General features: G+C 42.8%; 3 protein-coding genes and 1 pseudogene across 5 annotated transcripts in view; 3 read left to right on the forward strand and 1 right to left on the reverse strand.

The window, feature by feature from the left end:
- KLHL15 (kelch like family member 15) overlaps positions 1 to 13,480 on the forward strand; it is a 16,325-nt gene extending 2,845 nt beyond the window's left edge. For both annotated transcript variants that reach the window (XM_069945061.1, XM_069945062.1), the window contains exons 2-3: positions 8,310 to 9,021; positions 12,191 to 13,480. In XM_069945061.1, the coding sequence (XP_069801162.1) occupies positions 8,317 to 9,021; positions 12,191 to 13,300 (1,815 nt within the window). In that variant the 5' untranslated portion in view covers positions 8,310 to 8,316 and the 3' untranslated portion in view covers positions 13,301 to 13,480. The remainder of the gene's footprint in view (positions 1 to 8,309; positions 9,022 to 12,190) is intronic.
- Positions 13,481 to 25,219: 11,739 nt separating this feature from the next.
- On the reverse strand, positions 25,220 to 58,865 carry C11HXorf58 (chromosome 11 CXorf58 homolog). 2 transcript variants are annotated; one of them, XM_069944365.1, is made up of 9 exons: positions 58,843 to 58,865; positions 46,111 to 46,233; positions 41,757 to 41,856; positions 41,038 to 41,132; positions 38,374 to 38,485; positions 35,039 to 35,170; positions 33,456 to 33,685; positions 31,936 to 32,086; positions 25,220 to 25,443 (listed from the first exon to the last, which is right to left on the reverse strand). In XM_069944365.1, the coding sequence occupies exons 1-9, from the start codon at positions 58,848 to 58,850 to the stop codon at positions 25,273 to 25,275; spliced, it is 1,122 nt and encodes a 373-aa protein (XP_069800466.1). In that variant the 5' UTR covers positions 58,851 to 58,865; the 3' UTR covers positions 25,220 to 25,272. The 2 variants fall into 2 exon arrangements, with proteins under 2 accessions (XP_069800466.1, XP_069800467.1); XM_069944366.1 differs by lacking the exon at positions 58,843 to 58,865 and adding an exon at positions 46,309 to 46,678.
- On the forward strand, positions 46,426 to 101,163 carry APOO (apolipoprotein O). The gene is made up of 9 exons (XM_069944367.1): positions 46,426 to 46,715; positions 71,525 to 71,632; positions 74,526 to 74,645; positions 77,978 to 78,032; positions 79,689 to 79,784; positions 90,851 to 90,942; positions 96,413 to 96,517; positions 98,678 to 98,766; positions 100,969 to 101,163. The coding sequence occupies exons 1-8, from the start codon at positions 46,707 to 46,709 to the stop codon at positions 98,759 to 98,761; spliced, it is 669 nt and encodes a 222-aa protein (XP_069800468.1). The 5' UTR covers positions 46,426 to 46,706; the 3' UTR covers positions 98,762 to 98,766; positions 100,969 to 101,163.
- On the forward strand, positions 66,894 to 67,069 carry LOC138768244 (U2 spliceosomal RNA; annotated as a pseudogene).
- Positions 101,164 to 129,977: the final 28,814 nt, after the last annotated feature.

Genomic DNA, 129,977 nt, shown 5'->3' on the forward strand with positions numbered 1-129,977 from the left:
AGAGAATAATTTTTTACTTTTGGTATAGCCCCTTGTAGGGATTATTTGGCACACCACTGATATATGCAATAAACATAATTATCAGTGCGGTCCACTGATTGTGAACATGAATCGCACTGTGTACCCTTCTGAGCTTTTCCTGCATTAAAGGGGTAGTGCGGCGGTAAAGAATTATTCACAGAATAACACACATTACAAAGTTATAATACTTTGTAATGTATGTTATGTCTGTGAATGGCCCCCTTCCCAGTGTCCCACCCCCCCACCCGTGTACCCGCAAGTGTGGTGCGCTAAACATACCTGTCACGTGCCGACTAGTCTCCGATCTTCAGTCAGTGATATCATCTTCAGACGGCCGGGCCGAATCCCTCCGACCGTCCTGAGTGCTGGCCGCCCTCTGCCGCATCATCAGCTGCTTAGCCGCGATTGGCTGAGCCAAACTGTGCTCAGCCAATCGCGGCTGAGCATCTGATGATGCTGAAGAGGGCGACCAGCACTCGGGACAGTCGGAGATGTTCGGCCGGCTGCCCGAAGATGACGTCACTGACTGAAGATCGGAGACGAGTCTGCACGTGACAGGTATGTATAGCGCACCACACTTCTGGGTACACGGGTGGGGGTGGTGGACTGGGAAGGGGGCCATTCACAGACATAACATACATTACAAAGTTGTATAACTTTGTAATGTGTGTAATTCTGTGAATAATTCTTTACCGCTGCACTACCCCTTTAAAGAAATAAAAAGCTATCTTCAGCTGAGTAAGTAAGATGAGTGGCTGCAGCATCGAACATTGGTGTAAGATCCTATCGAAAACAATCTATCGTCCACGTAGGCAAAAACATGTATAGCACAAGAAAACAGTCAGTGGATTGTATTAGGAATACATAGATACTAGTGATGGGAAATCTAGTTCGTTTTGGTGATTAGTTCACTATGAACTAGTTCACTGAAAAGATTAGTTCAAAAGATGAGTTCATTTAGTTCAGTATTTCTCTGGATTCTGCTGAGAAGATATTGAACAGTTCTAGTTCATTACACAGAAGCTCTGGCTCCTAGGATGAGTTATAGTCTTGTTAAAATGATCAGATATAGTTAATACATCTGATCATTAATTAACAAACTTTTGTTAAAGGGGTACTCTGGAGAAAATAAATTCAAAAGTTATTTATTCAAGTTAGTAATTTCCTTTTTTTTTCTTTTTTAAAGAGGACCTGTCACCCCCCCGTGCCGGGGTGACAGGCTCCCGACCCCCCGTTACAGCCCCCTATACTCACCTGATCCCGCCGGGTCCCGCTTCCTGAGCCGGTTGAATCACGGAGATATCAGCGCCCGAAGCCCAGCGCGCGCGCTGACAGGAGAGTCCGATGCCCATAGAGAATGAATGGGGAGTCGGATCCTCCGTCATTCTCTATGGGCATCGAACTCTCCTGTCAGCGCGCGCTGGGCTTCGGGCGCTGATATCTCCGTGACCCGATCGGCTCAGGAAGCGGGACCCGGCGGGATCACGTGGGTATAGGGGGATCTAACAGGGGCTTCGGAGCCTGTCACCCCTGCACAGCTGCTGTATGTCCCACAGAATGTCATGTTGCAAGGAGCTCTGTGTCAGACTGGGGAGATTACATGACTTCATGTGGGGCATACAGCAACTGATAAGTACTGGAAAGCTTACTTTTTTTTTAAATGTTTAACTTTCATTATTCTCCAGTTCTCTCACTTGCCAGAACAATATCAGAAAGCTGAGCTGCGATTGGTTGCTATGGGGCAAAGAAAATCTTCCTCTAAAACAGCCTGCTGATTCTCCAGCCATATCATATGAGGAGCTGATAGAGAGAGGCATCATGTGACCTGTGAACTAAATGAACTAAATGAACTAGATGAACTGCTGAAAGAAATGGTTTGGTGTGAATCAGGAGAGTCTAGTTCAATGTGATGCATATGACTGAGCCCAGCACTGCCCCCTGTGGTAGTGTAGAGTACTGACTTATAATGAATGTGTATGAGGGAGCTGAGAAGCAGATCAGCAGCCACCATTTTAAGTACAGAACAGGAGCCAGGGGGTAAAGATTTTAGCAAGACTGATCTTCTAGGCTACAGGAGGCTGATCTAATCACAAAGACTGGTGAGGGACATGAACCACACATAGAAACTAACTCTCTCTCTCTTTCTTTCTCTCTCTCTCTCTCTCTCTCTCATACACACATATGGGCTGTGTCTGTCTACTATGCAATTTCAATGTTATTAATATTATTACTATTATATTTGTATGTCATGTGTGCGGTATAGTGTTTTACTACCTTATTTTACAGCTTCAGGAGCTATAGAGCAAGTGTGAGAGCAGGGAGCTTGTTTCCTGGAGCTGGATGAGGGATCACTGTCTCCTCTCACTTTCTGTTTAGTTTATAATGAACTAATCTCTGTCAGGATGGTGAACTAGATGAACTAGTTCACTCTGAAGATTAGTTCATTTTGAACTAATCACTCACAAACTACCCATCACTAATAGATAGTATTCTTCTACTTTGTATAGAATAAGGACATGTAAAGGTAAGTTAAAGGGGAAATTATCAGCAGGTTAGAAGTATCTAACCTGCCAATACCTCCCTATTGTGCATGGGTTGCTGAGGATAAAGGTGTGCTGATTTCATGCAATTAGGAGTTTTGTTGCACATTGGGGGGTGCTTTGGCCACCCACCCTGGCTGGTCCACCCTTTCAGATGGATATCAGCGGAGTGGGTTAGATCTGTGCACTTGGGGTAGTAGTCACACCCACCCCCAGTGTGAAAACTTACCTAATTAGCATAAAGATTAAATTCCCAATAGAACAGAAATGGCACAAAGGATGTAGCTTAAACCTTCGCTTAATCCTAAGTACCCCATGTGCAATAGTTATGTTCCTTAAAATCGCTCCATTCCATGCTTATAGCGCTTTTATCCTTTGGTCTATGGGGCTGATGTGTACTTTCTATCGGTACTTTGATTGCACATATGCGACTATTTGATGCGACCAAAAATGCACAATTTTCCACTTAGTGATTTTTTTTTGCGCTTACGCTGTTTACAGTGCCAGATCAGGAATGTGATCAATTAATAGTTCGGGAGATTACGCACGTGGCGATACCAAACATGTTTGTTTGTTTGTTTTTATTTATAACATGGGAAAAGGGGGGTGATACAAACTTTTATTAGGGGAGGGGGCTTTTTATTAATAACTCTTCATTATTTTTACACATATACTAGAAGCCTCTCTGGAGGACTTCTAGTATATGCACACTGATCTCTCATTGAGATATATGCTGTATAGTTATACGGTATAGATCAATGAGATCGGCACTGGATTGCTTTCGGCTGCTGCAGACAAAAGCAATTGAGTGCCGTGATCAGCGCCATTACGGCGCTGACCCCGGCCGGTAAAGGATTGGTGGATCGTTCCTCCGGAACAACGTGTCGGGGGGCGATCCACCCCATTAGACACCAGGGAATCGGCTGAATAAAGGATTTAGATGCAGCTGTCAACTTTGATCGGCGATCGGACCGTGCCCGCTAATTGCCGCGGTCCCAGGCTACATACAGAGCCCGGGACCGCGGCAGTTCAGAGCAGGGTCACCGCGCGGCCCCACTCTGAACTCCACAAGGCGTCCTTAGGGCGTTAATATACGCCCACGGTCAGATAGCTGCTTTTAATCCAAGATCTGTCCTGGGGCCGTTTGGCAGGTGATGCAGTTATTGTCCTAAAAAACCTTTTAAACCTGCAGCCCTGTGCCCAACACCCGGGGCTTAGAATATCTCTGCCCTAACTTTGCACCACCCCTCCGTCCCTCCTCCTCACCCTCTTCATCATTAGGAATGCCACTGGAACATTTTCTCCTGTCTGAACGTTGCACAGGTGCCTTAACGATCCAGCCCATGTTCAGTATTCACCGAGCTAATGAATAGGAGACAATCTGCCTGGGGCATTCCTAATGCTGGGGAGGGCGGGGAGGAGGGACAGAGAGGTTGTGCCAGCCTAATGCATACACAATCTAAGCCAGGGCCGTTGGACACAGGGCTGCCAGTTTAAAAGTTGTTTTTTAGGACAATAACTGCATCACCTGCCGAACGGACCCCAGGACAGATCTTGGATTAAAAGCAGCTATCTGAAGGTACAAGTGGTTTGGGGGGGGGGGGGGGGGAAGGGGTCAGATTGTGGGTACAGAGTCGCTTTATGTTTTTATTGCTAATATGTTAGTGTAAAAGAAAGTTTGATTTGTTTTTTATTTTTATTGCTACGCTTTTTCGTTGTTGCTGTTCTCCATGCGGTCATAATATTGTTATATTTTAATTGGACAACGCCACACGCATGCAGCACCAAATATGTTTATTTTTTATGTTTTTTTTTTTTTTCTTGCCAGCTGTAACTACTTAGGAGCTCCTGACCGCCCAGGCGAGTAAGTTTTAAGACTTACTTTTTAGGGACCTCTAAGTAACTCTCATAGCTTTTACTTATATTCTCGGAAACAGTGCTAGGGAACATATAGTAGGTTATTTATAGTGGTAACAGGATTTTTGCATGACTGGTTCCTTTTAAATATACAATTATTCGATTGCATTTACTGATCAATGCTATTCTATGAGAAGATCGCTGATCCGACAGGAGGTATGTAAGTATTTCTCCCCTGCCTGTCAGGGAACGTTATCAGGACCCATGTAGTCTTGCTGTGGAGCTCCCGATCAGTCAGTGACAACTATTTCTGTTGTCTGACTCCCTTAAATGTAGCAAAGACTATAGATCACTGCAGTTAAGGCGTTAGTCACTGGCAGCTGCACGATCGCGGCTGCCTGTCATTATGCTCGGTTCCAGAGACTATAAAGTGTGCCGGCTGCTCACACTGAAGCGCCCCCGCATATGTTAAAACCCCTTCACAGCAGGAAAGTTTATATACTTTGCTACTGCACAGGGCATGAGCAGTTGGAATGTATATAGATGTATTGTGGACATGAAGGGGTTAATCTCCCAGGTCCCTGAAGTCAGATTACCACAGATCATTAAAGAAGTCCGGTCAAAACTATTTTTTAATATGTTATTACTTATGGAAAGTTTAGAGAAATTTCTAATGTACATTAATTATGGGAAATTTACATATAGGGCTATTTCCCTTAATTTAGTAGATCAGGGAGACTTCAGATTTTGATTGTGTCCTTGCTCCCCAAAATTATCCATAAATGTATTTAACTAGTACATTTGGAAGGCACCGAGCAAGGAGGGAGAGAAGTGCATCTACCTCCCCCCTCCCTCCCTGCTCGGTGCTGCTGCCGCCACATATGCACAGTACTACTCCCCCATTATCTGCTCATATTATGAGCAGATAATAGAGGAGTAGTACCTGTGCTATCCCCATAATGAACGCCGCCGCCGCACATCTTCTTGTCACAAGGGCTTCAGCATGCCCCCTCCGTCGCTCCCCCTCCTCCCAGCTTACAAGTTCTAACTATTGCCGCCGCTCACTGCCTCTCTCCCCCGCCTCTCTGCTCGCACATACCGCTTCCCGGTCCGATCTGCATGCTCGCCGGAGACAGGAAGCACCCCCACCCCGCAGGGAGCATGGCGCTCCCGGAGCTTCCTGTCCCCGTCCGGCATGCAGTGCGGAGGTGGCGATAGTTAGAACTTTTTAGCTGGGAGGAGGAGGGGAGGCGGCGGAGGGGGCATGCTGAAGCCCTTGTGACAAAAAGCTGTGCGGTGGCGTTTGTTATGGGGATAGCACAGGTACTACTCCCCCGTTATCTGCTCATAATATGAGCAGATAATGGGGGAGTAGTACTGTGCATATGTGGTGGCAGCAGCACCGAGCAGGGAGGGAGGGGGTAGGTAGATACACTTCTCACCCTCCCTGCTTGGTCCCCATCCAAATATACTGGTTAAATACATTTATGGATTACTTTGGGGAGCAAGTGTCCTTGCTCCCTAAAGTATTCCATAAATGTATTCAATCAAAAACATACTGTATATTACATTCACATACACATCCATTGTAATTCCAATGGAGTTTCCAGCAAGGGCGCCCTATATATAGAAGTCAGTGGTACTCATTGACTTCTATATATAGTGCTCCCCCTGCTGGACACTCCATTGGAATTACACCCCCGGTTTGTGACGTCACAGACATCTCCCTGATCTACTAAATTAAGGGAAATAGCCCTATATGTGCACTTCCCATAATTAATGTACATTAGAAATTTGTCTTTCCATAAGTAATAACATATTAAATAGTTTTGGCCGGACTTCTCCTTTAAGTGGTGGTATGTTCAAGCAGTAAAGGGAAAGGAATACCACTTTAATGAACTAAAGATGCAGTTCTGACAGTCTGTGGCCATTCCAGCACTTGGACTTGCACCAGTTAGAAAGTAATTGAAAAGGAAAGTAGCTGTAGCGCTGCTGTGCACCAAATTGCCTCATCGGCGTATTTAATAAAATAAAGGTTTCCCGTAAACAGTGCTGTTAATAAAAAATATTAATTTATCACATTCCTGATCTCGCATGATAAATGGCGCAAGCGCAAAAAAAATCCCAAAGTGCAAAATTGTGCATTTTAGGTCTTATCAGATCCAGAAAAATTGTAATAAAAAGCAATTAAAAAGTTGCATATGCGCAATCAAGGTACCGATAGAAAGTACAGATCATGGCACAAAAAATGACACCTGACAGCCCCATAGACCAAAGGATAAAAGCGTTATAAGCCTGGTAATAGAGCGATTTTAAGGAACATATATTTGTTAACAATGGTTTGAATTTTTTAAAAGCAATCAAATAAAATAAGTTATACATGTTACATATCGTTGTAATCGTAACGACTTGAGGAACATGTATAACAAGACAATTTCACCACACATTTAATTTTTTTTCTGCTTTTGCAGTATACTTTATGCATAAATTCAGCCCGTCGTTGCAAAGTACAATACAATTAGTGGCGCAAAATATAAGGGCTCATGTGGGTTTCTAGCTGAGAAAATGCAACTGCTATGGCCTTTTAAGCACAAGAAGAAAAAAAACGAAAATGAAAAAATTTAAATTTGCCTGGTCCTCTAAGGGTTAAGATCAAAATCCGCTGTGTCATTAAAGGGTTAATAGCTCTCATTCAGCTTCCAATAAGAAGCCACATAAATCCTTGTATGGAGAGCTGAAATAAGTCCGTAGTAGAGATGAGCGAACTTACAGTAATAATGAAACGAAGCGCTTCGATATCTCTGAAATCTGCTTATTAGCTGGCTGCCATTCAACTGACCCACTCTGTGATGCTCCTCCCCGGGTGCTTCTCCCAGTTTCCCAAAACTGGATCCTGCTTTTCCCAGCACCCAGGGAGGAGCGGCACGGAGCAAGTCAGTTAAATGGCAGCCGGCTGATAAGCGGATTTCAGAGATATCGAAGCGCTTCGTTTCATTATTACAGCAAGTTTGCTGATCTCTAATCCGTGGGCACCTATGTGTTATACACTGAGATAGACAGACATCTGTTGGTGTAATAGGGCCCTAAGGCTAACATTATCTGACAGACTTTTTGTTTTTTTAGCCAAAGCCAGGAACAGACTATAAACAAAGAACAGGTCATAAAGGAAAGACTGAAATTTCTCCTCTTTTCAAATCCATTCCTGGCTTTGGCAGAAAAATCTGTCAGACATCTGTTGGTGTAATAGGGCCCTTATGTGCAATATAAATCTGTCATTGGGTTTGGCTGAGACATTTCTTAGGACCCTATTACACCAACAGATTATCTGACAGATTTTGCAAACAAAGCCAGGTATGGGCTATAAACCGAGAACAGCTGATAAGGGAAAGATTGAGATTTCTCGTAATTTCAAATCCATTGCTGGCTTTGGCTGTAAAAATCTGTCAGATAAATATCTAAGGCAGTACAACAATAGGGGATAAGGGAAGCGACTGCTGGGGCAGAGGTTTCATGCTGGCACACATTTTTCACACATTGCATGCGGCCTACTCATTGTGGCAGGGTTTACCTTAACACAATATGGATACAAGTACTTATCCAACCACAGGTCTGATGACTTGAACGGACATCGGGCTCCAGGTATGACCAGGGCTTGCAGTTATAATATAGAAGCAAATTGTGTTGTTAGTATTCTAATGTAAACCCCGCCTTACTAAAAAAAAACATGAAATGATCTAAATGTGAGCTCTCATGGCTGTATTAATTTGTATTATTTGGGTAGACTTTTTTTTTTTTTTTTTGTGTATGTTAATTTAGCTTATTTCTATAGGTCACTTCACAAAGCCTTTGCTGTCTCTCATGATGCAAATAATAATCTAATGTGTTTCTCAGGTGATTCATGGCCGGGGACGTGGAAGGGTTCTCCTCTTCAATCCATGATAGCAGTGTCACTGCAGGGTTCAGGGCACTGTATGAGGAAGGCCTGTTGGTTGATGTCACCCTTGTGATTGAAGATCACCAGTTTCAAGCACACAAAGCACTGCTGGCCACTCAGAGTGACTACTTCCGCATCATGTTTACGGCTGACATGAGAGAACGTGATCAGGACAAGATCTATCTTAAGGGATTGACGGCCACAGGCTTCAGCCACGTGCTCCAGTTTATGTACTATGGTAACATTGACCTTAGCATGGCGACTGTCCATGAAATCCTGCAAGCAGCTATGTATGTGCAGTTGACTGAAGTTGTAAAATTTTGCTGTTCTTTCCTCATGGCTAAAATTTGTCTGGACAACTGTGCAGAGATTATGAGACTCCTGGATGACTTCAGTGTTGATGTTGAAGGTGTCAGAGAGAAACTTGACACATTTCTTTTGGAAAACTTTGTTCCTCTTATGGCCAGACCTGACTTTCTCTCCTACCTTAGCTTTGAAAAGCTCAAGAGCTACCTGGACAATGACCGTCTGAGTCGGTTTCCCGAGATTGAGCTGTATGAAGCTGTTCAGGCTTGGTTGCGACATGATAGGAGACGCTGGAGACACACAGATACCATCATTCAGAACATCAGGTTTTGTTTGATGACTCCATCCCATGTCTATGAGAAGGTTAGTGAGTTTGAAAGCACTAGACAAGATTCTTCACTTAGCTAGGGCACCGTCGCATCAATAGGTAAGATATTATTAGTGTTTGGTTAAAAAAAAAATAGAGAAAATTGCAAAGGTAGTGGAGATGGGGAGGAAGAATAGTAGTTATTTGTTTCTGTATAATTTTTTTTTCCTTTATCATTTGTTACGTATTTACAGTAAATAAAAATAATGTATATGTATAGAAATTATTTTATCGTGGTCCTTCTTAAATTGGTAATCAGTAATTATTCTTTTATTTTTGTCTCTAATTTAGTAGCATTTTTTTCTTCAAATGCTAGACCTGTCTGTGACAGTAATTATCAATATTGTGTGCATGTATGATGTGTATAGACCCAAAGTCTCATAAATATAACCATGATAGTGTAGTCACAAGATGATGCTATAGAATCAAAGTACAATACATGGCCAAAAATATGTGGTGAAATAGACATCAAACTTAAGAGCTTGTTGAACATCTCATTCAAAAATCATTGTCATTGGTGTGGTTTGGTCCCTCTTGGTTGGTCTGTAGGCCCCTATAATAATCAAGCCATGTAATAAGCCCTTTAAATGAGCATCAGTCTACTTAATCAGTGCCCATAACTTCACAGATCTGCCCGTTTACTCCAAAGGTATGTTATGGGGTTCAAGTTATGACTATACATTTTAGCCAGGTTCTTCTGTGCCAAACTCTGCAAACTACTTTTCTCTGTCCCTGAAGTAGGAAAGGCTCCTCTGCAAAAAAGGGGCGAGGGGCAATAAGCTGCTGCCAGCACTTGTGGTGGCTTATCTCCGTTGACGAAATCCACCTTGCCCGATCATTCTCCCATCTCATTTCCTTTGTCAGGCAGTTGGGAAGCCAATGTACACACCAGACACCAAAATAAGCAGGTTTAGCTGGTAATCCAATGTATGTGGTCATAGTCAAAACAATGAAAACTGCCCAGTACCCTTTACACATGCTTAGTATTGCACATACAAATCTTGTTGTTTTTTTTTGTGCCCCTCAGTCATGCAACCCTAGGCTATGTTGTGGCAACGGCCATGATTAGTGCGGAACTTACGTTGTGCTGAAGGCTGAGAACACTTAGTATACACTCCGGCCGGAACTCCTAGGGGCGCAGTGAGAAACTGACATGTCAATTTTCTTTGGCCGCTATTCATTGAATAGTGGCCACAGAAAACCCTGTCGGTGCACACAATGGTTTGTGCGGCTCCGGCCGCACGCTCCATTGTGAGCAGGGGAGAATTCGGACGTGGGCGCGCACGGATGCGCCAGAATCCGAATTCATCAGCTGTAAAGATCTTCCAGGCGGGACTACAGTACTGGCCGGGATCTTTTCTGGCACCGGCTGTTCCGTGACCCGGGTCACGGAACGGCCAATGTTTTACTGCGTGTGAACATAGCCATAATCTGTTAAGCCTCTGTGAATAGTTTTTTGCTAATTTTTAAGAAGCAATTTTGAAGTGAATATGGAGTGTCGCAGTGACAGGTCCCAGTTTTTTCTCTCATTTTATTTATTTATATATTTATTGTGGTCTAAATATCTCTCTACTTCAAAATACTCACAGTTTTAGTTGTCATCTCTACCACAGACATTCTGACAGGGAAGCATTTGACTGTTTATCCTATAGGATTGCATGCTTGTACACTCTACTCCTGAATATTTTGCCAATGAATATGGAGGAGGTGTTTACATACTTTTGGCCATGTAGTGTATCTCTGTATGGGGATAACGTTTTAGAGAGACATAACAATTTATTGAATATATGACAAATTTAGAAGTGAGAACACAGTAGTTTTATTTTTTTGTTCTCGCGTCCCTGCTTTCTCTGGAGCACCATACCCAGCCTTGTCATGTTTTACTTGTTTGGCCAGATACTGCAGCAGATTGTTTCCTTATTATTATAACCAGGCTAATCATGACAATGCTGTGTTGATGGCATCCACTGGTAGATGCGAGCCAGAATCAACGCAGAGTACATTACACCAGGTAAGTTAGATTTTGGAAGTAAAAGCTCAAACAGGTCAAAGTAAGGAAACATTGACCAGATTGAGATCTTTTATGTTATCGCTGCAGAAAATGGATACACACAAGGAGTGTATTTAAAATTGTTTAAAAAGGAACCTGTCATGACTTTAAGGTTATGTTTTGTTTTTTTGAAGGGGGGGGGCTGTTTTCTGTAATTTGCCCCCCAAATTATGGTCCTGGTGACTTGTGGTTTAGTTAGTTTGAAAGTGATGATTGTTTTCCCTTTAAACCTTTTAAAGATGGTAGATGGGACTCGATAGAAATGTATGTAGGTAAACATTTTGATTTGATAAAGGTGTTAAATCTTGTCTTTTGCAATAAGCCTATCACAAATAAGGACTTATAAGCTTTAAATGGGCACTGTCAAAACTTTTTTTAATTTTTTTTTTTTTTTTTAAACTGTTGCATTTTAAATGAAAGTTCTATCCTTAGGCTCTAAAAACAGACTGCAAGTGTAAACCTGGCCTGACGGTAGATGTGTCTGCTTAGTGGACTCATAGCTCTGTCTTTGAGACACTAGAAGACAGTGTCACGTTCTAGAAAATCAACAATCAGGATGGATCTGCGTCTTTGACTGCTATTTCCTGAAACTTACCATTTTATTGTGCAGTCTTGAAAGTTATTTATGCTTAGTATATTTGTACAGTTTTAAGCATTCTTAAGGGTCCATTGACATGTACAGGCAGATTTTATTCTGTGTTCCATCATTTAGTTACATTAATATCTGCTGCACATCCTGTATGTGTGAATAGACCTAGCAGTATCTGCTTCTTATGTCACCGAGCTGTGGAAAGCACATTAATATTCCAGTGCAGGTGTTTCTGCCTTCTTTCTTGCATTTATGTATGCATCTTTGTTCCTATTTTATGTACAGTTGCATGTGTATCTTTTTATTACTTTCATGTATGTTTTTTTTTTATTTAACAAAGTGGTGTGTGTGTGTGTGTGTGTGTGTGTGTGTGTTTTTTCTGATGTTATAATAATTTTATTTACATTTTTTTTAATTGCTTGGCCAAAAATGGGAGTTCAATATTCTGCCATAAATATAATGTAGGTACTACCTTTTTTATAATGCACTTTTCTTATATTGCATGTTTGTTTGTTTTTTCTTTCAGGTAAAAACCTCTGAGTTTTACAGATATTCACGTCAGCTGAGGCATGAGGTTGAGCAGGCACTAAACTACTTTCACAACGTAAGTGAGCAACCGTTAATGGACATGAAATCCAACCACATCCGCTCGGCTAAACCACATACAGCAGTGTTCCGAGGAATGATCGGACATAGCATGGTAAATAGCAAAATCCTCCTGTTACACAAACCACGGGTCTGGTGGGAACTTGAAGGACCCCTGGTACCTCTACGGCCTGACTGCCTGGCAATCATTAACAATTTTGTCTTCTTACTTGGAGGAGAAGAACTGGGCCCAGATGGAGAATTTCATGCTTCATCAAAAGTATTCAGATACGACCCACGTCAAAACAGTTGGGTGCGAATGTCCGACATGTCTGTACCTCGGTCAGAGTTTGCAGTGGGGGTTATCGGGCGATATATTTATGCAGTGGCCGGAAGGACGAGAGATGAAACCTTTTATTCAACAGAGCGCTATGATATAATAGAAAACAAATGGGAATTTGTAGATCCATATCCAGTAAATAAGTATGGCCACGAGGGCACCGTTCTCAATAACAAGCTGTTTATCACTGGAGGAATTACATCATCTTCAACTTCCAAGCAAGTTTGTGTGTTTGACCCAAGCAAGGAAGGAACCGTAGAACAGAGAACTCGGAGAACACAAGTACACACAAACTGTTGGGAAAACAAGTGCAAAATGAACTACGCCAGATGTTTTCACAAGATGATATCTTACAATGGCAAACTTTATGTCTTCGGTGGTGTATGTGTTATTTTAAGGGCATCTTTTGAATCACAGGGCTGCCCCTCTACAGAGGTTTATGACCCCGAAGCGGATCAGTGGACTATTCTGGCATCTATGCCCATCGGCAGGAGTGGTCATGGGGTAGCTGTGCTGGATAAACAGATCATGGTGCTAGGTGGACTCTGTTATAATGGTCATTACAGTGATTCCATCCTTACTTTTGATCCAGAAGAGAACAAATGGAAAGAGGATGAATACCCCAGAATGCCTTGCAAGCTGGATGGCTTACAAGTATGCAGTCTCCATTTTCCAGAATATGTTTTAGAGCACGTAAAACGTTGCACTTAACAGTAATATAAACTTCTGTTATCACTTTTTTTTTTTTTTTAATGTCTTAAGCAACTCAGAAATTTACCATTTTTGTTCTTGTGTAAGCTCTGTTAAATGCTTTAAGTTAAACAGGGAGCAATCAGTTCTGAAAAGTCCAAAACTGCAAATTGGTCTGGCCTGGATCTTGCATAATATCAAATTGGTGTCATTAAATTTTATACCTTAGTTCTTGTTTTTTTATGACCTTACTTGAACACTTATTTGACTCTTGTTGTTTAGTATTGAATCTTGCCATATGGCATGCAAATAAGAAACATATATTCAGTGAAGGCTTCTAAATTGAACATGTGCTAAAAAATTTTCCTGCGCAAATATCAACTTTTAAATATCTGCATGACTCAGGCATTTTGCTACCTCCTATATTTTTTATAGCTGCAGCATTTGTCATAGTATTGAAATGTGCGACCACTTTATCAGGTCCATTAACTTGATCTCCCCTCCCCCCCCAAAAAAAAAAAATAAATTGGCAGCTGTTGATGAGGGTGGACAAAGCACAACTATTTTAGGTTTGCAGAACCCTCAAATAAAAGGGAAAATTTTTAGCTAATGTGTATTGCACAAATGACTGTAAATGAATGCTTTCTTATAACACCAGATTTCTCTATACAATTGGAACATGCACACCTCATGTAATATGGTTCATACCTTTTTAGTATTGAGAAAGGCTTTTTAAAGTTTTATCAGATCCACTAAATATTTATTATATACAGGTTTAAATTTATTGTGTAAGTAAAATATACACTTTATACTACTGGTTCTTACTATCATAAACACGTGTATAGATGGTAAGTACTTAGTCCGACTCTCCCTTGCATAGTTTAAAGCTTTAGTTTTTTGCCAACATTTTTAAGCTTATAAAATTGTGATTTTTTTTTTTTATTTTATTTTTTTTTTTTTATATATATGTTAAGAAAAAGGGGGTGCGGTTGTTGGCCATAATCCTTATCTTACTTTGGTTTTAACAGTTTGAATAGTTTAGATGTGATAATGTTTTAAAGAGTTGTGGTTAGGTGAAATATGTTGATTCGTTCCCTGTCCTGGAGACTAACAATTCATCCCATACATGTCATTACCTTAGCTGCCTCCTTCCCTCAGTTTTGAGCATGCTGCTTTCTGCCAAAGACATAGAATGAACAGCTCACACAGTTTTCTGTCTCACCCTTCCCTAGCTGACTGTTTCAGCACAGTTTTTTCTTTGTGAGGTCAGGAGCATTGATGGCAGTAAGGTCCCAAGTAAGAGAGATATTACACAGAGCGATAACTTGGCAAATTGAGCTGATTTGGCAGATCATTGCTCCATGTAGTAGAAACAACGTTCAGGCAATGACAACTATCATTGGTTAATCGTGTCTTTTGGTCCTGACATAAAATCATCGGCCACCAGGCGTGCATTGCTATGGCTCATGACTGTAAAAAAAAAAAAAAAAAAATTAATTTACCTTTCCACTAGCTTTGGCCCACTCCCTGCAGTGTCTGAAGTGACAGGCCGCTCAGCCAATTACTGGCCGCAGTACTGTTCCGGTGTTCGCTAGCTTACATAAAGTCACCAGGCCATTTAATGCAGCCCTTACTTGACCTCAGATTACCTTCCTGCTTCACACATTGTATAAACAGCCAGCCAGGGATGTTGTTTACATGAGCCGTCTCGGGAGGGGGAGACTCGGACAGAGAGAGAACAGCTCACAGTTTTTTGTGTCTTCAGCAAAAAGCTTCAGGCTCTGAACTGAGGGAAGGAGACAAAAAAGATATGTAATTTCAAGGAGGGGGGTAATATATTTTACCTAACTGGGTAATACTTTTAAGTATATAACCAGTAAGGTTGGCCAGTTGTTACACCAAAAATATGGATGGTTTAACATTTGTCTGAATGATTTTTGTGAAATTTAAAAACTCTCACCTAGTGACCCCAGGGCCAAATGTTCTTTATGGAGCATTTGCGTAGTTATGTAAACGTGGTGGTTTTTAGTAATGCATATATACCTCCAGTCGCAAAATACACACACTGTACTTCAGAACTACCATACACAAAATGAGGACAGATGTGGTGCTTTTTGTTCTTTTTGGAACTGCTTGGAAGATGTCGGCTCAGAAGCTTACAGCATTGTAAATTCATCTTTGTATGGGCTCTATCACATGATCAATGTCCGTTTAAAGAACCTATTAAGGCTTGACCATCATGCAGGGAATGAGATCACTAGAGCATGCAATAGATTTACAAGGATAATTTGGCTTTATGTAAATTAAAAATGGTGTTTAATGGGAGACCATAACTTTGTAGAAGAACCACAACATTGTCTGCCTCCATTACAAATTGTAAAGAGTTATTGCTGCAAAGTTTGCCGGTTGTTAAGACATGACTTGTATGTGATGACCATTTTGTCATTAGTCGTAAAGGTATGTTTACACGTTCTCGTTTTTAATTGCAATTATTGAATATAAAGCCTGGAATGGAATTAAAAAGAGGAAAGATATTGCTTTTTTTGTGTCCTCTATTTATGATCTTTTTCTGGATTTGTATCTATTAAATGCAGTTAAAAATCTAAACGTGTGAGCACAACCTAAAGGGGTTGTCCAGGTTTTCTATTCTGGATTTTTTTTAAAATACGTTCTTGAGAACAAAACATGCATCTCCATAAACTTTCAATTCAAGTGGATATTTTTTTTTTTTTTGCTTAACAAGACCCGTTAGAAGTTCACTCTGGATATTGTCACCTTCTAATGCTTTTGCATTAGTTGACGGCTACGATTTTCCTGGGGTTCAAGTGAAGGAGTCTGTATTATTTAAAGAGAGCTTATTGAATACACTACAATGGCCTCATGTTGGTAAGCAGCAGAGCAGGTTGACTTATTTTGGTGGGAAAGTATTCAGAATAATAGTCTATTTATTTAAACCTCTGCTCAACCTGTTCACCACTTTTAAACTGGATGCAGATTGGACTGCATTTCAGCATGTCCTTATCACATCTACATAAGAGTGGTCTTGCCACTCTTTGGCAGATAATTTGTCAGATAATCTTTCTGTGTAAATGGACCCTAAGAGTGGCCTTACATACCCCATTTTAAAAGGCCACTTGGTACTCACTACTCTTACTGACAGCAGCTCACTGTGTACCTCCATAGAGCTAAAATCAGACAGCCTTCCTCCAGGCTGTGCTGTCCTGCTGTGGTGAGTCTATCCATAAGATGGCCGACATGAAGGAGCATCTGACCATGTCCCATCCCTAGTGTCCTACATAGACGTATAAAGAGTCAGTGGTGGGTACTGAGGGCAGGGCATGGTTACATGGTCCTCCATATTTGCCATCTTAACAGATTCACTTTAAGACCTATAGGGTTCAATCCACAGGATAGGGGATAACAAGTTGATCAGTGGTGGTCTAACTACTACAGTCCCCAATGATCACAAGAATGGAGGTGACTGCGTGCGAATGGACAGTGCTCCATTCATTTTTATATGTTGTGATGAGTGAGGGTCCCTGCTATCAGACACCCAACGATCAACATGTTAGCCACGTTTTCTTTGAATAGAGGATAACTGCTTAAAATGCGAGTACTCCTTGAAGTATTCCTCGGATGCATAATGGTAGGTTGTTAGTTGTATTTTTTTGACACAATAAGTAAATGGCTTCTAAGGTCCATTTTGACTAAAATTATATACATATAAACAAAACTGAAGTTTTGCACAGTACAGTGTGTACGTCTTATTATTCCCTTACCAAACATTGTATTAATACATTTTTTGCAAGGGGAGAAAACTAGATGTCACAGCTAGTATTTAAAGGGAACTTGTCACCCGGGCAGCCCCCCTGAGCCCACCCCACCCCTGGACAGGGCCCTGCCCTGCATACATATTGGCTCCTGCGTGATGGTCATAGGAAATCACTGGAGCATCTGACCCATCTCAGCTCATCTGCTTATTGAGCGCGCAGATGAGCTGGCGGCCACCTCAGCAGTGGGTGTGGGACACGCAGAAGCCGATATGTATGCAGGGCCCTGTCCAGGGGTGGGGTGGGCTGCCTGGGGTGACAAATTCACTTTAAAGCCAACACTATATCACCCTCCTTATAAAGAAGACCACATATGCATGTGAATATACAAATACAATAAGACATGACCTAATCTTTTTGCTGCAAGATACATTCCCCATTTAGTAATTTGTTTTTATTTTTTATTTTATTTTTTAAAGGTTATAGTAAATCTGGTGATATATGGAACTACAACGTTGTATAAGATTAAAAGCCCTATTACACCAAAAGATGTCTGACAGATTGTCTGACACATTTTTTTTTTTTTCAGCCAAAGCCAGAAATGGATTTGAAAAGAGGAGAAATCTCAGTCTTATCTTTACGACCTGTTCTCTGTTTATAGTCCATTCCTGAGTTTGGCTGAAAAAAATCTGTCAGACATCTTTTGGTGTAATAGGGCCCTATGAATACACAAAATACTTGGTTTTCCATAGGCAGTGTCTAGTATTGCATCTTTGCTTTATTGAAGTAAAGAGACTATTTGCAATATCACATACAACCCATGAACAAGAGTAGGGCCATTTCTAGAAGAAAATGACTTTTATTTGTAGCTTGTGCTACTGCACCCAGGGTGCCTGGAAAAGCTGGATCCAGTCCTAAGAAACTTCTCTCAGAACTGGATATAGCTTTTCCAGGCACCCTGGACAGAGTGGCACAGGCTTCAAAGGCAGACGGCTGATAAGCAGATTTCTGAGCTAACGAAGCCGTTCGCTTTGTTTGTAGTGTAAATTCCCTCATCTCTGATAATGAATTTAGAATCACTCAGTTACGTGTTTGATCAGAAATATCTAGACACTTCTTAAGGGTGCCTTCACACCTACCGTATCGCAGTAGAAAATCCGCTGCAGATCCGCAGCGGATTTAACTAAATGAATGAACACAGCACTAAATCCGCACTTACAAATCTGCTGATCCGCAGTGGATTTGACAGTACGTATTTAATGCTGTGTTCATTTATTTAGTTAAATCTGCTGCGGATCCGCAGTGGATTTTCTACTGCTATACGGTAGGTGTGAAGGCACCCTAAAGTGTCACTGTCGTTATAACTTTCAAAATCTAAATCAACAGTAGATGTGCAATAAAGCAAGTTTGCAATATACATTATTTTTTTTATCATGCTGTAAAACAAAATCCAGGTCCAGTCTCCTGAAGGCAGATTTTCTGACTTGTGCTGGTTAAATAAAACAGACTAAACACAGGAATTCCAGCCAGTACAGAGAGTCATGGCTCAATATATCCATCAGTCTCGTTGTTAGCGCTCAGATGTCCTGGGAAACAAAGTACTTCCTGCTTTCTGACTGTTTTCTGAGAAAAAAAAAAAAAGAGTCCGAAAACAGGAAGTGTCGTGTTTTCCATGATGACTAAAAAAAAAAGAATGTAAATTGCAAACTTGCTTTGTATCACATCTACTTTTGTTTTAGGTTTTGAAAGTTATAACGACAGTGACACTTAAAAAGTACCAAAGTTTTTCCAGCTATATCAATTCCATCTCTAGCTCTAACAGCAGATTAATATTTTACTTTAACGTAGATAAATGTAGTCAATTTTCTGTTATTTCTAAACAACTAGAAATGTAACTAAAAGTAAACCGTAATGGAAATAAATGATGGGTGTATTAGCTGGCTAGACTGTGAATGCGCACAATACTCTGCCACCATATTTATTTACAGATACTAATGGTTTACCTGAGCTACCTAAGTCATCTCATCCTGCAAAGAGGAAAGAAAACACTTGAGCTGACTGATAATCTAAGACATATTGGAGATGAGGTAACTCTAAAAGCCCAACTCTGTTAGGCATGCAAAATAAGAAATTAGATCACTCTGCAGACCATGCTCCAGCCACTCAACAAATCTGCGTCCTCTGCCGACAAAGCAATTGTTTCTGTTCTGGTGACCATGGTGAAGATTAGAATGATGTATCCATACTTATCTTAAATAAGTCACCAAAAAAATATTGTTTTATATTATAGTCATATTTAAATTTCTGCTCTCCTACCTTTCTGTACTACTGTAGGATCCTCCACCCTGCTGCATAGTAGTATGGTATAACCCACAGATTAGTCTTTTGTAATGTAGCAATGAACTAGATGATTAAAACTAATCATGGCATCAGTCGTGTGATCTTCCTCCCCCACACACACACACACATGCATATGCATGCATCATAAGACCCCCAGCTTCTTTAGTGCCCTTCCAGTAAGCCATTGGACTTATTATACAGGAATATTTGGTCATGGTCAGAATGGTCATGTCTTGTAGGCCGATTTCTTCTATGCAAAAATAAATTGTTTAACGGTCTTGTAAGCATGTAACCTAAGTTTTTATGCAAAACCCACGTTTTTCAACCAACCTAAAATATCTAAAAACAAAAAAAAACTGCAGTAAGTTCTTTGAAATATATTGTACTGCTTATATGTGCATACAAGTTTGCAAATAATTTACTTTACTTATCTTATACTCATTTCTAAGGGTCCTATTCCACGGAACGATTATCGTTCTTAAACTCGTTCCAACGACAACTAGTTAACAATCACTTTTTTTATTTTTTATTTTAGCTACCGATAACACACGTGGGAACGATATATGTAGTGTAACGATTATTTTATGGTCCTTACATGGTTGTTTAAAACGTTTGCCGGGGTGATCATGACCATACAACACACCTACTTTTTACAAACTAATAAAAGATTTCTAATTTTACGAACCAATTAGCGAATTATCTTTCAAAGACCAACAATTTTTTTTCGACAAGCTGAAAAACAATTTTGAACGACAATATAATGATTTCCCTTTTGTCGTTCGCTTGTTTACACCAATTCCACGAAGTGATTATCGGTAACGAGCGGTCATTGGAGTGAGTTTATGAACGATAATCGTTCCGTGGAATAGGGCCTTAATTCAGAATAGCAAACCTCTAAGTCCAAAATAACCAGTGGCCCATTCTGGTTCAGAACATATTCTGCTTATTAGTATTAAAATAATTGTAGTTTGTATACACCATCGACTGATTCCAACAACAACCAGCAGATTTATTCATGCAAAAAAGATCTGTACAAGACCCTGAAAGTTGCTCCACTTTGTAAGAAGATTACATGTAGGTTACATTACCTTAAACCTGAACCTACACTTACGTTCATTGCTAGGCTTGTTTTCCTAACTTTTAGGGTATAAACCCACACACCGTATATGCAGCAGATATGCAACAAATACGCAGCAGATTTGTTGGTACAGATTTGATGCTGTGTTCAGTTATTTAGATCTAATCTGCTGCGAGTTTGCTGCGAGTTTGCTGCGTATCGCAGCAGTAAATATGCTGCATATACGGTGTGTGGGTTTATACCCTTATAGTTTACACAACCTTTTTATATTTCTTTTTATTTTTTCAGTCTTCCGTCAATAAATCTTAGCTGGTAATATACACTTGTAATACTTCACAGTAATGTCAGAATGCACAATACTTGGGTAAATTTTGGCATTCAAAGTTTAACACAGTTGTTACTGTGTTATCTCATGACTGAACAGTTTTGTTTTGGCGTGTGTTTCTATATTTTTCTGGACCTCAGGTATATTTACTTGGTGTATATCTTTTTATAATGGATGTTTTATGTGCCACAAACACTGGATAGAAATGCAATCAAAATTATTTAAACATATTTTTTTTTATTAATTATGTAAAGATTGTCTTCTTTATAGTGTATCTCTCCATCTCAATATTACACAGTACAATGCGATTTAACGCTGTTTTACATTTGCTAGATAGATTTCAATGTTTTCCCTAGTTAGTGACCAATTCCCTTCAGGGAACATTCATACATATACAGTACCTAGTGTTCTGATGCAGTGTTCAATCATACACAGTACTAAATCTACATCTACTAAATCTAAACATAGTAGGTGTAAATGTACCCTTGTGGAATTGGAATTGAACAGAACACAACTCTGTGCAGGCAGTGAGGGTGCTAAACCCCCGAAGGTCAGTACTAGAATGAACCCATTAAATTTACATTACAGGACCATAAGTAAAATTACCAAGCTAGATCAAGTTTTAATCCTCATTCACATTGCTGTAGTTGTGCTCAGTATTTTGTTGCAGAAATGAGATTGGTTTAGATGGATGATGTGTGTGGTTTTTGCTCATCTTTCATTTTATTATAGAAGGTAGAGAAATAAAAGCTGAGCTGTGATTGGTTGCTATGGGCCACTAAGTGATTGGTTTATTTGCTCCATTGTGTTGGAGAGTAAATTATTTCTTTACAAGATATGAGCTGGAATGTGCACAGACTTGCAAGTTCTTTTTTTTTTTTTTTTTTTTTTTTTTTCTTGTTGACAAAATTGATTTCTAAATCCTAGATAATCACTGATGATATTTTATGGGAATTCTTAAGTCACACATTAGAAAATAATAAATGTAAAGCGTCCCTATAAAGTACACCTTATCTTTGGTACATACCCGCACTAAACTATTATTTGTGGTGTTGGCAGTGGTAAAGCTTTAAAGGGAATCTGTCAGCTCCTGGGCCCTACCTGAGATGCTGACAGTGTGCTGTAGCTGGCAGTCCCCTAGTGAGCATGGAGACTTTTGGTAATTTTCCGTGTAGTGGATTATGCACACGTCTCCTACTATCCTCCTTCCTCCCTCCCTCCCTCTTCTTCATGAATAATCAATGCTACCCGGCCTCCTGCTTGCTCAGCTATCAGTCTTCTGTAGGCAGTTTTATGTCTAAAAGAATCACTCAGGTATAGTTGAATCTCTCAGCCCAAATGTGTTGGAGCTGTGGTTTAGGGGTAACTCGCCTATTTACAGATCTGCCAGCAGTTTGGTCTCTGGTTCAAATCCCCTGATGAAAATGAATAGAGGTCTTTTAAATTTTTCTCATTATTGTATAATTTTTAAGGCTATGTTCATACACAGTATTTTTGCTCAGTATTTTGCAACCAAATTCAGGAGTGGATTGAAAACATAGAAACACTGTTGACATTGAGTGGATAAACGCCATTTAATGGCAAATATCGGCCGTTGTTTTAAAATAACAGTAAATATTTGCCATTAAGTGACTGCCATCCATTCAATTTCAACAGTGTTTGAACTTAGCCTTTCTGTGTTTTCAATCCACTCCTGGTTTTGGTTGCTAAAAAATGACAGAAATACTGAGCATAAATAGTGTGTGAACATGGCTTTAACAATGATACAATAATGGAAAAAAACTGATCTGCAATCAGAGACACTGGCTGACAGCTGAGCGAGCAGGAGGCCGGGCAGCATTGATTATTCATGAAGAGAGAGTGGAGAGGTGTGGTAGAGTGTGGCACAAACAACTCCTCTTTGCCTCTTCAGTACAGTAGGAGACTGCAGATTGTGCATAATCCACTGCACGGGAAATCACCAGAAGTCATCATGCTCACTATGGGACTGCCAGCTACAGCACACTGTCAGCACCTTAGGTAGAGCCCGGTAGCTGACAGATTCCCTTTAAACTAGGCAGACTACTGAAGGAGACTATTTATTTCATGTAAGGTGTTTTCTCTATTATAACCTTAAATTGTAAAAAAATTGCAACATTTATGATTTGTAGTTGTTGCCCTGACCGAAAAACATCAGTTGCTCCAATGCATAAATGAATACAAACACTGCATGACAAAATATCTAAACTATATTATCTACTGTACATTTAAAACCTATTTATTCATATTCTGCAACTAACTTAACCAAATTGTGCATAATGTATAGTGCTCTCATTTCATCTGAATATAACCTATGCTTGTCTATGGCTAGAACTAATCTCAAAAATATCTCTCTGGGCATTTAAGAATTTTGAGGTTTACTATGTCCTCTGCCTTGCAAATTAATATGACATTGCCTGATTCAGTGCAGAGGCTGCTGTAATCACCGGACTTTATTATTTCATACAATATGTACAGATAGGAAGAGCTACTTTACTGGATCCTCTGTGCTACCAAGTAGAAATGCCAAGGAATAAAAAAAAAAAATGGAAAATGTATCCATTTTGTTGATCTCTTCAACCCAGGTGTTGTGTATTTACATGTACCAAGGCATAAAAGAAAATAACCAGAATTTCACATTTTAAACCGTTCAATAAGTAAGCCATGTTCTGAGATGTCTTCTGGAAATGTTCCACTGGAAATCTCTCCCCCAGGGCTAATAAGTAGAGCTTGTTATTATGACGATAATAACTTTTATAAATGTTTTACGCTTTTAAAACTTGTTTTGATGGGTGTAAAATATCTTAATATTGTTTTACTATAAACTGTACAGTTGTGTATAAAAAGATGTAAATAAAATTTTTAGTCTTCAAGCACATTGAGAGTTGTGTGCCCTTTCTTATAGATTTTTTTTGTGTATTCTATAATATATTTAGAAGCAAAAAACAGGTCTAAACCAAGGTGTGCGTGTTATACGCTGTTCTCTTTATTTACCGTACATTAGAGTAACTACAGGAAGTAAGAAGACTGTTGATAATCAGGTAAGATGAGCAAGAAGACAAGTTGAAAAAATTGACTGTCCAGTAGTCTGATAGGAAGATAACTAATGATAGATGATAACTAATGCGTTTTTGCATCAGTTGTCAGTTTTTTTTATTGAAAAAAAAAAAAAAAAAAGCATCCTAATGTAAGAGGCAGCATCAAAAGGGGTATTCAAGTCATAAGGATGCGGAAGTTTCGGCCTGCTTAAAGTAGAGTCACAAAAAGCAAGCTAAAATCCATTTCAAACATCTGAGTGGGGATAATTCTGCAAGCCCTGTTCAGATGGCAGAGAAATATCTGCCATTTAAACTTAACGTTAAAAGGTTATGGTCATATTATTTTAAGTCTTTGCCTTTTTTCTTTAAGAGTGCGTTTACACGTAATGGATCCGTAGCCTATCTCAGCACTGTACACTCTATTGGCAGTATGGGCTGTGAGCAGGGATGGTCCGAACCGAGTTCGGTTCGGGTTCGTACGAACCCGAACCCTCGGTAATTCCTGCTATCTGCCCGCTCCGTGCATTGGGAGGACCGCCTGGAAAACTGGGATATAGCCATAGGCTGTATCCCAGTTTTCCAGGTGTTCCTCCCGCTCCACGGAGCGGGCAGACAGCGGGAATCTGCTGCCGAGCGTTCGGGTTCATACAAACCCGAACCTCGGCAGGTTCGGACCATCCCTAGCTGTGAGTCTGTCCGAAGCCTGCCCCGTTAAACCTCCGCCGCCGGAGCGTATATAACAGCTTCTCCACACCCTCCGGGTTGCTTCGGGGGTTCCCGACACGTCCCGCTCGCCCAATCAGTGCCTGCCCTGCCTCATAGCTCTGATTGGCTGAGTGGGACGTGAAGACGCCGGGAGCCCCGGAGAAGGCAGCAGGTGATGTATACGCAGGCGGGGGGGTGTAACGGGGCAGGCTGCGGACATACAGCAGGATGTCCATAGAGTGTACAGGGCAGGGATCCGCAGCGGATCTAGCTGCGAATTTGCAGTGAGAAATCCACTGCGGATCCGTTACGTGTGAACACACCCTAAAACGTACTATTTCAAAACAAATTGTAAGTGTATTACAGTGTAGTCTATAGAGTTTCCAGCAGATCTGTACAACGCTTGCTTTAGAAGCAGACTGCAGAGCAGCAGGAGTTTTGATAGGTATCCAGCCATCAGTTAAAATGGTAGGTACCCTTTAACTGGGACCACCGATGTTGTGTTCCAGTTTAAAAATAACCACCTACCTATGTTGTATTATAAACCTCAAATGTAGCCACCCATTTACTATATGTATGCACAGATCATCCATATTGTAAAGAAAAAAAGACAACAGAGGATCCTGTTGCAGTATATAAGGCAATCAGCAACTATACACAGTATAATATATTTAGTGTCATCTATACACGGAAATTTCGGAAAATAAATTGAGCAATGTTTACAAATGTACAGGGGATGGCATTCCAGATTCTTCCAGAGACAGGCTCTGACTCCAGGCATAAAGTTTTTTTGCTTCTTCATCCCAGTCATCATCAGAAAACATCACCTGGTGTGATTTTTCTTGGTCTGAGATTACTTGTTGGTGGACAACCCTGGAATCATTCTGATCCTAAAAAATAAAATACAATCTATAATTAAAATTTTCTTTTCTTAATCTAGACCTTGCCACCACCACCAATTACTCTGAAATAACCTAGGTTCACTTAAGGCCATAGTCTTTAACAGCCCGATAATCACTTAGTGTGTGTGTGTGTGTGTGTGTGTGTGTGTGTATGTATGTATATATATATATATATATATATATATATATATATATATATATACTTTTACTTTTCCAAATTTTCCTTTATCATCTGTAGACATGTCACTGGAGAAGTATTTGAGGGGAGGTACATCTCACCCAGGCTAAGGCATATGGTGAGATGGTGAATCCAGGTGAGATCTGTCACTCAGCAGTGTTATGCTGCTGAGGGTTTTTTTTCCATGTTCCGGGCCTGGATTTACTGGAATGGTGGGTAGGTTGGTAGTGGGACCTGCCATTCCCCTCCCCCGGTCCAGTTCGGGTGTTGCAGGCAGGTGTGCCTTGTTAAGCCTGCGGCAGGGTAAAAGCTCCACAGAGCTAGAGGAGATTGCTCTCAGCCAGGGTGAACAGCCTGCATGCTGTGTTTCCTGGGAGCAAGGAGTTCTATCACTGCTGGGGCCTATTCACACTCCACGATACCGCCTATGGAAGTGACAGTTAGGTGACCTGTGTTAGTAAGTGCCCAGACGGGCAAGACCTTTTTGTTTTGTCTTATTATCAATGCACAGTGTTGCTGTATTTATGTTGCTGGACCGTTTATGCTACAAATAAACACCAAAGCTGTTTTTAAGTCCAAGTTTGCTGCCTGAACTGTGTCCTAACACACCATCCCCCGGGAAGATCCCTACAATTGGTGCTGCGGAGCGGGCAAAACGGTTGCTAGGGGCAACGGTGTGCATCAACTTGGCTACAGCTACTTATGTCCTGGGTGAAGGCTGCTGCTTCACTCCAAAAACAGCCAAGCAACATGGAGGAGATGATGAAGCAGTTAATGCAAGTGAGTTTGCAGCAACAACAGGCTCTGACAGACGCTAACCTGCGCCATGAACAGACAATGGCTGCACAACAGAGACTTATTGAGCACCTAATAGCAAAGCAGGAGGCGTCTGCAGGTGCTAATCCCCAGCTGGTGGCAGCAGCCGCGCCAGAGACTTTGTCTGTTAAAAGAGCCGTGCAGCGTGCGCTGCAAAAGATGACTGCGGAGGATGATATTGAGGCCTATTTAACTGTCTTTGAGCGGGTGGCTGAGAGAGAGAAGTTACCCTCCACTGAGTGGGCAGAAGTGATTGCGCCTTATTTAACAGGCGAACCTCAAAAGGCCTATTATGACCTCAGTGAGCAAGAGGTCAAAGACTATCCTCGGCTAAAAGCAGAGATACTCGCCCGACTAGGAGTTACTGCTGCTGTCCGTGCCCGAAGGGTCCGCAACTGGAGCTACAGTCTGGACAAGTCAGCGAGGTCCCAGATGTACGACCTGATCCATTTGGCAAGAAAGTGGTTGGAGCCAGACACTTCTACTCCTGCCCAGATCCTAGAGAGGGTCGTGATGGATCGCTACCTCCGTGCCCTTCCTGCTGATCTACAACGCTGGGTGGGACAAGGCGACCCTAGGAGTGCCGACGAACTCGTCAGCCTTGTGGAGAGGTTCCAGGCGACCCAGGCGACCGAGGACTACCTCCGTGATGTTCCTGCAGCACCGTCACCTCCCCGGAGTGCCAGATCTGTGCCATCATCTGGTAAGAGACTTCCATCTATTGGGGGAGTGTGGAGGGGTGCTGATAGAGGGAAAAGCGCTCAGGAGGGAACTCAGGGGCAAAAGACTGGTGATGGTCCCCGGTGGCTAAGTGGCCCTAAAAAGGACTCCCTGCCAAGGAGACCAGGCCCTATCCAGTGCTGGAGATGCCATGAGACGGGACATGTGTCTGCCCATTGCCCTCTTACCACTGAGCCCATGGAGTGTGACGCTAGCCGGCGTCAGTCGCTATTTGCGGAGCCGTCATGTGTTGCAGTTCCTGGACTAGAGACTGAACCGCAAGTCTGCCACATTACTGTCAATAACTTCCCTGTTATGGCGTTGCTGGACTCAGGAAGCCTTGTCACCTTGGTGCATGCCAGCCTGGTGACTGGGGACTTTGTGCCAAAAAGACATATGAGTGTGGTGTGCATACATGGCGATACAAAGGTTTACCCTATAGTACTGGCTAATGTCGGGACTGAACTAGGCGCTGTACAGTATGAAGTGGGTGTGGTTAAAAACCTTATGCATAATGTGATATTGGGACGTGATTTTCCATTGTTCTGGGCTCTATGGGGAAAACAACAATCCCCTGAAAGGAGTAAGGATACCCCTAAGTCTATTGCATTACCCATGGTAAAAGATAAAAATGTACAGGATGAAAATGCTTTTCCTTTGCAGGTCCTGGCTGGTGAGGAAGAGGCTCCTCCCACTGACCAGAATGTTCCAGACTTAGAGGTGTCTAGGGATAATTTTGGTACTGCACAACTACAGGACCCCACTCTCAAAAATGCGAGAGAGCAGGTCACTGTTATGAATGGGGTACCTCAGGAACCAGAAGCTGAGAAAAAGTTTCCACATTTTTCTGTGACTAATGATCTCTACTATAGAGTCACTAAGATTAATGATGAGGTTGTGGAACAGCTTCTGGTGCCTAAGTCGTACCGGCGTCAGGTACTCGACATGGCCCATAATCATGTCCTTGGGGGCCACTTGGGGACAGATAAAACGCAGGAGAGAGTCCTCCAGAGGTTTTATTGGCCTGCGATTTATGCTGACATAAAAAAATACTGTGAGTCGTGCCCCACTTGTCAGCTTAGCGCCCCAGTGTCGCATTTCCGCAGCCCGTTGGTTTCGCTCCCCATCATAGAGGTACCTTTTGACCGCATTGCAATGGACTTGGTGGGTCCCATTGTAAAGTCGGCAAGGGGACACCAGTACATTTTGGTGGTCTTAGACTACGCAACCCGCTATCCTGAGGCTGTACCCCTAAGAAACACTGCGTCTAAAACAATTGCCCGTGAGTTGTTTTATATGTTTTCCAGAGTGGGGATCCCCAAAGAAATCTTGACCGACCAAGGTACTCCGTTTATGTCAAAGGTAATGAAGGACCTGTGCAAACTGTTTAAAATCTCACACCTTCGTACCTCTGTATATCACCCACAGACGGACGGGTTAGTGGAGAGGTTTAATAAAACCCTGAAACATATGTTAAAGAAAGTAGTGGAAAAAGATGGTCGGGATTGGGATCACTTACTACCTTACCTAATGTTTGCTATTAGGGAAGTGCCCCAATCATCCACAGGGTTCTCTCCCTTCGAATTAGTCTATGGTCGTCACCCTAGGGGTTTGTTGGATATAGCGAAAGAGACATGGGAAAGTGAGTCCACCCCATACAAGAGTGTTATAGAGCATGTAGCACAAATGCAGGACCGTATAGCCACTGTAATGCCCCTAGTAAGGGAACACCTCCAGAGGGCGCAAGAGGGCCAAAGTAGAATTTACAATCGTTCTGCGAGAATCAGGACATTTAGCCCTGGTGACCGGGTACTCATACTTGTTCCCACAGTAGAAAGCAAATTCTTAGCAAAGTGGCAGGGTCCCTATGAGATTGTAGAGAAGATCAGTGAGGTCAACTACAAGATACACCAACCAGGTAGAAGGAAGCCTTTCCAAGTTTATCACATAAACTTGATCAAGCCCTGGAAAGACAGGGAATCCTTGGTGGCGACAAAGCCTGTTGGTCATCTGTCCCCACCAATCCCTCCGGTCAGGATTGGTGACACCCTGTCAGTATCCCAGAAGCAGGAAGCTAAGGAATTCCTGCAGAAAAATAAAGACAAGTTTTCTGACCTCCCAGGGCGTACGCATCTCATTAGTCATCATATTGAAACTGAGCCTAGAAGCAGAGTAAACCTTAAGCCCTATAGGATACCAGAAGCACGGAGGGAGGCGGTATCCTCTGAGGTAAAACGTATGCTTGACCTAGGAGTCATTGAGGTGTCCCAGAGCGAGTGGTCCAGCCCGATTGTGTTAATCCCAAAGCCCAATGGAACTTGGAGGTTCTGTAATGATTTTAGAAAGTTAAATGAGATCTCCAAGTTCGATGCCTACCCCATGCCCAGGGTAGATGAGTTGATCGAAAGGATGGGTAATGCTAGGTACATAACTACCCTCGATCTCACTAAGGGCTACTGGCAGATCCCCCTCACTCCTAAGGCTAGAGAGAAGACTGCATTCTCCACCCCTGATGGGCTCTTCCAATATGTAGTGATGCCATTCGGGTTACATGGAGCCCCTGCCACTTTTCAGAGGTTGATGGACTTGATCCTGCGACCACATCGGGACTACTCTGCTGCCTACCTCGATGATGTGGTCATTTTTAGCCCTGATTGGGAAAGTCACCTCTGTAAGGTCCAGGCGGTGTTAGATGCCATAAGTGATGCGGGGTTAACCATCAATGCAGAGAAGTGTGCACTAGCCTTAGAGGAGGCCAAATACCTGGGATACATTATTGGGAGGGGGTTAGTGAAACCACAACTGAATAAAATTGAGGCAATACAGAATTGGCCCAAACCCCTCACAAAGAAACAGGTCAGAGCTTTCCTGGGTATTACGGGCTATTACCGTAGGTTTGTGCCAAACTTTGCCACAGTTGCAGCCCCGCTAACTGACCTGACAAAGGGTGCGAAGTCCGCAATGGTGACATGGACTCCAGAGGCCGAGAAGGCTTTTCAAAGCCTTAAATCTGCCTTGTGTCAACAACCTGTACTAGTTACCCCTGACTTTAGGCAAGAATTTCTGGTCCAGACAGATGCCTCCAACACAGGGTTAGGTGCCGTCCTCTCACAGGTCGTGAATGGCGAGGAGCACCCAGTGATGTACTTAAGCAGGAAGCTATCCCCGGCCGATAAAAACTACGCCATTGTTGAGCGAGAGTGTCTGGCAGTGAAATGGGCCCTAGAGTCCCTGAGGTACTACCTGCTAGGCAGAAAATTTAAGCTAGTGACCGACCATGCCCCCCTAACATGGATGAAGGTTAACAAGGAGAAAAATGCGAGGGTAACTAGATGGTTTCTGTCCCTCCAAAACTTTAATTTCACGGTGGAACACAGGCCAGGAAAGTTACAGGCAAATGCTGATGCCCTATCAAGGGTACACTGTCTGTGGGGACAGAATGCTCAGCCCTCCGGTCTGAAAAAGAGGGGGGGGATATGTAGACATGTCACTGGAGAAGTATTTGAGGGGAGGTACATCTCACCCAGGCTAAGGCATATGGTGAGATGGTGAATCCAGGTGAGATCTGTCACTCAGCAGTGTTATGCTGCTGAGGGTTTTTTTCCATGTTCCGGGCCTTTTCAAAGCCTTAAATCTGCCTTGTGTCAACAACCTGTACTAGTTACCCCTGACTTTAGGCAAGAATTTCTGGTCCAGACAGATGCCTCCAACACAGGGTTAGGTGCCGTCCTCTCACAGGTCGTGAATGGCGAGGAGCACCCAGTGATGTACTTAAGCAGGAAGCTATCCCCGGCCGATAAAAACTACGCCATTGTTGAGCGAGAGTGTCTGGCAGTGAAATGGGCCCTAGAGTCCCTGAGGTACTACCTGCTAGGCAGAAAATTTAAGCTAGTGACCGACCATGCCCCCCTAACATGGATGAAGGTTAACAAGGAGAAAAATGCGAGGGTAACTAGATGGTTTCTGTCCCTCCAAAACTTTAATTTCACGGTGGAACACAGGCCAGGAAAGTTACAGGCAAATGCTGATGCCCTATCAAGGGTACACTGTCTGTGGGGACAGAATGCTCAGCCCTCCGGTCTGAAAAAGAGGGGGGGGATATGTAGACATGTCACTGGAGAAGTATTTGAGGGGAGGTACATCTCACCCAGGCTAAGGCATATGGTGAGATGGTGAATCCAGGTGAGATCTGTCACTCAGCAGTGTTATGCTGCTGAGGGTTTTTTTCCATGTTCCGGGCCTGGATTTACTGGAATGGTGGGTAGGTTGGTAGTGGGACCTGCCATTCCCCTCCCCCGGTCCAGTTCGGGTGTTGCAGGCAGGTGTGCCTTGTTAAGCCTGCGGCAGGGTAAAAGCTCCACAGAGCTAGAGGAGATTGCTCTCAGCCAGGGTGAACAGCCTGCATGCTGTGTTTCCTGGGAGCAAGGAGTTCTATCACTGCTGGGGCCTATTCACACTCCACGATACCGCCTATGGAAGTGACAGTTAGGTGACCTGTGTTAGTAAGTGCCCAGACGGGCAAGACCTTTTTGTTTTGTCTTATTATCAATGCACAGTGTTGCTGTATTTATGTTGCTGGACCGTTTATGCTACAAATAAACACCAAAGCTGTTTTTAAGTCCAAGTTTGCTGCCTGAACTGTGTCCTAACACACCATCCCCCGGGAAGATCCCTACACATCTTAATAAAAAAAAAAACCTTTTTAACATTATTATTTTTTTTCCATTAAATCACTTTGCAGGAAAATGAAGCTGTTATTATTTTACCTGTTCTTCTTTTCCCGGGCCATATAGTCTCTTCATTTTTGCTACCTTACGCCGGGCTTTATGTGATCTCCGGGATGAATTTCTTGGTGCCGCAGAACAAAGTGAAGAGACATAGGCAGAGATGACTGATGATGGTGGTGGTACAGGTGATCTGTATGAAAAAGAAAAATAGAGGTCAAGGCTACATTCACACATTCAGTATTTTTTCAGTACCATATATGATGTCTGCAATCTTGGTCCACAATTCGCAAAAAATTAATCCGTAATGCATGCATATTGCATCTGTAATCCGTAATTTTTACAGATCAGCAAAAAAGGTGAAGGTGATTGTTAAATAATCGGGAAAGGTTTAAAATTATTACTAATCTGAATTTTTTAACAGACTTGGGAACATTAGGGACGTATAATCCGTAAAAATAACAGATCAAAAAAATTACGGACAATCCTATAGACTTCTATAGGACAATCTGTGCTGCAATTATGGTTCCTCCTTACTAGAGCTAGTCAGTAATTTTTGCGAATACAGTTTTTGCAGAACGTTGATCTGCAATTATGGACAAAACTACGTGAATGTGAATGTAGCCTAAGGCTATGTTCACATGGCGTAAGACACCAGTCGTTCTGTGACCAGGGTGGGACTGCAGTACCGGCCGGATGATCTTCCCTTCTGCTGAATTTGGATGCGCCGAAGCCGTATGCTCCATTATGTGAACTGACAGGTTCTCTGCGGCCGCTATTCAATAAATAGCGGCTGCAGAAAACTGACATGTCATTTTTTTGCGTGGCCGCTAGCGATCATGGCCTGAGTGTATACTATGGGGGAGATTTATCAAAGGGTGTAAAATTTAGACTGGTGCAAACTGCCCACAACAACCAATCACAGCTCAGCTTTCCTTTCAGCACTGCCTAAAGCTGAGCTGTGATTGGTTGCTGTGGGTAGTTTGCACCAGTCTAAATTTTACACCCTTTGATAAATCTCCCCCTATGTGTATAAAATCCGGCTGGGATTCCCTCTAGCTGCAGCACAATGTAAGTGAAGTATTAATCACTGGCCGTCTTGCAAATCGGCAACAACAGTCGTGATTAATACTTTACTTATGTTGTCTGAACATGGCCTAAGGCTGCATTATCATGTCCATGATATACGGGTGATATATATTCCATAAGCTGGATGTATATCACAGACTGACTTCACCTCTTATGACTTCATTTCTCTGCATCTTAATTCATTATGATTGCTTATTTGCTCAAAAATGTGCTACTTTTCTTGTATTTTGCGCAAACTATTACAGGGTTTCGCGATAAAATTCAACTTTAAATCCTTTTTGTGTGAAAACATTGATAGACTACCCCTATGTACTAGAGGCTGGGTTTCCACATAATCACATTCTGAACAAATATATGGAGCCCTAGCCGCAGTGCTGTGAGAAACCCTGCACTCAAGCTGCCAATCAAGCCTCACCACCATGATAACCTGCGCTATCCAAATCACAGGTAATAATGTCTGCATTGACCCTTACCTGACTTGTGTGACAGCGCTAAGCTGCCGGCGCTGTACATCTTCAGTGTGAGGCATCTGAAGGAGAAGCTTCATTTCTTCTTGAAGCCTACCGGACAGTGCTCCTGACTCTGCATAGTCCACTATGTCATACATGAGTGTCATCCTTGGCATGTTTTTCAGAGACAGCCTTCTCCAGTAGTTATCTCGCCCTCCTCGACGAGCTGGCGTCTCATCAAGATGACTTACATACTGAAAAATAAAATGGTTTTCATTCATAAAGCCTGACGGGTATTTGTGTGCAGAGGATTATAATAATGGATGAGGAAAATTACGGTACTAGCAAAGCGCTTCACTAGGCTTGCGGTTGGCTTGTCTGTTTTCCAGGAGTGGATCCAGCTTTTCCAGACACGCAGCATGGAGTGGCACAAAGTTTAAAGGAAGCTGGGTGACAAGCCAACCGCAGTGATTTGCTACTACTGTAAATTTGCCCATCCCTAATTATAATGCTTCAATGAAGATAACAAAGCTTGGCCTTGTATTATAAGTATGAAAGAGCTTCCATTAGTCTAAATCATGGCTAACAATTTTATACACAGAGAAATGTTTTAGTCTTAGAGTGGTTAAGGGTAACCTGTTACTGTAAAAATGTAGTCCAATCTGCAGACAGCATGTTTTCTGGCCAGTTGTCTGACACCTTTTCTGTGGTTAGTGTATCTAAATCTGGTTTTAGGTCTTGTGCTGTCCACCTCTTTAGCATGGAGCTTCCTACCTTGGAGGGTGGCCAAGGTTGCTAAACAGTGCGGTGTAAATGTGGGTGCCGAAACTCAGTTTTCAAGCTCCAATAGCACCAACTCCCTGTGTTAGCACAGTGCCCCTCTGCCAAACATTGTCGATGTCCTCTGGATTTGCTATGCTGCCAGTGCTAAAAGTGGCTACAAGCTCTGAGAGACAGGATTCATACAGGAAGTAGATTGGAAACTAGTTGTAAAAAAAACCCTTTAAGATTTATATTCTCTTAAAAAAAAACACGTGAAAACCTGCATTATAACACTGTGTAAACAGGTTTTGTGTATGCAGGTTTTCACATGTTTTTTTTTTTAAGAGAATAAAGGGTTTTTTGTTTTTTTTTACAAATAAAGTGTATTTGGAATATATGGTTTGCAATATACTTTCTATATGAATTCTGTCTCTCAGTCTGCATCTCAGAGCTTGTAGCCACTTTTAGCACTGGCAGCATAGCAAATCCACAGGACGTTGACAATGTTTGGCAGAGGGGCACTGTGCTAACACAGGGAGCTGTACTGTAAAGAACGCGTCCAGGTATGACACTGAACCATTTGGTACTTTCACCCATACTCTGTTGCTACAGATTTGAAGCTGCAGGTTTTATGCTGTGTTCACTCAATTAGGTATATTAATTTACACAGAACCATATCTACAGCAAACAGAATAGGAGTGAATGTATGCTTATTGGTCCTGTTTCAGAGCTTGTTTTGGAGGTGAACAGTGAGGAGCTGTTCAGAGTATTTTTATGGCCCACTTATATACCCGAACAGCCTACAAAACATTCTATACACATATAAAGATATGTATGACTCTTACTTGCATGTAATCTTTAAAGGTTGCAACATCCACAACCTCTGTTATTTTGTATTTCTGATGTTCAAGTTGATCACAAATCATTTGTTCGTAGTAGGTACGGTGTCCCATCAATTTGCACGCATCGGCTGCAGCCTAATTACATGAAAATGAAAAGAAATAATTTTAAGTCACCAAAATGTTATGTCCATTTTATTTGGATATGCCATCATCCTATGGTGGGGTCTGACCTCTGGGACCCCCACTATTCCTGAGAATAAGGAAGCTGCAGCGTTTCAGTATCACTGTGTCCTCTTCTAAGTTTCCCTTGCAAAGGAGCGCTCCCTGCCACCTGGTCGCACAGGGAACTGCAGCTGGCCCTAAATACTTGAATGGAGTGGACTGTAGCTCCCAGGACAGAGGGTGGTCAGGGCACTGCTGTCCCTATAATCTCAGGATCTATGGGGGTTCTAAACACCCATTAATAATAAATCTATAGCATAGCCTAGCAATATACCATCACGTTATAAGATAGGAATAACTCTTCTTTATGCAAAAATCTTTGACTGGTAGATGCTAATAAAAGTAGATGTTAGCATTATGATAACTGTACTTTATGAACTAACAATCCCAATGATAAGAGTTTTCCACTCCATTACATTTTTCATCATAAACTACAGTGGAGAAGACTGTACACATTTACAGATAACTTTTAGGTTGGGTTCACACTACGTATATTTCAGTCAGTATTGTGGTCCTCATATTGCAACCAAAACCAGGAGTGGATTGAAAACACAGAAAGGCTCTGTTCACACAATGTTGAAATTGAGTGGATGGCTGCCATTTAATGGCAAATATTTGCTGTTATTTTAAAACAACGGCTGTTATATTGAAATAATGGCCGTTATTTACTGTTATATGGCGGCCATCCACTCAATTTCAATATTGTGTGAACAGATCCTTTCTGTGTTTTCAATCCTCTCCTGGTTTTGGTTGCAATATGAGGACCACAATACTGACTGAAATATACGTAGTGTGAACCCAGCCTTAAATTACATTCAATAGGGCAATCAGGCATACCAGGACCCCATTCTCCCAAAGAAATAAGTGTTGTCACAGAAATAGAGCTTACATCCCTCACTCTTGCAATTATGGAGGCACAGGGTGGCATTATTACTATATGGAGGCACAAGGGGCATTATTACTATATGGAGGCACAAGGGGCATTATAATATATGGGGCACAAGGTGGCATTATTATATATGGGGTACAAGGGGACATTATTACTATATGGAAGCACAAGGTGGCATTATTATATATGGGGTACAAGGGGGCATTATTACTATATGGAGGCACAAGGTGGCATTATTACTATATGGAAGCACAAGAGACATTATAATGTATGGGGTACAAGGGGGCATTATTACTATATGGAGGCGCAAGGTGCATTATTACTATATGGAAGCACAAAGTGGCATTATTATATATGGGGTACAAGGGGACATTATTACTATATGGAAGCACAAGGTGGCATTATTATATATGGGGTACAAGGGGACATTATTACTATATGGAAGCACAAGGTGGCATCATTATATAAGGGGTACAAGGGGGCATTATTATATATGGGATACAAGGGGACATTATTACTATATGGAAGCACAAGGCGGCCTTATTATATATGGGGTACAAGGGGACATTATTACTATATGGAAGCACAAGGTGGCATCATTATATATGGGGTACAAGGGGACATTATTACTATATTGAGGCACAAGGTGGCATTATTACTATATGGAAGCACAAGGTGGCATCATTATATATGGGGTACAAGGGGACATTATTACTATATGGAAGCACAAGGCGGCATTATTATATATGGGGTACAAGGGGTCATTATTACTATATAGAGGGCACAAGGGGGCATTATTACTATATGGAGACACGAGCAACATTATCATTTAATTGGAGGCACGGGGACATTATTACTATATATTCATTTACCCAGCCAAGTTTGAGGCCCCTGCTTTAAGGCTTAGCAACTGGGGGGGGGGGTTAAGTTGAACCTTTCCTGTTGCTATTGACTTTTTTGCATTGCATTGCATTTGCATGTTTCTCTTGTGTTTGTGAGGGCTTCCTCAAGGTACTCTAATTTCTTCTCACACCTAACATACTGACCTAACATACTTACTATATGGAGGCACAAGGGGCATTATTACTATATGGAGGCACAAGGGGCATTATAATATATGGGGCACAAGGTGGCATTATTATATATGGGGTACAAGGGGACATTATTACTATATGGAAGCACAAGGTGGCATTATTATATATGGGGTACAAGGGGGCATTATTACTATATGGAGGCACAAGGTGGCATTATTACTATATAGAAGCACAAGAGACATTATAATGTATGGGGTACAAGGGGGCATTATTACTATATGGAGGCACAAGGTGCATTATTACTATATGGAAGCACAAAGTGGCATTATTATATATGGGGTACAAGGGGACATTATTACTATATGGAAGCACAAGGTGGCATCATTATATATGGGGTACAAGGGGGCATTATTATATATGGGGTACAGGGGACATTATTATTATATGGAAGCACAAGGTGGCATTATTATATATGGGGTACAAGGGGACATTATTACTATATGGAAGCACAAGGTGGCATCATTATATATGGGGTACAAGGGGACATTATTACTATATGGAGGCACAAGGTGGCATTATTACTATATGGAAGCACAAGGTGGCATCATTATATATGGGGTACAAGGGGACATTATTACTATATGGAAGCACAAGGCGGCATTATTATATATGGGTTACAAGGGGTCATTATTACTATATAGAGGGCACAAGGGGGCATTATTACTATATGGAGACACGAGCAACATTATCATTTAATTGGAGGCACAGGGGACATTATTACTATATATTCATTTACCCAGCCAAGTTTGAGGCCCCTGCTTTAAGGCTTAGCAACTGGGGGGGGGGGGGGGGTTAAGTTGAACCTTTCCTGTTGCTATTGACTTTTTTGCATTGCATTGCATTTGCATGTTTCTCTTGTGTTTGTGAGGGCTTCCTCAAGGTACTCTAATTTCTTCTCACACCTAACATACTGATACGATATTTGGCTTCCTCTATAAATGGCCTCAAAGTGCATCTCAGATAAGGAAACTAGACGGTGGGCATGGCTGCCAAAAGACTGATGTGAACAGCAACAATCTCTGAACAGTACTGTAGAATATTTTGCCTCTATATAAGCAACAAAAAATAATAAATAACAATCTGGTGACAATGTCACATTTGTCAGAATTTTTCCAGATCCTTATATACTTTACCTCAGTTGAAGGTATAATTGTTCTCTTCCCTGTGATATATCGGTTTCCATGCCCCCCTGAACTGTGGAAAATCTTAAAAACAATGAATGGTGGAAACTCATAACCAGCAAATCTGCAAAAGGAGAAAAATGGTAAATGTCACTTATCCAATGGATAGGTAAAAAAAAAACCCTCTTCAGATAAAAAAAACCCATTGAAATAGGCACTGTTCTTTCTACAAACTGCAGAAATCAATAGTACAAGCGAATATAATAGTACAAGCGATTGGGGGGTGTTTCCCCCCCAAAATAGACTGTATTAATACAGTGGTACTTTGGTTCTCAAACTGCTCTGAACTTAAACCATTCGCTTCTCAAGAAATATTTTTAGGGTATATTCACACGAACGGACTCGCAGCGAGATTCGCAGCGAGTCCGGCAGGTCCTGGCAGTTCCCACACACTATATACTCGCTGCGGTCTGAAAGACCACAGCGAGTATGTAATTCTACTGCCCTTAACCCCTTCTGCTCCCGCCCGGCTCCCCCGCTGTAAGCGGCCATGATTAAGGGGTTCTAACCCTGCAACGCGTCGGCGTGTTTTTATCTTTTATTATTATTTTTTTTTGTTTTCTTTTTTGTGATGACCCAATAAAGCTACCATAATTTTATTGAAGCCGTGGATGGAATTTTTCGTTTCGTAAGCATACATTACCTCTCCTCGCTGCAAGGGTCCGGCGTCCTGCTCTTCCGTCCGGCCAATCAGTGTGTTGCCCAGCCGCAGCCACTGATTGGCCGGAAGGGAGAGCAGGACACCGGACCCGTGCTGCGAGGTCAGGTAATGTATGCTTACAGCGGGGGAGCCGGGCGGGAGCAGAAGGGGTTAAGGGCGGTAGCATTACATATTAGTCGTTCAGACCGCAGCGAGTATATAGTGTGTGGGAACTGCCAGGACCTGCCGGACGTGTGAATATACCCTTAAGGAAAGTTTGCCTCAGAACACTTGCTTGGTTCTTAAACATTTTTTCAGAACCCAGTCTTTAAGTCTTTAGTGAAACTGCTCTGCAACACACTACAGATCACACAGAAACACTGACATGTCCTGTTACAGTCAGGGGGTACAGTATACATGGTCCTGTTACAGTCAGGTGGTACAGTATACATGGTCCTGTTACACTCAGGGGGTACAGTATACACGGCCCTGTTACAGTCAGGGGGTACAGTATACATGGTCCTGTTACAGTCAGGGGGTACAGTATACATGGTCCTGTTACAGTCAGGGGGTACAGTATAAATGGTCCTGTTACACTCAGGGGGGTACAGTATACATGGTCCTGTTACAGTCAGGGGGTACAGTATACATGGTCCTGTTACAGTCAGGGGGTACAGTATACATGGTCCTGTTACAGTCAGGGGTTACAGTATACATGGTCCTGTTACACTCAGGGGGTACAGTATACATGGTCCTGTTACAGTCAGGGGGTACAGTATACATGGTCCTGTTACACTCAGGGGGTACAGTATACATGGTCCTGTTATATTTAGAAGGTACAGTATACATGGTCCTGTTATATTTAGAGGGTACAGTATACATACTGGACTCTCCCATATAGTCTGCAGTGTGGTAATACTCTGCAGAGCATGTGATGACCAAGTATCAGCCCCCACATACAGTATATCCTCCTGGCTGTCCCCGCATAGTGTACAGTCTACACTGGTGGGGGCGCCATTTGCTTTCTCTGCCTAGGGCACCAAAACTCCTTGTCCCGGCCCTGGTCTGCCCCCTGCTTCAACCTTCCTCTCCAGTCCTCCCCTCTACTTTATTGTCTGTATAGGCCGACTCCTGACACCATTCACCTGCACTATAAAGACTGAGGTGCCAGGGTCCCTGTTTTACATGTATTGTACTGTACTGTAGTGATTAAATCTCTGCACCTATTCCGTAGTGGGAACATACTCTAAAAGTGTCAAACTCCCCAGCACAGTGTCCAAAGAAACATGGGGTCCCAAAGGACATCAAATCTATTTAGTACCCCAGACAACTGTACATTTGGGAACCATGAGACTGGCTTCACACAGACTTAAAATTTCGTAAAAACACCAATACGAATGGCATGGTGTTTCTTTTGCAAAAATGCCAGCGGCCAGATGTTAGCTGGAAGTCAAGTTTCTGATCTGTCTTACACACGGTGGTTTTTGGGGGTAGCATTTTTCTCTCCTCCTTGGCGTTTTTAGAGGTTTTATGGCAATTTTGTCAAAACGCAGCATGCTGAGGGATGTGACTTTTTTTTGGGGGGGGGGGGGAGGCGGCCTTTTTTCTCCCTCAGACTCCTATGGGATTGTCTTAAAAATGCCATTGCTGTGCGTATGGCATTTTTGTAAACTTTTGTGGTCCAGCAGCTAGGTCATGTGATGGCAGAGGAAAAAAAAGTTCATCACTCAAAAACACCTAAACCACAAAAAACATCATTCACACGTTGAGTAAAAAAGATGCAAATGTATGGAAAAAAAACACCAATGCGCTGCATTGGTGTTTTTTCTGACCTGAAAAATGCCAGACAAAAAGTGTGTGTATGAGGGACCATTACTGTTTGTGATATTAACCCTTGAACAGTAGAAGAGACTACCCAGTGTCTATGATTCCAGTATTTGGCATGCTGTTAGCTAAACCATGTCATAAGGTACTACCTGAATCTTACTTTACACTGCATCCCAGGATCTTTTAGCAATTCAGCTTCCAGGGGACTGACTTTCTTGAGAATTTCATACGTTGCATAGGTTTCCTACAAAATAGTTCATGCAAAAAGCTGTGCAGATTTACTTATATCAGTGGGAGAAAACCAGCAATACAAAGGGCTCCTTATACTGCATGTTTTACATACAGCAGCTCGAGCTGCACATTTAGCTTAATACATACAGCAGCTCGGGCTGCACATTTAGCTTTATACATACAGCAGCTCGGGCTGCACATTTAGCTTAATACATACAGCAGCTCGGGCTGCACATTTAGCTTTATACATACAGCAGCTCGGGCTGCACATTTAGCTTTATACATACAGCAGCTCGGGCTGCACATTTAGCTTTATACATACAGCAGCTCGGGCTGCACATTTAGCTTTATACATACAGTAGCTCGGGCTGCACATTTAGCTTTATACATACAGCAGCTCGGGCTGCACATTTAGCTTTATACATACAGCAGCTCGGGCTGCACATTTAGCTTTATACATACAGCAGCTCGGGCTGCACATTTAGCTTTATACATACAGCAGCTCGGGCTGCACATTTAGCTTTATACATACAGCAGCTCGGGCTGCACATTTAGCTTTATACATACAGCAGCTCGGGCTGCACATTTAGCTTTATACATACAGCAGCTCGGGCTGCACATTTAGCTCTATACTTACAGCAGCTCGGGCTGCATGTTTCAGGAGTATGAAGATCTGTCTATTGCGGTGACACCTCCATGCTCTTTGAATCCTGATAGCAGCAATGCCAATATCAACCCTGAACAAAACAAATAAAGCATAATATTTATATGCTTACATAATTGGAGTGTGGTTGTATGGGCCTACAAGAAAAAATAAATTTGAGGCGCACACCCCACCTACACAGAACATGTATGTGTTCACTTCAAATTACATTCTATTTTTTGTTGGTATCATTACACAGATAGGACATATCAGCTATTAGGCCGCAAAAAAACTGCTACACCAATGTACATGATGTACTCAGACTCACGTCCGCTCAAGTCTGCCTATTTCCCAGAGCCTAAACTGGCCAAAAAATAAGAATAACACTGATGTGGCATGGACCAAGTCTAAGATCTAACATAATATTTGTAATAGAACCCATAACAAACATACATTCAGTTACATTCACTGATATGGTCCTGAACTGTTTTCGTTGGAGGCCACTGTGTGCAGCCTATACAACACTTTACAAAAGGTCCTTCTTGTCAATGACTGCATGCATTTTTTCAGCATGTCTAAGACATAAACATCTGGTCTTACTGCAGTTATATAATCCCCCAGTGCAAACGACATACTAGGGCAGGGGTGGGGAACCTTTTCCATGTCGAGGGCCGGTCGGGCATTAATAAAATCATTCGAGGGCCGCATACCGTGCGCGGCAGTTAGTAGCGGGGGTTTGCAGCACCCAGGACAAGGCATAGTATTGTTCCCCTAGTGCCCCTGCTATTGTAGTTAACCCCCAGTGATGCCCCTTGTAGTCTAGTTAACCCCCAAGTCATGTCCCTGGTAGCCTAGTTAACCCCCATCAGGCATGTCCCTGGTAGCCTAGTTATTCCCCCCCCATCAGTCATGTCTCTGGTAGCCTAGTTATTCCCCCCCCATCAGTCATGTCTCTGGTAGCATAGTTGTCCCCCCCATCAGTCATGTCCCTGGTAGCCTAGTTGTCCCCTCCCCATCAGTCATGTCCCTGGTAGCCTAGTTATTCCCCCCCCATCAGTCATGTCCCTGGTAGCCTAGTTATTCCCCCCCCCCCCATCAGTCATGTCTCTGGTAGCCTAGTTGTCCCCCCCATCAGTCATGTCCCTGGTAGCCTAGTTGTCCCCCCCATCAGTCATGTCCCTGGTGGCCTAGTTGTCCCCCCCCCCCCATCAGGCATGTCCCTGGTAGCCTAGTTATTCCCCCCCCCCCCATCAGGCATGTCCCTGGTAGCCTAGTTAACCCCCATCAGGCATGTCCCTGGTAGCCTAGTTGTCCCCCCCCCATCAGTTATGTCCCTGGTAGCCTAGTTATCCCCCCCCCCCCATCAGTCATGTCTCTGGTAGCCTAGTTGTCCCCCCCCCATCAGTCATGTCTCTGGTAGCCTAGTTATTCCCCCCCCCCCATCAGGCATGTCCCTGGTAGCCTAGTTATTCCCCCCCCCCATCAGTCATGTCTCTGGTAGTCTAGTTATTCCCCCCCCCATCAGTCATGTCCCTGGTAGCCTAGTTGTCCCCCCCATCAGTCATGTCCCTGGTAGCCTAGTTGTCCCCCCCCATCAGCCATGTCCCTGGTAGCCTAGTTGTCCCCCCCCCCATCAGTCATGTCCCTGGTAGCCTAGTTGCCCCCCCCCCATCAGTCATGTCCCTGGTAGCCTAGTTGTCCCCCCCCTCAGTCATGTCCCTGGTAGCCTAGTTGTCCCCCCCCCCCATCAGTCATGTCCCTGGTAGCCTAGTTGTCCCCCCCATCAGTCATGTCCCTGGTAGCCTAGTTGCCCCCCCCCCCATCAATCATGTCCCTGGGATCCTAGTTAACCCCCAAATAAAAAAATAAACATCCCACTCACCTTACCTCCGCTCCCACGCAGTCCAGGTCCTCTTCTCTCCCAGGTCCTCTGTGCCGGCCCGCAAGAGACTAAAGACACGCGCCGCTCTGCTGGGGAAGAAGCCGGCACAGACAGCATCCTCCGGTGTCCGCCAGCTGTCACAGACACCGGAGGATGCGGTGTATGCCGGCTTCTTCCCCAGCAGAGCGGCGAGCATCACAGGGGAGCTGCGGGCCGCGGGCCGCATCAGGAGGTCTCAGAGGCCGGATGCGGCCCGCGGGCCGGAGGTTCCCCACCCCTGTACTAGGGAATAATAGTCCTGCTAATGCTGGCGATCCCTTCACCAAAATACATACTCCTGTTGCAAGGCCTTACAACAGCCCCTGAAAAAGAAAATTCAGGACCATATTAGGGACAAATGGTGCGTTTACACAGATAGATTTATCTGACAGATTTTTGAAGCCAAAGCCAGGAACAGACTATAAACAGAGTTCAGGTCATAAAGGAAAGACTGAGATTTCTCCTATTCTCAAATCCATTCCTGGTTTTGGCTTCAAAAATCTGTCAGATAAATCTGTCTGTGTAAACGCACCATAAGATAATGTAGGTAAAATTCATACTGCCATGAATGAGGGGGACATGTCAGAAATGTACAGTATACTTACCTGTCCCACTTCCCTGCTGCTGTAGGTTTTGCTGACGTAAACTTATTAAAACCAAGGCTATGATTCATAATATTTTGATCTCTATAATGCTTTAATTTATTTATCTCATTTTGTGCTGTAATTTGTAGTTTTTAGAGTTTGGGCTACTTTTTGTTAGCATTTTATTGTATTTTATGAGATATCAAGTATTATTTTTCTTTTACGCTGAACACTGTGCAGGATCAATAACGTCATACATTAACAGTGTGGACAGTTTTGCACACAGCAATGCCTAATATACTGTATATATATATTTTTTTTTTAAATGGAAAGGGAGTGATTTGAACTTTTATTAGGGGAGGGACTTTTTCTACTATAAAATACTTTATGTATTTTTTTTTTTTTTTACAAGACAGGAAGTGGGGCTATGAAGACAAATTCCCATCAGACAGTTCCCATCAGAAGGAAAGCAAGAAAGACCACAGAACATAAGTAAAATTATTTTATTTATCAATATATGTTTATTCATTATTGGAAACCCCCTTTAAGACATTTTTGTTTATACTTACTAGGTTTTATACTAATTAGTGTATAACAGATGTTACCATGGGTGCTACTTGTGCTTATACTCCACCATGGTGTTACAGCTAGTGCAGACTAGTAAGGTTTATTTAGGGATGAAACACAAAGCTTACTGATCCATCTTCTCCTGGGCAATATACATGGGAACTCATATATGGCTTTCAAACAATTTTCGTTTTTGCGTTTTCATTTTTTCCTTCTTGTGTTTAAAAGGCCATAGCACTTGCATTTTTCCACCTAGAAACCCACATGAGCCCTTATTTTTTGCGTCACTAATTGTACTTTGCAATGACAGGCTGAATTTTTGCATAAAGTATACTGCGAAACCAGGAAAAAATTCAATGTGTGGTGAAATTAAACAAAAAAAACGCATTTCTTTTATTTGGGGGGTGTTTGTTATTACGCCATTCGCCCTGGGGTAAAACTGACTTGTTATGCATGTTCCTCAAGTCGTTACGATTAAAACGTTATATAACATGTATAACTTATATTGTATCTGATGGCCTGTAAAAAATTCAAACCATTGTTAACAAATATGTGTTCCTTAAAACCGCTCCATTCCCGGGCTTATAGTGCTTTTATCCTTTGGTCTATGGGGCTGTGTCAGGTGTCATTTTTTGCGCCATGATGTGTTCTTTCTATTGGTACCTTGATTGTGCATATACGACTTTTTGATCGCTTTTTATTACATTTTTTCTGGATTTGATGCGACCAAAAATGCGCAATTTTGCACTTTGGGATTTTTTTGCGCTTACACCGTTTACCGTGCGAAATCAGGAATGTGATTAATTTATAGTTCTGGCGATTACGCAGGCAGCGATAGCAAACATGTTTATTTATTTATTTATTTTTATTTATAACCTGGGAAAAGGGGGGTGATTCAAACTTTTATTAGGGGAGGGGGCTTTTTACTAACAACTTTTTTTTTTACACATATACTAGAAGCCCCCCTGGGGGACTTCTAGTATATATACTCTGATTAGAAGTAAATTACTAATCTCTGGCACTTTCTGGCACCAGTTGAATTGAAAGAAAGAAAATGAACCTCTTTAAGCATAAAATGACCAGACCTGTCACCTCTGTCCAGCACAATATCTCCCCCTGCAACTTATTATAGAACCATAGGTAATAACTGGAGGCCAATCATAAGCCATTGCAGTGATGTCACTTGGCTCAAGCCCAGATCCCTCATGCCATGAATGTTTGTCATAGGGACACCCCTATGCAGTTACAGTGACACTGATATTACATGAACACTTACCTATGTACTAGTGCTTGCCTCCCTTTATAAGGACTTTTCCTTGCTGGCAGAGACTCTGCAGAGGATCCGGTGGGCAGACTAATAGAGATTGATGCGCTGGACATGGCCCGGGTGTCCATGATGCTGCAAAATAAAACACTGTAAATGGTGAAAAAAGACAGACCATGATGTGCATGGTGTGATCACTACACGTCCTACCTGGGGGGGCTATCTGTAATGCTTTCCCAGACTCGTAGCGTTTACCATCACCATGACAACCCGTGGAGACAACGCGTCACTTCCCTTAGCTCAGATACTGTTCCCCACACAAAGATGGCGCACTGGGCGTCAAGCCGCAGCTTCCGCTTCCTAATTCTTTACCCGACTATATAATTCATAGCGTGTTCTACATATATGGAAGCCTGCTGTATTAAAAGTGTATGGGGAATGTGAGATGTTCGCTTCTGATGTTCTTAAAAGTAAAATATTAAATCTAGAAAATGTTTGTCCTATCCGGGGCGCCGTCACTTTGCACAGACGCGTTGCTAGGGGTCTAGCGGTTGCTAAGAGGATCGCGGCCTGGTTTCCTTCTGCAGCCTGACCTCCCCTCCGCTGTCATGTTCAAGGTGAGGACTGAATGGAATCGCATGGTGTAGCGGCAGGTCACTGACCTCTGCATGGAGAATAACGTGCGCTTAGCATGGCAGCTAGGAGCCGTGACAGGGAATAGACCGTATGTAGGGCACTGTGACCCCTCTGTGTATGTGTAACTACAAGTACCAGCATGCCCTCCCTATACCAGCTATTGAGAAGGGACATCAGGGAGGTTTTATAGCAGCATGCATGCATAGCACCTTATTGTTTTATACCTTCACCTTATGATATATAGTTCAGCACACATAAAGCTATATACACATCTCATCTTAGTCCTTGATACAAATCCCAGACTAGACCCCCGTAGTTTACAGACCTGTTTCTCTATACGAGGCTGAAGTTGGTTTCTTATTCGGCCAGTTTCTTATTCGGGGCTGAAGTTGGTTTCTTATTCGGCAGTTTCTTATTCAGAGGATTTTTCTTTTTCCTTTTTTAGCTATTATTCTTACAGAAAATGAATAATATTCATACCCTACCGTAAGTGAGGGGCCCTGAGAGGAATGGTGATAAAAATGGCAAAAAAAGACCCCACGGTTGGCATAAAAATGGGCATGAAAGTAAAACCACAAAATTATTATTTAAAAATAAAATTGACTTTGGGCCACTGATCTCACACTGATATTACACAGATAGGCATGCCCTGCATCATACCCAAGAGAGTCCAGCCTGGCCCAAAGTGGTTCTGGGTATAAAAACTGGCATCAAAGTGGGCACATAGCCATTTTTCATGATTTGAATAAGTAACAGGTATTTTCAAAGGGTTAAATGAGTTTGGGCCACTGATCTCACACTGATAATACACAGAGAGGGATGCCCCGCATCACATCCAAGAGAGTCCAGCCTGGCCCAAAGTGGTTCTGGGTATAAAAACTGGCATCAAAGTGGGCAGATTGGCATTTTTTCCTAATTTGAATAAGTAACAGCTGTTTTCAAAGGGTTAAATGAGTTTGGGCCACTGATCTCACACTGATAATACACAGAGAGGGATGCCCCGCATCATACCCAAGAGAGTCCAGCCTGGCCCAAAGTGGTTCTGGGTATAAAAACTGGCATCAAAGTGGGCACATAGCCATATTTCATGATTTGAATAAGTAACAGCTATTTTCAAAGGGTTCAGTGAGTTTGGTCCACTGATCTCACACTACGTACACACAGAGAGGGATGCCCTGCATCACATCCAAGAGAGTCCAGCCTGGCCCAAAGTGGTTCTGGGTATAAAAACTGGCATCAAAGTTGGCAGATTGGCATTTTTCCCAATTTGAATAAGTAACAGGTATTTTCAAAGGGTTAAATGAGTTTGGGCCACTGATCTCACACTGATAATACACAGAGAGGGATGCCCCGCATCACATCCAACAGAGTCCAGCCTGGCCCAAAGTGGTTCTGGGTATAAAAACTGGCATCAAAGTGGGCACATAGCCATTTTTCATGATTTGAATAAGTAACAGCTATTTTCAAAGGGTTAAATGAGTTTGGGCCACTGATCTCACACTGATAATACACAGAGAGGCATGCCCCGCATCACATCCAAGAGAGTACAGCCTGGCCCAAAGTGGTTCTGGGTATAAAAACTGGCATCAAAGTGGGCACATAGCCATTTTTCATGATTTGAATAAGTAACAGCTATTTTCAAAGGGTTAAATGAGTTTGGGCCACTGATCTCACATTGATATTACACAGAGAGGGATGCCCAGCATCACATCCAAGAGAGTCCAGCCTGGCCCAAAGTGGTTCTGGGTATAAAAACTGGCATCAAAGTGGGCAGATTGGCATTTTTTCCTAATTTGAATAAGTAACAGCTGTTTTCAAAGGGTTAAATGAGTTTGGGCCACTGATCTCACACTACATACACACAGATAGGCATGCCCCGCATCACATCCAAGAGAGTCCAGCCTGGCCCAAAGTGGTTCTGGGTGTAAAAACTGGCATCAAAGTGGGCACATAGCCATTTTTCATGATTTGAATAAGTAACAGCTATTTTCAAAGGGTTAAATGCGTTTGGGCCACTGATCTCACACTGATAATACACAGAGAGGGATGCCCTGCATCACATCCAAGAGAGTCCAGCCTGGCCCAAAGTGGTTCTGGGTATAAAAACTGGCATCAAAGTTGGCAGATTGGCATTTTTCCCAATTTGAATAAGTAACAGGTATTTTCAAAGGGTTAAATGAGTTTGGGCCACTGATCTCACACTGATAATACACAGAGAGGGATGCCCCGCATCACATCCAACAGAGTCCAGCCTGGCCCAAAGTGGTTCTGGGTATAAAAACTGGCATCAAAGTGGGCACATAGCCATTTTTCATGATTTGAATAAGTAACAGCTATTTTCAAAGGGTTAAATGAGTTTGGGCCACTGATCTCACACTGATAATACACAGAGAGGCATGCCCCGCATCACATCCAAGAGAGTACAGCCTGGCCCAAAGTGGTTCTGGGTATAAAAACTGGCATCAAAGTGGGCACATAGCCATTTTTCATGATTTGAATAAGTAACAGCTATTTTCAAAGGGTTAAATGAGTTTGGGCCACTGATCTCACATTGATATTACACAGAGAGGGATGCCCAGCATCACATCCAAGAGAGTCCAGCCTGGCCCAAAGTGGTTCTGGGTATAAAAACTGGCATCAAAGTGGGCAGATTGGCATTTTTTCCTAATTTGAATAAGTAACAGCTGTTTTCAAAGGGTTAAATGAGTTTGGGCCACTGATCTCACACTACATACACACAGATAGGCATGCCCCGCATCACATCCAAGAGAGTCCAGCCTGGCCCAAAGTGGTTCTGGGTGTAAAAACTGGCATCAAAGTGGGCACATAGCCATTTTTCATGATTTGAATAAGTAACAGCTATTTTCAAAGGGTTAAATGCGTTTGGGCCACTGATCTCACACTGATAATACACAGAGAGGGATGCCCAGCATCACATCCAAGAGAGTCCAGCCTGGCCCAAAGTGGTTCTGGGTATAAAAACTGGCATCAAAGTGGGCAGATTGGCATTTTTTCCTAATTTGAATAAGTAACAGCTGTTTTCAAAGGGTTAAATGAGTTTGGGCCACTGATCTCACACTACGTACACACAGATAGGCATGCCCCGCATCACATCCAAGAGAGTCCAGCCTGGCCCAAAGTGGTTCTGGGTATAAAAACTGGCATCAAAGTTGGCAGATTGGCATTTTTCCCAATTTGAATAAGTAACAGGTATTTTCAAAGGGTTAAATGAGTTTGGGCCACTGATCTCACACTGATAATACACAGAGAGGGATGCCCCGCATCACATCCAACAGAGTCCAGCCTGGCCCAAAGTGGTTCTGGGTATAAAAACTGGCATCAAAGTGGGCACATAGCCATTTTTCATGATTTGAATAAGTAACAGCTGTTTTCAAAGGGTTAAATGAGTTTGGGCCACTGATCTCACACTGATAATACACAGAGAGGGATGCCCCGCATCATACCCAAGAGAGTCCAGCCTGTCCCAAAGTGGTTCTGGGTATAAAAACTGGCATCAAAGTGGGCACAGAGCCATTTTTCATGATTTGAATAAGTAACAGCTATTTTCAAAGGGTTAAATGAGTTTGGGCCACTGATCTCACACTACGTACACACAGATAGGCATGCCCCGCATTACATCCAAGAGAGTCCAGCCTGGCCCAAAGTGGTTCTGGGTATAAAAACTGGCATCAAAGTGGGCACATAGCCATTTTTTATGATTTGAATAAGTAACAGCTATTTTCAAAGGGTTAAATGAGTTTGGGCCACTGATCTCACACTACGTACACACAGATAGGCATGCCCCGCATCACATCCAAGAGAGTCCAGCCTGGCCCAAAGTGGTTCTGGGTATAAAAACTGGCATCAAAGTGGGCAGATTGGCATTTTTCCTAATTTGAATAAGTAACAGCTGTTTTCAAAGGGTTAAATGAGTTTGGGCCACTGATCTCACACTGATAATACACAGAGAGGGATGCCCCGCATCACATCCAAGAGAGTCCAGCCTGGCCCAAAGTGGTTCTGGGTATAAAAACTGGCATCAAAGTGGGCACATAGGCATTTTTCATGATTTGAATAAGTAACAGCTGTTTTCAAAGGGTTAAATGAGTTTGGGCCACTGATCTCACACTACGTACACACAGATAGGCATGCCCCGCATCACATCCAAGAGAGTCAAGCCTGGCCCAAAGTGGTTCTGGGTATAAAAACTGGCATCAAAGTGGGCAGATGGGCATTTTTGTCCTATTTTGAATAAGTAACAGGTGTTTTCAAAGGGTTAAATGAGTTTGGGCCACTGATCTCACACTGATAATACACAGAGAGGGATGCCCCGCATCATATCCAAGAGAGTCCAGCCTGGCCCAAAGTGGTTCTAGGTATAAAAACTGGCATCAAAGTGGGCAGATTGGCATTTTTTCCTAATTTGAATAAATAACAGCTGTTTTCAAAGGGTTAAATGAGTTTGGGCCACTGATCTCACACTGATAATACACAGAGAGGGATCCCCCGCATCACATCCAACAGAGTGCAGCCTGGCCCAAAGTGGTTCTGGGTATAAAAACTGGCATCAAAGTGGGCACATAGCCATTTTTCATGATTTGAATAAGTAACAGCTGTTTTCAAAGGGTTAAATAAGTTTGGGCCACTGATCTCACACTACGTACACACAGATAGGCATGCCCCGCATCACATCCAAGAGAGTCCAGCCTGGCCCAAAGTGGTTCTGGGTATAAAAACTGGCATCAAAGTGGGCACATAGCCATTTTTCATGATTTGAATAAGTAACAGCTATTTTCAAAGGGTTAAATGAGTTTGGGCCACTGATCTCACATTGATATTACACAGAGAGGGATGCCCCGCATCATATCCAAGAGAGTCCAGCCTGGCCCAAAGTGGTTCTGGGTATAAAAACTGGCATCAAAGTGGGCAGATGGGCATTTTTGTCCTATTTTGAATAAGTAACAGGTGTTTTCAAAGGGTTAAATGAGTTTGGGCCACTGATCTCACACTGACAATACACAGAGAGGGATGCCCTGCATCACATCCAAGAGAGTCCAGCCTGGCCCAAAGTGGTTCTGGGTATTAAAACTGGCATCAAAGTGGGCACATAGCCATTTTTTTCCAAATTTGAATAAGTAACAGGTGTTTTCAAAGGGTTAAATGAGTTTAGGCCACTGATCTCACACTGATAATATACAGAGAGGCATCCCCCGCATCACATCCAAGAGAGTCCAGCCTGGCCCAAAGTGGTTCTGGGTATAAAAACTGGCATCAAAGTGGGCAGATGGGCATTTTTGTCCTATTTTGAATAAGTAACAGGTGTTTTCAAAGGGTTAAATGAGTTTGGGCCACTGATCTCACATTGATAATACACAGAGAGGGATGCCCCGCATCACAATCAACAGAGTCCAGCCTGGCCCAAACTGGTTCTGGGTATAAAAACTGGCATCAAAGTTGGCAGATTTGAATTTTGTCCTATTTTGAATAAGTAACAGCTATTTTCAAAGGGTTAAATGAGTTTGGGCCACTGATCTCACACTACGTACACACAGATAGGCATGCCCCGCATCACATCCAAGAGAGTCCAGCCTGGCCCAAAGTGGTTCTGGGTATAAAAACTGGCATCAAAGTGGGCAGATTGGCATTTTTTCCTAATTTGAATAAGTAACAGCTGTTTTCAAAGAGTTAAATGAGTTTGGGCCACTGATCTCACACTGATAATACACAGAGAGGGATGCCCTGTGGGTCCTTACCAGACTTTGGAGCAAATGCCAAACTTTACTGAAACGGTAATGAAGATTAAGGTAAAACACACCTTTATCCATGGTGTTTTTGGTGCAATAAGGAGCTATCAGCAGTTTAGATTAATCTAACTGGTGACAGTTCCCCTTTAATAATGGTCATTATTTGCCCTTATTTTTACTTTGTTTAAACATAGCCTAAAGGGTTATCCTGGAAAAATTGAAAAAAAAAAAAGAACGAAAATTAACCCTTAACTAAAGAACTTATATATTCCTTGTTGGCTTTACTCGGAGATTGCTGGTCCAGTCACATGATGCAACCTTTCTTACAGTGATGTCCTACTTCCTTTCATTTTCTTGGGTATGGTGACGTCAGCACTTGGGGGCAAAGCCATCTCTCGTACCCAGAATGGCCTTCCTACACGTGCGCAGTGCGATCATTAGTATTGCAGCATGCATCTGCTAATCCCACTGGGTACAGGGACATCAATGCTCCCGTAATCAGGTTCTGCTGGCTACAAGGGCGGTCTTACTGGCTACAAAGGGGTCCTATATGGCTACAAGGGGACCCTGACATTGCAGGCAACACATAGGACAAATATATTTCAATGGCCCTGTTCACACATCTGTACAAGTGTTCAGGTCCACGTCCCGCGCTACAAAAAAATAAAGGATAGATTATAGTGCGGACTTGGATTTGCGGCACGAATCATTGTCTTCTACATAGTGCTCCGTAAACTGCGTAGCACTGTTACTGCACATTCATAGTGCGGTCCACCATTACAGGTCCGTATTCACTGGCTGAACTATGGATGTGTGAATGAGGCCTAACATAGCCTAAAGCAGACCTGTCAGCAGAAAACATTGCTGCAGGTATTGTTATTATAGAAATGTATTCAGGGTTAGCCGAGAAATGTTTAATAAGACGAGATGGGACAGCTAATTCTGGGATCCTGTTATGCTGACAAATGCCTCCTGAGTACTTTAGCCCTGTTTGCTTAAAGGGGTAGTGCGGCGCTAAACATTTATTCACAAAATACCCAGAACCACTTTGAGCCAGGCTGGACTCTCTTGGATGTGATGCGGGGCATGCCTATCTGTGTGTACGTAGTGTGAGATCAGTGGCCCAAACTCATTTAACCCTTTGAAAATAGCTGTTACTTATTCAAATCATGAAAAATGGCTCTGTGCCCACTTTGATGCCAGTTTTTATACCCAGAACCACTTTGGGCCAGGCTTGACTCTCTTGGATGTGATGCGGGGCATCCCTATCTGTGTGTACGTAGTGTGAGATCAGTGGCCCAAACTCATTTAACCCTTTGAAAACAGCTGTTACTTATTCAAATTAGGAAAAAATGCCAATCTGCCCACTTTGATGCCAGTTTTTATACCCAGAACCACTTTGGGCCAGGCTGGACTCTCTTGTATGTGATGCGGGGCATCCCTCTCTGTGTATTATCAGTGTGAGATCAGTGGCCCAAACTCATTTAACCCTTTGAAAACAGCTGTTACTTATTCAAATCATGAAAAATGGCTATGTGCCCACTTTGATGCCAGTTTTTATACCCAGAACCACTTTGGGCCAGGCTGGACTCTCTTGGGTATGATGCAGGGCATGCCTATCTGTGTATTATCAGTGTGAGATCAGTGGCCCAAACTCATTTAACCCTTTGAAAACAGCTGTTACTTATTCAAATTAGGAAAAAATGCCAATCTGCCCACTTTGATGCCAGTTTTTATACCCAGAACCACTTTGGGCCAGGCTGGACTCTGTTGGATGTGATGCGGGGCATCCCTCTCTGTGTATTATCAGTGTGAGATCAGTGGCCCAAACTCATTTAACCCTTTGAAAATACCTGTTACTTATTCAAATTGGGAAAAATGCCAATCTGCCAACTTTGATGCCAGTTTTTATACCCAGAACCACTTTGGGCCAGGCTGGACTCTCTTGGATGTGATGCGGGGCATGCCTATCTGTGTGTACGTAGTGTGAGATCAGTGGCCCAAACTCATTTAACCCTTTGAAAACAGCTGTTACTTATTCAAATTAGGAAAAAATGCCAATCTGCCCACTTTGATGCCAGTTTTTATACCCAGAACCACTTTGGGCCAGGCTGGACTCTCTTGGATGTGATGCGGGCGATCTCTATCTGTGTGTGCGTAGTGTGAGATCAGTGGCCCAAACTCATTTAACCCTTTGAAAACAGCTGTTACTTATTCAAATTAGGAAAAAATGCCAATCTGCCCACTTTGATGCCAGTTTTTATACCCAGAACCACTTTGGGCCAGGCTGGACTCTCTTGGGTATGATGCAGGGCATGCCTATCTGTGTATTATCAGTGTGAGATCAGTGGCCCAAACTCATTTAACCCTTTGAAAACAGCTGTTACTTATTCAAATTAGGAAAAAATGCCAATCTGCCCACTTTGATGCCAGTTTTTATACCCAGAACCACTTTGGGCCAGGCTGGACTCTCTTGTATGTGATGCGGGGCATCCCTCTCTGTGTATTATCAGTGTGAGATCAGTGGCCCAAACTCATTTAACCCTTTGAAAACAGCTGTTACTTATTCAAATCATGAAAAATGGCTATGTGCCCACTTTGATGCCAGTTTTTATACCCAGAACCACTTTGGGCCAGGCTGGACTCTCTTGGGTATGATGCAGGGCATGCCTATCTGTGTATTATCAGTGTGAGATCAGTGGCCCAAACTCATTTAACCCTTTGAAAACAGCTGTTACTTATTCAAATTAGGAAAAAATGCCAATCTGCCCACTTTGATGCCAGTTTTTATACCCAGAACCACTTTGGGCCAGGCTGGACTCTCTTGGATGTGATGCGGGGCATCCCTCTCTGTGTATTATCAGTGTGAGATCAGTGGCCCAAACTCATTTAACCCTTTGAAAATACCTGTTACTTATTCAAATTGGGAAAAATGCCAATCTGCCAACTTTGATGCCAGTTTTTATACCCAGAACCACTTTGGGCCAGGCTGGACTCTCTTGGATGTGATGCGGGGCATGCCTATCTGTGTGTACGTAGTGTGAGATCAGTGGCCCAAACTCATTTAACCCTTTGAAAACAGCTGTTACTTATTCAAATTAGGAAAAAATGCCAATCTGCCCACTTTGATGCCAGTTTTTATACCCAGAACCACTTTGGGCCAGGCTGGACTCTCTTGGATGTGATGCGGGCGATCTCTATCTGTGTGTACGTAGTGTGAGATCAGTGGCCCAAACTCATTTAACCCTTTGAAAACAGCTGTTACTTATTCAAATTAGGAAAAAATGCCAATCTGCCCACTTTGATGCCAGTTTTTATACCCAGAACCACTTTGGGCCAGGCTGGACTCTGTTGGATGTGATGCGGGGCATCCCTCTCTGTGTATTATCAGTGTGAGATCAGTGGCCCAAACTCATTTAACCCTTTGAAAATACCTGTTACTTATTCAAATTGGGAAAAATGCCAATCTGCCAACTTTGATGCCAGTTTTTATACCCAGAACCACTTTGGGCCAGGCTGGACTCTCTTGGATGTGATGCGGGGCATGCCTATCTGTGTGTACGTAGTGTGAGATCAGTGGCCCAAACTCATTTAACCCTTTGAAAACAGCTGTTACTTATTCAAATTAGGAAAAAATGCCAATCTGCCCACTTTGATGCCAGTTTTTATACCCAGAACCACTTTGGGCCAGGCTGGACTCTCTTGGATGTGATGCGGGCGATCTCTATCTGTGTGTACGTAGTGTGAGATCAGTGGCCCAAACTCATTTAACCCTTTGAAAACAGCTGTTACTTATTCAAATTAGGAAAAAATGCCAATCTGCCCACTTTGATGCCAGTTTTTATACCCAGAACCACTTTGGGCCAGGCTGGACTCTCTTGGGTATGATGCAGGGCATGCCTATCTGTGTATTATCAGTGTGAGATCAGTGGCCCAAACTCATTTAACCCTTTGAAAACAGCTGTTACTTATTCAAATCATGAAAAATGGCTATGTGCCCACTTTGATGCCAGTTTTTATACCCAGAACCACTTTGGGCCAGGCTGGACTCTCTTGGTTGTGATGCGGGGCATGCCTATCTGTGTAATATCAGTGTGAGATCAGTGGCCCAAACTCATTTAACCCTTTGAAAACAGCTGTTACTTAATCAAATTAGGAAAAAATGCCAATCTGCCCACTTTGATGCCAGTTTTTATACCAAAAACCACTTTGGGCCAGGCTGGACTCTCTTGGATCTGATGCGGGGCATCCCTCTCTGTGCAATATCAATGTGAGATCAGTGGCCCAAACTCATTTAACCCTTTGAAAATAGCTGTTACTTATTCAAATCATGAAAAATGGCTATGTGCCCACTTTGATGCCAGTTTTTATACCCAGAACCACTTTGGGCCAGGCTGGACTCTCTTGGGTATGATGCGGGGCATCCCTCTCTGTGTATTATCAGTGTGAGATCAGTGGCCCAAACTCATTTAACCCTTTGAAAATAGCTGTTACTTATTCAAATTAGGAAAAAATGCCAATCTGCCCACTTTGATGCCAGTTTTTATACCAAAAACCACTTTGGGCCAGGCTGGACTCTCTTGGATCTGATGCGGGGCATCCCTCTCTGTGCAATATCAATGTGAGATCCGTGGCCCAAACTCATTTAACCCTTTGAAAACAGCTGTTACTTATTCAAATTAGGAAAAAATGCCAATCTGCCCACTTTGATGCCAGTTTTTATACCCAGAACCACTTTGGGCCAGGCTGGACTCTCTTGGATCTGATGCGGGGGATCCCTCTCTGTGTAATATCAGTGTGAGATCAGTGGCCCAAACTCATTTAACCCTTTGAAAATAGCTGTTACTTATTCAAATCATGAAAAATGGCTATGTGCCCACTTTGATGCCAGTTTTTATACCCAGAACCACTTTGGGCCAGCCTGGACTCTCTTGGGTATGATGTGGGGCATCCCTCTCTGTGTATTATCAGTGTGAGATCAGTGGCCCAAAGTCAATTTTATTTTTAAATAATAATTTTGTGGTTTTACTTTCATGCCCATTTTTATGCCAACCGTTGGGTCTTTTTTGCCATTTTTATCACCATTCCTCTCAGGGCCCCTCACTTACGGTAGGGTATGAATATTATTCATTTTCTGTAAGAATAATAGCTAAAACAGGAAAAAGAAAAATCCTCTGAATAAGAAACTGCCGAATAAGAAACCAACTTCAGCCCCGAATAAGAAACTGGCCGAATAAGAAACCAACTTCAGCCTCGTTTTCTCTATTTACTGATACAGACCGCATACTACCTGGTTACAGACCTCACATCATATGTTCAGCTATGTACTCACTTCTTCTGTTTGTGGGACTTTGTAAAAAAGTTGCAAATGATAAATTGGGCGCTTAGCCCGGATTATGCAAACTTTTGGGTGAATACTCAAAACAAGGAGATTAAAAAAAGTTGCCTCTAAAAAATATTCACCCATCGAATACTGGTTCATAAATAGAACTTAGACCAAAAGTGGGTGAAAAAAAACTTAAAAGAGGCGCAAAGCTCTAGATAAATCTCCCCAATAGTTCTTCCCGTGTGATTTAGTGCAAACCCAACAGACAAAAAAGCCACAATACAGTCCATTGGAGCATGGCTTCCAGGGGACGCGGCTCTGTATACTGTCATACAGGCTCAAGGTATAGGATTCTGCTGTCCTCATATACATCTGTATAATCTACTCTTATATTTATGACCTTCAAAGGGGTTTTAAAAGTTAAAGTGACTGTACCACTAGGCCCAGGCTGAAGCACTGGAGACGGGCCGACCGACCCTTAGTGGGAAGAAACTCCAGCCCCTCCATGATGTGACTCCATTAGAGTCAATGGAACTCTATCATAGAGGGGCGGGGGTTTCCTTCCACTAAGGGTGGGTCGGCCCACCTCCAGTGCTTCAGCCTGGGCCTGGTGGTACAGTCACTTTAAATTTACTGACCATCTGTGTTCTAGAGCTTCGATGCCTGCATACACAGAGAACAATACCAGAAGCAGACAGCGCCAGACATTGTGTAGTGGTCGTGCTGGATTACTGCAGCTCCCACTAAAGTGAACGAGACCTTAGCTGCAGTAAGCAGGCATGACCACTACACAGCTGACTGTGAAGATGTACACAGAAGAGCCCTATACATTGAGGCACCTCACCCATCTGATATTGGTGACCTATCCTAAAGATAGGGATTAAGTAAATTTATCCTATCTAGATACAGACAAAAAGACAAATTAGGTCATCTCTCCTACAACACCATTCACACTAGGTGCAGGTTGGTATGGCTGTACTGTACTATGGCTGTTACTGTATACGTTTGTTTTGTCAGACTTTGCAGATCTCAACATACAAGTTCATTAGGAGCTGTGCACACCCTGTTTGCAGTGACTGTGGGATATTATGTACAGCTAAGGCACCCTGCTGCTATGGTCTGGAGTCAGCTCTGACCCTGGCTGTGCGTTGGTCAATAGCAGCCTTGACATATAAGACATTAAACAAAGGAGGGGGCTCCCTATGTTACCTATTTGGCTAATCTATATTGTGATTGTGGGTTGTTATGGAAATGGTGTCTGCCCTATGTATTTGCTTTTTAGTCCCTGTCTGAAATTACGCTTCAGAAAAAGAAAAAAAAAAAAGTTACAGACTCCCAAAAGCCGTACCAAAAATATTTTGTCATGCAAAATCAAATCCTTGTATGACAGTCAATAGAGGGATAAAAAGTCTTTAGGTGCCCAAAAAGGAGTTGTCCTGAAGGAGTTAAAGTGGATCTCTGTTTAATTTTTTTCAAATAAAAAATTATGTATGTATTGACTAGAATGGTTACACTGTACCTTCATGGACATCCAGGGGGGACACCATGAAAAAGGGGCAGATTTGTCCCTTCTCTGTGGTGGATGCCAGCCGTATCCCCCACTCACCTGATTGGGGTGGGGGCAATGCAATGCCATGCCCCCTACAACACCTGATTTATCATGATTTATGCCTTCTCGCAGGCGTAAATGATAAAAATCTACACTTGCTCAGACGCAGCTGTAGATCCATTATGAAATGCCTGCGCCAGGCACAGGGCCGATCGCCTCTTAGTAAATCCAGCCTAGAAAAAGGGACAGGGCTTTATTTAAGACTGGCATACGAGCATGCTGGTCTTAATAAATGTCCCCGGTGGTGAAATGTTACTGTATACTATGTTGTAACAATGTAACTAATATATGGACTAATGCCTCTAGACGTCTGTGGGGGCTATATTGAGCCTCACTATGCTTCCAGTTTCATAGAGATGTTTTTTTCATGCCGGATCTTTTATAAGTGAAAAAAAAAATGTTGATCTTGAAAATATTTTCTACAATGCATCACAGTAATATGGAGGCATCCTATGGCAATAAGACTTCTGTTTGCGGTGCAGAAGGTCAATAGCAGTATCCCAATCAACCAAAAAATGGCCAGTGTTGAAAACATCAGTGGATTCGGGGATGCATGAACTCTTGCTTTATTGGTAAGTCACAACAAATTTCTGAGTGCCAGGGCCCCAATTCTCAATTATACCTCTCATATACTTAAGAAAGGGGCCATGCCATTCCAAAACATGTTGTTTCTTGAGACTTACCAATAAAGTAAGCTTTCATGCATCCTCAAATCGATTGATGTCTCCCACACTCTAGTGCCGGCCATGTTCCGTCTAGGTTAAAGGGGTTATCCAGCGTTACAAAACATGCCCACTTTTGCCCCACTCTTGTCTCCAGTTTGGGTGGGGTTTTGAAACTCAGTTCCATTGAAGTAAATGGAGCTTAATTGCAAACCGCACTTGAACTGGAGACAAGAGTAGGGGGGGAGTGGCCATGTTTTTGTAGCGCTGGATAACCCCTTAAATTGTTAAACCACTATTGACCCTCTGCACCCAACAGAATACTTTGCTTCCTGGTATTATGAGGCTACAGTTCCCGGCTAACAAGGGAGCTTGGCTGCTTGAGTGCCATAATATGCACATAGATATTTTGCGTTCAGCATAACATAAATAGGTGATTTTAATTTAATTTAAGCTCACCGTTTTATAACTACAGCTACGATATTACCCTGTGGTTCGCCCTATCTTTTCTTTTAGCCATTTTATTGATATGGCAATAACACTATAGAGCCAAAGGAACTTCATGTGCCTGTACACGGGAAGATTGACTCGATGGAGGCCCCAAATGTTCTGTAATAATTGTCACTAGGACAAAGCAATCTAAACGAAACAATGTGCAATGTTCTCCTTTGTGCTGGAAACCGCTGTCTTTTATGCATCTCTATTAGAGCTGTCACATAGAGATGCACAGAAGAAGCTGTCTGCCAGCCTCTGTAGATTCTGGACAGCCAGAGAAGAGATTATTTGGGCACTAGCAGTATCTGAACAGTGTTGGAGCATCGGAATAACGCTTTGATACAGGAAAGCGGTGAGTATAGAGATGAGCCTGCTGCCGGAGGTGACATTAAAAAAAAAAAAAGAGCAAGATGGAGCAATGTGTCACACAAAGAAGCATAGTAGAAGTTGAGTCCTTTTTCAGCAACAGGTTGTCTTAAAGGAGCTTAGGCAACCACGGTCACCAGATCTGATACCACCAGTCTTCTTCCTTTGGTGTATGCTCAAAAGAAAGTTATAGGAGAAAACATGCCTCAAACTGTGGAAGATTTGAAGGAAAAATCCAATGTAAAGTTGCTGTTGCTTTGGCTTAAAAAAATCTGTCAGATATCTGTGTGTGTAAAAGGACCCTAGCCTCATAAGCCTGTTTTCTTTTTCTGTCATATGCATCTATAGTCACCAGGGGGCAGTGTACTACTTTCTAAGAAATAGTTGGCTTTGTATATTCACCTGTATTTTTATTGCGTAGTATTACTTTAAGCATTTAGGTATTTTACACACAGAAGGATTTTCTTGTCCGATACTGACTGTTCTGAAAAGGTTATATTCCATCGGTTGAGGAAGATATACAGATGGTGGCCCAGTTATACTTTCACAAGCCCCTAAGTATTAACATATGAACAGCAAAATCTCACTAGAAGTAAGGAGGGTGCAAACAGGACTGGAATTGATTATCTTATTGTTAAGGCTGAGTTCACTTAAAGCAGTAGTGTGCGGCAAAACCACACAGGTTGATTTTTCTTCTTTTTTTTTTTTCCATTTTACTATCTCTGTTTAAAATAATTCTGAAATCTTGCCGTTTTTATTTTGGTCACTAGGTTTAAAACTAAGCTGAGATTTCCTGTTCTGTACAGATCGTTTCCCAGCAGTCTCCTCCTTATCAGCACAGACAGGAGAACAGTGACAGGTGACAGCAGTATATAGATACCAGAGGCACACACAATCGCTGCTGCCAACAACTCGGCATCCTTTTGACCTAACAGAACAGCACTTGCTTACAGAAAGCATTGGGCCCTGTAATAGGACCCTAAGGCTGCATTCTCGTTCAGTGATTTTCCCAGTCCGTGATTGTGGTCCGGTAGCTACCTCCGTGATCCGTGCAAAACAGTCAGTTTTTCTTCTGTTTTGCATCTGTGTCCGTTTTTTTCACAGATCGGTTTTAAAGCAGTTTAAATTACATTGATTACATCACATCCGTGTACATCTGTGAAAAACCCGGATCTCATTGATTTCTATGGGCAATCCATTCCATGCTTCCGTTCTGAGCTATGACATGTCCTATTTTTAAACGGAACAGATCACGGATCTGTGAAATCACGGAACGCCTGAATAGCCCAATAAAAAGCATTGGGCTATAAAATTGTCTGTGTGCACGGATCCGTGAGCACAGACAACTTCCCGGAACGTGTGAATGTAGCCTAAGGCCATCTTCACATGGTGTAAGAGACCAGCCGGGTCACGGAGCGGCCAGTCTCAAAAGATCATCCCGGCCAGTACTGGCAGTACCGGCCGGATGATCTTTGGCGCCGCTGAGTTCTGATACTGGCGCATCCGTGTGCGCCCGCATCAGAACTCCCCACAGCACACAATGAAGTGGGTGAACTGACAGCTTTCTGCGGCCGCTATTCACTAAATAGCGTCCACAAAAAACTGACATGTCAGTTCTTTTGAGGTGCCGCGAGAGATTCCGGCAGGAGCGTATACTATGTGTATCCCATAAAAAACTAAGCAACGTAGCTTTTCGTAAAAAGTACGGCCATTGTTGCCGATTGCAACAACAGCCTTACTTTTACGAAAAGTTACATTGTGTGAACATAGGCTAAGGCTGCGTTCACAATTCCATATATTTTGCGGACCTACGGATGGTGGATGACTGTCCTGGATTGTTGCCCCGCCCGGCATGATAAGGTATAAACATTATGCCGGCAGCGAGGAAACTGTTTGAATCTCGGCAGCACTGTAATGACAGAGCAACACGGCCGTCTCCTTACAGTGCCGCAGAGATTCAAACATCATGCCAGGTGGGGAAACAATCCAGGACAGCCATTCACCATCCCTAGATCCGCAAAATATGCAGATGTGTGAATGCAGCCTAAGGCTGGGTTCACACTATGTATATTTGAGGCTGTATTTGTGAGGCTGTATAGCAACCAAAACCAGGAGTGGATTGAAAACACAGAAAGGCTCTGTTCACATAATGTTGTAATTGAGTGGACGGCCATCATTTAATGGCAAATATTTGCTGTTATTTTAAAACAACGGCTGTGGTATTGAAATAATGGCCGTTATTTACTGTTATATGGCGGCCATCCACTCAATTTCAACATTGTGTGAACAGATCCTTTCTGTGTTTTCAATCCACTCCTGGTTTTGGTTGCTATGAGGACCTGACATGAGGACCAAATACTGCCTGAAATATACATAGTGTGAACCCAGCCTAAGACTGTCATGGCATACACTGGTCTTTGTAAGTTTCCCCTAGAATAATAAGCCTCACTAGAATATGATAAGAGTTTGTTCACATAACACTGGAAACCGCCTATATTAAAATGAGAATGAAAAGATAGTCTTATTAACATAACAATGACTTAACTATATGCTGTACTCCTATTATATGCAGTGTATTTATAGGAGGAGTCCTGCTGTGTAGTAGGACAATGCCCCTGTAAGATTTAGCTGGCATCAGTTCTTATGCATACGTTTTGTTGTTACGTAAACTGAGGCCAGCCTTTGAATTCTAACAGGATGCACATAGGAAATCCTCCTAATCTTAGGGCCGATTGGATCTCTTCCAGGAAGCTAGTAAATGAAAATAACGCTTTATGAGAATTTCCTGTTTGGTGATGGTTCTGTAGTAAACTGAAGCAAGTGAATAGCGTTTGTGTTTTTATGTGAGCTGCCTGTCTCCATGTAAACATTAACTAGTGAGGCAACATGGCCAGGGATGGATGGTTATTTATAGAGGAGCAAGGTATTCAGCAGAACTGCACTCAAGATATGTTTACTGCCATAGCTTCTTCCTTATTCCCAGCGTGGCTCATTATCTGACATTTCTATATAGAATACCTTTGTGGATGGTAGAAATAAAGCAAAACACTTGGAGGAGATATAAGTGTAGGTCCTTGTGTGGCCCCTTAGGGTCCTATTAAACGGCCCGATCATAAACTGTAAACCAGCTTACTCGGCAACTACATGGGCCAACCATCGGACAGCAAGGGCTACACAGTAAGTGATGTCCGTGCAGCTCTTGCCTTTAGTGGAAAATAATTAAAGTATTACCTTACCACATTCCCTGGTGTCCTCTGAGGCCGGTCCACACTAACAGGCCGCCGGCTGTTCAGCCAATCTTTGGTCACAGCCTGTCTCGACCAGTGATTGGCTAAGCAGCTGCGGCCTGTCAGTGCAGACACCGGAACAGAAGGGAGCAAAAGGCAGAGCTGCAAAGACAAGGGAAGGCCTCCAGGGAAACCAGGGAACGTGGTATGGTAAGTTAATAGTTTATTATTTTATACTACAATCATTAGCTGTCGGGCATGCATCGCTATTACACATAGCGATGTGCACATGTGATTTTAGATCTGGACCTAAAGAAATTATCAGCCAATGATTGTTTTATCGGCTGATCGTTCTCGATATCGCTCTAATAGGGCCCTTACCCCAAGGTCTTTCAAAACCATACATTCTATAGGCCATAGGCTGTATCCATGTTTTCCAGGACTCCCTAGGGCTCTATCCAACCTCTTTAGCTTCCTGTAATCAAATGCAGACAGTTCAAGGGGTATTCCAAGATAAAACTAACTTCTCCACTATTCATAGGATAAGGGACAAGTAAGAGATTGTTGGGGGATCTGACCTCTGTACACCCCCAACCACCCACCCGGCCTTCTCCATATTGGCTGGCGGCTCCTTTGTTATGAATGCATCTGTGGGTACGGCACATGAACCATGGATTTATTCATTCTCTTTGGAGCAGCCGGAAAGAGCCAAGTGCTGTACTCGACTCTTTCCGGCGGCTCCATAGGAATAGAGATGCATGTCACGTGCCGTACCTGCAACTCTATTCAAAACAAAGGAGCCACAGGCTCATTTTATTTCCCATTTACTGTTACTATCTAGAGCTGCATATTGCATGAGATGGGGGTTGACAAAAGTTGGCTTATATACATTAGATTAATGCAGCTGAAATTGCTGATTTCAAAGGAACTGGCCTGCCATGGTATGTTTATGGGTGCCTACTAACTCAACCCCACCGCAGTTGGGTTTCAACATGACTTATCCTTGGCGGGAATTTATTATTTATTACGCCAGTTTTCTGATGTGTGGAAGTTGCACATATTTCGCTCATTTGCGTAAAAAAGGCCTTCACCTCTTACCCGATGAAGCTTCTCAATGGGTGTCCAGTTTTACCTGCCGCTGGAAGATCTGGTAACCATGCATACACCCATGTTCGGTGAGTTACGTATTCCAATTCAATAGAGCTTGTGCACAAAACTCACCTGTTATGGACGTATCCATGGTTACCTGGTCCTCTGGCAGCAGGAGAGACTGCATGTCGATCATGAAACGTTTCTTTTACTTTAATAAAATTGGTGCATCTTGCTCCAGAGTGCTGTCTATTACATTAGCCCCCCCCGTTGTCCTAGTGAGCATTTGGCTGACAGCTGTCTAATGTTTAAGGTCAGCCTAACCCATAACAAAGGCTGCTTAACCTAGTTAGATAGCTGATACTTTCTCTGACAGCAGTGTCACATTTATGCAACTACCCCATTCATCAGAATATGTCTTTCAGAAATTCATGTGCTTGGCACAGAAACAACCCCATTCACTTTTTAGTTGCAGCTCATTTGTCACGTTGGTAAAATTTCTCCTCAGCCAATCTAAATGAGATGTCCCACCATTAGCAGTTATCCTCTTTCCACAGTGAAATTTGTAGAAAGGAAACTGTGGCACTCACCATGCACTTAAAGAAATTTTCTATATTCCAGTGCAATGGTCGTGATGTGGATGAATATAGGCTACAACCGCTTCACACGTACACTCCCGTGCTTCGTCTGGCGACATACACTCAACAACACAGGGCTTAAGGCACTGTGAAACGGCCGTAGCCTATATTCCTTCACATCACCACCATTGCACTGGAATAAAGAAAAGTTTTTTAAGTGCATGGTGAGTGCCACAGTTTCTTTCATGTGGATGCACTGTTGGACATGTTAAGCACCACCTAAAGCTTTGTTGTAAGGCTGGAGTACATACACAGAGGACACTCTCAGCTATTCCTTGTCCTGCTCAAGATAGTGCTAAGAGAACACCTCTCACTACGGTGTTGCCTCTTTCCACAGTAGAGGTGGGCTGTCTCGTCAGCCAATCTAAATGAGATGTCCCACCATTAGAAGTTATTCTCTATGCAAAGTAGAGGTGGGCTGTCTCATCAGCCAATCTAAATGAGCTATCTCTGGCAGCTTCATAGAGGATAAATGGATAACTGTGACACACATGCAGGAGGCTCAGGTCCCCATTCTCAATTTTACTATAGTAGTTGATCGTGGGCAGTGACATTTATAATTAAACCATTCATTTCTTTTTATTTAGTATATTCTACCAGATATTTTTCTTGAATCAGGTTACAAAAGCAGGTTCCAATCAAGTTTGTCGCACTATTCAGGTTCCACTAGCACTGGCATCACAGCTCTTCTGACCCCGTTGATTATACCGTGTTCTTGAAGACCGGAAACCTGGATCTTCGATGGATCTCTATGAAAGCACTCTCATAGAGATGCCTAAAAAAAAACTCTGACTTCCAGACTCTAACTTCTTGGGACAGCAAGAGAAGTGGTCACATGGGCGCCAGCGGGATTTGAATGGTAGCATACATACAGCTGGGGGGGGGGGTGCTTCTTTAACTGAGACAAGAAGAGTGGTTTTTACTGTATAGGAAAGGGCATCAGACTACTTTTCCTTACAGGGGACAACATATAAATGTAAACAGAACCTAAAAAGATGAACTGATCATTTGTCAACCTTCTGGCTAAGGTCAAGTGTAGTATCTTTTCTTATCAGTTAATTATCTGATACGTCCCTTATCTTCATATACAACCATATATTAAATGGATATTTAGAACAGGGAGATGGAAGAAGAGCTTCCTTTGTCATCTCCAGGCATTCTAGGTTCGGTGCAAAAAAAAAAAAAAGGATAAACTAGGGCATCTGAATGTAAATAAGAAAGGCCTGTCTATGACATGTCCCAGCCCTGTAGTTGGATGCAGAGTCGTGCTGGAAATAAGAACCCTGTGTGTTGGGCAGTTGCCATCATTTCTGTTATGCCACAAACCATGCATAAAGAAAATCTTGTTTCATTCACTTCTGTCCTTTACGTGGTTGCCAAGAACTCCCACACACTGGGCCGAGCCCGTAGACATACTCTGTGAATTTATTCCAGTTGCAGCCAAGTCCCTGAATACTTTTATTTGATGTAGCATAATGGCTGAAAGATGACCCTTCGCATCATTGTACAGGATGGAAACAGATGTGGCCCTTTGCTGAAAAAAGTGCAAATAAAAACATTGTATCAATGAAAAGCCGGACACAATGCAGAAACAATTGTAGCAAGTAACAGTGCTATATTCATACAGCAAGATGGAGGCTGCTGTTATGCTAGAATTTTTACTGGAATAAAATGTCCTGATCCTAGCAATACTAGGAAAACCAATTCCACTGGGCACAAAGCATTCATCAAGTATTAAAGTGAATGTATTCCTAGATAATAAGCCATTGCAAAACATCTTGTGTAATGATATTTTATTTCCTCAGTAAGGTAGTCATAGGCAAATGTGCATGTATGGTTTGATGTTTACATATGTGTCCTTTAGGGCCCTATTACACGGAGCGATAATCTGCCGAATGAGTTAGTAATTCAAGTTAGGGCTCGCTTACATCCACCCATTGGGCTATGTAATACGGCCCTAACTTGTATCACTAACTACTGAGTTACTGTGATACATAGTCTACACTTAGTTATCACTGTACTCTACCACTGAAACATCCCTGGTCCAAAACATCACCAACAGATAAAAACAACCAATGAATGAAGGTTATTAGGTAGTAATAAAAATGCAAGTGAATCACATTCTAATTCAGTATAATATCAAGAGCCATCACTATCGAACAGCCAACCCCCAATAGGTTCCCAGATTAAACAAAGCATTAAAAGGTAAGGGGTCTCAATGCAAGATGAAGGGTCTATTAGGAGAAATAAATAATTAAATGGTGGGGTTATTTATATCATACGCTTCAATAATAACATCCTAAAGAGTAGATATGCAATATAATAATGTTAGATAGATTTTTGAAGCACCATCCTGACAAATTGTATAGAACCTCTTGAGGCTGGGTTCACACTATGTATATTTGAGGCTGTATTTGTGAGGCTGTATAGCAACCAAAACCAGGAGTGGATTGAAAACACAGAAAGGCTCTGTTCACATAATGTTGTAATTGAGTGGATGGCCGCCATTTAATGGCAAATATTTGCTGTTATTTTAAAACAACGGCTGTGGTATTGAAATAATGGCCGTTATTTACTGTTATATGGCGGCCATCCACTCAATTTCAACATTGTGTGAACAGATCCTTTCTGTGTTTTCAATCCACTCCTGGTTTTGGTTGCTATGAGGACCTGACATGAGGACCAAATACAGCCTCAAATATACATAGTGTGAACCCAGCTTAAATGAAGAAAAGTTAAGGAAGGCACATCTGTATGTGTGTATACATATACAGTGGTGCCTTGGATTACGAGCATAATTCGTTCCGGGGCCATGCTTGTAATCCAAATCCACTCTTAAACCAAAGCACATTTTCCCATAAGAAATCATAGAAATGCAGACAATTCCACACCTCAAAAATAATGATTTATTATTCTGAATAACATGTAATACACATGAAACAAATATTCAGAAACAGCAGAATATGTGATATTATAAGTTACTGTACAGCAATGGAGAGGGTGGGAAACACAAGGGCGGACAGAGACTGCAGGGAGCAGGAAGGAATCATCAGGGCAGATGTGGGCACATACATGCAGCTCTCACTGTCCAGGAAGAGAGGGGTTACAGCTATAAAGAGATTACCTCCACAGTCCTGTCCCTTGATGTAAGCCCCAGCCTGAAGTGGATGTGCTATAAATTGGCAGGTGACGGAGACTTCTTGGGTCAGAGTACAGTGCTGTAGACCCCGCTATGCAAACCATGCCCCTCCTCCACTCCCCCTCCCACCCAGTACAGGGAGCTCTTAAACCAAGTCACAATTTGGAAAAACTGTGAGCTCTTAAACCAAAACGCTCTTAAACCAAGGTACCACTGTATAGAGTGGCCCAAAATCTGAATTACGGCAGCAATATGTCATATATAGAAATGAGCGAGTACTAAAATGCTTCAATGCTCGTTACTCAAGTCAAGTATTTTCCAATGCTCAAGTCCTCGATTGGAGTAACAAATCCCATTAAAGTCAATGGGAGACTCCTATTCAGCAGAGGGGTGGAGAGCAGGGGAGCATGCAATAGATGCATTAAATATTCTTCTCAGTTATTTCTGAATTATGAAAAATATATAGTCTTTCGAAGTGGTCCTTGAAATTGAATAAGCACAGAGCTGAACCACCAAGTTGAGAATGTGGCCTGGGCATGGCACATGTGGGAGGTCGAGGAGGGGTTGGAGGACTCTTTTAATGTTTAAATTTAAAAAACAAAATGAAAAGAAATCTGTCACCCTGACCAGACCTGAGGAGCTGACAGTATGCCGTAGGTGATATTACATCAGTTAGCAGGTTACTTGGGGGTATTCTATCGGTGGAGGCGGTGCTGTACAATATAAATTTTCTAACTGTAATCAGCGTTGCATGTGCAGACCAGAAAGATGGTGCGATCATGCTTGTGGCTGGGCAGTTCAGAATATTCATAAAGAAGGAGGAGGAGAAAGAAGGAGTCAGGTGTGCCAGCAGGAGCGCCTCGCCACAACTCTTCTTTGACTCTTGATTACAGTACCCCCTCCACCGACAGAATAGCCACAGAAAACCTGGTAACAGATGTAATACCACCTAGAGTGTACTGTCAGCACCTCAGGTCAGGTCCAGGTGCTGACAGATTCCTTTTAAATTTTAAATTGAATTTGAAATTCAAAATTACAAAACCACCCATTAGAGTCTTTCAGAGAGGCCCTAAAATTTAAATGTGCACACAGCTGAACCATCAAGTTGAGAACATGGCCCAGGCATGGTACGTGTGGGATGTGTAGGAGGGGTTGGTGTTTGAGACTCTTTTAAATAAAAATATATATAGCCAGTCCTCCCCATAGTCTCTTATATAGTAGCCAGTCCTCCTCTGTAGTCTCATATAGTAGCCAGTCCTCCCCAATACAGTACGTGTGTGATGACGTCACTGCGCTGCCGGCGTCAGGACACCACTCACATACTCCTAGGCCACAGGCTAAAAACTGCCTGCAGTCTACAAGATTATAATATGGGTGGTCAGAGCGGCTGTCCGGACCCACCAAATTATAATCTAATGCGATGGCGGGCCAGATGTTATTCAAACTCTAAATTGCCTAGCAGGCCAAAAATAATGGCACCGCGGGCCAGATTTGGGCATGACTGATATACAAAGAATTTAAAAAAAAACTGCCCCTGGATAGGGGGCACAACAGTTTTGCAACTGTGGTTATAACTCAGTGTTCCCCAACCTGTGGCTTTTCAGCTGTTCCGTAGCACTTATAATTCCTGTTGTGTATCTGGGGATGATGGGAGTTGATGGTTTGCAACAGCTAGAAAGCTACAGGTTGGGAATCACTGGTGTAGGTAGTAGATTTCATATGGCATTTACCTTGTTACTTTATTCTGTTGCAGCTAGGATCCTTCTTCTCATGTGTGTATTTGGTTGGCATAAAAATAGGCACAGTATCTGTCTGTTTTATAATTTAGTTCCTGTTTAGTCTGGGAATGCCATGTTAAAAATTTCTTGGTACTTCATCATTTCCTGTGTTCATTTTCTTTGGCATTTCTTCTGAAGACAAAACTAGAGGTACAAGTGTCAGTATATGTTCTTGTTTCTGGAAGTATTTGGTTCCTAAAAGAAGCCTGGCTGTATACTGTTGTGAAAAAGTATAAACCTTCTTTGCATCTTAATTTTCACCAATATTTGATCATTTGGATGACATATTAGAAGACCCTTGATATAATACACATTGTTACAGTCTGAGCCATTTCTGAGGAAGGAGGCAGTTTATAGGGGTTGTTAAAGGGGATACCCTTCACCCCTCAGACCAGCTGTTCAGCACCCACACTGTATGGTTTGCCTGGAAAACCCCTTTAATCCCTGAACAGGAAGTTTTAGTGGGACAAAAAGAAATACCCCAAAAAGTTTCCTTTTTTTTCTACATACAGTATTTGTTTCTTGGAATATCTTAAATGATGGCCTACATAGATAGAAATATTATTAGCAGGATTTTCGTACTAACCTACCAGCTCTTTACATTGTGTGATGCTTTGTATTTACTATACCGAGGGCGACCTCCTCCTGATTTTCATACTACTGCCATGTTGACATCTGTGAAGCCTAATTGTACTGATCAAGCTCTTTATTCACTAGGCAATAAAATATCTGGCTGTTCCTGCTAACCTGGGTTTTGCCACTATTCATGTGCATGCAGACAGCGAAACAAAGACTTCTCCAAAGACTCTGATAAAAGTGGAAGAGGTAAGTGATATCTGCTGGGACACTATAATATTGCAGACGGGGACAAGCTTTTTTTTTTTTTTTTTAACACTGGAGAAAACTAGTTTTATTGTCTGCAAAACTGGAAATACTGGTTCACAGGATGTAAATTTTAATGGGAATAAAAGCCTCCCAAACCTTAGTTTCATGCCCCCCTTCTGAAAGAAAGTTAGTGCCCAGTTGGCTATTGGGAAAATATGCAGCCAAACAATAAAATCCCTATGTCTCAGGAATTGGAGGATGGGGCGTATAGAAATACAAATACAGTGGTGCCTTGGATTATGAGCATAATGCGTTCTGGGACCGCGCTTGTAATCCAAATCCACTCTTAAACCAAAGCAAATTTTCTCATAAGAAATCATAGAAATGCAGACAATTGGTTCAATACCTCAAAATTAATGATTTATTATTCTGAATAACATGTAAAACAAATGAAACAAACATTTAGAAACAGCAGAATCTTTGATATTATAAGTTACTGTCCAGTAATGGAGAGGATGGGAAACACAAGGGCGGACAGAGACTGCAGGGAGCATGAAGGAATGAGCAGGGCAGATGTGAGCACATACATGCAGCGCTCTCTGTCCGGAGAGAGAGGGGTTACAGCTATGGAGAGATTACCTCCACAGTCCTGTCCCCTGATGTAAGCCCCAGCCTGAAGTGGATCTGCTATGATTTGGAAGGTGAGGGAGACTTCCTGGGTCAGAGTACAGTGCTGTAGACCCCGCTATGCAGACCATGCCCCTCCCCCACTCACCATCCCACCCAGTACAGGGAGCTCTTAAACCAAAGCGATGCTCTTAAACCAAGTCACATTTTTTAAAAACTGTGAGCTCTTAAACCAAAACGCTTTTAATCCAAGTTACTCCTAAACCAAGGTACCATTGTACTGTATATACAACAAATACTGTAATCTGGCCCCATACGCTACAAACTGATAGAAATACCTACATTTATTACAGACTATCCTCAGGACTAGCTGATATACAGGCCAAGAGTTACAGACACCTTGCCACTGATTGCCAGGGGCCTACTATTACAGTATATACAGTACAGTATACAGTGGAACATTAGTAACATATTAAAATATTTGTTTAAATATAATTTGTTACTTACATTTGCTGAATTTATAATAAGGATATTAGTTTAAGGTTTGGGGTACAGTACTTTTCTGTTGACATATACAGCCTAATACAGCTTGGGGTCTCAGAACTAAATTTATTGCTGTTTATCATGTTGTTAAACAACAATTTTAATAGGAGTTTGTGCAACATTTTGTAGCACAGATTAGCACAGTTTTGCCCCTCTGTGCCTGTGCTAGGCCTCTCTTAAAGGGTTTATCCAGCGCTACAAAAGCATGGCCACTTTTCCCCCTCTCTTGTCTCCAGTTCAGGTGTGGTTTACAATAAAGCTCTATTTACTTCAATGGAACTGAGTTTTAAATCCCACCCAATCTGGAGACAAGAGAGGGGGAAAGTGGCCATGTTTTTGTAGCACTGAATAACCCATTTAATCCCAATCTAATATACACTCACCGTCCACTTTATTAGGTACACCATGCTAGTAACTGGTTGGACCCCCTTTTGCCTTCAGAACTGCCTCAATTCTTCGTGGCATAGATACAACAAGGTGCTGGAAGCATTCCTCAGAGATTTTGGTCCATATTGACATGATGGCATCACACAGTTGCCGCAGATTTGTCGGCTGCACATCCATGATGCGAATCTCCCGTTCCACCACATCCCAAAGATGCTCTATTGGATTGAGATCTGGTGACTGTGGAGGCCATTTGAGTACAGTGAACTCATTGTCATGTTCAAGAAACCAGTCTGAGATGATTCTAGCTTTATGACATGGCACATTATCCTGCTGAAAGTAGCCATCAGATGTTGGGTACATTGTGGTCATAAAGGGATGGACATGGTCAGCAACAATACTCAGGTAGGCTGTGGCGTTGCAACGATGCTCAATTGGTACCAAGGGGCCCAAAGAGTGCCAAGACAATATTCCCCACACCATGACACCACCACCACCAGCCTGAACCATTGATACAAGGCAAGATGGATCCATGCTTTCATGTTGTTGACGTCAAATTCCGACCCTACCATCCGAATGTCGCAGCAGAAATCGAGACTCATCAGACCAGGCAACGTTTTTCCAATCTTCTACTGTCCAATTTCGAATGAGCTTGTGCAAATTGTAGCCTCAGCTTCCTGTTCTTAGCTGAAAGGAGTGGCACCCAGTGTGGTCTTCTGCTGCTGTAGCCCATCTGCCTCAAAGTTCAACGTACTGTGCGTTCAGAGATGCTCTTCTGCCTACCTTGGTTGTAACGGTTGGCTATTTGAGTCACTGTTGCCTTTCTATCAGCTCCAACCAGTCTGCCCATTCTCCTCTGACCTCTGGCATCAACAAGGCATTTCCGCCCACAGAACTGCCGCTCACTGGATGTTTTTCCTTTTTCGGACCATTCTCTGTAAACCCTAGAGATGGTTGTGCGTGAAAATCCCAGTAGATCAGCAGTTTCTGAAATACTCAGACCAGCCCTTCTGGCACCAACAACCGTGCCACGTTCAAAGGCACTCAAATCACCTTTCTTCCCCATACTGATGCTCGGTTTGAACTGCAGGAGATTGTCTTGACCATGTCTACATGCCTAAATGCACTGAGTTGCCGCCATGTAATTGGTTGATTAGAAATTAAGTGGTAACGTGCAGTTGGACAGGTGTACCTAATAAAGTGGCCGGTGAGTGTAGTCCAGAACTAAAGAAGTTCAGTGAACCTTTAAGCCTTTCAGGGTCCTTGGCTTACATATGTTTCTTTAAAAATCTAAATTCTGATACATAAAATAATCGAATTTACTCTTGAATATTTGCAGCTTTCTCTGTATTCTAGTCCAGTCCAAGAAACCCGATATGTGGAAGATAAGAAAACAGAGTTAGAGGAGGGCATTTCATGGCTGAGAACATCCACTGCCCCATATACCAACTGGTGTCAGGTATGATCCCACATGCTATGGTGGCTGACATGTCATGCATTTTATCTGCATATGGGTGGGTTTTTGTGTGTACATTATATACACTTAAACAGGAGAAAACATATATGATGCTGTATATTATACTGCAGACTGTTTTCCATTGGTTTACTTTTTTTTTTTTTAAAGGGAGGCAACATATACTTTTTTACCATGAACAATAGTGTAGTTGCTAAATTTTTGTGTACAGACAGATTAAACGTACTGTAAAGTAAACAGTGGGTCTGTCAATGCTTCTATGCTGTAAAAAAGACAGAAAGGGGGAGATTTATTAAACTTTGTGCAGAGGAACAGTATTTTTGAAGTATGGAAGAAAATCAATGCAAAAATACATAACGTACAAATTCTATGCAGATATAACCCTGGTTGGATTAGGATCCTCAAGGCAAATGTGCTAACCACAAAGCCACTATAATACCCCTTATAATATGTATACACATGTATGTGTGCAGTAAATACCGTGCAAGGAAAACAATTCAAGGTATTGCTTCGTACATCTTTAAAAATCAGTTCATGGTCCGGCTCGTTCCCATCTCAGAATTTTCGGGAAAAAGATTATTTGTTTTTTTGTTATATTAAAGCCAATAAAGCTGTAAATGGCCTGGTAGGGTACAGCATGTTATGATGCAGCACTGCTTGGCTTTTTGTAATTTATAAAGGCTTAATTCCTGCAGACAGTAAGCTTCTTGTGCTATGGTTACAAAGCCTTCACACTCCTTTCAGATGACTTCTCTCAGGCTTTCCATTTGCCTAAACTAATATTTGCACTGCGGCCTTCTCTGAATATTTCACCGGTTTAATGAACAACTTGCTCAGAACAAGAACATTTGTGTTTTTAAAGGGATTTAAAGACACAGCAATAATATAAACACAACAACTTCGGGAAGAATTTAGGTCTCTCACATCATATTACAGTGTAAGCAAAATTATGTACAATAATGAGCAACTTAACAAGCTCCTGTAATCCAGCACCAGTTAAAAGGGGCCAGAATATTAATATTTTTTTCTTTTATTGTATGTTTTACAGAAAGAGGTTTAGTAAGTTCATTGATAGAACTTCCTAGAGAGAGGCCCGTTACTGGTGCCTCTCCCTGTCACTCATCCTTTACACTGTGCTCTAGGGAACCAAATCAGCCCAATTGGGCTGATAGGTTATCTTTCAAAGGGTTGCGGTAGAAGCTGTCCAGTCCCGGGGGGCGGGGGGTGGTGGAAGCTGTCCGGTCCGGGGAGCGAGGGGTGGTGGAAGCTGTCCGGTGCGGGGGGTGGGGGGGGGGTAAAGCTGTCCGGTCGGGGGGGGGGGGGGGGGGGGCGGGCAACGTGGTGGAAGCTGTGCTGATGTGAGGTGCCAGCGTTTGGGTGGGCCGGCGGGCTCTCACTTATCCGGAATCATCCGGAATTATCTGGCACTTTCCTGATGTGCTCCCTATGGGGGCGTCCGGGCCGCAATTCTGGATAAAAATAGGACATGTCCTATTTTTTCCGGAACGGACACCCTTCCGGAAAAAAAACGGAAGGGTGTCCGTGACTAATGAAAGTTTATGGGTCCGGAAATCGATAGGATGGTTTTTCCGGACGTGTGAAGGGGGCCTTAGAGTGCATTTATGTTCATACTGAAATGACACCCGCAAGCTAAATATCCCTAATGTTTTGTGAGTAATGTAATATACCTTTGGGTACACATTAAGGAGGTATTCTCTGTTCCAGAAAAAAAAATCACCAACACTATGTTGTTACAGTGATTTATCCCATTACAGTTTTTTTCACTGCATCCTTATTCCAGGGTTACCTATACTTATTATAGAGACAATAAAGTCTCCAAAGGCTGTGTTCCCATTCATGTCATGGTTCCCATAACAAGCAGGGCCCAAAGGACCTTAGTGACTTTTAATAGGATCCATGATGTGTATTAATAGAAAAAAAGATTTGTGCTGCATATGTGAGAATGCCAATCACTATTTTTCTCTAAACCTATACCAATTTCTATTGTTTTGTCACACTAAAATAGTGTAGTTTATAAAAGAGGGGTAGAAGAATATATGATATATACAAAAAAACATATGTTGAGTAGGTTAGAGAGTTATTAAAGGACAACTCCCGCGGGACCCAAAAAAAAAAAAAAACACAGACACACACAGACACCATACTCACCATCTCTCCGGTGACGATCGCCACTCGATTCGCCCGCCGTCCGCCTCTCCGTCGCCGCCTTCCGCCATCCAGCGATGTCTCCAACTTCCGGGTCCAGGGGATGGAAAAGGCTGCCAGTGCGCTTGCGCACCGGCAGCCTTTTCATTGGCTGGAGCGCATCACATGGCTTCCAGCAAGCTCAGCCAATCAGGGCTGAGCAAGCTGGAAGCCATGTGATGCGCTCCAGCCAATGAAAAGGCTGCTGGTGCGCATGTGCACCAGCAGCCTTTTCATCCCCATTCACTTTGCATGAAGACGCCGAGGAGGAAGAAGACCCGGACCGCCCCTCGGCTCTGACGTCGTCGTCACCAGATGCCGCCCCGGAGAAGAGGACCGTGACGATCGTAATAGGTAATGTATACATTCCTTAACTTCCGGGGTGGGGGGTCGGGGGTCCGAAAGTGGGGGAAGGGGGCCAGGCCGGGTATTTAACCACATTACAAAGTTATATAACTTTGTAATGTGTGTTAAATGAGCAAAAAAAAATTTTTGTGGGAGTTGTCCTTTAAAAGCATGTCCTCTAATGTCAGGTATAGAAAGGAATCATGCTGGTTGAAGCTACCACTACGGCTCAGTTCACACGGAGTAAAACCGTCAGAATTCTGTGTCGGAGAATCCTGCCAGCCTCGGTGTCATATTGGGAGTCTATGGGAGGCTTGCGTGCCTCCTCTCTCCGCGCTGAAGAATGGACATGTCAGTTCTTAAGCGCGGAGAGAGGAGGCGCGCAAGCCTCCCATAGACTCCCAGTATGACATTGAGGCTGTCAGGATTCCGCGGCAGAGAATCCCGACAGTTTTACTCCATGTGATTGGAGTCTAAGTGTTGAATATAGTCAGAATATTAGCAATCTGGGGCAGATTACATTGAAGCGATGAAGAAAAATGATGATCGCTTTAGACACCGCTTAGCACAAATAGGAGTATGTGGATTTGCATATTGACATTGGCGTTGCAGTGGCTGTAAATATGTAACCTAAGCTAATCCTGACTGATAGAAATTGCTGATCTTTTCTGCACATTCCTTTTCTCACCTCATATTTCCAAAGATTTGGCATCAAGTGGTTTTTATTCACATATTTTAATGATAGCTGTCTTCCTTATTTTGTACAGGATGTGTATTCAAAGGCCAAGCCTAAGGTGGAGACCGCTGTAGAGCACTCAAAAGGTACAAAGAGTACAAGCAGAGAAAATCTAGAGAGCAGTAATGGTTTCTACTCATATTACACTATGTAGATTTGTCTTTCTCATGTCATCTTCTAGCTTATGTGTACAACTTCTAATATGATGTGCCAAGAAATAGAGCATGTCTGATAAATTGTATCTATGTCATATCTTCATGGCCCTGTCCCTTTGGTCTAGACCAGGGGGTCAAACTTGTGACCTTCCAGCTGTTGTAAAACTATAATTCCCATCATGCCTGAACAGCTAAAGCTTGTTTTTCAAGGCATGATGGGAATTGTAGTTTTGCAACTTCTGAGGGGCCAAGAGTTTGACACACCTGGTCTAGACATTGTTAAAAACTGTCAGTGTAGATGTAAAGTGTATAAAACACATCTTGTTTTATGCTGTCTCACCTGGGTTCACTGACACTTTCCAAACCTACTGCACTTGAGCAGTTAGCTAGTCCACGAAAGGACTAATCTCAGATATCTATCGAATTCTTAATTCCCCTCCTGAGGGAACCCAGGTCAGACACGCATATTTTGTTGCTATCATGCTGTAAAATAAAGCTGAACTTGCCAGAAATCCAGGTCCAGTCTCCTGAAGGCAGATTTTCTGACTTTTGCTGGTCGTAAAAAACACACTAAACACAGGAATTACGACCAGTACAGAGAGTGACAGCTCAATATGTCCATCAATCTCATGACTGCCTTCTCTCTGTGAGCGCTCAGATGGCCTGAGAAACAGAAGACTTCCTGTTTTCTGACTCTTTTTTTTTTCTCAAAGAGTCAAAAAACAGGAAGTGCCGTGTTCTCAATGACAACTAAAAAATAATGAATGTAAATTGCAAACTTGTTTTATATCACATCTGCTGTTGTTTTAGATTTTTAAAAGTTAAAACGACAGGTACACTTTAAGGCAGTTGATGTTAGATGGTCCACCCCAAGCGTGCTTATAGTGCCTATTATCTGGCTTGATGACTGTGCAGCCACAGGGAAATGTGCGCTTGATGGCAGAATATTTTATGAAAGGTTTAAAGTGAGCGATCAGCCAATTAGTGAGCACTTGCTCACTCGTTGGCTGATCGCTGGCACTGTTACATGAGATGATATCTGACTTGGCAGATAATTGCTCTCTGTAATATGGCCTTTACAGGGGTTGTGCCTTTTTATATACTTTCTTAGGGAGTTAAGAGTGGACTGCTCATTTATGGCCACTTTGGAGAGTTGGTACAAAGAGCATCTGTTGCTCATGAGGACTTATCCTGTCCTGTCCTGCATCACACAGACAACCTATTTGTTTGAATTTAACCTGTCATGGCCTTGCAGGAAATTGAACACTTGCGGCAAGGTTTCTCCCAGCTGATTACAGGGGCTTCTGCAGGGGAATACTTTGCGATCTTTTGTATAGGAAGGTTTGTAACAAACTTGGATTGTCCAAATTACAGAACCCCCTTCAGTGCTGATGTAATACATTCTGATGTGTTTCTATGCTGAGCATAGTCTCCATCCTTTCCTTGTTACAAAGGTTCCATTAGTTTTCTCAACAGTGCAAAATAGATTATTAGTTTAGAGCAGTTGCCAGATCCTTAAGACATACATTACGTTAAAAAGATTTACCAGTTACCAATAACTTGTTGACTTGTTCCTCTTTGTTCTAGCAACATATGAAATGCTAAGAGATGCCCCGCCAGGATTCTACCCCAGGCTTGGCTTGATTGGGTTTGCTGGAATTGTTGGATTATTTCTTGCAAGAGGTCAGTGGATCCAGATTTAAAATGTCTTTTTTGGATGTTTTCAGTAGAGCATGCCCTCTTTTTGATCAGCTTACTCATCTAACATTTGTTTCTTTCCCTCCACATTTTCTAAGCAATAAAGGACACATGATGGTTTAAAGATTAATCATTTTTCTATAGCGCCAGCATATTCTATAGTGCTTTACAAAGTAGATGCTTATGAACAATCAAAATCGAACAAATTAGTCAAATAAGAGGCATGTGCGCTCTGCTCTCAAGAACTTACAATTTTGGTGTCACATGTTTATCATCCATTCTGGAAGTCCCTTAATGCCAAGTTTCTAGGGATCACTTCCATACCCATGTTGTCTGTTCTCCCTGGTGCTGTCTTCGGCTGGAAGAAAAGGATCTTTTTCTTGCAGGAGGGTGGAATGATGATCCACAAAAATTAGGTGTTAAGGCCCTATTACATGGAACGATTATTGGCCGATAATCATCCCATGTAATAGAAGGCAACGATGAGCCGACATGAACGATGTCGGCTGATCGTTGCTGTCGATTGTCTTTCAACATGTTGAAAGACAAACGACCAGGATAGCAGCGATCTGCTGCCGTCGCTCCGTGTAGTAGGAGCGTTGGGAGCAGACCACCGCTATCCTCTATGGGCTGCCCGGACGATCTAGCGATCACCCGGGCAGCCCCTCCGCACCTCACTGCGGCCCCCCTGTACTAACTTGCTGCCGCCACGTGGCAACAGCAAGCGGGGAACAAAGAGCAAACGAGCGCTGACAGTAATCTAAGCAGTAATCTCTCACTGTTTTTGATGCCCTGTCTTGCGCACGCACAGTGATCATGATGATGTAATCGGTGGGGGGGGGGGGCATTGGCCTGTTGGCCTCTCACATCAGAGATTTGTAAAGTGCAGCACAGGCTCTAATAAGTGCAGGGTCGAGAAAGCTCCCTGTAGTGCAGTCCGTGACCCCCGTTTCTTAGAAAGAGGAGCAAAATGCTCATCGCTCCTTTGTCTGTCAGAGTCAGTGTTTTACAGTCAGTTCAGAGCCCAGAGGGGCCTCCTATGGGTCATGGGCCCCCAGGCAGTCGCCTAGCCTGCCCAGTGGGAAAGACTGCTGTGACTAAATTACCTACACCAAACTAACTACAGGGGGCAAGCTAAGTAGTGGAGAAAACAATCTACCTAATAGAGGAACCTCCCTTCTACTCCCCAACCCACCTACTTTTCCCACCAACCCATTTACCTACCCAATTTAATTTGCTGGACACCAAATTGGGGCATTATTACCATTTGAGTACTATAGGTGGGGGAAAAGGTGAGGAGGGTGCAGAAATAGTGCAAAGCCTAGAATCTATGTCTGGCAGGTTCTTCAGAGATGAGTCGTAGCGAGTCGAAGTTTAGCCATTTTAAGTTTCAGCCCTTATTTAATGGAATTTTAAAGTGCTGCGGAATCTGTTGGCGCTATATAAATAAAAAATATTATTATTATAATAATGGCAAGTTTTGCAGGCCTGGTTTAAGGAGTAGCGAGACTTTAGACATTGGATCTCAGGGTCCTCAGAAACTCCTTCTCAGTAACGTACCTCCCTCCCCTATCTTCTTTCTTTCTCTTTTCTCACCCCAGTCTGTACCTTCTATGTCCTGTAAACCGTCCCCTCCTCATGTGATGCATATTCTTCTTCTTTCTGTCAAATAAAGTATGACAGCTCTCTTTGTATCACTACTATCTATGAGGACATAGAATTGACACATGAGGAGGAAGAGGGTCCTACTGACAAGAGCTTACAGTCTGTGAGGAAACAGGAGTTACACAAGCGTGACTTGTACTATGTACATGCCATGTTTTGTACATAATTGTTAGAAAACAATAATGCTGCATAAGCCGATCATTCAGCCGGTATTTGTGCAGACCAGATATGAAGTACAATAGCCTGCATAAATAAGTGATAATTATTGTCGAATGAAGGGACCAAGTTCTGATGAACAATACAAAAGAATCCCCTTTGTTATGATCACAAGGAGATGACACACATGTCCATCATCAGAATACAACTTAAATTACTTTTTGTTTTATAATAAGATGTAGGTCTCTATAACACAAAGCTCCAAATTTTAATGCTCTATGTATTGTTTGATTTATCAGAAACAAATAACTTATATTAGTAACAATGCCTTCAGATTCAGCACTGAGTGTTGTGTAGTTACATGGAAACACACAATGCATGAAGCTTTTCTGTGTCCCGTTAAGGGTGCTTTCACATGTACAGGATCTGCAGCAGATCCGCAGCAGATTTGATGGCCCAGAGTAACTTTGCATTGAATCTGCAACTTCAAATCTGCGCCATCAAATCTGCTGCAGATCCTGTACGTGTGAACGCACCCTAAGACTCCAGTTAACTGATAGACACAAGAGGGAATGCCAACAGACCCCATTAAGGTCAGTGGGGTTTGCCAAGCTCTATTCAGCTCTATTTGTCAGTACCGATTGGAAACTGCGACAGAGACTCTGACAGTGTGGGCTTAGTAATAAATCCTCACTGTGTTATACTTTGTATACTAAGCAATGTATGTTTTTACTGAGAATTCCTACTGATGGGGGGCGTGGTTTGCGCGCTGAGGAGAGAGGACGCATATACATCGCGCTCCTGCACACCGGCGACTGAATCAGCTTTCCACCGCATGGTATTTCTTTATTACATACTGGAGACTCTCCCCCTTGCCTCCAGAACATTTTGAGATGCGGAAAACATCCCGTAGTGCATCGGCGGCCGCCCGGAGAAAGACACAGGGACACAGGCCCTCCAGTCGGCCGCGGCACCTAAAGATGGCGCCCCCGGCTTCTCCAATCGCCTGTTGGACTTCTTACTCGCAGATGCCGGGGCAGCGTGGCAGGCTTCCCCGACATCCGAGCCGGCGCAACACCAGGTGAGAGCTACATCAGAGCGGCAACCCAGCAAAACATCCAAAAGGAGGAATCGGAGGAGAAACACTGCTATTAAAAGCTCATACCAGCTGCGTTCTATTACCGCAGAGAGACCACAGCATCATTCTCCTACTCCTGCTGCTCTCTCATCGGTCCCCCCTTCCTCCCCTCTTGCGGGGGGCAGCCACATGAGCTCTTGTTCTGATCTGTGTCTCCCTGCCATGTTTGGTGAAGCGATCTCCGTACACTCTGACACGGCACCAGTTTCTTCCTCTGCGGATGCGGAGCATAATTCTTTGGATATTTCTCAGACTTTCCATAGCTCTCCAGATCCTGGTCCTTCAGCCCATTCTACTCCTGACCCTTTGGACACCCTATTCAACGGGGACTCTCCCATCTCTATGCCTACTCTAAAACAGATAATGTTAGCTCTTAGAGACTCCGTTCGGGCGGATTTGGACCATGCCCTCTTTATCATAAGAGAATCTTTATCCAAAGTAACACGCAGAGTGCAACGTCTGGAAGACACGTTATCTAATGTCATCAATGAACATAATGCCCTGCTATCCTCTCATCGCCATATGGAAACAGTACTGCAGCGTGTACAATCTACCTTGGCAGCAGTCGACAACCGCTTTCGGGAACACAATGTCAAAATCAGAGGCATATCGGAGACAATTCTCCCTGCTGACCTTTCTAATTTTTCACGAACTTTTATTAAAGAACTTCTGCCAACTGCCTGTACGGACGAGCTTGTTATAGATTGGGCACGTCGCCTTCCTAAGCCTGCCTTAGTCCCATCTGAACTACCCAGAGACACTCTATTGCGCATACGCCATCTTCATGTCAAGAGAGACTTTCTTAACGCTGCCAGGAAAACTTGTCCATCTTCTCCCATGTACGCCAAGCTAGCTGTATTTTCTGATCTTTCAGCACATACTCTGAATATAAGGAGATCGTTTGCCCCTATCACTACAGCCTTGAGACAAAAGGGAATCCCATATAAATGGGGTCGCACGGCTGGTCTCCTTGTATCGCATAGCCTTGGACTTGTTATGCTTCCAGATGTGGACTCTGGCCTTAAATTCTTGCGGGACTTGGACTCTGACCAATCTTCCCAGGGGGTCTCCAGTGCTTTACCTACACCTGGCCTAGAAGTTGAAGCTGTTTAATTCTCCATTCTGTAGTGGACTCTATCTTTCTCTACGATTTGTGCAGTTCGCTCTCTCTAGATTTCAGCTCTCATAACCATGTTGAGCCGTTCTCAGCCTAAACCGAACTCTTTGCCCTCGCCATGTGGTTGCTGCGTCGTGGGGATTGGACCACCGATCTGCCGCAGCACTTTATTGTTTTCTTTGTATTGTATATTATCATACAAGGGATAAGCATATGTTGTTTTTGTGTGTTTAATAATTTTATTGACCGCATGGTCATTATATTGCCTCATGGAAGTTAAATTGCTATGCCTACCGAATACAGCTGGGGCCTAGAATACACCACCATATAGCATACCTCGTATTGTTCTCTTAACGACTAACTCTGAGAATTAGTTCTCACACATAGCTGTTGTGGATGCCTGTCATTGTGCGTGTCAATAGTAACATCACACTTATTTCAGGAGAAAATGACCTCCCTGTCATTCCTACTCGTTTATAATCTTCTAACCCCTTGTTTCATTTTAGCATTGTTTTTTTTTTTTGTTTGTTGTGTTTCATGCTACGTACCTATTGCCACGGATATCAATCTGTAGTGTTTGTATGTTTTTATTGTATTCTTTATCATTCTACTCTTACACTACTTTATTCCCAAATTATGTTATAGCCCCTCTATGTCTATATACCTTATCTATCGAAAAAGTGAAAAACTCTCTAATAAAAATTATTGAAACAGAGAATTCCTACTGATTGTATTTGGAGCGCAGCACCACCTTCCCGGCCAGGGCAGCATGTCTACGTTGAAAGCAATAGCCTTCTTTAAGATGGCCAGCCCATTTTTACAGGTTGAGGCTATGTTCACACTACGTATTAGACCAGCCGTTCCGTGACCCCGGCCGGGTCACGGAACGGCCGGTCTCTGGCCGGATCATCTCGGCCGGTACTTAAGTAATGATCTTTTGGCCGCGGAGCTCTGATGCGGGCGCATCAGCTCGCGCCCGCATCAGAGCTTACCATAGCACACAGTGAGCCGGAGCCGCTCGCTTCACTGTGTGAACTGACAATTCACTGAATTCCGGCAGCAGAAAACTGACCTGTCAGTTTTTTCCGGCGCCGCATACATCCCGGCCGGAGCGCATACGATGTGTGTACGCTCCGGCCGAGATTCCATTGCACACAAGGCATTGCCCACACCGCAAAACTATGGCAGTAGTTCTGCGGCGAGAACTACGGCCATAGTTTTACGTAGTATGAACATAGCCTAAGGCTGGGTTGACATACAGTATATTTCAGTCAGTATTGTGGTCCTCATATTGCAACCAAAACCAGGAGTGGATTGAATACACAGGCTCTGTTCACACAATGTTGAAATTGAGTGGATGGCCGCCATTTAACAGCAAATATTTGCTGTTATTTAAAAACAACAGCTGTTGAATTGAAATAGTGGCAGTTATTTACCGTTATATGGCGGCCATCCACTCATTCAACATAGTGTGAACAGATCCTTTCTGTGTTTTCAATCCACTCCTGGTTGGGGTCAATGGCGTAGCTACCATGAAGGCAGGGAAGGCAGTTGCTATGGGGCCCCGGACTACAGGGGGCCCGGGGGCCGCCTTGCCCGTCTCCCCTGTCTTTAAAGAGAACCAATCACCTAAATATAACTGTCCCTATTATGACAGTACATCTCTCCCTAAGTCTATTCATGAAGATACAGACTGCCTTTATACTTTACCTGATCCTCTGTTCCCTGGCTGTTCCGGTGAGCGCCGCCATCTTGATGACGTCACTTGCGTTCCAGCGTGACGTCATCAAGATGGCGGCGCCACCGGAACAGCCAGGGAACAGAGGACCTGGTAAAGTATAAAGCTACAGACTGCAAATGCAGTCTGTATCCTCATGAAGTCTATCTATGAAGATACAGACTGCCTTTGCAGTCTGTATCTTTATACTTTACCAGATCCTCTGTTCCCTGGCTGTTCCGGCGGCGCCGCCATCTTGATGACGTCACGCTAGAACGCACAGCTGGAACGCAAGTGACGTCATCAAGATGGCGGCGCCGCCGGAACAGCCAGGGAACAGAGGATCTGGTAAAGTATAAAGATACAGACTGCAAAGGCAGTCTGTATCTTCATAGATAGACTTCATGAGGATACAGACTGCATTTGCAGTCTGTAGCTTTATACTTTACCTATCCTCTGCTTCAGTGCCGCAAGGCCGGGCACCGCCATCTTGATTACGGGCCTTGCGTTCCACCGCTGGAACGCAAGTGACGTAATCAAGATGGCGCCGCCGGCCTTGCTGCACCGAAGAAGAGGATTAGGTAAAGTATAAGATACAGACTGCAGAGGCAGTCTGTATCTTCATAAATAGATTAGAGAAGAGGGACTTTAGATAATACACAGCGATCTTGCGCAGGCAAAGGATCATGGGAACCTTTCCTGCCACTCTGCATGACGGGAGTTTCCTGTCTCGCGCCGGCTCTTTTGAAAAGAGCCGGCTCGAGACAGGAAAGTAAAAAGGGAATAATTCAAAAACGTGACAATAAAAATAATTAATTATATTTGCAAATGTCAATTAAATTATGATTTGCATCTAATTAAGGAATAAAAAAATTTTAACTTTCGTCCATGATTGGTTCTCTTTAACCTCTTAAGGACATATGACGTACCCCTACGTCATATGTCCTCACTTGCACTTCAAAGCGCTTTGAAGTGCCGCGATCCCGAGTGCCGCGAGTAGCCCGGGACCGCTGCTATTAGCGGGCACGGTCTGATCGCCGTGCCCGCTAATTAGCTAATCGGAGGCAGCTGTCAAAGTTGACAGCTGCCTCCGATTACCGGAGGCAACGTTTCCCTGGGGTCTAGTGGGGGAGATCGCTCCTCCGGGACCTTGTCCCGGAGGAGCGATCTCCGTTACTGGTGTCGGCCGGGGACGCGTCCAAGATGGCGCCGTCCTCGCCTTGGCACTCGTTCGTTTTCGGCTGCAGCAGCCGAAAGCAAACGAGTGCCGATCTCATGGATCTCTGCAGCATATCTATGCTGCAGAGATCTCAATGAGAGATCCAAGTATATATACTAGAAGTCCCCTAGGGGGGCTTCTAGTATGTGTGTGTAAAAAAAATAAAATAAAGTGTTGTTAATAGTAAAAAGCCCCCTCCCCTAATAAAAGTCTGAATCACCCCCCTTTTCCCAGGTTTTAAATAAAAGTAAACAAATAAATAAATAAATAAACATGTTTGCTATCGCCGTGTGCGTAATCGCCCAAACTATTAATTAATCACATTCCTGATCTCGTACGGTAAACGGCGTCAGCGCAAAAAAATCCCAAAGTGCAAAATTGCGCATTTTTGGTCGCATCAAATCCAGAAAAAATTTAATAAAAAGCGATCAAAAAGACGTATATGGGCAATCAAGGTACCGATAGAAAGATCACATCATGGCGCAAAAAATGACACCTCGCACAGCCCCATAGACCAAAGGATAAAAGCGCTATAAGCCTGGGAATGGAGCGATTTTAAGGAACCTATATTGGTTAACAACGGTTTGAATTTTTTACAGGCCATCAGATACAATATAAGTTATACATGTTATATATCATAGTAATCGTAACGACTTGAGGAACATATATAACAAGTCAGTTTTACCCCAGGGCGAATGGCGTAAAAACACATTTCCCCCAAATAAAAGAAATGCGTTTTTTTTTTTCAATTTCACCACACTTTGAATTTTTTTCTGCTTTTGCAGCGTACTTTATGCAAAAATTCAGCCTGTAATTGCAAAGTACAATTAGTGACGCAAAAAATAAGGGGTCATGTGGGTTTCTAGGTGGAAAAATGCAAGTGCTATGACCTTTTAAACACAAGGAGGAAAAAACGAAAACGTAAAAACGAAAATGGGCCCCGTCCTTAAAGGGTTAACCCTTAGACGACCCTGGACGTAGGGTTACGTCATGGAAGTCTGTCCCCAGACGACCCATGACGTAACCTTACGTCCTGGGTGTTTTTCCCGCTATGAAGCGCGCTCCGGAGCTGCAATCAGCAGCCGGGACCTCACCGGTAATGACACGCTGCAGCGATCGCGCTGCCACGTGTCATTAACCCCTTAAACGCCGCGATCGCGGCGCGACCGCGGCGTTTAAGTGTAAGTGACAGGGGGAGTCCCCTGTCACTTACCGATCGGGACCCCCGCAGTGTGACTGCGGGGGTCCCGATCGTTGAAACGGACTGCCGGAGGTCTCTCACCTGCCTCCGTGCGGTCCGATCGGCGATCTGCTACACTGAGCCTGCACAGGCAGGCTCAATGAGCAGATCGCCGATAACACTGATCAATGCTATGCCTATGGCATAGCATTCATCAGTGTAGAAATCAAAGTAATGTATGTAGAAGTCCCCCAAAGGGACTTCAAAAGTGTAAAAAAAAAAAAGTTCAAAACACTATTACACTACCCCAAAGCCCCTCCCCCAATAAAAGTCTAAATCACCCCCCTTTCCCATTATATAAATAAAACATATAAAAATGAATAAATAGATAAACATATAATATACCGTAGCGTGCGTAATTGTCCGATCTATTAAAATATAACAAGCGTCATTGCGACCGGTAAACGGCGTACACGAAAAGAGGGGAAAAAGTGCGCAGATTACCGATTTTATGTTACATTATATATTAAAAAAAATCAATAAAAAGTGATAAAAACGTCCGATCTTCACAACTATGGTAATAATAAAAACTAGAGATCATGGCGGAAAAAATGACACCCCATACAGCCCCGTAGGTGAAAAAATAAAACCGTTATAAGCGTCACAATAGGCCCATTTTATTAATATTTAATTGCCAAAAAAAAGGATTTCATAAAAAAATACATATATAACATTAGAGAATCTGTGTAACCTGCATATGGTTGTGTTCGGGCTGACCTATAGAATAATAGTGTCATGTCGCTGTTACCATATAGTGCATTACGTAGACACAGGAACCCCCCAAACGTTACCATATTGCATTCTTATTTACGATTTCACCTATTTATATCTTCATAAATAATATATTTGGAATTCCATCATACATGTTATGGTAAAATGAATGACGCCATTACACAGTACAACTATTCCTGAAAAAAACAAGCACTTACATGGCTTGTAGATAGAAAACTGAAAGTGCTAGAGCTCTTAGAAGGGGAGGAGGGAAAAACGAAAGCACTAAGATCAAAATTTGCGCGGTCCACTGGGTCATTTTGGGCCTGGTCCTCAAAGGGTTAAGGTAGCTACGCTACTGATAGCAAAGCACCCTGCCAGAGATGCAGGAGGGAGCGTCTGCAATCCCCTCTGAAACACCTCTGCACCTCCCCCGGACACAGGCTCAGAGCATCCTGCACCAGTGTCCCCCTCTCCACAAGTGGAACAGTCCCGGGACGTTCCACTAAGCCCCGCCCCCATCACAGCAAGCCCCGCCCCCAGCGCCCACCGCGGGTGGGATATTCGCTCATGGCAGAGTGCACAGGGCCTGAGGAGGAGATACAGCAGGAGGATGGTAACTATCACTGCCAGCTGGAAGACACTCAGCTTCCCTGGCATCCTGTATAATGGGGTCACCAGCTTCCCTGGCATCCTGTATAATGGGGTCACCAGCCTCCCTGGCATCCTGTATAATGGGGTCACCCAGCTTCCCTGGCATCCTGTATAATGGGGTCACCCAGCTTTCCTGGCATCCTGTATAATGGGGTCACCAGCTTCCCTGGCATCCTGTATAATGGGGTCACCAGCTTCCCTGGCATCCTGTATAATGGGGTCACCCAGCTTCCCTGGCATCCTGTATAATGGGGTCACCAGCTTCCCTGGCATCCTGTATAATGGGGTCACCAGCTTCCCTGGCATCCTGTATAATGGGGGTCACCAGCTTCCCTGGCATCCTGTATAATGGGGTTACCAGCTTCCCTGGCATCCTGTATAATGGGGTCACCAGCCTCCCTGGCATCCTGTATAATGGGGTTCAGCAGCTTCCCTGGCATCCTGTATAATGGGGTCACTCAGCTTCCCTGGCATCCTGTATAATGGGGTCAGACAGCCTCCCTGGCATCCTGTATAATGGGGTCAGACAGCCTCCTTGGCATCCTGTATAATGGGGTCATTCAGCCTTCCTGGCATCCTGTATAATGGGGTCACTCAGCCTTCCTGGCATCCTGTATAATGGGGTCAGACAGCCTCCCTGGCATCTTGTATAATGGGGTCATTCAGCCTCCCTAGCATCTTGTATAGTGGTCAGTATAATGGAGGTCACCCTCCTGGACTCAGAGCTGCTCCAACCAGCAGGGACTCCCGAGTGGCCTGCTACCACTCACCCACCCCCACCCCAGGGCACAGCGTCTCAGAGCTGCCAAAGGCAGGGGGACAGCTCCATATTGCCGGTACAGGTAATATGTTGGGGGGGCCCCATACACTTTTTTGCTATGGGGCCCCATGAATCCTAGTTACACCCCTGGTTGGGGTTGCAAAATACTGACCAAATACTGACTGAAATATACTGTGTGTGAACCCAGCCTGAGGCTGCGTTCACACTATGTATATTTCAGTCAGTATATGTATATTTCAGTCAGTATTGCAACCAAAACCAGGAGTGGATTAAAAACACAGAAAGGCTCTGTCCACACAATGGTGAAATTGAGTGGATGGCTGCCATATAACAGTAAATAGCTGCCATTATTTCAATATAACAGCCGTTGTTCTAAAATAACAGCAAAAATTTGCCATTAAATGGCGGCCATCCACTTAATTTCAGCATTGTGTGAACAGATCCTTTCTGTGTTTTTAATCCACTCCTGGTTTTGGTTGCAATACTGACTGAAATATATTGACTGAAATATACATATACTGACTGAAATATACGTAGTGTGAATGCAGCCTATGAAGGTGTAAAATACCTATTACCTAATAGTTAATACCTATTTGCTAATAGTTTTAACAGATGTAGAAAGAAAAGTTTAACTTTATTATTCTTACAAACAGGTTCAAGAGTAAAGAAAATAATTTATCCACTTGGGTTTATGGGAATTGGTGCCTCTCTTTACTACCCCCAGCAAGCAGCTACAATTGCCAAGGTGAGCCTTACAATAGGTTATTTCTGCCTTAGTTACATATTTAAGTAGTTACCTGAGTGTTTGGTCTGTGTTGACATGTGACAGTAGTGCAGTATACATAGTCTCCACTAGGGGCACAAATGTTCTTTACTCTTCTTGGTCACATTCTGACCTTCAAAAGATCGAATGTCAACATTAGCGTGCACAGTACAATACATTACAGCATCACAGATGTCTTCTAAAAAACAAAAAGCTCCTGCATGCAACATGACCTACCCTTTGGCAAAATGCAATTGTTAAAAGACATGAAAACAACGTTTCCCATTCACAATGGATCTTATAATTAAAATGACTAAAATTAGTTGTTATATTAAAACATATTGTTTACATTCTCATGCACAATTGAGTTTTGCTCACATCTTTCTCTGGGTTCACAAGTAGTGTTTTTAGCCAAAAGCAGGAGTGTGAATGGGACTTTGTGCATTATAATAAATTATGACACAGATAACTCCCGATCGGCCAGACTAATAGCCAACCAAACTGACAAAGCTATGAGATTTCTATATGCCACAAGCAAGTTTTAGGATTTCTGGCCATAGCAGTTGTGATTGTTAAGCTGAAGCCTATCTGATTTCTATGCTGGGAGAAACCCAGTGCTAAGAAGGGAGTCACTGCTGACGACATTTTCCAACTTCATGGAGATGAGCTTCATTCCTGCTTAATGAGTACTGATGATATGCCGGAAATAATGGATGTAAATATATTCCCTGAGCATGCTTGTTTTTGCAAACTATCCTTATTCTGTACACAGGGCTCATTCTGATCTGTGTCTTAAAGTGACACTGTCACCCCCTATTTGCATTGACTGCTCTCCACAGGTGTAAAGGGTAAATGTTACAGCTTTCATTACTTATTTTATATCACACCTCATGGTGCTTGTTCTGGTAAAAAGTCGTTTTTATCACCTGTGGATTGGTATATGTGGGCGGGGCCTCGCAGCCTTTGTGCCACATCGCTCCTCCCCTAGTGCCACTTAGCCCCGCCCCATCCGTGACAGCATTACCGCATTGGCCCCGCCCCCTCAGCAGCCATTGGTGTGGGACAATCTAGGGGATGGGGGACGGAGCGATGTGGCACAAAAGCCCCGAGGCCCCACCCACATATACCAATCCACAGGTGATAAAAACAACGTTTTACCAGAACAAGCATCATGAGGTGTGATATAAAATAAGTAATGAAAGCTGTAACATTGACCCTTTACACCTGTGGAGAGCAGTGAAAATGCAAATAGGGGGTGACAGTGTCACTTTAAGTAGGATCTTAAGATAGTTCATTAATATTTGATGGCTTTTATTTTACTTTGGTTTACAGATTATCACCTATCTTTTCCTGTTATAACACATTCTACATATAGTCACATAATAAATGAGTAAATTCTCCCACATGATTAATTAGATATGGAGACTTGGCTTAATTATTACTTTGCTTATTCCAGATCCAAGTGGGTTTCATACAGCCCATTCATGTAGAATAAGAGAGAACTCTGTGAGCCATATCTGCCAACAGACAAAATACTAATTGTTTCATCCGCTGGAAGAAAGCACTGTTTGTTCTGTGGTATTTTGTTCCTGCCCCGCTTAATAGACAGCCGATGTGATATTATACTACATTGAGCCATTTCTAGAACCTAGTTCTACATTAGATTTCTTAAGAAGATTGTTTTGTTTTGTTTTTTTAAATGGGAGTGGATTTAAAGGTCACTAAAAAACATACTAGTGCAATGCTTTGTGAGTCTTAAAAGGAACCTGTTTCCATGAGAATGCTATTTAATCTATCTCTATCATGTTATAGAGCAAGGAGCACTGAGCAGATAGATATGTCTTTTGTAGCATGGAAAGATTACAGATTTCAATAATCAATAAATAAACAACAAGTTATACCAAATCTTTTTCCATAAAACTATACATCAACCTACTCAGCTGTATATAACATTATACCAATAAATTAGATAGCATTTTCATGGTGACAGGTTCTCTTTAACCACAAAATACAGCGCATTATTGCACAAAAACACATAAGAGTGCTGAAGCTTACATTTTCATTGCAGAACCTCTTACCCTCTGCAAATGTATAACCATCCTCTAAGTGTCTGACGTACTGTAAAATAGGAAGCAGTAAAAGAAGTTCTCTTTTTTCAGAATATTGAAATATTTCTCAGAAATAGTCTGGTGAGAATGTTAAATTTGTTTCCCTGTCTAACAAGACCAAAGAATAAAGATAAAAAATATAGGGGTGTGTACACATGCAATACAGAAGCGCATTAAGTCCTTGCTGCTCTGTGTCTTAGGGTCCTATTAGATGGAGCGATTTTTAAAAATTAACAACTAACGATTGCAAATGGCATTGTTTATTGTTAACCTGAAATCATTCACCATATAACATAGAATCACAACAACGATCGTTATTACGATTGTTTACTCCATCTGAGCCCAGCAAAACAATGAACAATGTGCAATTACACTGAACGATTAGTGAACAAACGTGGAACTACAGTAAACGAATGTGGAATTACAGCAACCTATTAACAACGATTTTAGGGTCAGATCTAAATCAACAATCATCGACACAAAAACGATTTTATTTGTTGCCTGCAATTACACAGGGAGATTATAGTTTAAATTAGAACGATATAACGATTTTCCGCATGCTTATAAAGGAAAACATTTACATGCATTCCAGAACTGATTCATTGTTGAAATCCATTTGGAATCAATGTAAAAACTGTGTACCATTAATTCTAACGAGAGATCCATTTTGCTTCTCAGATGTCACAGATCTTTCCAACATAAATTTAAAACCACATATCAATAAAAGACATGCCTTGGTTATCCTGAATACGCATCAGCCCCTGTGAATAAGGCCAATCACCTTCCATATTCTTATCATAACAGCTGCAAATCCATTACAGAAACCTGACGGTACGCCTTTGAGGTCTGCCACTGATCCACAACAAATTTTTCCAAAATGAAAATCCAATATCTGAGTCAGAGCTACAAAATCATTATCTAGCTGGGAGCTTCGCCAATACGGATAGTTGTTTCTCATTGCAAAGGGTTTTAAATCCCTTGGGAAATAAAGCTGTTTAGTCATAAAATAAAGAGGTTTTTCTTTGTAATATAAACCCCTAGAGTTTCCAGTTTTCCATTTATTTAAAGCAGCCAACAATGTAAACCATGAATGTTCATATTCTAGTTTGGCTCCTTGGTCCTTGTAGTGTTGTCAGCTCATTGTCTAGGTTCCCGACCACAGTTCTTAGCTCTGAGAGTGGTGGCCGTGCTGCGATGCACTTGGGTGGCCAGGATCCTTAGGAGCAGTAAATGTAGCATTACTCCCTTTCCCTCTGTCCCACTGAGCTTACATCCATCTCCAGGGCTTGGATTGTCCCTGGAAACATGTCTAAGCTCTGTGGAAGACACAGTGATGCCGAGTTGTGTCTCGCCCTCACTCACCTCGCTGTGAAACAGGAAATTAACATGGCCGATATGAATTCTTGGCAGATGGGACAACCCCTTTAAGCATATGTTCACACGTACTAAGTATCCGGCAGATTTTATCATTGACGTACCAGCAAAAAATCCACATTATATATAAGGGTATGTTTACGCATGCAGGGCTGCTTCTGATTAAAGATCTGCCTCTTTAAATACACTGATATCTTTTAGATTCAGTTGGAAGGGGGAATAATAACATCTTCCTTAAAATTTTTCCTTCCAGCTGGATCCACTCATTTGCTACTGCAGAAAATCTGCAGTATATCTGCAATGTTTGTTCCTAGACTAAGGTTTTTCCAGGCTTTAGGGCCATTTTACAGGTACTGATGTGCAGCCAATCATCGAGATCAGCATTTGCTTACAGTGGCTTTATAAAGCATGTTTAACCGAACAGCCAGGCCAGTAGGTTGGGAGCTTTCCTGCTGTGCACGCTAAAGTATGGCAAAAAGCATGATATAAATGGGGCCAGGGGTGTAACTACCACTATAGCAGCCATAGCGGCTGCTATGGGGCCCGCTACATCAGGGGGCCCCATTGCCTGCTCTTGCAATACACTGGGCCCCCTGAACTGTCATCATTTGCAGCACATGGTGGCCTCCCACCATTTGCAGATGTCCCTTTAACTTCAACACTCCTAAACAGTACTTGTAGTTATGTAGTTATGACTACACTTGAAGTAGAAGTCCGGCGAAAATTTTTATTAGTGTTGTATTGCCCCCCAAAAAGTTATACAAATCACCAATATACACTTATTACGGGAAATGCCCATAAAGTGCTTTTCCTTGTACTTACTACTGCATCAAGGCTTCACTTCCTGGATAAAATGGTGATGTCACGACCTGACTCCCAGAGCTGTGCCGGTTGTGGCTGCTGGAGAGGATGATGGCAGAGGGATGCTCAGTGTCCTTCCAGTGCCCTGTGTCCCTCAGTGACCCCCTGCCATCATCCTCTCCAGCAGCCACAGCCCGCACAGCTCTGGGAGTCGGGTCGTGACATCACCATTTTATCCAGGAAGTGAAGCCTTGATGCAGTAGTAAGTGCAGGGAAAAAACACTTTATGTGCATTTCCTGTAATAAGTGTATATTGGTAATTTGTATAACTTTCGGGGGCAATACAGTACTTTAATTAAAATTTTTGCCGGACTTCTCCTTTAACAGTTTAGTGGTCAGTCGGGGGGCCCTATCAAAAGTTTGCTATGGGGACCAGCCATTTCTAGTTAGGCCCCTGAATGGGGCCTGAGGCCTCAATCCCAGTGCTGCATGTAAAAACTACACTTGTTTACATGTGGTTTTCTCTCGTGCATTTTTTTCTCATTAAAGTAAATTGTGAAAAATGTCACAGAATCACCAGGAATAGTGTTTGATGTGGAACAATAAAAACACAGCAGACCCCCAATCCTGCCGTCTGTGTCCCATTTACTGCTGTAGTACATCTGGCCAGTGCAGTAATAAACAGAATGCAGCTGTCTAAATGAGGCCTAGTTATATTTTTTTCATCTTCTTTTATTTTTTTAACTACAGAAAGATGTTTAAGTTTTGATAAATGAGGCCCTATGTATCTAAACTGTTACCATCTGGAGCCTCTTGTGAAGAAGGTGATATGTAAAAGGGATCACTTGTTATATTTATCTAAAAGAAAGACATTACTTCCTTGTATATACTTGGTCAATAATATCCTATTCTGCAAACCAAATGCCTCATACATAAAGACTGTGGGACACCAGACGGAGAATACACCCTTGGAGAGAAGGCTTGTCATACACGGCACATGTATTCTGATGTACTTGATTTTCCTAAACCTGACCTCCTCTATTAGCTGAATCACTCTTGTAAAGTATAAATGCAGTTTCCTAAAAGACAAGTGAAGGTTCAGCAAAGAAATGTTCCTAGGACATTGTGTGCTTCATAATGTTTTAATAAGTTTGTTCCTTCTTTTCAAGGATGCCGGTACAGTCGTGTATGACTGGAGTCTCCAAGGACTTGTTACTTTAGAGTCTTTGTGGAAAGATGGTGGAAAAAAGAAATCCTCAAAAAAACATGATACAGTAAGTTTATATCAATGTAGAGAATATACAGAAATGTATTTCCATGGCTATAAAACCTCAAACTATCATCCATTATATTGTAAGTCTACAAGGACCACCTTGATTCTGGCATGCTCATGTAAAGGGACAGGTTCTTTATATGTATTTACAAGGCTGTTTTATGTACACTGTACTGAGCTCCACCTATTAATCATTCAGTTATGTGTATAAAATCCAGACCCTACAAAAGCAGCCGCCTTTATGAACAGGTCCCTGCTGATCTCCACTTCTTTATCTATTCTCATTACACAGAAAATGGAAGGAAATGCCCATTCAGTTAGGCACTGACCGTAGCAGTGACCCACCTCAACCAGTGATATGAAGGCTTAAAGCGAACATACGATGCCCTGGTTTGAGTCAGAGTCACCTGCTGAGCTGAAGGTCCCAGTGCTAAATTTATATGGTGTGCTAAATACATTGTGCTCAAACAACTATAAAACTACAAAGTGTAAACAATTGTGTATCTGCTACATGTATATAGCTACAGTATGAGGATATGACCTTCAGGCATGAATAGTAAAAATTATAAGACACCTCATAAATAACATATTGGAGAACTAACTCTTTAACGGAAGGTCTGTAAAAGTGACGGTTTAGGCTACCGAAAGTCATCTCATATTCAATTCATACTAAATATAAAGTACAGTATTCTTAAACATTCTCTTGGTTTCCCGGTGAAGAGGATCTCCTGAGGCTAGCGAGACTGAGTGACGTGATTGGCATATTTTCAATATTTTAGCTTCCAAGTGTTCTTTAAAGTTTCAAAAAAATAAATAAATAAAATAATATATACACTCACCGGCCACTTTATTAGGTACACCATGCTAGTAATGGGTGGTCTGCTGCTGCTGTAGCCCATTGCCTCAAAGTTCAACGTACTGTGCGTTCAGAGATGCTCTTCTGCCTACCTTGGTTGTAACGGTTGGCTATTTGAGTCACTGTTGCCTTTCTATCAGCTCCAACCAGTCTGCCCATTCTCCTCTGACCTCTGGCATCAACAAGGCATTTCCGCCCACAGAACTGCCGCTCACTGGATGTTTTTTCTTTTTCTGACCATTCTCTGTAAACACTAGAGATGGTTGTGCGTGAAAATCCCAGTAAATCAGCAGTTTCTGAAATACTCAGACCAGCCCTTCTGGCACCAACAACCATGCCACGTTCAAAGGCACTCAAATCACCTTTCTTCCCAATACTGATGCTCGGTTTGAACTGCAGGAGATTGTCTTGACCATGCCTACATGCCTAAATGCACTGAGTTGCCGCCATGTGATTGGCTGATTACAAATTAAGTGGTAACGTGCAGTTGGACAGGTGTACCTAATAAAGTGGCCGATGAGTGTATGTATATATATATATATATATATATATATATATATATATATATTCATCATAACTTGTAATTTATTGATTGAAATACTTATTCTGGGTTAGTGTCCAATGTAGAGATAGGATCACTTACCAGACTAAGTATAGAACAATAAGAGTTTTCAATCAATAAATGATAAGTTGTTTTGAATCTTTTCCTATAAATTTATATATCAGTCTGCTGAGCTTCTCCTGCTCTATAACAGGATGATTAGACAGCAATTTTATGGTGAGAGGTTTTCTTTAATCTGTTGTCAGTTCATTTGTGGCATGGAGGATGACCATGAACTTACTATAGAATATGTTTTATGTTAAATTTAGCTACATAAAATGTGAATCAAAACACTGAAAAGCAGAACTTCTACTTCCTTAAATATCTGGCCTATTTTGTCATGGGAAATTCTACTAGTATTTCAGCTTCAGAGACAATTGAGAGAATAACTTAACACCTACATTACAATCTTTTAAATGTTTTGCAAGAATTTTAATATTTAAAGCGAATGTACCAGCAGGTACATTGTATTAAGATTTTTACATCAATAGACCGCCGCCAAAGCGGGGATGCCGGAGCAGCCCTTTTTTTTTGTTAACTGCAGCCTGGTTCCCACGCACAGCTGTCTATCCTTGGACGGCCCAGACTGAAGCACTGGAGCCAGTCTATTGATGTAAAAATCTTAAAGCGATGTACCGCTTTAAATTGTCGGAGAGAAAACATAGTACTGTATAATATGTAGTAATTTATTTTTCATTTTAAAGCCTGTAAGTTCAGATCAAGCAGTAAGCAATGATCCGTCATCAGCTGATACAACTCAACAAAAGACTTCCTCTGAAAGCTCCTAGTAAAGGTGAGTTACATGTATGCCAATGTATATTTTACACTTTGACTGGCATGTGCCCCCATAGAGGCTCAAAATGTCATTTCCTTAATATACACCTACACTAGGACTAATTTTATTAGAAGCCAATGATCTCATCAGTGAGCTCTTAAAGGGGTTTTCCAGGATAATACAATTGATATCCTATCCATAGCTGTTTAGGCCTGCACTACAGTGAGAACAGAGTTGGTGTACTTCAGCCTCGGGATAACTGTCTGTATGTACTATATGTTGGCACAGTCAATAAAGATTGATGATAGAGTATGGTTTCATCAGTGATTTTATTTGTGTACATTTACCCTGGACAGTTATCAGAATGATAGCTTGGAAACAATAGTACTGTGATTTGGTTAATAGCATAAAAAATTACACAATAACATAAACAAGAATTCACTATTATAGTGCTGTTAGGGCATTTAAGGGTTTTCTAAAGTTTCCCTATTCAGAAGTTGTAGGCCAAGACTTCCAATTGATATATTCCCTGTTCTGTTTTTATTTGTTGTTTTATATAAAGTACCTTCAAAACAAACGTGCTATGACCACACAACCCGTATCTTTTATCATTGCATTTGTGATTTATTGTTGGTGGGGAGGTAGAAAACATAACCTGTTTGCCCAGACATACAAAAGTATTTGGTTGATTGCTACCTATCCTGCCTTTGTTGTAGTCATTATTAGAATTGTTTTACAGTCCCCACACATCACAGTCACATCATTCTATCAAGTACCTATTGATTTGTCCTATTTTGTGCAGGCATAAAGATTGTACATGAACTACATGTTGTTTCACTGGTTTATTATTTAAAATGGTTCTGTGACCTGATTGTTGAAAAAACCACAAGTCCTCTAGACAGTGCTGTGGGTTACTTATTAAACTGCTGGATGAGAGAGTCTAGAAAACAGAAATTACTGCTGCCAGTGCCAACTATGCTTCTATCAGTTCCAGGCAAAGACTTTGCTTGTTCTTAACTATCACATGTCGGACTATTTGTAATGTTGTTGACCAAGGGTCCGTTACACGTACAGGTAAATTGGCTAAAGCAATCATTTAACGGACGACGAGAGGATTTGTTGTCTTGAACTATAGCAATTTATACAAAAAGATAAATTGCTACAAAACTTTGTAAATTTAATTAACAGGTGGGTGTTCCTTGGTTTTACACAGTGTACTCCCATCAATCCTTACAAATGATCAAATGATGTTTGTTTACACTGAAAGATTTGCAGAAAAAGGTAAAGATAAACTAACAGCAGGTTCGTACATACAAACTTACGTACAAACTTAAGGCCCTATTCCACGGAACGATTATCTTCCGTATTCGGCCGCTATGGACGATAATCGTCCTGTAGAATACAGTGCAACGATCAGCCGACATCGTTCATGTCGGCTGATCGTTGCAGTCTCTTGTTTTTCAACATGTTGAAAAACAAGCGACTGATATAGCAGCGATCTGCTGCCGGCGCTTCGTTGAATAGGAGCATCGGCAGCAGACGCTGCTATATCCTATGGGCTGCCCGGACGATCAGCGATCACCCGGGCAGCCCCCCCCCGCAGCTCCCCGCCGCCCCCTCCCGCACTCACCCGCTCGCTGCTGCCGCGTTGAATAGCGGCAGCAGCGAGCGGGGAACGAGGAGCAAACGAGTGCTGAGAGCGCTCGTTTGCTCCTCTGACGACCCGTGTAATAGGCCCTTTTGTATGTATGAATGTATGTATTATGTTATGTACCTGTTGTGTAGTAGGGAAATATATAAATTAGTCTGGTGCACTGGAGGTGTTCCTCGGCCCCTCAGTGTACTGTCCCACACACCCGAGCCTGTACATCCCCTCCTACATCTATGCAGAAGTAGCCACATTTCTCTTCTCAGAAAAACTTGCATTTGTGCGCTTACTGGTCCGAGGAAGGAGACAAAGCTAAAAGGTGGTGGGTGGGCGGTTCCAATGCCGAGGAGAGGCTAATGGCCTAATTTTCATTTGCTTAGGTTCAAAATACTCAAAAACTGTGCCACAGAAAAAATATGAATACCTGCACAGGAATCAGCAGCTCTGCTGCTACAAGTACATAACAGGAGATTTGTTTATAGTTTCCCTTTAATTTTTCTTCAAGCTTCTTAGAATGTATGTATGTGGAAATTGAGAGTATTTTACTTATTTGTTTTCCTGCTGTCTTTCAGATGTTCCATATGATTTGCACTTTGGTTGTGGAACAGCTTCTAGTGCAACTCAGGAAATCCACAACTGCACTGAGGCATCTGAGGATCTGTAAAACAAGGCAGCAATCACCATGAAGCAATGGCTATCCAAAGTCAAAGTCTGTTATTTATGTACAAAGTGTACACCAGCTAATAAATATGTTTGATTTGCAAATAGCTTTGGCTCCTGAAAATCATATCCACTGTTTTTTCATTATCTACTATACCAGGTGCAGAGTTAGTCGTATCTGATGGAGTGGTAGTGTCACATATTTGCTTTCTTTACTTTGCCCTGACACAAATTGGTATTAGGGTACAAACACCGCTGCGGATCCCTTGCCTGTTAGTTTCTATGGGAAGACATACTCGCAGCGGGATTTGCATCCCACTGTGAGTATGTAAGTGACAGCCCAATTAACCCCCCGCCAGTCGGAGCATACTGCTTGCTCCTGCTTGATTCGAGGGGTTCCAGATGGACGTTTGGGTCAGCCAATCAGTGCGCTGCCCCACTGCAGCCACTAATTGGCTGAGCGGGAAGTCCAGACGTCAGCTGTCACTTACATACTTGCAGTGGGATGTCAATCCCATTGCCAGTATGTATTCTCATAGAAATTAACAGGCAAGGGATCCTCTGCAGATCCAGCCTGTGTGTTTGTACCCTTAGAGAGTATAGACAAAGATTAGTTTTGGTAATTTCACTGTAATAGTTTTAATGATAACATTAAAGATTTCAAATTGATTTTGTAAGCCCATTATAAAAGGCTCTTTAATCCTTATGAAACTGGTAACTCTACAGTTAAATTGTTAATCTTTAGTGCTGACATATTTTGCAGTGCTTCAATATTGGGGTAATAAAAAGTTACTAAAACATATGGGCAAACTGGAAAATCAAAGGGAAAATTTCCCTGTGTACTTTAACATCTGTACAAAATTGCAACCATAAAGCAAATGATTTACACATAAGGACCATCCTTAAAGCAAAGCTGTCAGTGAATTTATGGTACCCTGTCTGAAAACAGCATATGATACAGCTCTCTAATATACAGGCTTATATGGTTTGGAACACAACATCTAAATAAAAAGAGTAAATCCTGATAGGGCTCCTAAGAGAGAAAGTAAGAGTCCTGCTTACCCTGCCCACACAGTGGTTAACAGCATTCTCTTGTAAGCCCTCGTCGGCTGGGTCCTCTCTCCCAATGTACAAGTCTCATTTACTTTTTTCATGTTGTTCTTGATTTTATGTTACATTCTGTATGTGTACACTCTTATGTGTTAACCCCTTTATTATATGTACAGCGCTCGGGAATGAAGGGCGCTTTAAACATAACTAATAATAGTAGTAATACTCACTCATAAAGGAAAGGTTGTCAATGAGCCTATGTAAGATGGTTTGTCACAACTCTCATTGTAAGGAGTTCCTCTGCTTTTTACTCAGAAATCCTGTTTTAAATAATATGAACCTATAAATCACAGAACTCACCGTCTTTCTTTGCATCATTTTTTTTCTAGATTATATCACCTGACGGGTTTGCTTTAAAGCAAAGGTACCATCAGGTACATCACTATGCTTTACCTTAGGGCTGTTCACACTACGGAATCGGCGCCAAAAGTCTGTGTGGAAACCCTGTGAGCAATCGGTGCTAGATCAGGTCAATTCTTTGAGCGGAGAGGCACAGAGAGCAGAGGCGTGCAAACTAGGGATGGTCTGAACCGAGTTCGGTTCGGGTTTGTACGAACTCGAACTGTCGGTAATGATTCCTGCTGCCTGCCCGCTGTCCGAACTCGAACCTCGGAGGGTTCGGACCATCCCTAGTGCAAACCCTTCCATTCAAACAGATAGCAGGCAGGATTCTGCGCCAATTCTGTGTTCGGGGGCAGTACAGACAGGGCTCCCACCAAGCAGAAGTTTCTGCCTGGGAAGCCCTGTTTAGAGGAGTGGGGAATCTCTCATTATGAAGAGATTCCCTGCTCTAAACAGTGGTACCTGAGCACCTATTAGCATGTGAGCTAATCTTAAACTGAAGTTAGAGGGTTATATAGGGCAAAGGGTATATTTGTCTTGGAAGACAAAAAGGAACTAAAAGGAACTGGCTGGCATGCAATACAACTAAATGTACAAACAGTAAATATCAGAAAATTCTGGTGCACTGCAGCATTAGCCTGTATTAACTGCTGTATTAGTAATGGAGAATCTGTTACATAATGTAGACTTAAATATTTGCCTGCATATATCAATGGCTATAAGCTTTAAGGCACATCGGATCTTTTTCTACAAGTATGTTTTTCTTATTGACTCATAAAAGGGAATGTGAGGTAAGGTCATTCAGTCCATACATTAGTTCAAGTGATTCCCCGCTGTGCCCTATGACCCAAGCTAATTGTTTGTGGCTGTATACCTTTATGATATGAGAAGGAAGACAGTTCAGGTTATTGGACAGTTGTAAAGGTTAATCATTAAAATAAACATGGTTTGCTTATAACTAGACCTACTGTAAAATCAGACGCTGCCAATCTTCATTTGGCAGGATGCATTGCCTCTTTTCTCAGCTAACTTACAGATTTGTAAAAAGAAAGGGCTAATACATATGGTAAAGCCATGTACGCAGAGTCTGTAAGGTAGGATGTGGAGGTTGTATGCAGCAACGAGACTCCTCTTGCTTTACTATAAATGCATCTTCTGGGGTCTTATATACAGAGACATTCACCCCTAAATAATGCTTCTAAGGGAGAATACCCTCCTACTTGCAGAATCTGATGGATCGTGTCAAGGTTTTTTTTTTGATTGGAGACAGTAAGGCCTTGTGTAGCTCTATAAAAGCCTAATGTCAGTGAGTACTAAGCACCATAGACGGTAATTGTTGTAGCAATTTACCTTACTGGAAACCAGCTGTGACTGTAGTCAGTGGAACCTGTTGTCACTGGAATGGTATGAAGAACACAGAAAAATGCTTCACATACAACAACAACAACGCATAGTTTTATCAGTCATGTGTTTTCCAGGCAACAAACAACCCAACTGCATGGTAGATGTTCCACATTTTGATTGTGAACTAACACTCAATCTCCCTCTTCCTACTGGTTATACCTCTAGCTATACAGCCCAGCATATGATTAGCTTTCCTTGCCGCCTTCTTTGTATTTATCTACTACATTATTTTAAACCTTTTTTTTTTTTACCTCTAGTTTGCTGCGGACAGCGGGGGGGGGGGGGGGGGGTTAAAGCACATATTCACAGCGCGATGAAAATCCTGCTGCGAGTATGTGCTATCATAGGGGTGAATGATACTGGATCCGCAGCTGATCTCGCTGCAAATCCGCAGAAGTGAGATCCGCTGCAGATCTGGTAGGTGTGAAGACACCCTTAAAGCGATTCTCTACACACAATCTGAGCGCGCCCCCCACCCCCCCAAAGTGCTTATACCGTCGGATAGCTGCTTTTAATCCAAGATCTGTCCTGAAGTCCGTTCAGCAGATGAGAAGTTGAGTCCTGTTTAAAACTATTCCTGCAAATTTAGACTTGTACAGAATAGTGATAGTAATGTGTGGAATTTGTACATTAGAGAATGAAGAGGTTTTTTTTTAATCTCAAAGGTCAGAAATGCTTGATATGTAAGTGCAGCAAGCAGCAAAGCCTCCTGTGTTACAAAGTCCTGATCAGTGTACAAGTAGGCATCTGCTCTTGCTCCGAAGATATTTATTCTGCAACACGTTTTCCATGGTAACAGACATTTCCAGGAAGACTTGACTGATAAGAAGAGCTACAGCAGCAACTATTACTTGATCCTTGGTACGCTACGTAGACCACTATCTACAATGTTGAAATGATTTATTACTAGATTATTGATTTAACTAAGGGTCCATTTACACAAAAAGATTATCTGCCAAAGATTTGAAGCCAAAGCCAGGAATGGATTGGAAAAATCACAGGCTTTTCTTTATGACTCGATTTCTGTTTATAGTCTGTTTCTGGCTTTAGCTTCAAATCTTTGGCAGATAATCTGTCAGATAATCTTTCTGTGTATATGGACCCAAAGTCACAAATGTAAAGTAACAGTGCTTGTCCATTGGTTGTCTGTGGTTTTACAGCTTAGATCATTCACACCCCTCCGTCCAACTTACTGATCCCTTCCTCCACTGCAGGGGATGTACCTTTGCAGAGATACCACTCAAAAGTTAAGTGGACCAAAAAATATAGGGAGAAAATAACCTCCAAAATGGTCAATTGATATTTCTAAAATGGTAGAAACTAAGGGGGGAGGGGGGTCCTGTAAAGCAGACAGATAACTCCCCGGAGAAGGCATTCAAGGCAGTGGTTACAATGACCAGTCTTCCCTGAGTCCATGTAATGTCTAGGTTGTAGATACCAAAAGACAGAAGCACGGGATAAATCATACTTCATTTATAACTGGTCAAAGGTTTTCAAAATTCAATCAGATTAGAATTCCAATCTTAATATGCTATTTTGTTCACAAAAGGTAGACTCAGTTCAGGTTTTATCCTGCATTTCATAAAACCCTCAAGGTTTAACATAGACTTGGCCTTCCTACAGATCTTACATAATAGTAATAGTGGTTGCAAACAATTACCACACAAAAGATGCAATCAGCTGATGAACAAGCCTTCCCTATAGGGCAAAACCTTCACGTTTGGCTGATAACTGCCTCATGTAACTGGTTTTCCATTCCTGTATAGAGCCAGTAGTACATAGTCAATCAAGAGACTTTTGATGAGTTTGTAGTTTTTATAGTTTTCACCCATCCCAACAATAAGCAGGTCACCATAGGGGGACCTGCTGCTGGCAGCCATAGCAATGCACTATAATCTATAGGAGAACCTGGCAACAGGTTTTTTTTAAATATATTTTTCCTTTTTCTATACTATTTGTGTATGCCTCATTTCATAGGGAGTGAAGGCAGGGAAGAGCTGCCCCAAGGTCTTATTAGTTTTGGACAGGTCAAATGAAATATTGGCTCTAATGTAAATAGGAGATGGAATACAGATGTTTGGAACTTGAACTTTCTTGCAGGTGGTGTTTAGTTCCTCTGCCTTTGTTAATTACATCATACTCTAGGATTATTCTGCTTGCTGATATTCTTATTGAGCTAGTCGTACAAGTTCACGTGCTGGTCAAAGAGAATATGTCACTTTTTATTTCTTACAAATTTAAACCAGATACGGTTATTATTGGAGCAGCCATTGCCTGAGCTACTGTTAGCAGCATTAAAGATATGCATTACAGCTTGTCCATGGACCATTGGGACTAGTGGTCTGCAGATGACAGACTTTTTTGTGTTCTGGTATTCTCTGTTACTTGTGCAAAGGTCAACGTGCGGAGGGAGGAGTAGAGCTGTAACCATGACCTACTGTGAATAGTGTATTTAGTGTTACCTATATATAGGTGTCACTTTTGTAATCCTGCCTGTGATGATAATCAGATGACTGTTGAGTAGTGATCTTTACAGAACCAGAATTGTCAGACTGTGATTAAAAGCACACTTGGCACACAGACCCAACTAGCGCGTATACAGTATCAACTCCTTACCCACCCCATGTTCCAAAAAAACAGTGGTTTAGCTATTTTTGTAGTAGTTGATAGATTACTGCTTCTGCCCTATCCGCAACCCCCCCTCCCCCAAAACTAAGTCAAATGTAGTCCTAAATTTATGTTATATATATATAGAGAGAGAGAGAGTGAGAGAGAGAGAGCAAAAATTTGTAACAAAATTACCATTCATATCACTGTCACACTGACTAAATCCTGTATACCAAGACCAATATTACCAATAATACTACACCATGTAAATGCTACACCATGACCACTAACATTACCACTAACCTGTTATTCACCATATCCAGTATACTAAGATGAATAATACAAACAGTACCAGTTTACAAGGAAAAAATATTACCACCACTTACGGATTAATGTCACCACTGCTACTTATTAAGATCCACTGTACAAAGACCAGTATAACCTCATACAGTGACCATGTAGCAGCAGATATCGGCGGTACACATACTATAGGGAAACTGCACAGATGGGGTCTCCTACGATATGGGTATGGTCGGGGCTGTATGGTCAGTAACATTTGGGGGAGTTTAGGGTCACTTGAGCACTTGTCACGGTAGCCTAGAGTAGTAGTCGACCCACCCTGAGTTGTTGGTACCACCACTCACAGAAAATAGAGGATAACCCAAGTATACGGTGGTGTGTAGGTGCGGGTGCTGACAGAGTAGACCAGAGTTCTGTGCTAAAGAATAACTCAGGGTAAACAGTACACGTGATGAAAATAGTGCAGATCTTTACATAAAACGTAGGTGCTGTCAGTTGAGGTAGGAACAGTGCTTGTAGTAGGTGCTTTGTAGAGAGAGAGAAGAGAAGTTGCCAGAGGAGCCTTGCCCAATGTAGTAAGCGTGCTCTGCTGGAACAGGTGTAGGAATAGAGGTGATAAGAAAATACTCATACTCACGGATGCCTATACTGGCTCTGAACCGCCTTATGCCCCCAAGTTGCAGGATACCTGTCTTAAGTGGGTAATATGAGCCCCAGTCGTCGGTTATCTGGGTGTATCAGGCTCCCGAGGTTTCCTAGTCGTCTTGCACTGCGCAGTAGGATACATAGACCTTATCACAGTTGCTTTGTTCTACTGAACTAACTCTTCCTACTGGGTCTAAACTAAACCCTACTGTGAGTGGTGGGGCTGAGTGTGTGTGTGTGTGTGTGAAGAGAAAAAGCACCCGTGACTGGTCAGCACACAACATGTGGTACAAACAAATTAACCATTCCACTCCTTTAGCTGTGCAATAAGTTAAGTAGAGACACCTAGTGGGGAAAAAAACAATACTACATCTCCCACTTTTGTGAACCTGAGGGAGTGACTTAATAAGGTTCCTTAGACAGCACCAGTGGTGGGGACACCACATGGGGACGATATGCTGGCAAGGGTTCGATCATGCCCAACGGGGGAGGTGTGGACAGCCCGGGGCCCAGGGTACATTTAATCTGTCACTACTGCTATTTATCTACTGGTGTCACATTTTACTGTAGGGGTAGCTTTACACATAGCAGATTGCACAGTGAAATTTGGTACTGTCTTTTTCTATGGGTTTACATACTCGTAGTGGATTTTTCATTTTGCTGCGAGTATGTAAGGTGTGTTCCCACTTAACCCACAGCTGCCTGGCTAATACAGGCTCCTGGCTCCTTGACATCATGCTCAGCAAATCAGTAGCTGTGGACAGACAGTGTACTGATTGGCTGAGCAGGACACCAGGGAGCCGGGGCCTGAGAACCAAGCAAGAGCACGGCCAGGTTACGTATTAGCCGGGCAGTTCTGGGTTTAGTGGGAAGGGGCTTTAAATACTCACAGCAGAATAAAATATCCGATGCGAGTAGACAAACCCATAGAAAATGACAGTACTGAGACTAATTCTGTATAGATCTATTTACAGCAGCCTCCTTACCTTCCCGGCTCCAGTGCTTCTGCCTGCATTCTGCCCACCCTGGTCCCTCTGCCCCGTGTGTACATGTGTGTACCATGTAAAAGGGCCAGTGTGTGTACATATGTGTACCATGTAAAAGGGCCAGTGTGTGTACATATGTGTACCATGTAAAAGGGCCAGTGTGTGTACATATGTGTACCATGTAAAAGGGCCAGTGTGTGTACATATGTGTACCATGTAAAAGGGCCAGTGTGTGTACATATGTGTACCATGTAAAAGGGCCAGTGTGTGTACATATGTGTACCATGTAAAAGGGCCAGTGTGTGTACATATGTGTACCATGTAAAAGGGCCAGTGACTAGCCAGCAAGCAAGAGTGTTGGCTGATTTGATCTTTTGTGCAGGGGGTGAAATAATTGTTATTAGCCGCACATCTCTCTGTCTAAATAAGAGATGCGCAACCAATAACAATGCATCTAAATGGCCCAGACACTGAATTAATCCTGCCTTGTAAAGGCTCTGCAACGAGCAGCGATCTAGCTGATTAGAGATCTGCTTTACAGAAACATATTAAGTTCTGAAGGCTTCACAAACTTTTAAGCACAACTATATAGGTAATATAGTGTACAGTAGTTCTTTAGCTTTTTACACATTTACAATATGTTAATTTTAATCAGATAATTAATTAAAAAAAAAACAATAACTATGGGACACTATGAAAAAAAAGAATCAGACGCAAGTAACAGAGACAGGTTGCTGGCTCCTGACAAGAGACCTGTACCTGTATATTCTGGTCTAAACTGGGTGTTCATGTCCTGTCTCAACAAGCATAAGTACTGTGTTATGCTAGTAAACACTCAGAGGTTATCCCCTTGTGCAACCTCTCAGGATGGGCCGTGGTTAATAACTACGGAAATAGGTTACAAATGTCTGAGCAGAAACCATTATATTTATCTTACAGACTACAAAGCTTCCAGGAAGTGATAGTGCAAAATTGTGCTGGTCCACAGAGGCACAAGCTTCATTCATGTTACTTAAAGGATGAATAAAACTGAAGTATAGCATAAGTTCAAAGAAGACTTGTGTAATGAAATTACATAACTGTATACTACTTAATATGATATTCAGGAGCGGAACAAACCCTGTTGATGCCCAAGCCAGGTTTTCCTAATTGTTTCCCCTTGGTTTTGTCAACTTAGTCATACAATTTGCAAGTTTTTTTTTTAGTAATGTCATTAAATAAGTCAATGTAAAACGCATACTGCAGCATCCATTTTAGTGCTTGTTTAATGTATATCTTCCTATACTTTTCAAAAGTATAAGATATATACATTAAAAATAGACAAAGACAGAATGTAAGCCTAGCCTAAATTGGGCCCTCCTCTTCTCAGTGGTACCCTACATGGCCACCTACATTTTTCAACCTGAGATCTCATGGACAGTTATGTTCCAGTTTTTTCAACCAAACACAAGAGTGGAATCAAAAGAGAGAAAAAGTATGCCTTTCCTTTGTACTATTTCTTCTTTTAGGATCTACTACTGTCCTGTAGCGAAACATCTGGGGAACTATGCATGATTTTTTTATAAGGACATGTCTGGAGTTAGTTGCCTAGTCTAGTTGCACTATGGTTGTATTTGTCTGACCAGTTTTCCTTCTCCTCCCCCTCCCTAATTCCTTGCCTTCTCCTGTCGCCCCCCCCCCCCCACACACACCCACACACACTCCTATTCCCGTTCTTGATGTACCTTATGCAATGTACCATTATATGCATCTTTTGTTTATGACGTATGGGAACTATGTACATTGTTACCCCTTGTCTAGTAATATACCTTAAAAACCGTAAATAAATTCTTGTAAGGAGAAAACCCTTGAGGGCTTTTGACTAAGATTTATGGTTGTTTTTGCCAGGTAAAAATTCGTTCATGCTAATGATAGTGTTCACTTAACACTATAATAATAATGGGCCATTCCATGTTATGACAAACATTTTATTCAGTGTTATCTTTGGTTTCTGGCATGAAGCAGCTTAACCCTTAGAGGATCGGGCCAATTTCAATTTTTGCGTTTTCGTTTTTTCCTCCTTGTGCTTAAAAGGCCATAGCACTTGCATTTTTTCACATAGAAACCCACATGAGCCCTTATTTTTTGCTTCACTCATTGTACTTTGCAATGACAGGCTGAATTTTTTTATAAAGTACACTTTGAAACCAGAAAAAAATTCAATGTGTGGTGAAATTGAAAAAAAAAAACGCATTTCTTTTATTTGGAGTTTTTTTTTTTTTTACGCCATTCGCCCTGGGATAAAACTGACTTGTTATACATGTTCCCCAAGTTGTTACAATTGCAACGATATGTAACATCTATAACTTTTATATTATGTAATGGCTTGTAAAAAATTCTAACCATTGTTAGCAAATATATGTTCCTTAAAATCGCTCTATTCCCAGGCTTACAGCGCTTTTATCCTTTGGTCTATGGGGCTGTGTAATTTTTTGCACCATGATGTGTTCTTTCTATCGGTACCTTGATTGCGCATATGCGCTTTTTGATCGCTTTTTATTATAGTTTTTCGGGATTTGATGTGACCGAAAATGCACAATTTTGCACTTGTGATAAATTAATAGTTCGGGCGATTACACATGCGGCGATACCAAACATGTTTATTTATTTATTTTTATTTATAACATGGGAAAAGGGGGGTGACTCACACTTTTATTAGGGGAGGGGGCTTTTTATTATGAATGACACTTTTTTTTTTCTTTTACACTTATACTAGAAGCCCCCCTGGGGCCTCTCATTGAGATCTATGCTGTATAGTAATACAGCATAGATCAATGAGCCAGCCAGAAGCAATCGAGTGCTAAGCCGAGATCAGCGGTGCAGACCCCGGCGGGGTGAAGACACGGGGATCGCTCCTCCGGGACAACATCCCGGGGGGCGATCTCCGCCACTAGACACCAGGGAACGGCTGCATCAGGTAATCGGATGCAGCTATCATCTTTGACAGCGGCATCCGATTATCTAATTAGCGGGCATGGCGGTCGGACCGTGCCAGCTAATAGCAGCGGCCCCGGGCTACATGCAGCACCCGGGACCGCAGCGGTTCAGAGCGTGGCTGCCACGTGGCCCCGCTCAGAACACCTGTGGGCGCCCTGGACGTAGAGGTACGTCCACAGTCGCCTAGGGATTAAACAAGAAAAACTATTTACTGATCTATCTGATATATATATACATATATATATATATATATATATATATATCTATCAGGGTGGTTTGGTGCTCTCCCCACTAGGAGGCACCCCTTGGCAATGGGCTTCCTTCTCTGGAGAGAGGGATATCTGGCTATTCCTGTGTTTTGAGACTCGTAACTGAGGCTCCACGGACCCCTTTTTTGCATATTCAGATTTTGTATGGGACAATCAATGGAGACTCGTAAATGAGTACTCCATTGGAATTTTTCACTGTTCTCCCTGAGTTCAGTGATTGTGTTGTTTTGTTGGTCTATTTAACATTGCCCCAGTGGCCAGAATCCTGCTCCACACTGATGAGGGGCAAATACCTCGAAACTGCAGTCTGTGGATGGATGCCTAGCCTTGGTAACACTTGTCTTATGTCGTTATACTTGCCACAGAGTTAGACTTTGACTCACAGGGGCCACCCTGGTGTTTCCCTATTTAGGTCCCAAAGCTCGCAACAGAGTGAGGACCTGAGGGACTACGTATCAGGGTGGTTTGGTGCTCTCCCCACTAGAAGGCACCCCTTGGCAATGGGCTTCCTTCTCTGGAGGGAGGGATATCTGGCTATTCCCGTGTTTTGAGACTCGTAACTGAGGCTCCACGGACTCCTTTTTTGCATATTCAGATTTTTTATGGGACAATCAATGGAGACTCGTAAATGAGTACTCCATTGGAATTTTTCACTGTTCTCCCTGAGTTCAGTGATTGTGTTGTTTTGTTGGTCTATTTAACATTGCCCCAGTAGCCAGAATCCTGCTCCACACTGACGAGGGGCAAATACCCCGAAACTGCAGTCTGTGGATGGATGCCTAGCCTTGGTAACCCTTGTCCTATGTCGTTATACTCGCCACAGAGTTAGACTTTGACTCACAGGGGCCACCCTGGTGTTTCCCTATTTAGGTCCCAAAGCTCGCAACAGAGTGAGGACCTGAGGGACTACGTATCAGGGTGGTTTGGTGCTCTCCCCACTAGGAGGCACCCCTTGGCAATGGGCTTCCTTCTCTGGAGAGAGGGATATCTGGCTATTCCCGTGTTTTGAGACTCGTAACTGAGGCTCCACGGACCCCTTTTTTGCATATTCAGATTTTGTATGGGACAATCAATGGAGACTCGTAAATGAGTACTCCATTGGAATTTTTCACTGTTCTCCCTGAGTTCAGTGATTGTGTTGTTTTGTTGGTCTATTTAACATTGCCCCAGTAGCCAGAATCCTGCTCCACACTGACGAGGGGCAAATAGCCAGAAACTGCAGTCTGTGGATGGATGCCTAGCCTTGATAACCCTTGTCTTATGTCGTTATACTCGCCACAGAGTTAGACTTTGACTCACAGGGGCCACCCTGGTGTTTCCCTATTTAGGTCCCAAAGCTCGCAACAGAGTGAGGACCTGAGGGACTACGTATCAGGGTGGTTTGGTGCTCTCCCCTCTAGGAGGCACCCCTTGGCAATGGGCTTCCTTCTCTGGAGAGAGGGATATCTGGCTATTCCCGTGTTTTGAGACTTGTAACAGGCTCCACGGACCCCTTTTTTGCATATATATATATATATATATATATATATATATATATACACACAAACACTAGAGGCCCTATTACACAAAACGATATTGGCCGATATCAGCCTTTATGGCCGACAATCGTCTTGTGTAATAGAACACAACATGAACAAACGAATAATATAGCAGCTGCCGTCGCTTTGTTCATGTATAGTGATCAACAGCGCTGACAGTGCTCGTTTGCTCCTCAATATTGCCCCGTGTAATAGGGGCTTTACACATATTTGGCTTGTGGATGAAATTTATGGATAACATAAAACTTTTAGGCTACAAGGATATTATATTATGTGGCATTGAAGTAGAAGCATACAATGGTGTTTTCCTCATCTCAAACTTTTTATTGAAACAAAAGCCAACACCAGTGGTGGGCATACCCCAACAGAAAATGTCTGTCTTTTGTCTTGTAATTTGTCTTGAGCATCAATTACAGCTTAACAACAATGTCTCATGCTGTACACAAGTCATCTTATTGTCTGATGAGACATGGCATCCCACTCTTCTTGAAGGTCGGTTCTCAGTGTAATTGATCAGGCCCTCCGCAGCCTATTGTGGGTGTCCCATCAGTCAGTGACAGGTGTTAATCCTTAAACACCGCAATCGCTATGCATCGCAGCGTTTAAGAGATTAATGACAGGCAGCTACGTGACTTTGGCTGCCTGTCATCACCTTCGGCGGTGGTGACACTGATGTGTGCAGGACCGCTCACATTGAAGCGGCCCTGCACACATTTAAAGGGGTAGTGCGGCGGTAAATAATTATTCACAGAATAACACACACATTACAAAGTTATACAACTTTGTAATGTATGTTATGTCTGTGAATGGCCCCCTTCCCCGTGTCCCACCACCCCCACCCGTGTACCCAGAAGTGTGGTGCGCTATACAGACCTGTCACGTGCCGACTCGTCTCCGATCTTCAGTCAGTGATGTCATCTTCGGACGGCCGGGCCGAATCCCTCCGACTGTCCTGCGTGCCGGTCGCCTTCTCCTGCGTCATCGGCTGCTCAACCGTGATTGGCTGAGCATAACTGTGCTGAGCCAATCGCGGCTGAGCATCTGATGACGCTGAAGAGGGCGGCCGGCACGAAGGACAGTTGGAGGGATTCGGCCCGGCCGTCCGAAGACGACATCACTGACTGAAGATCGGAGACGAGTCGGCACGTGACAGGTATGTATAGCGCACCACACTTCCGGGTACACGGGTAGGGGTGGTGGGACACGGGGAAGGGGGCCATTCACAGACATAACATACATTACAAAGTTGTATAACTTTGTAATGTGTGTGTTATTCTGTGAATAATTATTTACCGCCGCACTACCCCTTTAAAGCCCCTTCACTGCAAGAACATATATATATATATATATATATATATATATATATATATACTGTATATATATACACACATTGTGGACTTGAAGGGATTAGGAAACTAAATAAAGACAAGGGGGGAAATTTGTCAAACATGCTTTAAAGTGAACATGGTTCAGTTGTCCCTAGCAACCAATCAGACGTTTCATTCCTCACAGACTCTTTGGAAAATGAAAGGTGGAATCTGATTGGTTGCTAGGGGCAACTGAGCCAGTTTCACTTTATACCATGTTTGATAAATGTCCCCAAAGGTTTTCTTTTTTTTTTTATACTCCATCCACGCTGGTATATTTGAAATATTTTTCTTATGAATTTTACCCTTTGCTTTGTAAACAGTAAAATCTACTACAAACTCTGCAATGAAATTCTAAGTGGTATAAGGCATTTTTCTCCTGAGCTTGTGGACAGTATTTACGTAAATCCTATTCACTTAAGTGAAATGGAAATATTCCTTTTCAGCAATCCACGACATGGTAAATTTATTTAACATGTGATCACTAGGACAATTATTTTGACAGGTAGGCAGTTGAAGGTATGTTATGTCTAATATTTACTTACTCTTTTTCCTTATTTTGGAAACAGAGGCTTTACTTGTTACACCTCCCCCACAGCACATGGGGTTGTATGTGAACAAGTGGAGCAGAGCTAATAATATGAAACCATGAACAATGCTCTATTAAAGGGTGTATAAAAAAAGCAAATAAAAATATGTCTTTGCCCATGGAGACGGAGCAAAACACCCTCATTTCTGTATTCCTGTTTTTCTGTCAGATCATATGATCACCATGGCTCCCTATTGTGCTTGATTTAAAAAACAAACACTTATCTGTTTGTTTGCAAAAGATGATTTGAGCAGGAAAATGGCAAACCCGCCTCATGTCTTCTAATCATATCACTCTATTTAACTGAAGGCCCTATTCCACGGAATGATTATCGGCCGTATTCGGCCGATAAACGTCCCGTAGAATAGAAGACAATGATCAGTCGACATCGCTCATGTTGGCTGATCGTTGCGTCGTTTTTCTTTCAAACATGTTTAAAAACAAACGACCAGGATGGCATCAATCTGCTGCCATTACTCCGCGGAACAGGAGCGGCGGCAGCAGACTGACACTATCCTCTATGGGCTGCCCTGACGATCTAGTGATCACCTGGGCAGCCCCCCGCGGCCTCACCTGCTCACCTGGGCAGCCCAGCCTCACCTGCTCGCTGACGCCACGTGGAATAGCAGCAGCGAGTGGGAAACGAGGAGCAAACAAGCGCTGACAGTGATTGTTTGCGCCTCACTGTTGGCCCGTGGAATAGGGGCTTTACACAAGAATTGGGGGGGGGGGGGGTTAAAAAAAAAATAAAAAACAGTATACATACAGACATGACATTTTTTTCTGCCAATTTTACCCCCCTATCAAGGTCTATGGGAATAAAATTTCAACGTTTTTTGGGAAATAAATGTAGTGAATGCACTGAATGCAGCCCCTGTTGCGATTTAACCCCTTAAGGACCGGGCCTAAAATGGCCTTAAGGACCGGAGCAAATTTTACGAATATGACCTGTGTCACTTTATTCATTAATAACTTCGGGATGCTTTTACCTATCCGGCTGATTCTGAGATTGTTTTCTCGTGACATATTGTACTTCACATTTCTTGTAAATTGGAGTCGATACTTATAACGAATCTTTATGAAAAAAACCAAAATAACGTGAAAAATTTAAAAAAAATGCATTTTTCCAACTTTAAACCTTTTTTGCTTATACAGAAAATGGTTATGCCACATAAATTATATATTAAATAGCATTAGCAACATGTCTACTTTATGGTGGCGGAATTTATTAAACTATATTTCATTTTTTTTAGACAATAGAAAGCGTAAAACATTAGCAGCAAATTTCCAAATTTTCAGTAAAATTTCAAAATCAGATATTTTTAGGGACCTGTTCAGGTTTAAAGTGTATTTGAGGGGCCTGTATGTTAGAAAGCCCCAAAAAGCACCCCATTTCAGAAACTGCACCCCCCAAATTCTGCAAAAGCAGATCCAGAAAGTTTTTTAACCCTTTAGGGGAGTCACAGAAATAAAAGCTAAGTGTGTAAGAAATTTGAAAATTTTAATTTTCTGTGCAGAGATTTTATTGTAATCCAATATTTTTCATAATTATAAACTTATTACCAGAGAAATGCACCCCAATATTTATTGCCCCGTTTCTGCAGTTTATAGAAATACCCCATATGTGACCCTATTGCGCTATTTGACGCAACCACAAGCCTCAGATATAAGGGAGCGCCTAGTGCATTTCAATGGCTCCGTTATATTTGGTCATTTCTGACTGTACCACTTCAGGTTGGCAGAGGCTCTAGGGTGACAAAACCTAAAAAACACCACTAAAGGGACACCATTCAGAAAACTACACCCCTCAAGGAATATAACAAGGGGTGCGGTGAGCATCTGGACCCCACAGGTGCTTCACAGATTTTCCCAACAATATGGCGTGAAAAAAGACAAAAGTATTTTTTACACTAAAACGTTGTTCTAGACTTCAATTTTTCATTTTCACAAAGGGATAAAAAGAAAACACAAAACATGTAGCGCAGTTTCTCCCGAGTACGGAAATACCCCACATGTGGACATAAAGTGCCAAGGGGGCGCAGGACGAGCCTCCAAAGGGAAGGAGCGCCAATTGGCTTTTGGAAGCTGGATTTTACTGGAATGGATTTCAAGGGCCACGTCGCATTTACAGAGCCCTCGTGCTGCCAAAACACTGGAAACCCCCCACAAGTGACCCCATTCTGGAAACTACACCCCTCAAGGAATCTAACAAGGGGTGCAGTGAGCATATGGACCCCACTGGTGACGGGCACAAATGTGGAACAATGTGACGTGAAAGTGAAAAATTTCATTTTTTCACTTTCACGGCAAAAATGCACTCATTGCACCCCTTGTTAGATTCCTTGAGGGGTGTAGTTTCCAGAATGGGGTCACTTGTGGGGGGTTTCCACTGTCTTGGCAGCACAAGGGCTCTATAAATGCGACATGGCGTTCATCATCCATTCTAGCCAAATCCAACCTCCAAAATCCAAATGGCGCTCCTTCCCTTCGGAGGCTTGCCCTGTGCCCACATGGCGCTTTATGTCCACATGTGGGGTATTTACGGACTCGGGGGAAATTGCTCTAAACATTTTGTATGTTTTTTTCTCTTTTAACCCCTTGTGAAAATAATAAATTCAAGGCTAGACCAACATTATAGTGTAAAAAATTTAATATTTCATTTTCACGCCACATTGTTCCATATTTGTGCCCGTCACCAGTGGGGTCCATATGCTCACTACACCCCTTGTTACATTCCCTGAGGGGTGTAGTTTCCATAATGGGGTCACTTGTGGGGGGTTTCAACTGTCTTGGCAACACAGGGGCCTTTTAAATGCAACATGGCCCCTCGAAATTCATTCCAGCCAAATCCAGCCTCAAAAAACCAAATGGCGCTCCTTCCCTTTGGAGGCTTACCCTGCACCCGCATGGCGCTTTATGTCCACATGTGGGGTATTTCCGTACTCAGGGGAAATTGCTCTACAAATTTTGTGTTTTTTTTAGTTTTTAGCCCCTTGTGAAAATGAAAAAATCAAGACAAGATTAATGATTTAGAGTAAAAATTTAAAACAAATTACACCAAATGTTGGTCTAGCCTTGATTTTTTTCCATTTCCACAAGGGGTTAAAAAAGAAAATAAACGCAAAGTGTGTAGGGTAATTTCCCCTGAGTACGAAAATACCCCACATGTGGACATAATGTGCCATATGGGCACAGGGCAAGCCATATATCTTCGCTGCCTCCCTTGTTAGATTCCTTATGGGGTGTAGTTTCCAGAATGGGGTCACTTGTCGGGGGTTTCTACTGTCCTGGCCGCACAGAGGCTCTGTATTTGCATCATGGCATCCTCTAATGGGAATGGCGGCCATACCTATTTAGCTGGGGAAAAAGGGACAATTCTAATTTATTTGGGGGTATTGGGCCAATTATTAGTTTATAAGGTTGAAAATGACAGGTGTCCATCAAACTCAACCTGTGTTGATCCAGAGGAAGGCAAAAAACCCTCGTAAGGCAGACAACAGTAGCCTCATCACAGGGAAAAAATTCCTTCCCGACTCCATAATGGCGATCAGAATAATCCCTGGATCAACGTGACCCCTGAAATAGGAATAAGGGACAGAATTTAGATAATGTAGAACCCCAGTGACGTGTGGTGCACCTTGGAGCGATCCAGTATGCAGAGGCCGGGGGGATCAGGACAGGTGTCACACTGGAAAATGGCGTCCTTCCTGATCCCCCTGTTACGCCACACTCTGCACTTCTTCTGGGGTCTCCTGTTTTCCAGTGTGGGGGACGTCACCTGGAAAATGTTGTCCTGGTGCGATCCGGGGTCTTACATATCCAGAAGCGCTGGGTCCGCTCCATGGCTGCTAAATATTAGGGCGCTATTACTACTTCTGATATGTTCGGATCGTGCCGCAAGCTACAGGGCAGCGAGGGACCGGAAGAGGGGGTGCTGGTATAAAAGTTATCCCCGTACAGGTGGTAACCTTTATCCAGCAGTGGGAAGATCAGTTCCCGAACGATCTCCCCACTAACTCAGAGGATCGGCGGGGAGGGGGCATCTGGGGGCATCTGGGGGCTGGATTTGGATGTCCCTTCCTTCATACACTCTAAGGGTACGTGCACACTGCGGAATGGCGAAGGATAACCCTTTGTGCATTCCGCAGCTGGCACCCACCGGCAGACTGATGCGGGTGCGCGTCTCCGTCCGTGTCATAGACTCCATTCTATGCACGGGCGGATTCCGCTCTCCGTCAAATGTGTTCATTCTTTGGACAGACGATGGAATCCGCCCAAGCATAACATGGAGTCTATGACACGGGTGGAGACGCGCGCCTGCATCAGTCCGCCGGCGGGTGCCAGCTGCGGAATGCACAAAGGGTTATCCTTCGCCATTCCGCAGTGTGCACGTACCCTAAATCTGTAAGTGTACCCAGAGGTAGGCTCACAGAGTTTGTAGAATTTCACGCCATACCGTGATCTCTTATTGGGACGGTACTGGCGGAAAAGACGTGTCTGGGGGGCAGCGTACGCTATGCTACCCCCAGACACGTCACTGGATGATGAGGATGAGGATGAATGGAGGAACAAAGGACCCCCCCATTCATCCTCACTGGCTGTTTCGGTGTCGGAGGCAATAATAGCGTATGCGTCCGACACTGAAAACACCCTGGGGGTCATCTTTATACGGGGATTGGTATATGGGGTATGTAGTGGTGTAGTGTCAAACTTTATTCCGTGTAGTGTAATGGTGTTTTTTACATGTTTTTTTAACATTAAGTATAAAAAAAAAAACTACGCCAAGAAAGGAGTTGCTGATAAATGCCGCACTTATGTGCGGCACTTATAAGCAGACCGTGGCTGTAGGATATAGGAAAAAAACACTCTACGCCAAAAAGGAGGAGTTACTGATCAGCGGCGCACTTACGTGCGATGCTGATCAGCACTCAGCGGCGATAGGGTGCGGAAAATAGAAAAAAAAAATTGGGAAAAAAAAAAATAAATAAAAAATCTTTCTTCAACCCTATAGCTACTGATATGTGTATTATATACACTTATCAGCCGCTAGGGGGCAGTAGAACGCCAATTCCGGAAAAAGCCGAAGTTTGACGACGCTGGAGCCGATGATTACCGATGGGGACCGCCGGAAAAAGACGAAGACGCCGACAAAGACGATTACGCGTTCGGAACCCGGAAGTCGCGTTCGGAACCCGGAAGACGCGATCGGGACGCTGGATCCGGTGAGTATGGGTCAATACCTGCTCTGGACACCTCAGCTACCTAGCTGAGGTGTCCACAGCAGGTATTTAACCCTTTCATGGGGTAGTTATATCGCCGTGATCGGCCGGCCGCTCCTGGCCGGCCGGTCCCGGCGATCGGGACATGGCGCCGTGGCCACCGTTACTTTTAACAGTAATGGTGGTCGGTGTCGTCTTCGGACAGCACCGACCACCATTGCTTTCCGGGCCATCGGGTCACCGGTGACCCGGAAAGCTGCAAATCGCCGCCATATGCTGATCTGAATTGATCAGCCAATTGCGGCGATCGTCAGCACGGGAGGGGTTAATCACCCCCCGTGCCGACAAGCAGGGATGGCCTGCTATACATTATAGCAGGCCATCTTCCCCGATCGCTGCGTGTGTACACGCAGCGATCAGGGAAACCGCGGGCGTAAATGTACGCCCGTTTGCGTTAAGGCACGGGTTTTGGGGGCGTACACTTACGCCCGCGGTCGTTAAGGGGTTAAAGAGAACGGCAAACACACTGAAAAACACCGTATAGCGAAAACCTTCTTGTGGGTATTGCATTTCATTTTCTCCTATTGAATTTTTTCAGAAAAACATATAGTCTGAGTTCAGCCTAATGGTGGTATTAAGTAGTTATAGTGGCATTTTACAGGTAATAATAAAAATAATAATAATGTCAGACGGGGGGTAAACCACTTACCTCCATCCTGTTGGATCAGCGATGTGTAAATAGAGTCTGCTCTCAGGCAGACTCTATACAAACTAGAGATCATGGAGTGAAAAATGACACCCCAACCAGCCCTGTAGGTGGAAAAATAAAATGCTATAGATTTTAGAAGGCGAGGAGAAACATTGCTTCAATTTAACCTGGACATCCGTGCATCAATGACCTTCGGTCATAAAGGGGTTAAAGTAATGTTTTTGGAAACTGCATAAAATCTTATGTAAAGCTTTCATGTGGTTCAAGTTTTCCCCCCTAAAGGCACTAAGGTAAAAAAAATACCACAACAATGCCACACCTAGAACATGATGTATGGGTTATGCCCTCAGAGGTCAATAATACAATTTGTGAATGGGAATTTGCTGTAAAACCTCTCCACAGGAAAGCAGCATGAAAACGCCCAAGGTGACCTAATGTTTCTGCAGTACTTAACATTCGATGGTCAAGTAAAAGCAAATTCTTTTTATAAGTATAGCCTGACAAAACATGCTGCAATTGAGATTCTCTGCACTGTCAATGGAAAACATGTCCCACATACTGATCCTGTAGCTGAAATCAACCCCTGGCCACATGTAAAGCTTAGTATGTCCTTATAGGTTTTAGCCATATTCTATTGTTACCATCACTGGCTGCATTTATTGACCATTAGGGGTATTCATCTTGTGACTCTCTATATATAACAAACATTTGTTTGCTTTCGAGGATGTAGAAGACAGATTATAAACTGGAGCTATTGAAGAGACAGCCCCTCCCGGCCTTCTCCCTAACACTAGGCTTTGTGTATATACATTCTGTTTGTGTGGCTCATTGAGTAAGGTTCCCTGGCCAACTGGAAGTGAGTTCTAACAAGCCAGGATCACATGACTAATGCTTCCTCTTAGTGCATTATGAGGTCACCTCCGAGCCACAGACACATTTATATTCAGTCTTCTTTAGAAGGAAAAAGAACATTATTGTGCAATAAATCACATGGCCAAGTAACTCTGAATAGGAATTGTGAAGTGCAGCTGGCTCTTTTTACCAACTAAAACACTGTACATACACACCAGTCAGCCATAACATTAAGGCCGATACAACAGCTCTGACCCATGAGGCATGGACTATTATCTCTAAAGGTGTCTTGCAGTATCTGGCACCAAGATGTTAACAGCAGATCCTTTAAGTAATGCGGTCAAGCCTGACTATAGACTATAGACCATAGTACACCTTCAAACCATTCCTGAGCAAATTTTAGCAATATGGCAGGGCACATTATCCTTCTGTATGAGGCAACTAAGTATTGGGGAATGCCATTGCCTTGAAGGGGTACACTTGATCTGCAACAATTGCTCATGTGCAAGGTGTTGATCAGTCTAACTCTAAACTGAACCATGAGAAGTGCATGTTTAAATGTGTTCTCAGTCAGCTCTGTGCCATGTGATTGAGACAGAGTCTGGATAATGATTGGAGAATGACCAGTGTTGAACCACTTCAAAAGAAGAGAAGTAGAGTAGAGGCCAGTAACTATAAGCCAGTTAGCTTAACATCTTTAATAGGAAAAATAATGAAATTTCTTCTTAAGGGTAGCTTCACACATAGTGAATCGCAGTGGATTTCACGCTGTGAGTTCCGCAACGAAATCCGAGTTTTAATGGGGTTACATACTCGCAGTGGAATTTTCATTCCACTGCGAGTATGTAAATGTTGGCCCTCTTAACCTGACGCTGCTCAGAATGAAAATTATGCTGCGAGTATGTAAGCCTATTCAAACTCACAGTAGCGAGAAATTCAAAGGATTTTGCTGCGGAACTCGCAGCGCAAATTCTGCTGCAATTCGCTGTGTAAAGCTGCCCTAAAAAAAAAAAAAAAGAACATAACTGACTACCTAAAAACCCAAACCAGCATGGCTTTACTAAGAGCAGATCATGTCCAACTAATCTCATTGATTTCTTTAACTATATCGCAAAAGTGGTGGATGAAGGTGATGTCGTGGATATTGCCATCTGACCTTCAACAAAGCCTCTGATAGAGAAGCTCTAATGATTTTGTTGATTAAACTCAGCCAACGAATGATCATTTTGGTTGAAATCATCCATTTTCATCAATTTTAATCTACTGGCACCTTCAGCAAGAATTGGAATTGTATTATTTAGTGGATATGTGGTTGGCTTAAAGACAGATATGAGGTCCATTCACACATTCCCAATACAAGGTTTGAGAATTGTATCGCAGGAAGTATGCAGACAATCGGTGATGCTTATGCCACAAGGGGCATGCTCTCCTCTGAAACATTGCGAGACAAATTCTCCCTACCCCAATCTGATTTTTATAAATTCCTCCAGTTTCGATATTATGTCCAAACTTTACCTTCCCATTCTGTTGCACCTAAAACACTGTATGAATAATACTTCCATAACTGTGACCTAATAACAAAGGGCATATCCAAGGCCTACAAGGCGTTGTCAGCCGACGGCCATAAACTCCCAGCACTTTTTAAATGGGAATCTGAGCTATCTACCCAATATACTGAACACCAATGGGCTCACACCTTCTCATTATCCCTTAAGATTTTCCACTGTGCTAACCACCGGAAACCACAAGGAAATCATTATATAGGTGGTACTATACCCCCTATCGTCACATGTTGGAGGTGTGGCTCTTATGCATGTATGGTGGGAATGTCCAATCATAGGTCCCCTGTGGAAAGACATATTTGCCCTTTTGTCCAATGTTTTGCAATTCCCTCCACCATGGGGTCCAGAGGTTACGCTTCTTCACCTCACTCTTGATAACTTAGACTTCTCTGATATTATGATTATGGTGCATGTTCTTGCAGTGTCCAAGGCAAAAATTGCACAGCTTTTCATGAATTAACTGCATCTCTAATTCAACTTACCTGGCAACTTCTGGATATCTTCCTTGGGCAGCGCTGAGTAAAAGTACCTTATTTTTTATTTTTCATTTTTAATTGTCTTTCACGGGCCCCGTTTCTGGGAGCATCCCGTTCACGGTACAATCAGCTTTAGCAGCCCTCCTGCATCCTAGCCACGGGAACCCTTTGCCGCTCCACGGACAGACCACCATAACACTGGTCACCCCACGGACATTGAGACACGTAAAAAGCCCAAGGAGCAAAAAGGTGAGCAGCCTACTATTTTCCAATACTTGTCTATTGTTTGATAGTATTACACGAGGCGCCGGGTCCTTTTTTTTTCTTCTCTTTTTATTTGAGCTTTGGAAGAGTACAGTTCTTCCTATGGTAGGTAAACTTTGTGCTGTAGTGCAACACAATCGCACTATGGAAAAGTTAATTTCGGGTAGACTAGGCCATTGGGACAAGTTTGACAAGGATTGGGACAAGTGAATTTGTTCTAGATACTCCGCTGGGTAGTCCCAGAATTATGTTTTTTATTACATTAGCATTATCACATTGAGCTATGTGATTACAGGTACTTTCTACTCTGTATACTATGAGGTTACCCGTATGATATGGTTACTATGCATAACTGATTAAGTTACCTGTTCTCCTTACTCTCTGTTTCCCCACACCTTCTCTCTCTCATTCCCCCTTTCTCCCTCCTTCCCCTTGTTCCCTCCCCTCTATGCGTTCTTTTAACATTTGTGTGATTTCCTGTTAAGTTGTTTCTTGTATTGTAATTCACTGTCCAGTGACCATTGTGTGCTGTTCATACAACTTATGTTATATTGTATATGTTTTATATTGTAAAAACCTTTGATCAAATTAAAAAGTTATAAAAAAATATATAGGCAAATATTGTTTTCTGATGACACATACGTGTGCAATAGGGTTTATATCCCTTCAGGTCTCTGAAAAGAGCCACACTAGATGCAACTTTCTCTATCCCTGAATATAAGGATAATACAGAAAAGACATAATCATAATCACATAGTATACACTCCGGCCGGGATCCCTAGCGGCCGCACGATAAACTGACATGTCAGTTTTCAGCTGCCACTATTCATTGAATAGTGGCAACACAACACTGACAGCTGACAAAATGGAAAATGTGGCTCCAGCCGCACTCTCCATTTTGTGCTATGGTGAATTGGGATGCAGGCGCACACGGATGCGCCCGCATCCCAATTCTGCACAAATTAAGTTCATCCTGCAGCACTGAACTTCACTGACACCGGCTGTTCTGTGACACAGCCAGCTAACAGAACGGCCAGTGTTTCACGTAGTGTAAAACTGGCCTAAGGCTGTATCCATGTTTTAGAGGTAGCCTTAGGGCTTCATCCAACTTCTTCAGCCACCAGTAATCAAATGCAGAGTGTTTGGATGAACCCGAGCATGCTCAAGGTTTGCTCATCTCTATCCCACACAGCTGCACAGTCAGCCCTCAGAAAACCAGTAAAGCGCTTATTGTGACAAAACATATGGGACTGTAACCTATAGGTCAGACTGTGCACATCTAATAATGTGACTGCAGCCTATAGGACAGACTGTACATATCTAATAATGTGATTGCAGCCTATAGGACAGACAGAGCATCTAATAATGTGATTGCAGCATGTGAGACTGGCAGTGCTCCTCTAATAATGTGATTGCAACCTGTAAGACGGACAGTGCTCCTCTAATAATGTGGTTGCAGCATGTGAGATGGACAGTGTTCCTCTAATGTGATTGCAGCCTGTGAGACGGATAGTGCTCCTCTAATAATGTGATTGCAGCCTGTGAGACGGATAGTGCTCCTCTAATAATGTGATTGCAGCCTGTGAGAGGGATAGTGCTATTTAATAATGTGATTGCAGCCTGTGAGACGGACAGTGCTCCTCTAATAATGTGATTGCAGCCTGTGAGACGGACAGTGCTCCTCTAATGTGATTGCAGCCTGTGAGACGGACAGTGCTCCTCTAATAATGTGATTGCAGCCTGTGAGATGGACAGTGCTCCTCTAATGTGATTGCAGCCTGTGAGACGGATAGTGCTCCTCTAATAATGTGATTGCAGCCTGTGAGATGGACAGTGCTCCTCTAATGTGATTGCAGCCTGTGAGACGGATAGTGCTCCTCTAATAATGTGATTGCAGCCTGTGAGACGGATAGTGCTCCTCTAATAATGTGATTGCAGCCTGTGAGACGGATAGTGCTCCTCTAATAATGTGATTGCAGCCTGTGAGACGGACAGTGCTCCTCTAATAATGTGATTGCAGCCTGTGAGACGGATAGTGCTCCTCTAATAATGTGATTGCAGCCTGTGAGACGGATAGTGCTCCTTTAATAATGTGATTGCAGCCTGTGAGAAGGACAGTGCTCCTTTTAATAATGTGATTGCAGCCTGTGAAATGGATAGTGCTCCTCTAATGTGATTGCAGCCTGTGAGACAGACAGTGCTCCTCTAATAATGTGATTGCAGCCTGTGAGAGGGATAGTGCTCCTCTAATGTGATTGCAGCCTGTGAGACAGACAGTGCTCCTCTAATAATGTGATTGCAGCCTGTGAGACAGACAGTGCTCCTCTAATAATGTGATTGCAGCCTGTGAGAGGGATAGTGCTATTTAATAATGTGATTGCAGCCTGTGAGACGGACAGTGCTCCTCTAATAATGTGATTGCAGCCTGTGAGACGGACAGTGCTCCTCTAATGTGATTGCAGCCTGTGAGACGGACAGTGCTCCTCTAATAATGTGATTGCAGCCTGTGAGACGGACAGTGCTCCTCTAATGTGATTGCAGCCTGTGAGACGGACAGTGCTCCTCTAATAATGTGATTGCAGCCTGTGAGACGGACAGTGCTCCTCTAATAATGTGATTGCAGCCTGTGAGACGGATAGTGCTCCTCTAATAATGTGATTGTAGCCTGTGAGACGGACAGTGCTCCTCTAATGTGATTGCAGCATGTAAGATGGAAAGTGCTCCTCTAATAATGTGATTGCAGCCTGTGAGAGAGACAGAGCATTTAATAATGTGATACGACAGACTGTACACATCTAATAATGTGATTGCAGCCTGTGAGAAGGACAGTGCACATCTAATAATTTCATTGCAGCCTATACAACAGACTGTACACATCTAACAATTTGATTGCAGCCTGTGAGATGGATAGTACTCCTCTGATAATACAACTCAAAGTATAGAAGTATAGAAAAGGATTAGAAAAAAAACGTTTCAGTATTAAGTATGTTAAAGGACTAAATAAGGTTCAGGAGGGAAGTGTTTTTAGTAAAAAAAAAACTTAGCTCAAGAACAAGAGGACACAGTGAGAGGTTATCTGGGGGAAAGATCAGAAGCAACGTGAGAAAATATTATTTTACTAAAAGAGTCGTAGATACCTGGAATAAACTTCCAGCAGAGGTGGTTGGTAAATCTACAATAACAGAATGTAAACCTGCCTGGGATAAACATATATCTATCCTAAGATAATAGGAAAGGAAATACTAAAAGGGCAGACTAGAGGGACCCAGTGGTCTTTTTCTGTCGACAATCTTCTATGTTTCTAGTATCTAATTCTATGCAAAACAGGAGTCCGTGGAGCCTCGGTTGCGAGTCTCAAAACACGGGATAGCCAGATATCTCTAGCCTGTTGCCACGGGGTGCCTCCATGATAGGGAGAGCACCACACCACCCTGATAAAAAGCCCTTTAAGTCCCACTCAGTTGCGAGTATTGGAACATAAATAGAGAAACACCAGAGTGGCCCCTTTTTGTCAATGTCTAACTCAAGGTGTGAGTATTACGATCATGACAAGGGCTTGCCAAGGCAGGCTTCCATCCACAGACAGCCATTTCGGGGTTTTTGCCCCTCGTCAGTGTGGAGTAGGATTCTGGCTAGTTGGGGCAATAGCAAATCGACCAACAAAACACAGTTATCACGGAACTCAAGGAGAACAGTGAAAAAAATTCCAATGAAGTACTCAATCAAGAGTCTCCACTGATGCCCCCAAAAATTTAAATATGCAAAACAGGAGTCCGTGGAGCCTCGGTTGCGAGTCTCAAAACACGGGATAGCCAGATATCATGGCTATCATGGAGGCACCCCGTGGCAACAGGCTAGAGATATCTGTCTCGTGGCTATCCCGTGTTTTGAGACTCGCAACCGAGGCTCCACGGACTCCTGTTTTGCATATTTAAATTTTTTGGGGCATCAGTGGAGACTCTTGATTGAGTACTTCATTGGAATTTTTTTCACTGTTCTCCTTGAGTTCAGTGATAACTGTTTTGTTGGTCGATTTGCTATTGCCCCAACTAGCCAGAATCCAACTCCACACTGATGAGGGGCAAAAACCCCGAAACAGCTGTCTTTGGATGGAAGCCTGCCTTGGCAAGCTCTTGTCATGATCGCAATACTCGCACCTCGAGTTAGACATTGACAAAAAGGGGGCACCCTGGTGTTTCTCTATTTATGTTCCAATACTTGCAACCGAGTGGGACTTAAAGGACAACTCCCACGAAATTTTTTTTTTAGCTTATTTAACACACATTACAAAGTTATATAACTTTGTAATGTGGTTAAATACCCGGTCTGGCCCCCTTCCCCCACTTTCGGACCCCCGACCCCCCGCCCAGAAGTTAAAGAATATATACATTACCTATTACGATCGTCACGGTCCTCTTCTCCCGGGCGGCATCTGGTGACGACGACATCAGAGCCGGGGGGCGGTCCGGGTCTTCTTCCTCCTCGGCGTCTTCATAGAGAGTGAATGGGACGGAAAAGGCTGCTGGTGCACATGCGCACCAGCAGCCTTTTCATTGGCTGGAGCGCATCACATGGCTTCCAGCTTCGTCAGCCCTGATTGACTGAGGTTGCTGGAAGCCATGTGATGCCCTCCAGCCAATGAAAAGGCTGCCAGCCTTTTCAATCCCCATGACCCGGAAATCAGAGACATCGCCGGACGGCGGTGAAGGTGAGGCGGACGGCGGGCGAATGGAGTGGCGATCGTCACCGGAGGGATGGTGAGTATGGTGTCTGTGTGTGTCTGTGGTTTTTTTTTTTTTGGGGGGGGGGGGGGTCCCGCGGGAGTTGTCCTTTAAGGGGCTATTTATCAGGGTGGTGTGGTGCTCTCCCTATCATGGAGGCACCCCGTGGCAACAGGCTAGAGATATCTGGCTATCCCGTGTTTTGAGACTCGCAACCGAGGCTCCGCGGACTCCTGTTTTGCATATTTAAATTTTGGGGGGCATCAGTGGAGACTCTTGATTGAGTACTTCATTGGAATTTTTTTCACTGTTCTCCTTGAGTTCAGTGATTACTGTGTTTTGTTAGTATCTAATTCTAGAAGAATATCTAGGCGATACATTCTCTTTAATCTGATCCACAAGACGCTGCCTGTGTCTTTCTTCCCTCTTTCTGTCTAGTTTACAACTTCCTTGTGGAGTGGTTAACAGCTCAGCCCCTGAAGTTATCAGCCTGCAGATCACCACCGCCGCCTTTCCTTTACGTACAGACATCTGACACATCTATTAGCACAGCATCTGCATATTTCATGTATATTTACATGTAGATCAATGACATAGGAAATTATGTGTTTATATAAGTTACATGACTGCAGATTTGTATCAATAACAGCAACTTAGAAACAACTGGGCTGCCAGTTTCTTATTGAGTCATATCACATGTACTGCATATTAATGTTCTACAGAGGATGACAGAGTAAGGCAGTTTTGCTTTTTGGCAGCTGCTTTAAGCTATTTTTAACTTTTGCAGAATTTAATCACACTTTCTGTGACTTCCCTGCTTTACATCTGTATAGAATCAGTAGTATTCTATATTGAGCATACTGAGCATTTTAGCTTTTAAGAATGTGGAGCATGATGGATTCCATGGTCATATTACTCACACAGTGATACATCTGGTTGTTCAAAATACCCCAAAATGTATGCGGTTGGATATTGCATGCCATAA

The sequence above is a fragment of the Dendropsophus ebraccatus genome, chromosome 11 (genome assembly GCF_027789765.1).
Source record: "Dendropsophus ebraccatus isolate aDenEbr1 chromosome 11, aDenEbr1.pat, whole genome shotgun sequence".
Taxonomy (NCBI): domain Eukaryota; kingdom Metazoa; phylum Chordata; class Amphibia; order Anura; family Hylidae; genus Dendropsophus; species Dendropsophus ebraccatus.

Coding starts and splice junctions, on each gene's coding strand:
- APOO (XM_069944367.1), top strand. Junction 74,646..77,977: donor CATATACCAACTGGTGTCAG/GTATGATCCCAC, acceptor TATTTTGTACAG/GATGTGTATTCAAAGGCCAA. Junction 78,033..79,688: donor CGCTGTAGAGCACTCAAAAG/GTACAAAGAGTA, acceptor TCTTTGTTCTAG/CAACATATGAAATGCTAAGA.
- C11HXorf58 (XM_069944365.1), bottom strand. Junction 35,171..38,373: donor CAATTATACCTTCAACTGAG/GTAAAGTATATA, acceptor TCATGTAATTAG/GCTGCAGCCGATGCGTGCAA. Junction 25,444..31,935: donor GCCCGGGAAAAGAAGAACAG/GTAAAATAATAA, acceptor TTTATTTTTTAG/GATCAGAATGATTCCAGGGT.